Below are 144,179 nucleotides of genomic sequence, written 5' to 3'. Positions count from 1 at the left end.
GGTACTGCAATATTACCAAGTTCACACATTCAGCAGTAAAAGTCCAGTGGTACTGCTATTACAAAGTTCACTGATTCAGCAGTATAAGTCCAGTGCTACTCTCCTGTGCCACATATAATTTTTAAAGGCTTTGCCGAGTGTGTGTGGCTTAGGGGTACGCTCTCTTGTGCTACATATAATGGAAAACCAAAATTTGGAGGATAAAGTAGGGAAAGATCAAGACCCACTTCCTCCTAATGCTGAAGCTGCTGCCACTAGACATGACATAGACGATGAAATGCCATCAACGTCATCTGGCAAGCCCGATGCCCAATCTCCTAGTACAGGGCATGTAAAATTCAAAAAGCCCAAGTTCTCAAAAAATAGCAAAAAGAGAAACTTAAAATCATCTGAGGAGAAACGTAAAGTTGGCAATATGCCATTTACGACACGTAGTGGCAAGGAACGGCTTAGGCCCTGGCCCGTGTTCATGACTAGTGGTCCAGCTTCACCCAAGGATCTAAGCCCTCCTCCTCCCCCCCCCTACAAGTTATTTAAGAGAGTTATGCTGTCAGCAACAACAACAAAACAGCAAAGAACTCTGCCTTCTAAACAGATGACATCACAAATCCCCAAGGCGAGTCCAAGGGTGTTGGTTGTGAACCCTGACCTTCCCATCACTGTACGGGAAGAGGTGACTCCATCCAGCATTTGCAGCACGCCCTCTGCATATGCTGGAAGGATCACCCACAGTCCAGTTACAGATTTGGCTAATGAAGGTGTAAATGTTGTACATCGGGAGGAGGATATTGATGTAGCTGGCGCTGAGGAGGATGTTGATGATTATGATGCAGACAGATACCAAATTGCCTTTCTCAATTTCTATTTATATTCTAGATTATATAACGGCTGAAAAGTTTTCTGTTTTACTCCTAGTGGAGAGGGGATCTGATGCAGACAGATACCAAACTGCCTTTGTCCATTTCTTTGTATATTTGAATTTCTAGTTCTACAGTCTATGCAGGCTGCTTTATTTATATTCAACTACAAGTGTAGGGCGGGGGGGGGGCATAGATAGCCACCAAAGTAACGTGGTCCATTTAATTTCACTTTCTAGCTCCACAGTCTGTGCAGCCTGCTTTTTTTATCTTCAAAGTATTTATATTTACAAGCCTTGCAATCTAAATTAACTAGAGGTAGTGACGTGGTAGAACTCCAAAAGGCAGTTTGGAAGCCCCTGTACAAACTGGCTCTATTTTTTAACTGAGTTGTCCCCCCTCCAGTGTGTACTTGGAAAGAGTTTTTAGTGCAGCGGGAAACCTGGTCAGTGAGCGGCGAAGGAGGTTGCTTCCTCACAATGTTGAAAAAATGATGTTTATAAAAATGAATAATCAATTCCTCAATGAAGTACAGCACTGCCCTCCAGACAGTACAGAGGGACCTGTGGTTGTGGAGTCCAGCGGGGACAAATTGATAATGTGTGAGGAGGAGGAAGTACACACTGTAGGGGGAGAAGAATCAGAGGTTGAGGATGAGGACGACATCTTTCCTCAGTAGAGCCTGTTTAGTTTGTACAGGGAGAGATGAATTGTTTTATTGGTGTGGGGGCCCAAACAAACCAATAATTTCAGCCACAGTTGTTTGGTAGGCCCTGTCGCTGAAATGATTGGTTTGTTAAAGTGTGCATGTCCTATTTCAACAACATAAGGGTGGGTGGGAGGGCCCAAGGACAATTCCATCTTGCAACTATTTTTTTGGCATTATGTGACCATTCAACAGTCGTTTGCCATGTTCAAACAGTAAAAGAAAATGCCAACAAATTCAATAAATTAAATCAAAAGTTAAATGCCCTGTCATTATTTAAAACAAGAGGTTTTGACGTGCTAGAATTAGTGTATTGTTAAGATGTTATAAACACTACACTTGGAACTTGGAGGAGGTATTGTGGCCCCGGTATCAAATTGGGTACCGGGGCCACCCCACTACGCAGTCCAGATACTTGTTTGGTGGAATTCAGACCAGTTGAGGGTGTATTTATTTTATTGTGGCCCCGGTATCAAATTGGGTACCGGGGCCACCCCACTACGCAGTCCAGATACTTGTTTGGTGGAATTCAGACCAGTTGAGGGTGTATTTATTTTATTGTGGCCCCGGTATCAAATTGGGTACCGGGGCCACCCCACTACGCAGTCCAGATACTTGTTTGGTGGAATTCAGACCAGTTGAGGGTTTTATTATTATATTGTGGGGACCACTCTATACCACTCTATTTAATACTTTAATTCTATTTAATACTTTAATTCTATTACTAATTCCCATAAAGAGGAACTGCCGCTTCTATTTAATACTTTAATTCTATTAGTAGTTACCATAAAGAGGAACAAAATAAACAAATTTTACCAAAAGTATAATATGACTTACAAACACTACACTTGAAAGATGGTGCCTTTAAATGAAAAAGTCAGTCTTCATTGCACGACTATGTGCAACAGGGACAGTTTTTTGGTTTACAAAGTCAACCAATAACACTTCGACCCTGTCTGTCTTTAACATACTTGATGGGATCTCAATGACGAATGGTCTGTACCATGTTTGGAGGAGGTATTGTGGCCCCGGTACCAAATTGGGTACCAGGGCCACTCCACTATGCAGTCCAGATAGAGGTGTATCAGATATTAAACAACGTTGACTGTTGCTGCAAAATTTTTAAATAATATTGTGGGGAACACTACACTACGCAGTCCATAAACTTTTTGGGTGGAATTCAGACCCGTGTAGGGTTTTTTAATAATATTGTGGTGACCCACTCCTCTACGCAGTCCAGGTACATTATTCGGTGCGATTCATACAAGTTCAGGGTTTTTAATTTATATTGTGGTGACCCACTCCTCTACGTAGTCCAGGTACATTATTCGGTGCGATTCATACCAGTTGATGGTTTTCTTATTATATATATTGTGGTGACCCACTCCTCTACGCAGTCCAGGTACATTATTGGTGCGAATCATACAAGTTCAGGGTTTTTAATTTATATTGTGGTGACCCACTCCTCTACGCAGTCCAGGTACATTATTCGGTGCGATTCATACCAGTTGATGGTTTTCTTATTATATATATTGTGGTGACCCACTCCTCTACGCAGTCAAGGTACATTATTGGTGCGAATCATACAAGTTGATGGTTTTCTTATTATATATATTGTGGTGACCCACTCCTCTACGCAGTCCAGGTACATTATTGGTGCGAATCATACAAGTTCAGGGTTTTTAATTTATATTGTGGTGACCCACTCCTCTACGCAGTCCAGGTACATGTTTTGGTGCGATTAAGACCAGTTGATGGTTTTCTTATTATATTGTGGGGACCACTCCACTACGCAGTCCAGAAAGATACCTCATTGCAACGTTTTGGACTAATAACTATATTGTGAGGTGTTCAGAATACACGGTAAATTAGTGGAAATGCTTGTTATTGAATGTTATTGAGGTCAATAATAGCGTAGGAGTGAAAATAAGCCCAAAAACTTGATTTTTTAACTTTTTATGCTTTTTTCAAAAAAAATCCGAATCCAAAACCTTAAATCCGAACCAAAACCTTTCGGCAGGTGTTTTGCGAAACAAATCCGAACCCAAAACATTGAGAAAATCCGGATCCAAAACACAAAACACGAGACCTCAAAAGTCGCCGGTGCACATCCCTACAATACATTACATTCAAGTGTACTGTGTTGCAGCGCAGCTGAAAGCATATTCATTCATACCTTAGCTCAATACATGACATAAGGTATAAGATATGACATCCTACATTATACATCAAGTACCGCACTAACCATGCGAAAATTAGACATCATATCAAATTCACATAACCAATGAATGGGGGGGGGGGTAGGTGAGTGGGGAAGGTGGGGGAGATCATAGGCCCCATTTATTTATTGAGGACAAACACAAATATAGAAGAGGGTGCATAAATGAATGGCAAGACATTTCAACAGAACTTCAAACAGTGTTGGGGGAATGGGTTGTAGGGGGGTAAGGGAGGGAGGGACACAATCCCAAAGCTTTATTGAAAAAACAGACACATGGGGGAGAAGGAGAAGAGGGAGACATCAATCAATCATCTTCCTCAGGACTGTCAATGGTGTTATAGTCTCTTAGGCTGTGGATCAGCTTGCCACAGTCCTGGATGGTCATCTTCTCCCTTTTCAAGATGAGGCGATTCCTGGCAAGCCATATAGCGTCCTTAAAACAGTTAATAAGGCGCCAGGCCTCCTGGATTGCCCCAATAGTGTGGGTCCCAGGAAATAATCCATAAAATACCAAATGGTATGAAAGGCAAGTCCTAGGCACACTATCCTTAAGTTCATGATCCAAGGCATCCAACAGTGCCTGTGCAGTGGGGCAGTCCCAAAAAATATTCTGTGTTGTTTCCCTTCTGGTGATACAAAAGGCTCAGTGGACATATCTGCACAGGTTCCAGGAGTGCATAAATGTCCTGAGAGGCAACCCCCCTGGATAGCCATTCATGCAATGTCTTTATATCTACATATTATATATTATAGATACATAGTATAGTATATAATATATATATTATATAGTTTATAATAAATATATATATATATATATTGTAACAAAAGGAGGCATTTAGCTGGCAATATGCAGATAAAGCAGGGAAGTAGAGTAAAACATTGGCACAGTTATGTACCTAGGTGGAGATTAAACCAGGTAAAAACATATGTGTAGTTTAAAATTGGTTTACTTACATGATTTAAAAGCTGCTTCCTCTCAGCAAACAGACAGGGTGGGTCTGATAGTCTAAACAGAGCCAGGGATGGGCGTTTCCTTTTAAAGAGAAGGTGGGCGTGTCACCTGTCCATCAAGCTAGGCCTGTGGGAGGAGTGTCAGGTATAAAACCCTGCTTGTTTCATTGTTCAGGGAGATCAACGCTGGGCTAGCTGGCTGATCTGTACAGAGAGCTGGACTATGTATAGTAAGCGTTGAGGGTCTCCATAATTGCTGTGCAAGTATACGGTGTCAAAACATTATTACCATCCTGACAATAAAGAACCATAAAAAGGAAGAAGTTGTACGCGTGTGCTTCTGCAGTAGCGGGCTCTTGCCACAATATATATATATATATATATATATGTCAGCCTCTTAGACGCCACATTCTCCCACATATGTTTAGCTGTAGCAGCAGGGAGCCCTGGAACAGACTCTATAACGTCTTTAGCTCTGATGAGCTTATGGACAGTTTTTGGCTTCCACAAGTCCAAGGGATCTGCAAAGAGGCAGGAGGAAAAAGCGAGACATGAACTTCCCATCAGAGTAAGTGTGCTTTTCAATAAGAGTCCGCAGCATGGTCGGGATATTGGGTATCCCTTTCCCACCTTTGTGGGAGCCCTTGTACACAACCACCCGGGAAGACTGCCCTTGTGATGGTCTTGCAGATGGCAGCAAGAGGTGGCCAAGCTTGGGCTGTGTACTGCAGAATGGGAAGGATCTCATTGCGCAGCACCAGTGCTTTCCCTTCGATGGTAAAGTCTCTAAGGCTCCACAAACCAATCTTTTGTCTAACTGTCCCCAGGCTCTCTTCCCAACAGTTCGGTGTCGCCTCCTCTCCACCAAACCAAACTCCAGGAATCTTGATGAAGTCTGACGGGGAATGCAGTGGGGGATGACAGGTGCCACTGCCCGAAGAGCCTCTGACTTCCTGCAGTTGACCTTTGCCCATGAAGCTCAACCGAAGTTCTTGCAGGTCTGGACGAGCGCTGTCATTGAACGCTGGTCAGTGCAGAAGACAGTGACGTTGTCCATGTAGAGCGAACACTTGGCCTCTCGATGGTCTGGACCCGATGCAGTGATGCCTCTTATCACTGGATTCCACCTGATGCACATCGCGAAGAGCTCTATACAACAAACAAAAAGAAGAGTTGAAAGAGGGCAGCCTTGTCTGACTCCAGACATGACAGAAAAAGGGTCAGTCTTCTAGCTGTTCACCAACACCGAGCTGTAAATGTCAAGGTACATCAAGTTAACATATGAACAAAACATTTATCTCAAGCCAATCCTGCGCAAAACCCTATGCATAAAATCAAGACTGACCAGGGCCAAGTGTGCATAGCGATCTTTGATATAATGGACCGTGTCCCTCAGCAGCGCAAGGCTATCTGCAATCCTGTGACCAGGAATGCCGCAGTCTAATCTGGATGAACAATCTGCCCAATGACAACCTTTAGCCTGTTGACTAGTACCTTGGTCAGAATCTTGTAGTCCATGTTCAGAAGAGAAAAGGGCCGCCAATTTTTAAGGTTACATCTCTCCCCTTGCGCTTATACAGGATCGTGATCAGTGCCTCTCTCAGAGTAGGAGGCATTCTCCCCTCCACCACCATCTCCTCATACAGCTCTAGCAGATACAGACCAATAAATTCCCACAGCGCTACATAGAGCTCAGCTGGGAGACTATCACTGCCCAGGGTCCTACCCGGCCTAAAAGATCTATCAGTAGAGAGCAGTTACCCCAACACCAGGGGAACATCCATGGCCTTTTTATCTGCAGGATCAATAGTATTAGTAATACCTGACAGGAATGAATCAGCCGCATCTGTATCAATGGTCAACGGCCATTTCCCTTTTCTGGGAATGCTAGTCTCATTTTGCAGTTCAGTCAGGCGTATGGCCGGAGTGGAGTTTTCTGAAAAAGATGAGGAAATCTGTTGTTAATGTTAAATCTTTTTTTGCCACTCTAGCTATACAAATCGTATGAATTCAAAATCACCAGATACAACACACTGCTTCCTAAAGGCAGGATTAGCAAACACATCACTGTTACACTGCAGGGCAATGTTAATATAACAGGAGGCATAATGGAAGTTTAAATAAACCATGCTTTTTGTTGTAGAGGGACAAAAATGATTATTAATTTTCTTACGGCGAACAATTTATTTTAAGAATAAATTAGTGGCCCAAATTTAATTTTAAATTATATGTAAGGATTTTTTTTAATTTAATTTTGTTATAGTGACTTACTATTTCATCACCAGTGGGGCAATATTTATATTTTTATGATATGGCAACACTTTATATTTCCAGATGGGGTCACCATTCAAAGTACAGACTTGCTGACACCTGTAGTGCCATAAGTTAGACCAGATAGCTTAAACTACATTTCTTATACTCTTATTTCTGTTCAATCTTGGGCTAGTTTCAGTTTTTGTTGAAACTCAAACGAGTTTGTGTTTAATCTCCACACATTGGGGGTCATGTAGAGTTAAATACAATTTACACTTACAACGTATGGATACAATCATCTTCAGTTTGGATCTTACACCAGAGGCAAAACAGCCACAATAGCTGTGTCTACTAGAGGCATATCTGTGGTTACTTCTTCCTCTCCATAACAAGTAAGGAGCATGCCCTTACTGTACTATGCCTACGCCTGCTTGCCAATTCCCTCCCATGTTCCGCCTCTCTAAGCACAAGGAGGAGATACTTACTTTTTTTCTACTTGCGTCCAACTATACATGACCCCCTTTTTCTCCCATGTTCTGGAGATATAAAGTAATGAATGTAAATAATAATGCACATCCATACATAGTAATTTTATTTACATACTTACATTGCTGCAAACTAGACTATACTTATAATAAATAATTTCATGATCACCATCATCATTTATTTATATAGCGCCACTAATTCCGCAGCGCTGTACAGAGAACTCACTCACATCAGTCCCCACCCCACTGAGGCTTACAGTCTAAATTCCCTAACACACAGAAACAGAGACAGACTGACACACAGAGACAGACTAGGGTCAATTTGTTAGCAGCCAATTAACCTACCAGTATGTTTTTTGGAGTGTGGGAGGAAACCGGAGCACCCGGAGGAAACCCACGCAAACACGGGGAGAACATATAAACTCCTCATAGATAAGGCCATGGTCAGGAATTGAAGTCATGACCCCAGTGCTGTAAGGCAGAAGTGCTAACCACTACGCCACCGTGCTGCCCACAATGATAATACCACTATCAAAGTTACTGTCAGGAGCTTCAACAAACGGAAACCACTAACTGGTATTTACGCTACTAAACAAGAAGGTGCGGAGTCTAATGCACCACTGGTATTCACCAGGGACGCCCACAAGGAGGTTTGGACTTGGCTGCAGGTCGTGGTCCTCCGTGACAGTTACCAGTATAGTGATGGAGAAGAGTAGTCACGACGGTCTGAGTCTTAGCCAAATCAGGAGGAGGCGGTACCGAAGGATGATCCAGAGAGCAGTCAGACTACCCGAGGTCACAACAGACAGACAAATATAATCTCAATCCAGGAGAATAGTCAAGTAAGCTGAGGTCACAACGGGTAGTGGAATAGCAGACTCAATCCAGAGAAGTAGGAGAAGTCGGATCAAACCAAGGGAGCAGTGGACAACAAACAAACAATAGTTCTGGAGACAAGAGAACTGATACTCTGGCACCCTAATGGTGCCAGAGCCCACTGTACATAGATGAAGTGTGGCTCTGATATATTGAGAGTGAAGGGGGGTGGTGGTCAGACATGCTAACCACCGAATACACTGATAGTGTCCCGTTGCCACATGCTACTGCGCATACACCCAACTGCGCAAGGACGGCCTGGGACGCTGCCTGCTGGTTGCCTAGCAACAGGACGTCCCCGGCCTGAACTAACAGGCGGCCGTCCCTGCTTCACGGGAGCAATGCCGGGACGGCACCTGACAGTTACTTTCCTTTATTTGGTTCTTATCCACCAGCTCTATGAGCTGCATTCTCTTGCTTTTCATAAACTATATAATAAATCAGCATATCTTGAAACTACATCCACATTTCCAGCAGTTTGAAAGCACATTGTGTACTAGTAACCAGCAGCACTAAAAAACGTTCACAAAAACTAGAAAAAAAATGGGACTACAAGTATGCAGGTGTTTGTCCAACTCCACACTGGTGAAGGAAAATGATATAGAGTAAATAGTAAATGCTGCAAAAAATACATGATTGGTAGAAAGTTTTTTTTTTTATTTTTTTTAGAATTAATTTGTTTGGAAGGTTTCTAATCTTGTCAGAATGCATATATAAAAACTTGGGTAAAAAAAAGGTTGTAAAAATCGCTGAAACATAAAGAAAAAGTCCTTGAAAATGCACATATATATGAACATTGTTTTATATAGCGGTTTGACTCTTTAATTTGCCTACATCAGTTTGATAGGATCCCAACATTATAAATTGCTAGATCAGTAGGGATATGGCTTCCAGCTTGCCTCTATTCCATTTCCTACATGATGACATTGTTCTTATCCACACTTACCAACTGTAAATTTTTTCCCTCCCGGAGGTGGATTGGCACTACGTTGGGGGTCAGGGTGATATTCAGATGCAAGGGGAAGGGTTAAAATTACGCAAATCGCTGTGAATCACATCGTCGAGGCCCCCATCCCGCCCACTTCACTATGAAGTGCGTGAGATGTGGCAGAATTGCCTGCTCTCCTGGGAGACCTACCTAGAATTCAGGAGTCTCCTACAATATTCTGGGAGAATGGGCATGTATCCCTGCCCTCACTAGCATAATCACAGGAGTAGACATGTAACCACCTCCCACAGAATCAGCATACGCTTACACTCTATGTTGTTCTGGGCATTAAATTCTTCCCAATTATCCAAATTTAGACGAGGTAGTCCCCTTTGTGACTGTTCCGCCATCTTATGGATCAGGACATTTGTCCGTATTCCACGAGAGATGGGAGATGTGTCCCACTATTGGATGCCCCTTCAATACCACGCTTACTAGTGGCAGGTGTGACACGACTACACACCCTGTATAGCATAGCCAAACTCCCTCTCTTGTCCATGCCACAAAATGGTGGCACGCACACACTGTCTCGATTCAAATCTGCTACAAGTTTGGAGTTATGGCATTATGAATGTCTGATTAGCTGCAAGTGTTTCTATCTTTACATACTAAGAAACTGTGGATGTCTGGTTGAACAGAAGATGAAGATTGATTACAAAAATGTGCTCTGACCCTTGCAAAATGCACCTTAAATGCTCTTAAAGAAAAACATGAGAATTTCAGCGTGGATGTGATTTTAGGGTGGTTACCCACTGGCGTTAAGAAAACACATTTGGCATGGGGTATGTAACCAGTGCTTATCGCTTATGCAGTTGTTGGGACCCAATGGAGAACTCTCTATTGACCACCTTTACATTTATATGCTGTAAACAAGATTGATCAGAGCAGCCAGTGTTCTAAAGATGCTATAGCTCCCAGCCACAAGCAAAATTTCCATGTGATCATTGGGACCAATAGGTTCCATACCCATGTACATGCCTTTTCTAGCATTGAAAATTGCTAGTAAAAACATGAATTATAATGACTGTGGGTGGCCTAATACCCCATTCACACTGCCTAAAAAACCTGGGTTTTTGCCGGGGTGAGTTTCCGACGACCTGGGTCGAGGCTCAGTGTGAAAGGGGTCAGTGCAAAATCCTGGGTCTGATGACCTGGGAATTAGACCTGGGACTTTTTTAGGGTTATTCCCGTCTCAGTCCTGGGTCGCCTGCAGTGTGAACAGTGAGATCCGGGTTTTTAAACCCCGGCCTCACATAAAAAAGCAGATTGGGGGATTAGAGACGCTGGAGGATGACGTCATTTTAATCCTGCAGAGATGAGAGAAAGGAGCAAACATGACACACTGGCTAGATGACGAGATGCGAGAGCTGTTGGCCGTTAGAGGAGAGGAGGAGGTCAAAAAACATATCACAGGCACTGTTAAGGATGTAACAGTTTACAATAACATATCTAAAATACCAACACAGCGTGGGATAAAGTGTAGCCAGCAACAGGTGGCAAATAAATTGAAGTCACTTCGCAAACAATACTCCAAAGTCCATGACCACAACCGGAGAAAGTGTGGTGCTGCCTGCATGAAATGGAAATTTTATGACCAATGTAATGTGGTGTTTGCCAAGTCTGCCCTGGCAAATCCCAACGCATTGTCATCATCAAGCTCCTGCGATGCTCAAAGCCCAACAGCTGAAAGCAGTCAGTTAAGTGTGCCTTCACTGATGATTATCGATGATTCGCTGGAAGAACATGGTGATTTGGTGTGTTCAAATGTGAATAAAGAAACCATGAATATGTCAGCAGAGGAATTGGCAGACTCACAACCTTTGCCAGCGGCGACGCAGATCCCGATGTTACGTTCAAACAGTAAGTTTATTAATTTTTAAATTTTTAAGGTCAATTAAATAAATATATGAAAGTGTAACATGACTAAACTGAAAACTAAACAAAAATATAAACTTCCAAAACTAAAAGTAAAAACATATTAAAACATGAACATATATATGTTGCAGTGTGAAATTAGTGTGCAGGAGGGAAGAGGCCTCAAGCACATATCAGCTTACAACACTGCTATTTAATATTGCAGTAATATTCATTCATCCTTGATGTCCCTAATGTATTTCTTTTGTTTTGCCCATTTGTAGCTTACAATGTTCCTAAAAAGAAGAAGAAGCTAAATAAGATGGAACAAGCAAAAAAAAACAATGACCCCAGTAATGGTAGAGCAGCTCAAGTAAATGGGTATGACTATGGCGACCCAAGAAGACGCACGTCTCCAATGCTTTATGGAAAATGAGCGCGAGTTCCAGGACTCTTTCATAAAGAAAATAATGGATATACAGGAGCGGATTCTGAGGAAAAAAACGCAAATTTATGATGGCTTACCTGGATCGCCTTATGCCAATAATTCAAGGATCTGCACTACCTCAACCACAACCTCCATACCACGTTGAGGGCCCTTACCCTTTATATAATAGAGGGCAACAAATCCCCCTAACCCAGCTACGCCACTAAACACCCCACATCATCGTCCACAAATAGCTCCACATAACCCTGAGTACCCAGCTACTCCCCGTAATCCAGAGTATCCATCTAGTACACATAACCCTGAGTACTCTGCTACTCCCCATAATCCAGAGTATCCATCTAGTACACATAACCCTGAGTACCTGGCTACTCCCCATAATCCAGAGTTTCCATCTAGTACACATAACCCTGAGTACTCGGCTACTCTCCATAACCCAGAGTATCCATCTAGTACACATAACCCTGAGTACCCAGCTGCTCCCCATAATCCAGAGTATCCATCTAGTACACATAACCCTGAGTACCCGGCTACTCCCCATAATCCAGAGTATCCATCTAGTACACATAACCCTGAGTACCCGGCTACTCCCCATAATCCAGAGTATCCGTCTAGTACACATAACCCTGAGTACCCAGCTACTCCCCATAACCCAGAGTATCCGTCTAGTACACATAACCCTGAGTACCCAGCTACTCCCCATAACCCAGAGTATCCACATTACCATCAGTTATAGGTAATGAAAGTATTTACAGAACAGTTATAATGTTTACCTGTTTTTAAGACAACAATATTTAAAATGTTTTGTATATGTAAAATGATTATAATGTAAGCACTTGAAAAAGTTTTATTTTGCACTACTGTATTGGCACATGTGTGTCTAAACTGTATATTTGTATATGTTTTTTTACTTTTATAATATTCTAACCTTTTGGAAAAAACACGCACTTTTTGATTTATATTGGATTTATATTGGTACATATGACGTAATATGTACCCTTTAAAAAAGTATTTTACACTTTCAATAAAAATCTTTTGTTCGGGTAACCCTTTGTCTGCTCTACTCGATTAGTGATGATAGATTGGCGGTGATGGTGGTACCAATGAATTCTGCAGAGGTATTTGTACGTTCCCCCTCATAAGTTGTTGAATCCACAGACATGACATATAGTTCAGAGTCCTGTACGTGTGGAGGTGTGCCCCAATGCCGTGCCATGGAAGAGGGTGAAAACGGAAGAGAGGATGGAGGCCCGGAAGAAAGAAGAGGGAAGAAGACTTCACTTACCCAGCCCGGGATCCAGCGACGGTAAGTTTTCATCTTTCCTTTCAGGTTCCGGCAGGAGAGGGCAAGTGAGCCAATCAGGGCTCACATTCCCCTGCTGGCCAATCGAGGGCCAGATAGGCGAGCCAATCCTGGCTCACCTCCGGCCATTTGAATGATTGGCGCCAGGGTGAGCCAATCAGCGCTCGCAGCGGCACCGAGTGACGCCATTTTTCAGTTAGTACTCCTCACATTTGTTCCACTCTGGTTCAAACAGCTCTTTCTGTATTTCACAAATATTGTGTAAAATCCAGCAAGCAGCAACTACATAGGGCACAAGTTTGGTATCAATGTCATTGCGTTTCAATAAACACCGCCAACGTCCTTTCAATCATCCAAAGGCATTTTCAACCACCATCCGGGCAGAGCTGAGGGTATGGGAAGCGAATTTGTTCCACATAAAATTGATGTGTACTGTGATCTTCACCCCATTCACGGTATTGGATTTCTGCTTCACCATTTTTCAGCCAATTAAAGCTCCTCTTGTGATGATTGACACTTATTTCAGGGCAGGCCCGGGTTAAGTATGAACGGGATTGACCCGCGAAAATCCCGGGTCCAAGGTGCGGTGTGAATGGGGTCTCTGAACTGGGATGCTCTATGACTCTGCAAAAACTCTGCTTGAAAAGACTGGGATATTGCAGGGGCGACAATGTGAAAGTGGTATTAGAGTGGTGTTTTTTTTTACAGCCAGTTCCTCTTTTGACAGACAGAGGGTGCAGCTCCAGTTTCATCAACCATACTAATTTCCTTCAATATGATCAACAGTTGGATTTCTATACCCTTTAGTCACCACTGGAGGTCAGTGTTTCTCATGCAATTGTTTTCCTATTAATTTTACGGCATATCAGTAAGTCCCATGTCTGATTCATTGTGGTGTCTGTGCTTTCATATCTCTTTTCCTTCAAGCCTGTAATTTAAGGGATTCCCTAAGTTACTAAAATATCTTTGTATATTGAGCATTCTAAATCAGAAGATAGTTTTGTGAAATGCATGTGTTATTTGAATAGACTGATTGTCATAATGTAAATAAATGTGTTGTCTTACCAGTGTCATTTCTGCTTGTACACCTCCAAGACACATCTGTGCTGTGATGATATTAAAGCACAATCTACCGCCTTTTAACTGTTGAATGCAAAAGAAACTCATTCAAAAATAATTCATACCTTCCAACATTTTAAATTACCAAAAAAGAGATACTCTTTGTGTGAGCCAATCCAGTTTTTGTAGGTGAAGAGCCCTTCTCATTACCGCATCATCCTATTCTTCAGTGCAGTTACCACTGGTAATCACCCCTCCAGCGTTAAATATCACCATGCTTATGCATTGAGGAGCCTTTTTAACAAGTACCACCATAGGGGAGAATTAAAAATAATTTTATTCTCAGAATAACACAGATTTTAACACAGTACTATGTAACTACTGTTTATTATTAAAATAAATAAAATTTTATAAATGTATGGAATAGCTAATTTAAGTTGTAAATTCTATATAATGTTATCCGTGTGTATGATCCCTTTTTAACTAATGGAATTGAAAGCCCAAATCTTTCAGTTTCATTGAGGCACGAGTCACCAAGCCGGCTCACGTAAGCACTGAATGACATAGACTGGGCAGGAGAATTGTAAGTTACTATTACGACATCAGGGGCAGACCTAGATTGTTTTGCTAGGGGGTAGGGCGATTTAGTGCCCCGCCTTCTTTTTGTCAGTCGCACAATACATTCATGTGCCTGTCAGAGACAAGTCAAAACACCCGGTTAGGATCTCTGCCTTGTCTCTGCCAACAGGCGCATTGTGCACCTGGAAAAAGAAAAAGGGGCTTCACACTCACCAGCACTCACCTTCTAGGGGGGGGGGGCCTTCCCAGAGCCACCACTGTTCCACATGGGCCTGTACCGCTGGGCAGCAAAGTAACAATCAATTGTCTATGGGATATGATTTTCATAAAAGCGGACAAAAGTAATATACCCCAAGGGGTATATATACTCTTATTAAAGACAAAGCCCATCAAGTTTGTATGGCTGTAACTGTCAACATTTTCAAAATAATAAGCAGCTAAGATGTCTTCCAGATCTATTCAGTGGAAGGCCCAGAACAGGCTACCTGTGTCAAAGTTCTACCCAGTGTACAGCAAAGGGAGGTCCTACTGGGACACTCCATTAGGCTTCCCAGACCAATTGCCACCACTCTGTGAGGTTTTCATCTGAATCCATCCAGTGGAAGGGCCAGAACAGACTCCCCAGGTCAACGTTCTGCCCAGCGTACACCAACAGGAGGTCCAACGAGGACCTGAACCCCCTAGTATGTATTCTGGGATCCATTGTTACCACTCTGTGACGTTTTCTTCCAAATCCATCCAGTGAAAGGCTCAGAACAGGCTCCTCAGGTCAAAGTTCTGCCCAACGTACACCAACGGGAGGTCCAACCGGGATCCTAACCCCCCTAAAACCTGGCCAGGATCCAACTGGACCACCTCGAATTGGTTTCATCCTAATCAGTGCAGGGGTGCTCGAATGCATAACCAGACAAACAAACAAACAGACCAATGAATTTTATATATAAGATAACCTTTTCCTTCATATCATTATAGCATGTGATAATTGGCAGGGGTCTGTTTACTAGAGGCTGAATCTAAACTTCATCTGTGGCATCAGAAACAAATCTCATTGTTAGGAAGGTCAATTGTCTGAAAATTTACTGAGAACAAGTAAAAATGTATTAAAATGTTACTCCTTTGGTAAGAAAAAAGTATAGATCAGAAATAACACATATTTCCGATTTTTTTTCTATTGTAGGTGAAGTAAATAATTTCACTTTGGAGACATTTTGTATAAACCTAAAAATGTATCTGTAAAAAAATGATGTCAGTCCGTCCGCTTACTGAGCCTGCTGCAGAGTTGGTCACAAGTTGGTTGTAATGCTCAAAAAAGGCATGTGCAAACATAGCGTATCTGCAGGAGTATACCGCCACAGAACTTCAATCTGCCAGCAAAAAGCAACAAAGTCACACAAACAAACGTCCTTCCGACAGGCGCGGGCTGGCAACATGCAGCCCGGGGGGCTGACGTGGCCGCATCGCGCGTCCGTGAATGTAATATTGAGGTAATATTGCATCCACGGGGGGGCGGCTGGCCTGAACAGCGGTTACCAGTCCGCCCCTGCCTTCCGCAATATAGACAATGAAGCAAGTGCTATCAGCTGTAAAGGTGAATCTGCAATCGTCCAAATCAGAAGTGAGTAGATAGTGATGCCGGTTATTACCATCAGCATGTGTGCTCCTAACAGACGTATATGGACATCCAGCTACATTTGTGTGAACAAACGCTTACTATACTACATTAGACCTCCCCTTCCCTCCCTTGTTCCACCTCTCCAGATGTAATGAGGCATAACTGTCATATATGCGCAATTCTGCATATGCGTTCGTTCTCTTAGTGGGCAAGTGCAGTGCAAACCATGTGTATTTTACACTATGCAAACTGGCATACAGCCCTCTCTGCATCAGGCCCAGATTGTTTAATATGGTGCTGGTCTAATATCAACTAAAGCATTAATAAACTAAGTAAAATAAACAGAACACTAAATAAAATCACCTTTATGCATAACAATGCAGACCTGGGGGTATATTTACTAAATTGCGGGCTTGAAAAAGTGGAGATGTTGCCTACAGCAACCAATCAGATTCTGGCTGTCATTTTGTAGAATGTACTAAATAAATGATAACTAGAATTTCATTGGTTGCTATAGCAACATCTCTACTTTTTCAAACCCACAGTTTAGTAAATATACCTCCTGATGTCTCCTAGCACCCAGTGAAGTCCTCAGTGGTCTCCTGATGAATTAATCTCAGTAAAGGTAGGTAGGTGATGCATACAGTGAGCGGCTATGTGGCCAAATAATATCGTTTGTTTTTTGGTCAGTCGGTTGAACAATCAGTTTGCATAGTGTGAAAGTAGAATTAGGTACACTGTGAGAGTAATCTACATTTCCCCACAATTACTTCCCTAGGCCTGAAATCTCACTTGTTTTATCAGACATAATTAGTCCACACAACATTTATTTCAATTTATATGGTGTATAAAATGTAATTTGGGATCAGTTTATAGATTTGTATTATGTCATTTTTTTCTGTTTATCCTCTTCAATGTGTTGTTTTATGTCATTGGACCTCATTTAGAGTCGGACGCAAAGTCCGTTTTAGCCGCATCTAACCAAAAAACACTACCAGGCATGTGCTGAAAGCCCCAAATCCGCCTGCATCTTGGACGCAATTAACACTTGCGACTCACTACAAGAGAATAGGAGGATTGCGCAATTGTGAAGGCGTGACCATGTAAATACATCCTAGTCGCAGTGAGGCGCAGACGCAACACACGTCAAAACAGGGCTAAAGCTGTGTGGCAGGAATTAGGTGGCGCAAGCTTTAGCTAGCTTCAGGAACTGCTCGCAGCTCGATAGGGTATTAAGAGTGGGAGGCAAATGGGGTTGCTTGCCACTGGTAATACCCTACCAAGCTGCGGCACACTCCCACTCCTACACTTCTTAAACAGACTTTGCGTCCGACTCTAAATGAGGTCCATTATGCGCAAGTTATAGAGATAAAATGGGCTGGTCAATAAGACCATACAAGACATGAGTATTTCCCTCTATATTAGTTCATGTTCTTATAACATTTTTTAACAATATTTACTATTACAACTCTTGCATTGTAGCATAAGAATTAGGGATGAGGAGCTCTTATAATGTTTGGTTTGGTAAACTGTTCAGCCCAGGGCAGTAACATGTAATCACTGGGCCTTATAGCAAAATATTGGGGTGTGTGATACAGGCCCAGTTGCTCAAAAGGCACCACTCTGCTCTGGCACTGAAAAGCCAAAATGGGCTTCAATGTGCATGCATTGTCCCCTATACATGCTCAGAATAGCTGACCAGAACAGACAGGTCAGTGTCATCGGGCCCTATAGTAGAAGCATGGGCTGCTCCAGTCAGTGTTAGCTACGGCACTGCGTCCAAACTTGTAGACAAAACTTAGACTCTATTCCAAATCATGTTACTTCAGAAAAGGCACAAAGGGGAGATTAATTTTGCTGGCGATGTGGCGCATGGACATCACTGCTATGTCCGGCTGCGCACATTGGCAGCCATTACTGTAAGAACCTCTGCTCATATTTCTCTGCACCTCTATGGGATGCGAGAAAAATATGAGCGAAGATTCCAGCCATCTGCATGATGTGTCTCTGTGGACTTCCCGGAGGCACATTGCGCTGAATGGTACTAACTTATGTATTCAGATAATACCATTTATACCGGAAGTACTTTGCACACAAAAGAGAAAGGGAGCTTTTTATTTTTCATAATGTCATAGTTTATTTCTTTCTATTTCTCTCTCCTTTTTCAATGACTTCAGGTCAATTTTGTTATTTTAGCAGTGAGATGTGATGATACTCTGCATAGCAAGTAGTTACACCCCTGCTTGCTTCATATATTTAGGATACAAATGAATCTAACCACTGACATACAGAATTAGGATTCCCTATGTAAACACTTTGGCCTCATGTCGAGTTGGACGTAATTTCTGTCTAAAACGCAGGCATAAAATGCATCTGACAAACACATTCTACATAGTATGCTGAGTCGGACGCATCTCAGTTGATAGTCATCATTATCAGTTCTTAATTTACACCAGGGGTAGAGCAACCACAACATATACATTTCCTGAAAGACATATCTGCGTCCAGGTCTGCATCGATGGAACTTGCTTGAACTCACCCTTATTGTACTTTGCGCTTGTACTCTTCTTGCCTCCACATATTCTGCTCTATAAGCGTAAGTATTCGTGTACGCAAGATGCGACTGTCTCTGCATACAGATTCAAGGGTAATTCTTTTTTGTGGGCATGCACAGTAGTGAAATTGATCATTTACACTGCTTGAATTTACTTGCGTTCAACTCTACGTGGGGCACTTTATCGCCAAAACGGTAAAAACAAAGCTGAAACCTCTCTGACTTCTCTGGATCCCTCACCAGGAAAGCGATATGCACATAGCACTGTCTCCATTCACCAGCAAGGCTGGGCTGCCGATGAAGAGGAAAAACATTTGGTTGAGGAAGGAGTTCAACACTGGGGCTCCCACAGCAGCTGCAGCATAGTAAATTGCAGTCTTGCTTCTTTATGTACCGCTGTGATTTGCAGCGGTACATATTGAGGGCTTCTGCACTGGGGTCATAAATAGACCCCTATTATTATTATTATTATCATAGATTTGTGAGGCGCCACAGTGCTCCGCAGCGCCGTTCAGTAGGGAAGACAAGGACATACATAAAACAGGACATACGTAAAACAAGAATAGACAAGGCAGACAAAATGAATGGACACATGAAAACAAAGGGTATGGAGGACCCTGCTCTTTAGAGAGCTTATATTCTAAAGGGAAGAGGGCACAGCTGAAACAAGAGGAGCAAGTGGGGCTCAGAGTGGAGATTAGGATAGTTGTGAGGGTGCATTAGTGTGAATAGTGTTATCGAGGATAAGGTCACCTCTAAAAAAGAGATGGGTTTTCAAAGAGCATCTAAAGATTTGAAGGCTGTGGGAAAGTCTGATTGAGCGTGGTAGGGAATTCCATAACTGGGGAGCAGCACGGGAGAAGTCTTGTAGGCGGGAATGAGAGGTGGTTATCAGAGATGAGACAAGGCGCAGATCAGAGATAGATCTAAGAGGGCGAGAGGGAGAGTATTTTGATATGAGATTTGAAATGTATGCAGGAGTGTTGTTGTTGAGGGCTTTGTAGGTAAGGGTGAGTAATTTGAATTTGATTCTGGAGGACATAGGAAGTCAGTGTAGGGATTTGCAAAGTGGTGCAGCAGATGTGGAGCGGTGGGAGAGGAAGATCAGTCTTGCAGCAGCATTTAGGATGGATTGAAGTGTGGATATATGGGTGTCAGGAATGCCAGATAGCAGGAGGTTGCAATAGTCAAGACGGGAGATGATGAGAGAATGGATAAGAGTCTTTGTAGTATGTTGAGTAAGAAAAGGGCGTATTCTGGAAATGTTTTTAAAGTCGAGTCGACAGGACTGGGAGAGAGTCTGGATGTGAGGAATAAAGCAGAGGGCGGAGTCAAGTGTGACACCAAGGCAGCGGGCTTGGAAGACTGAGGAAATTGTGGTGTTATTTACCGTGAGGGATATTTGAGGGCAGGTGGTGACTCTGGCAGGAGGGAAGATATTAAGTTTTGTTTTGGGTATGTTGAGCTTTAGGTAGCTATGACAGGATGGACCACCTATGCCACCCTGTCTGTTGTTGCTGGGAACAGGCTGGGCTTACTTTGCCACTGTCCCCTTTCGTTATTCCGAATATGCCCCTCCTGCTGCAGTAGGAGGAGCCTGCTGACACCACTGAGCTCATTTATGGGGCTCAGAACCACATCCTTCTGGGTAACCGTCGCTGCTAGTGTACTCCCGTGCTGGTAGATTTGGGCTGGTACCCCTGACCGCTTACTATGGATCAGGGTGTTGTGGATGAATTCCCCTGGCCTATCACACTGTCTAGCTGCTGGGTAGCGGCAGAGTGGTGGTACTAAAGAGCTGGGTCCAACCTCAGAAACAGCCAGAGAACGGATTAGATTTAGGGTCTAATCTGCAGGTCACAGGATTACAGCAATATTGAAGAAGTTTTCAAGCAAAGAGTTATGTTTTATTTCGCTCAGGTGCCCTGACAAGGACAGTTCCACTGATTAAAGGTATCAGTGGTCAGGTCAGATGGAACATCAGAATGATACATTTCAGTGTACAAGACAGTGCTTTTTATACTAATTTGAACACAGGCTATTTTTAGAATCAGGATGCAATGTGTTTACACAAACATAGATTTACATGCATTGCAAAGCTAACAATATTTACGCTTATCTGTGATATCTTAAAACCTTGCTGTGATATCCTGCATTTTACAGTGGACAGCAAGTCTAATTACATCTTTCTATGACCGTCACACTTCAAAAGGTCTAATTAGCATGACATTAGCATGAGTCCTTTCTTCCAACAGTTGCAGAATACACATTTCTCCCCAAAAAAAAAGAATTCCCCAGGAAAAGTTGTAAACCCCAAACAAGACATTTCCTTACACCAAGATATACAAAAGGCTTTCAAAACAAGGCTTATTGTATCAGATATATACATCAGAAATAAGGCATTTCCTCTAGAAAGGTTAAAACAGAAAAAACAAATTTTCTCCCCCTGGTCTCAGAAATTAAAGATTTCCCTTACCAAAATATACACAATATCAAAAATAAGTGCATGTGCTATTTCCTTTAAATAAATTTATACCAGAAGCTATTTATCAGTGATCCAGTCACAGTAGCGTTGAGACATCCAAGTGGAGATAGCAGAAAGACAGTTGGTTACACGAGATAGTACAGAAAGAGAGGTCAGGGGAAGAGATATAGATTTGGGTGTCATCAGCGTAGAGGTGGTATTGGAGGCCGAATGAGCGAATAAGTGCCCCAAAAGAAGAGGTGTACAATGGGGCCAAGAACAGAGCCTTGTGGAACCCTAACAGATAGTGGGAATGGAGGAGAGGATGTGCCAGAGTAAGAAAAACTAAAGCAGCGGTTCGATAGATAGGAAGAGAACCAGGAAAGGACTGTGTCACGAAGGCCAATGGAGTGAAGAGTGTGTAGGAGAAGAGGGTGATCAACAGTATCAAAAGCAGCAAAGAGGTCTAGGAGAATGAGTATGGAGAAATTACCATTAGATTTTGCAGTAGGTAGATCATTGGTCACTTTTGTGAGAGCAGTTTCAGTGGAATGTTGGGGGCGGAAGCCTGATTGCAGAGAGTCGAGAATGGAATGAGGAGAGAAAGTGAGACAAGCGTTTGTACACTAATCGCTCAAGTAGTTTGGAGTTAAAGGGGAGGAGAGAAATAGGGCGGTAGTTGGAGAGAGAGGCTGGATCGAGAGATGGTTTCTTTAGAATAGGTGAGATGAGCGAGTTGGGTACGGTTTCCCCGATGCTGGGGATTCCGACACCCAATACCATTACAAAAGAAGACCGAAGCGGGTATTGACCGAAGAGGCTGGATGCCAGCGCTGCATTGCGACAATTAACATCACAATTAACGTCACAATGCAGCGCCGGCATCCAGCCTCTTCGGATTTTACAGCAGTCGCAGAGCAGCGCCTCCAGGGATGTCCTGCGTCGTGGGGAAGGTAAGTGTATGTTTTAATAAGTTTGTTCAATACCCGCTTCGGTCTTCTTTTGTAGTGGTATTGGTTGTCGGTATCCCTAGCATCGGAATACCGATTACCACCGAGATGAGTGCATGTTTAAAGGACGATGGAAATGTGCTAGTGGAGAGAGACAGGTTGAAGAGGTGAGTTAGAGGTGGCCATGCAGTGTAGGAGAGGGAGCGGAGTAGTTGGGAGGGAATAGGGTCGAGTGGACAGGTTGTAGGGTGCGATGATAAGATGAGTGCAGAGACTTCGTCTTCAGTTACTGGAGAGAATGAATTAAGGGTGGATTGGGAAGTGTAGATACAGGTGGGTACAGTGAGTGGAGTGATTGGAATTTGGCATGAGGAAATATCTTGTCAAATGGTATCAATTTTGTCTTAAAATAGGCGGAAAAGTCCTGGGCAGTGATGGAGGAAGGAGGAGGAGGTACAGGTGGACATAGAAGTAAGTTGAAGGTGGCAAAGAGGCGACATGGGTTAGAAGACTGGGTGGATATTAGAGATTTGAAGAATGTTTGTTTGGCAATTGAAAGGGCAGTGCTGTAAGATGAAAGGATGAATTTATTGTGGAGGAAATCGGGATAGGAACGATATTTCCTCCAGTGGCGCTCTGCAGCGCGGGAGCACTTTTGCAGGTAACGGGTCTGTTTGTTGTGCCATGCCTGGGGTTTGGATTGTCGGAGTCTATATGTAGTAGCTGGAGCTGCATTGTTTATGGCTGAAGTGAGTGTATTGTAATAGAAAGAGGCAGCCTGATTAGGACATGACAATGCAGTCATTGGAGAAAATAGTTGTTTTAGTGAAAATGAGAAGTGAATTGGGTTAAGAGTACTTCCCCCAATCTGTCCAGCTTCAAACGGTGTTTAAAACCCACCTTTTTCTTAAAGCTTTCCAGTCTCCCACTTAACTTCCTACCTGTTCTTCTGACTCTTCCCCTTCATTCCCCTTCCCCTAGCCTTCACTCCCCTTCTTTCCCCTCCCCCTATCCATTCCTCCTTCTCTCCCTCCCTCCCCTGTGTCTCTCTGTCAGTCTACCCCACCCCTTAGATTGTACGCTCCTTTGAGCAGGGTCTTCTCTCCTCCTGTCTTCTCCACTTTTAACTCTGCTCGCCAGCTTCCCTGCCTTCCTCCTTGAGGACCCTCTTCTCCCGTCCCCTCTCGCTCCCTCCTCTTCCCCCTGGGGGTCTCCCTCTCATCCGTGCCCTCCCTCCTTGGGGCCGTTGTTGGTAGACGTTCCCCTCTCCTTGCCCCGCTAGCTGTGCCTTGAGCTCACTGAGTTACTGTGATTATTGTTTACTGTACTGTGCTGTCTCACCTCATATTGTAAGCATACTTACCAAATTTCTTCTCTGAAGTGTGAAGATGAAGTGTGGGGACGTAAGGGGGCGTGGTGCAGTGTAGTGCATCGCGTCCCCTGCGAATCACATCATGGAGGAAGTGGGCAGGATGTGGGAGAATGACCTGCTCTTCTGGGAGTCTGGGAGACCTAACCGAAATTTGGTTGTCTCCCAGACATTCCGGGAGAGTGGGCAAGTATGATTTAGAGTTAATAGTAAATCCAGCTAGAAAGTGTCATTTTTCACCTTGGGATAAACATATTGCGTGGCAGTGGGAGCAAATTTAGAATGTTCTGAGACAATTATGAGTTGGAGGGGGGGTCATCCTAGCTTAACTCTGTATAGCAGCACACAAATACAGCTGTCACGTATTTGAGGGCTACATGCAAACACAGGCGATATTGTCCCTGCATTCATAAAAAATTGCATATGTACTCCTCACATCCTTAACAGTCCATGTCAGTGTTGCTACCTACTAAACGTAATTAATGAAAGAAATAGAACAGAGCACAATGTAGGTTATAGGCTCTGACGCGATAGTGGCTTTGTTTCGGTTTTCCTTGACTCTGTTCTGCACCCTTTGACGCAAAAATAATAGTAATAGTTTACATTTTTATTCCTGTGAGTGGTTGTATAGGTAGGGCCCCAGTGCACTGCTTTGCCCGGGGGCCTATAATGCTGTTAAGACGGCCCTGGTCAAGCAGTGAATCTGTAGGAAATGTATGGAAGTGAAAATGGACCGATCTTGCCATGACAGGATTAATGACCAATTAAGCCACATCGGAGGGTGGCCAAATTGGATGAGATAAACATGTTTGGCTATTTGGTTTGAAAGACTGGACCACTTTCTTTGTCACTGGGGCCTGACCACAGACACAGGCTGATAGGGGTCATCTTGCAATTGCATTGAAGTACATGCCAGATAATCACCCTGTGACACACGTATTCTGCAATATTAAGTCAATTGTCCAATATTGCTGCTGATATCGCACCATGTATGGCCAGCATAAAAGTCATCCTAAGGAGTACATTTAGCAAACCTTCTAAAAAGGAAAGGTGGAGGTGTTGCTCATAGCAACCAACTAGATTCTAGCTATTATTTATCAAGCACGGTCTACAATCTGAATGCTTGCTATGGGCAACATTTTCACTTCTCTTTTTTAGAAGTTTTAATAAATTGACCTCTATAGGAGTTAGAAATAAAGTGATAAAAATGCACATATTAGTAACTGGGTACAAAAAAAGCTTTGGATATCCCGGTTAGCACTCTTGTGTCAATAATCAAGACACAGCCTAGAGAATACTGTCCCTCGAAATTCAGCTGTTGAACTAGTAGTTGCTTTGTGAGAGAAGCCACAGTGTGACCAAATGTACAGAGCCCAGTAGCTGAAAGTAAACTGAAAGTGCATGAGCCATCTACATCAAGAGCTCCACATTATGCTGACTTGTATGGCAGTGTGACATGAGAGAATCATTGCTCAAAAAGGTCTCAAATCCTATCTGGAGTTTGCCAGGCAGCACCAGTGGCGGATCCAGGGAGGACGGTCGGGACAATCGCCTCCCCCCTAGCAGCATAAGCATACATTTTAAATCGCCAAAACACGAACAAAGGGGGTGGTCCAACCGGGACTAGAGGCTGGGCCAACCGGAACCAGCCAATCAGAATGAAGGGGGCGTGACTATGCTAGATTGACCCCCTAAAAATAAAGTCTAAGTCCGCCGCTGAAGAGCACAATAGTCTATCCAGCTAAGTTGCGGGACAATTGTTGACAAGTGCTTTATATGACATAAATCTAACACTGCAGATTACTTAAGGAACTCTATCCCTGCAGTAAAGTAAGGTGGTGGCAGTATCATGTTTTGAAGATGCTTCTTATAAACGGGTTGGCTGATGAGAACCTTTTATTCGGTGGCGGTCATAATTGCAGCGAGCTAATATTGGCACTTAACCTGTCGACAGGAAAATGTCGGAAGGATAAATGCCAACACTTACATTATGCTGAGAGGTTGACAATGTTGCCAGGGTGATTGGCGACACTGACAATGTCGCCAATCACAGTGCCGACATTAAAAGACCAATACGTATTCCTGTTGGCTGGCTAAGTGCCAACATTATCTCTCCCGCTATTATGTATCCTACCCCTGTTATTATGATTGAAGGAACAGTGGATAGAGCAAAGTATAGAGAATTGCCTTCCCAAAAACCCAGCATGGTCAGAATATTCCTTATAAAGTATGATGTGACATTGAAAACACTTTACTAACAGTAATTAAAATAATCAATGGTGATTAAATTGAGAAAATGTGCTATTCATTATTATTATATACTGTAATTATTGAACAATATATTTTAATTGTGGGAATTGCATTATGATCTCTGCTCCCCAGGCTTCTGATTGTCCCATCTCACCTTAAGCTATATAAAAGAAAGTAAAGTCTAAAACCAATAAGGCATTAAAACAGGATGCGACAAACAGAAGACTAAGGAGAGGAACGGGATGGAAAACGCTTGCTCCATACAGGGAGTCTACTCTTAGCCTGACTAACGCTGTGCACAGTTCCTCAGCTGATTATGTTTGTGGCCACACTGTATTTCTTAGCATTCAACATAGAAAAAATATACATGTATAAACTACCATGTATCTAAATGTTTTATTATATGTTTTGTCATCACATATAAAGAGTACACCTCTGCGGTAATAAAGGGCTGTTTCATAAAAAAAGGGATGACGTGTTTTGGCATTATGGAGGAGGAGGGATGGGAGTACATACGTACATATGACAGTGTAGAATGTGGAAGTCAGAGAAATTTGGAAGCAGACAATCTAAAAAAAGATGCCACCAAAAACTTAGGACAGGACCACAGAAAAAAAATAGGGCGTATATGTACTAAATTGCGGGTTTGGAAAGTAGAGATGTTGCCTATAGCAACCAATCAGATTATAGTTTACATTTATTTAGTGCATTCTACAAAATGACAGCTAGAATCTGATTGGTTACTATAGGCAACATCTCCGTTTTTTCAAACCCACAGATTAGTAAATATACCCTAGGTGTCATTCTATTTGAGAAATGTACTCAGCCCTGTGTTTACACTAAGAGTAAAATACCTGTATCCACATACTGGGGAAAGACAGTCACCTTCCCAGGATATTTATACATAGGGCCTGATTTATTAAGGAAAGGAAAGTAAAATTTTGCACCTTGGCAAAACCATGTTGCATTGGAGAGGGGAGGTAAATTTAAAATGTAATGGCAGATTTATAGTTGGAGTAGGGCATGTCCTAGATCATATTTAAATTTCAGTGTAAAAATAAAGCTATCAATTATTTTTGTGCTACATGAAAAAACAGCCAGTATTTAACTTATGTGCAAAATAATAAACTAATTTGCACCCCTTGCATTGTAACATGGTTTGTCCAGTAGAAAATGTACTCCTTTTAATGCCTTACGTTCTTTAATGAATCAGGCCTATAATGTGGTCCCTGGTTTAGTCCCTACACAGATTATATAAGTATATTTTATTTTTTCAAAATTCCTCTGCTGAACATTCAGCTCATTCCGTATTTTGGCAAGGAATTGTGCACTTTTCTCTGGCGGATATTGGCCTTTTTGGTTCAGTGCTTGCTTGCCTCTATGATATCTGTTCTGCCTGGAATTTCCAGTACTATCTTAACCATGCCACACCACAGAGCAAAATGAATTAGCCATACTAATCCCATCTCTATTTATAACCTATAAATTCCAGTAAATGTAATTTTATAAAAACAATGTGGAATGACCACTCCACGTACTGTGGAAACAAAAGTGAAACCCAAGGACTGTACGATTAGCCATAACTTCATTACTTGATGTCACCCGCAGTATTGCAGCATGCGGTCAGTATTAGAATCATTTGTAACTTTATACCATGGGCGTGTCAATAATAGGATAAATTGCCAGGGTGGCGAGCTTGGACGTGGTGTTTGGACCTATGTCTTTTTTAAAAAGCTAGCAATGTCCTGGATAACAGTCCTACACAGCTAATCCCAGGACCACAGATGGATCATCAACACAGGAATTACTAACTGCAAAATCAAAGCCTGCTATCTCCAAATGATCAGTGTTCATCAGTCTGGTCTCTGCATGTAACTGTGTGCAACTGTATTTTATGTCCTCTGACACTTCTATGCCATAGGTTAACATTGCATGCTGAGAGTTGTAGTTCCATGACAGCTGGTGACATGCAGATTGGTTATATCTCCTCTACATAATGTCATTAAATGACAAGTTGATTTTTGTTATATATACTTAATAGGCCCAAAGGGTCTATTTTACAAAGGTAACCATTGTCCCATTTCTAATAATTTAGATACAGTCTGCAGTAGAGTGTATCTAACACTTACTTTTCCTGTTTTGAATCCATCTTGTGGGTGAAGGGCACTTATCAGCATGAATAACTTTTCACACTAGTCAATTTAAACCGCTAATGTTTGTATAATGATTTTGCAGTACTGGCCAGACATCTATCTAGCAAATTATTAGAAATAGTAAAGGGAATATAGTTGCATAATAGACACTTTTTGGACTTTCCTAATAAAAAAAATGCAGCTTCTAATAGCTTTGCACTGGAAACTTTACTCTAGTGAGGTGAACAGCTTGTATGTGTGTTACAAATCAATTTTTACCTATATTGTACATAGCCAATAAATGATATTTTAAAACTATTGTATTTTATTAAGCTGCAGGTGTATCTCCCCATTTATATGTAGATCTGTATACCTGCAACAATGTGTCCTATATCTATCTTTAACTCCATGTTTTTTAGAATACATATTTAGATTTGGTTCTGTCTCGGTGGAGTTGCTGTGAGTGTTAAACTCTTGGCAGGTAACTCCAGCGTTCCTTCTTGGAAAAGTTTATGAAGTGAAGGCGGAGAGATTAAAAATGAATAAGAGAAAGAAGACGTTCTCTCTCTTAAGGCAGAAGAAATGCAGGATGATCAGACGTATATACGTGTGAGATAAAAGAAAAAGAGAGGAAGTCAGAGGATGTGTAAGAGAGTTGGAAGAGTGTAGAAAAAGAAAGATTTCAGCTGAAAGAGGAGGAGAGGCGGGGTGGATGTGGGAGAGGAAAGACAGAAGGAAAACTGGAAGGAACATCAGGAAGTTTAAAACAGTGGAGAAAGAGAGGGCAGCGCGGAAGATGGATACACATGATCACAGCCAGACTGGAAATAGGATGATGAGCTGAAGGGAAGGAAGACATGTGGTCAGCAGGTAATGAGAGTGAGAGAAGTGTCTATGCAGCTCTGTATGTAAAGCGCAGGAAGCAGATTGCAGGTATTGAAGGCACACACAGCCAGATAATAGCCGGGGCACGTACAGCTCCCTTCACCCCCTCCTCAGGGCTACCTAACACTGGCGCTCTGCATGGTCTCAGCAGGCTGAGTGACAAGTGTCAGAGGCTGGCTCCCAGTTCAGCCCTGGTGACCAGTAGTCACAAAGCGGGGCCGGGCTCCTCTCTAACCTGTATACTGGAGGAGGAGACACGTTTCAGGACAGAAGCAGCACAGCTCCTTATATCAGGATCACATCCCTATCTGTCAGTATCTCCAAGACCTACCTCCTCCTGGCATATACATCTGGGTAAGTGGCGTGTACTCTCTGGCTCACGGGTACAAGTCTTTACTGTCAGAATCAGTCTCTTTAAAAGTGTCACCCATCGGTAATACAGCAAGTGTAATAGTCTATTTATCTAGCTATCTATCGATATTTTCATTCTCTATCGAGTTATAGTTACGTTTATTTAGAACAAAACTTAAATATATTTATTACAAAGAATTTTAGAAACTTTTAATGAGCATTTCTTTCATAAGCAAAGACAAATCTGAAAGTTTTAAATAACTCTGGTGCTGCTTACTAGCTCTGGTGGGTGTTTCTAAGAAAGGATGATAATTACTGTTCAGGATATTAAGTTACGGAATAACTATTTAGTATCCCACCTGTTATTTAGAGCACATTGTTTTGCGCCAGTGTTTTGTTTAGTATATTATCTTTTATTGTCATGGATATTAAACATATGACATACATATATATAAATGTGTATGTATATACATATATATATATATATATATATATATATATATATATATATATATATATATATATATATTCGTATAGTTATATATATTCATATAGTTTTATATATATATATATATATATATATATATATATATATATATATATATATTATATATATATATATATATAATATATATATATATTCTACTTTTCTATCCCTCTTTGTGTCTAGATTTATATCTGTCTACATTTGATGTTGGGGTTAAATCCTAACGAGCAATCAATAGAGACTGTTTCCAAATATAATACGATGCGAGTGCCAGGACAAATAATATGCTATCTATTAGTGCTGTGTAATGATAACGGGATATTTTTAAGATTAAACAAATGGATTCTTAAAAATCAGTTGCTATAGTTTAATTGTTGTAGACACTACTCATATTCACATGTACATAATATATTAATATACCTATAATAATGGTATTTTTGGATCCCTCAGTGTGACACAATGCTTGATGGACTGAAAATGGAGGAGAACATACAGAATGTCATTGACAACTCAACTTTATTTGGTAAGCGTCAGCAGCGTCCTGTACTCAGGTATATTTACTGTATCTGATCCTGATTGTGTGCACTAGGTGATAGGGATCAGCTGTGGATTGTGTGTTTTTTTTCTCAGGGGAGATCTATGTGCGTCCTACACCAATTTATTAAAATCTTCGGCTGACACTGGCGCTAAACATATTGTCAATTTAAAATACTAAAGTGGATCATATAAGGCTCATTTAAAAAACATCTCCGAAATGAAAATATATTATCGTTTAGAAATAAGATTAATAGTAAAAATACGTATTAAAAAATACATGTGTATTTATTTGAAAATCAGATTATCATGAACTAATATGCATCATACATAATAATATGACACATGCATGCGTAATATATATGTACTGCAGTTAAACGAATTAAACGTGAGGCAATTATAACTGAGACCAGGAAAGATGTTTATCTTATTATTATTTTATGTTACATGTTATCACAATTACCCGTGTGGGTAGATAGATAGATAACTAGATAGAAAAACAGATAAATAGATAGATAGATAGATAGATAGATAGATAGATAGATAGATAGATAGATAGATAGATAGATAGATAGATAGATAATAGAGAGACAGAGAGAGAGAGAGAGAGATATAAACGTTATTGTAATTTTCTGTATATTCACATGGGAAATATTAGAAATATTACTGATGTTTTATACATTTTTAATATTTGTCCCAGGTTTTTCACACTGGGTTTATATACTATTAAGATTTTTTATATTGATTTTAAGAAAATTTAATTACTATAGAAATAGACATACAAAAGTATACAGACAGACAGACAGACGTCCTTGATATTATAATGTGCCTCCCCCAGCTCTCCAGTTATTGCACACTCAGTAATAAGGCTCTGCGGTTGGGTTCAGGAATCACACCTCGGGCTGAGCACATTTAATAAAGAAGATTAACCCTTTCTATCTCGCATACCCAGAGGTGAAATCTATTATCTTCTTTTTTATGAGATTTTTCGGAGTTCAAACCAAATCTCTCCAGCAGAGAAAGAAGCCATTCGCAGTAGAGATAGAAGTCATTCTGTCTGTGTCTACATTTATAGAAACACAACCTATATCTATTGTAAATGTTCATGCAGGCAGCAATTTATTTTTATGTAATATATCATTTATATCTAGGCATGAATAGGTCAATATACACCTGTGTAGATTTAATGACATACATGTAGCAGTATACATTAGACATTTTTCGGTATAAACTATACACACATTACATGGGACTCTAGGTATTAATATATAAATAATATATATAAAACGTATATAAGTTTTAAACGCCTGTCAATGAGTATTGATTCAGACAACACTGTCTTCAGTATAATGCTTTACATACTGCGTGTATATAGCTAGAAAAATAAAGTAAATATATTTGGAAAGATAGATAAATTGCCAGATCTGGATAAAATTAAAGCTACAATAAGCTGTAGTGGAAAGCTCTACTAATTATACAAAATAATACAAAAGCCGTACATGAAAAGAATACTTTTCAATATCTCGTATAACCAAAAACTTGCATGACTATACACATATCAGTGAAACAATTTATAAGCAAAGTAACGCAGATTAGTGTGCGACTGGGGGAAAAGGTGCATATAATATGTAATTATATCACCTCTTAGGAGCACAGGCAAGTCAATCCATTATATATATATTTTTTCATGTTGTGATTTGACGAGCAAACGTCGTCTCTGAAATAAATGTTTCAATGGGAAACATACGTCGTTTCTATTTTCACAACAAATATTGTTTAAAAACATTTAGGAAGTCATCACAATCCATTTGACTTGCTGTCACATATACATAAACATAGGTAGGGAGTTGCGAATGTACCTGCTCTATCTTAAAATGTTTGCAGCATTTCACCGGCCTGCTCTGAAATGCTTGTAGTCTTCTAGAGCACAGACTCATTCTACAATGATTGTAGGATGAGTCTGTACTCTAGAAGAGGGTACAGTTATAACCGACACAACCGAAAATAGTAAATCATTGTCTGCCAGAGCAACCAATTCTGAAAAGTCTTGTGCTGTTTTCATCATGTGTAGTTGGTCTATATGAATACTTCTTAGGCAGAGGCCGCGATCTCTAATCTAGAATACAGCTTCGTATTCTTCAGTCGTCGACATGTACGGAACTGTTGATATTCCAAATTTTGCACCCTATAAATGGAAGATGTAACAGTAAACATCCCAGGTTGTTGTTAGTACCAGTAATTGATGGTAATATTGATGATACGTATGATTGTCTGACCATAAATCTTATTATAGATAGTAATATTAGTAGAAGGTTGCATGGCTTAACAGTACACTTAGGTAATGATACCACTTATTATTTAAAAACCAGTGATTCATAGTTACAAATGCTATAGCTGCAGTGTGGTCATAAATAAGACATTGCACCTTCTCGGTTCTATCGTTAGTGGATAGTCAGGAAGAGATGAATATGATATTTCTGATTGATGGTAAGGCACTTTGTATTAATCACACATTACATCAGGCTTAGGCGACGAGAGAACTGCAAGTCTGTTAGCCTCTGGGAATGCTTGGACTTGTGGTTCCACCACAACTGGGATATTCACAGTATCTATTTATCCAACTGCTGACTGATACTAGATGGATACTTTATACAGGCCAGAGTTAATGGTGCTATGGGTTTAATTTACAGGGCGAGCTCTGGATCAGAAGTGGGTGTGTGAGGGCTGTGACCGGGTGATCTGTGACCGCTTCCTCCTGCGGATAAGTGACAGTCTCTGGCATGAGCAATGTGCTCAGTGCTGTGCCTGCAAGGAACCCCTGGAGAGCAGCTGCTTCTACCGAAACAAGAAGCTGTATTGCAGGAACGACTACGAGAAGTAAGTGAAGCACAGTCCTCCTCTATTGTGTGAATGTCATATCAGACACATGCCGAATCTCTCCAGCATTTGTACAAAACCTAAGCTTTAGTGTCATCTAGTGATGTCCTTCAAACAGGATTATAACGTCACGTATGATAATATGTTTATAATATTCTAGATACAAAGTGGTTGCGATTCCATAGAAGGGTGCAGCGTGGTTTCATAATTAATAAATGACTGTAACAAATTACTTCTAATAGTCTTTTAGTTGTTTTTTTAAGAGGTGCTGGGTTCTAAATCATGCAGGAGTTCCAAGAAAATCAAAGTGAAAAATAACAGTAACACCTGCATAGCTGCCAATGGAATTTAATACAAAATAAAACTTTTCCCTGGAAAATGGGGACAATTGACAATAAAGCAGGGGTGATGTGGGTGTATTTTGTTTTCTGCTTTGATGTATGCTAAGAGTGATAGTGATGTAGCAGCTTAACTTGCATGATAAGTGCTCAATAGTGACATGAATGTAATATAATAACAAAATATAATATTTATATAAATTATTTTATTAATAGAATTATGTAAAATAAAATACATTCTGCCAGATATGTTTAGATGTCATCATTTTAATAATGAGCATTGCTGTTATTATGTAATAACTAATGTAAATATATACTATTATTGTAATAATAATACAAATATATTTTATGTAAAATGTTTAAAAGCACATGTGTTATGTAGTTTCAGATTAGATGACTGCATATCATATTGTGATAAGAGCACTATTTACTTCTCATTTACACTAGGTGGGATAAAGATTGTCTTGTACAATATTTGTGGTGGATGTTCACAATGTTTTATCGTCACACTGAAATCAAGACTTGTAATATGTGGGGAAACAGCAGAATGACAGAGTTGTGACTGTACGTAAGGTCATGGCTATTGAGTCTGCAGGCAGTGCACAAAAGAGTACAACAATGAAACTAGCCAAGGCAGTGTTTTCTGTCTGTGTGATTGTATACTGCTCTGTGATGCCACAGTTGTGTTATAATCTCCTTGGCCGCTATATGCTAGGGCACTGGTGCCCAGCCAGTACCCCTGTAGTTCAGGGCATTGGGCAAATGGTGGTAGTGCTGACCAAGCTTTATTAGGTGTCCCTCTTCATTGACATTGCATTGGCATGACATTGTATATGCACCAGTGGTTTTTAATTGCTCACTGGTTGTGTCCAATTACAAGTCAGACATGCAACAATCACATCACATGATGTGAGAAAATAAGCACCTCTGCTGACATGCAATACAAGACAGGCAGTTTGACCGGACTGAGCACTAAATGCCATGTTCCTGTTGGTTTATTCCTTGGCATTGTTTCTTTTTTTATTTAGCTTCTGGTGTCAGGCACTATGATTGGTGGAATTCTATTGGACATTATTGATTCTACAGCCATTTTCTGGACATTAACACCACTCATGACTTGTTAATTGGCATTACTATTTTTAATGTCATATTACTGGGCACTAACGCTGCTGGTACTTTATTGGGCATTACTAGTTCTTGTGACATATTAATGGACATCACTGTTGACATATTTATTACTGGGCAATAATTCTACTGCTTTCATTTTAATGAGCAACATTGATACTGGTGGCTTATTAATTGGCATAACTTTTACTACTGGCAGTGAGAACAACTTCTACTACTGCCATTTTATTTGATATTACCGCTATTGGTGGTTTATTACTGTGCATTACTGATGGTATATTACTGGGCACAACTACTACTAATGCTTTGCATAAAATCACTTTTTCTGGCACTGTCAGCCCTGGTGATACTGTCTGGTGGTTAACACGCTCCCTAGTGAAGATCCTTAGTGCTGGTGACTCATGATAATAAAGTAATAGGGTCACATTACACCTTAAAACCTGAATAAATTGAAGGTGAAATAATAATAAAATATAAAACTTGTTCTTATAGATTATCTCTCTCTTTCTCTCGCTTTCTATTATTATTATTTGTTTATTTTTTAAAGTATATTTTTAAAAAATATATTTTATTCTGCCCTTTAGAGTAGTGTCGGGCTGCATGTGAGACCCCCAAAGTCTATCACGCTGCCCACCCATAGAGAACAGTAACATCGTCACTTGTGTTTTATAAGAAATAACTGAAGCCATATCTTAGACTTTTAATCACATGTTTTTTTTATCACTGTCTGAGTGTCTCACAAGCCTGGTACTAGGGTGGAAGTGTTGCAGGAGCAGGTCTCTGCCTAGTTTGCATTATAATTAGATATTTGAAGTAACCTTAGTTGCATACTTAGTACAAAAGCATTAGGCTTTATGCCTTTATATAGTGCCAAAATTAATATTCTTCCATCTACAGCTAAAGATACATTATTCTATATTAATATCACTGCATACAGAGATTACACTGTACATTATGTCCTGGATTTCTTTACAATTTACTGGCAGAATAAATATAGCTGGCAGTGTAATAGATACAGGTGTTCTCTCTGAGTTGCTGCAATGGAGAAGGAGGTTTTCTAATGCATTAGAAGATGGAAAAACCCAGTGACTTTCATACTGGAAACCTTGATATTCATTTGCAAGTAAATCCCATCATCTCTCTTCTAATTCAGTTCATATAGAAGTTAGTTAATATTAGTGGCTTTAAATTGGCTGAGATATTTATCATGCTGCCCAGCTCATTGCACCAAACAGGTCAAAGCAAACTTTATGCTGTATAATTGTTCCTTCATATACTCGTATGCTACATGCAATGTGGACAGTGGTGTTGCAGTGCACAAATTAACACTATATTTTGTCTTTACCACGACTTTACAGTATCAATTTGTGGAAGTAAAGCTAAGCACAAAATTGAGTAAGTTTTCTTACTCAAGGTTTTTGAACAAAACCATGGGTGCAAATTAGTTTATTAATTTGCACATAAGGATATGTAGGGAAAGGGATTGACTACATATTTATATAAAACATCAACATAAAGGTTTCTAGGCCTGATTCATTAAGGAATGTTAAGCAAAAGTAAGTAAGGCAAAACCATGTTGCATTGGAGGGGGAGGTAAATTTAAAATGTGATGGCAGATTTATATTTGGGATAGGGCATGTCCTAGATCAACTTTAAATTTCAGTGTACAAATAAGCTATCAGGTATTTGTGTGCTACATGAAAACGCAGCCAGTATATTCCTTATGTGCAAAATAATTAACTAAAATGCACCCCTTGCATTGTAACATGAATTTGTCCAAAAACCTTGAGTAAGAAAACTTACTAAATTTTTTGCTGAACTTTACTTAATGAATCAGGCCCTCTGATACTGCATCTCTCATTGGCTGCATTAATGTACCTCATTATAATTCATGACCTGTCCAAGGTACTGAATGAGGTAATGAGATATGCTACCCCAAAATAATCAGACAAGGTACTACTTTCTTATGAAGTATCTTCATATAGGGAGTTCTATTTATTAATAAAGGATGTAATGGTAATGGAGAGACCATGGGAATTTACATGCTAAAGGAAAATATCTGTAGGTCATATTTTAGCCTTTGGCATGCTAAACTGGACCACCCTTCATAAACTCAGGCTCCCAAAATTGTCAGTTATCCTGGCAATGATCACAATGAGGGATATTTACTAACATTGCTCAAAGGTGCAAATCTGCACAAGCATCATAGGAACCAATGAGGCAATTATTGTTATTATTAAAATTAGGCTAGAGAGATAAAAATCAAATTTCTGATTGGTTGCTAAGGTTTTAGAGCAGATTTGCACCTTTGGGATATTTTAGCAAATAACCCCCAGTGTCCATATATTTATTTCAAATAAATGTGTAGACTGAAAAATTGTGAAGATTTAATTAGAAACATTGATTAGGACTCTGCACTCCTGGTATGTTGTGGGATTTGGGGAATTGTCATTGAATCTGGCCATTGGCCTTTAGTGTAGAATCTTATATTAACATGGGTCTTGAGTTAATTAGTAACATTCCCGTTAGACATGTGCCATGCAGTAAGCAAAGGAAATATCTGAGTGAGTAGATTGATTATATTATTTATATATTAATAATTGTTAATATTATTATTATCTTCTGTGGGCTTTAATTGACCAGGATCCCAACTTGCTTATGCCTATTGTCCATGTTTTCAACACACATGGAAATATAATATATACTTCTAGCTTAGTTGCTAAAGTTAGTAAAGAACTTAGTTGCTTAGTTAGCAAATAACCCTTTCTGGTTGTAGAACTGCACAGATTTGCACCTAACTATCTTAGAAATCCCAAATGGTGTGCATCATACAGGGACAAGTATTTTTATGTTAATAAAAATAAAATAGCAGGAGCCTTTTGCCATGTAAATTACATTATTAATCTACATGGCAGTGGGCCCCTGCTACATGATATTTATGTAGTTCTGTGCCATTAATGATGTTATCAATCAGTGCCAACTTTCCAGGGGTTTTATGGAGACGCAAATTGTTCACAGTTACTAGAATTTTCTTGAACTTTTTTTTATTTGTACATTTAAAGTAATAAAATGGCAAGGTAATGGACTGCCTCTGCTGAAACCCTAAATCACATTATTTACCATTATTAGTCAGAAAAACAATGAAGAAGGCAGAACAGGACGTAGGGATTCATGTGACACTAACATCATGTTCCATCGTCTTTGTTCAGGAGAGCCCACTGTCCTTACAACTGATCATATTAAATAATGAGATGGAGAGTGTTGGTGATGGCAGGCCAAGCGCTCCCATTAGGCAAGGTTAGGCACTTGCCTAGGGCGCCGGGCTCTGGAGGGCGCCTGGAGGGCGCCTCAGAACTGGAAATTAATTTTAAAACTGTGCGGCGACCGCTGACCATACCTGTCACGGCCGCCGCACAGCATTCAGATGCATGGGGAGGAGGGAGGAGAGGCTATTGCTCACCACCGCCGCCTCTCTGCTCCGTCTCCTCCCCTCCACTCACTAGTGTCAGTGAGTGGAGGGGAGGAGACGGAGCAGAGAGGCGGTGGTGGTGAGACAAGGTAAGAAAAGACGGGGTGAGGGGGGAGGAGGGAGGAAGGCGCTGATTTTTGCGGGGGGGGGGAGAGGGCGCCGATTTTGCCTAGGGCGCCATGGACCCTAGCACCGGCCCTGGGTGATGGTCTATACACTGTAATCCTACAGCGATAGATTGCACAAGCAATGTCAGAAATTAGACAATGTTTACATTTATCTGGCAACTTTCAATATTATCTAGGTGCATTTTGGTAATATCAATGACAATAAATATTGAGCAGAAATCTCTTACCAGGATAATTGATGCAAGTTCAGACTTGGGATTTGCAGTGGGGTCTACTTAATTTGGATCTGTTTGATTCTCAGTTTCTATGATCGCACAAACACACTAGTTAGATCATTAGGTATTACAACTGCAACTGGACATTATAACCAGCTACAAGGCTAATACTAGAAATACATGATATGATTCGTATGCAGACGACTATAACCAATCTAGGTACACATATAGATGGACAAATGTAATGAATCCAGCCATTTGGGAGGTATACTAAGTGGCCTCATTGCACAGTGGGTGATGCTGAGCAGGATGCATATGCATTAAAAAAATAAGCTTTAAAAAGATGCAGGTAAACATAACGTATTTACAACCATATGATAAATCGGAGGCAACTCAATATGAATCCAGCCCTACACCTGTAGCACATGCACTCGGTTTATGTCTGGCTTACCTACAGCCAGACACACTTACAGCCAACCAGGTCATAGGCATAAGAAAAGTTTGTTAACATTTGTTTTGATAGCAAAAAACGCAATCGTGATTAAATTTGATTTCAATGAAAAAAAACCTCTATAATTCAGCAGATATCATATTATTTATTGTGTATGAATGAAGGCAACAAACAAATATATTTTAAAATATGCCCAAAAACCATATAATATATGTGCGATCAATAAAGAAAGCACCTATCAACTTCAGAGTTGAATTTCCAATCAGCCAATCAGAAGCAGTTAGCTAGTTCTGGCGACCATCATTATCATCAGCATGTATATGCACCAGTCCTCAGGCACCCGTAATTGATACAGCTACTGACGTGTGTATATGTGTCTCCATCCGTGTCTGTCTCACTTCACAATTATGTGACTATGCCCTTACTATACTCGGTTTGTGTTTGCACACCCCTTCCCTCCTCCGTCTCCCCACTCCTAGTGTAATAAGTTACAAGTACCATATCTACATACAGACGTAGACATACACTTTCTTTGCGCAGTGCAAACTTGCGTATTTTACGTTAAGCAAATGGACGTACAGTAAACGCAGCATGAGTCCATAGCGCCCTTCCAGCTTGCTGTTTTCACTCCCTTCCTGGGCCAAGCACATGCTACTGCAGGTCCTACGCAGACCAGTGTCCATTATACCCAATCAAATACAATATTTTCATAGCTTAGGATGATTGTTTGACTAGCCACTCACTACTGTTCAAAGTCTGTCCAATTTAGTTAAGTTAGCCTAATTGACCAATATGATCTGTATAACTGAGATAAGAATAATTATTTTCTCTGCAGCATATTTATTTAAATGAAAATTATATCGGAAATACAAACACAACTTATATTATTTCACATTACTAAAGTTTACTTAGATAGTTTGTTATTGTTTTCGTAGTTTTTTTAAACGAAGACTACCCTAGCTTTGATATAAAAGTGTGATACTCTATATAATAATAAAATCTAACAAATTACTACATGACACAGTATAAACTAATATAGTGCTACAAAGAATGTCTGGAGCTTTATAGATAATAAAATTAATAATAACAGGATGCATTAAACAAGATGCAGAAGAGTAGTGAAATCCATAACAAAAGGATTTTTACATATCAATGACACTTTTCCTACAAAATATGAATTCACTATTAATGTTCCAAACAATGAAACAAAATAAACAGGAGTTTTTGAAGGGGAGAGGGGGGATATTTACTCTTAAGTAATCAAACAAATGTTGGTTATCTGATGTTTGAGCACATGTGATATTTATTTTCTTTCTACCCTTATACACATATACAGTTAGGTCTATATTTATTGGTTCAAATAGATTGCTGTCTTGATGTTGAACATTTCTTTAAGCAATTTTATTTCGGTTTACAGATAGTTTTGCTTAAGGGGTTAATTAGCTCTTTGAACCTGCTTCTTTCTAAACTCTGAGGGATCACCAGAGCTATTTGTGGAATGTCCGAGTGGGCCATAATCAGAAGCCCCTGCTGGGTGTCAGCCCTGTGGCTGCAAACTTTGTCATCCTCACAATCCCTGGGCAAAAACACTGTCTGTGGCCACTTTTGCTCACCCCTTTGGGTTTAAAGGTTACAAGTGTTTTCAAGTTTAGCATTGGGGTTTTTTTTTTCAACATACATAATGCAAGTATGTGTCATGACTCAGGGGGAGACCATTGCCTCAATGTTCTTTGATCAACCAATACCGTAAATTCTTCTTATGTTACATTTGCTGTGTTCAAGTTTTTATGCCAAGCAATGTTAATGAATAATCTTCTCTAACCTCTGATCACCCGTTTGTTCAGAAGTATTGGTATGGGTATGTTGTTTGAACAACATGTCACATCATTTAAGGATGTTTAAAAAATAAAAAAGATAAATAGAATAATATGCTGTCGAAAAGTTAAAATGTTATATTTTTCAGCAGAAAATGATACCTAATTTGCATTGTATGTTGTATGTTTAGTTTTGTACTTTTTAATATATTGTTTAGTTTTGTCTTACAATATGTGGGTGTCATAGTTGCTATTACTCTTTTTTTGGCACGGTTATTGTCATTCCTTATCGCAATGATAAAGAATGACAGATTGTGACCATTTATTAAAAGTGTTCTGCCGGGGCAGTGTTTGCGATAAACGGCTGACCCGGTGAACACCTATCTCCTACCTCTTCTATGGTCACTATCGCAAAGTGGCGATATGGTCCCTCTACCACAATGCTCATCCCATACGCTTTAATGGCTAATGCCATCTTCAGATGGTCATCAGGCATAAGTTCTGTAAATCTTTGATTTTCAGGACTTGCTAAGTCACGAATAGTAGTCCCCAAAGAAACCTCAGGGACTGCAATTGCTTATGATAACAGTGGGATCGCAGCAGATATTGGAGATCTGCTGCTATCCCCTAGTTATAAATGGAGGTACTTAAATTTACAGTGGTCCCCCGAAAATGGCAGTTTTCGGAGGATTAGGGGCATGTTAAATAAGGCCCCTCAAACTCTGGACTACAAGCTCTCCACTAATAACAAGTTACAGAAGAAGGACGGGAATAAAAAGCACTACTTATAATAACAACTTACATGTATAAGGTGATCCTTATGTAAGTAAGGCCATAGCAGACCGTATGACGGCTATGTGTCCGGCAACAATGGCTGCCTTGCAAAAGAGGAGATCATTTTCCATGGCACTCAGTCTGCCTACAGTACAGATTGGTTTATTTGGACAGCCACTTGAGATAACAGTAATGTACATATAGTTCAGGCACCTGTGTCTGTTCAGAAATTATAATATTTGACCACTGCAATGTTGGAATAATTTTGGAGGCAGCATACTTTGGTGTTTGTGATATTTGAATGAGGCATGAATGGCTGTAAACCAGGCCGTCTACCACTAAGCGTGGTTGAGGCTTTTGGGAAAGGAGCATGCTGGAATTTTTAATTTATTTATTTAAGTGCTTTAGGAAACTGTTTTCTCTCATTCAATGTTTATGATGAGACCTGATTTAAGTTGTAATCAAACCTGTACCCAAATAGAGGCACATGGCGGGTCTAAAGCCGCATTGGGGCTGTGGAGCTGCTTCCTAAATGACCTGCAGTGACTGTATACATTCTGTCATGAGAGAATTAAAAGTCACATGTCAGACTGGGGGTAGATAGTGGTACAGTGCTTAGCATTACTGCTTCAAAGTATTGGGGCTTTGGGTTCAATTTCAATGCAGGACACTGTCTGTTTGGAGTTTATATGTTGTCCTACGTTCTCTGGGTTTCCACCAGGTGCTCCTGTCCCTGTCTACAGTCCAAAGGCCCCCTTAGTTTCTGACTAAATTGTCTGTGTGCCTGTGGTAGGGGAATTAGATTGTAGAATCCAGTGAGGTAGGGAATGACTTGCCTGAATAAAGTTCTCTGATTTTATGGGGCTATAGAATAAGTTTGCATTATATATGAGATAATAATAACATTTATTAAGTACATATGAGAAATTGGGGAGCAATAAGCTTTCAAGATTCTTGTCATTGCCAAAATACTAAAACGGTATATGGTGTTTTCTAATTAAATGTAATTCTATATTCAATTATGTTGATTTTACACATTTCAAAGTGTGTTTTAATTATAGTTCCTAGATACAAGGCATTTGAAAAGGAAAAAAACAACAAATCGCTACTAATATAGTTTTCATTTAAAAACTCTGGCTCCAAAAAAGTCGGATTCAGCAGTTCGAAGGAACCATATAGAACTATACAGATTTTTAATTGTGTTTTTGTTATACTGTTTGTTTTTCAGGATTTTTTTTTAAGTCTATTATTTCTCTATAATTTCTTCCTTAGCCCCAGGCAGTGAGTGTCTTCTCTCTGTGATCCCACAATTCCCCACTGTGACTCTCACAATAACCGTCATCCTTACCTTTCTCTGGTGACTAATGTGACTCTGTGGAGACTATTCTCTGTCTGACAGCGCAACTAATCCTGTTTAGCAAAATTATCACTGTCTGCTCATGGTAACTGATAGACCTTTCTACACAGAGGATAAATCATTAATTATTATTCATTTACTGGAATTTATATGAAAAGAAGGCTTTAGGTAAAATATAGGCTTGAATGTGGAAGTTCAGGGAACTTTGTTATTAACAATTGGTTTCAATACATTTTTATTATGGTTTTGACACAGAAACAATGCAAAGTGAGCTAGAATGCACATAAAAAATGTTGCAAAAAAGAATATAATTAAACCGTTAATGATAGGAAGCTATGCTCTGCACAATAGGGGGACCCAGCATAAATCAGGTAGATCCTACAGATCGCTTTATGTGATCTGGTGTGACTTGATATGGAACAAGAAACTAATATATTGGTCTAGCATCAAATTCCATTTAACAGTAGGTAATGGTAATGAAAGGTTAATGAAAGTGAACTAGGAGGTAACAGACAAACAAAAGATATATAAGGGGGTGGGGGATTGTTGAGGTTATTAGGACAGCATCCTGGCCGGTTATCCTCCAACAAAAAACAGTTCAGGGGTAAAAGTAGAGAGAAAGGCTGGTCCAATAGTTCAAGGTGTGGGCATAAGTAGTCCATGGTATCCGGACACTTAAAAACTTAGTATGGCTATCCAGTAGGACACTAGTCCATGTTGTATTGACCATATACCAATTCAGCTTATGGTTGAAGAAGTCTAGGCACAGGGGCGTCTAGGCTATTATCACTCTCTGCTCAAGCCTACTAGCATCTCCTCATTATGAAGGAGATGTCCCTCACGTGACCTTCTACAATTTTATGTTTAGAAGACATTGGCAGCAGATTGACCAACGTTGCACCATACCTTCAGGCCACAATGCCACCGCATGCAATGGTCATTGTTCCCCCACATTATGCCTTAATGTATATCTATCTATCTATCTATCTATCTATCTATCTATCTATCTATCTATCTATCTATCTATCTATCTATCTATCTATCTATCTGTTTGATCTACATATTTAGTATTTAGTAATATGTCTTTGTAGGCATTATAGACCTTTAGTAATAAGTATTTAGTAAAATAATTAGTAATGAGTCTTTCAGTATTATAAGGGTTACATGTTTATAGACATATGTATATGGTAACAAAAACAACAACAATCTAATATCATTATTATTTATTCATTGCTAGGTCTAAATAGATAAACTATTAATGCAATTATTGGAATAACATGTAAATGAAGTAACATAAAATGAAAGCAATGAAATGCATTTATCCAATCTGTGTGCTGAGATGTAGCTCGTTTTCAAATAGTGTTGGATTGGGGATTATATTATGTGATGTTGATAGAGAAAAATCTGCGTCTGATATTCTGTGCCTCAATGTGGTGGTAAAATACACGGATAGCTGGACAATTTATATAAAAAAAAATCACTTAACAATTAAGAAGAATTGAAATTCCTTATTGTTCACTCTTATGTCCTATATAATAACAAACATACAGGGTTCATTGATAACAGTTTTGCACATTTCCACCTAGTATGGAGCTGTGCCCACTTATGCTCATGTCTATAAAGTACATTTCCTAATTTTTTCTGGGATCTTAGATGGGATTTATGACTTGTTTACCAAACCTGTGAACAACCTATTGCCTCTAGATGTAAAGCTGCATAGCCAAATATAAACACTGCCTATTTTAGTCCCTTATTAAAGCAACTTACCTTAAGTACTGTCATTTAACTGCACGTGTGATTTTAGTTTTATTATAAAGCAACTCAGGAAAGAATTCAAAGAGAATGTGCTTTATGAATATTTCAGAATTGTCAATTTTAAACTTAGATTTCCTGTGTACACATGTGCATGTCAATTATTTAGCATATATTAATTTGACTATACAGGCTATTCTACTTTAAATCTGATTTAAAACTACATCAAGACCAGGTATAAAAAAACAGACAGTGAACATGCAGGGGTATCCTCCAGGGTTTAAAAAAACCTCTTGTTTAAATATCAAGTTTGCAAAGCTTTACTTGCAGCTATACAGCAAGAGCAGTGGAAGCACTACAGGGGGTACAGCCACTATGGGGAACAGAAGTGAGTGGGGCCCAGCAATACTGGGTTGCCCTCCTCCCCCTCTCACCCCCTGATGCCGTGAAAAGAGCATTGCACACTCTTCATGCATGCTCATAAGAAATATATTAGAGCAGTCTAGGGTGGCATAGACAGGACCCTACCCAAATTTTGCTATGGGGCCAGCAATGCACTATTCCACCCCTAGTAAGGGCTAACTCAGAGTTGAGAGCAGTTCTGTTCTAGCTCAACTCTAAAGTGTAAAAATAAAGCTCCCTGATATTTGTGTGCTGCAAGCAAAAGCAGACAATATTTTCCTTGTATGCAAAAACAAAATTGAATTTGTACCCCTTACATCACAATGTGATTTGTCCCCCCTTTAGCTGGATTTGCTTTTAACTCTAAATAAGACCCATAAATGACATGTTGACACATATAATCAGATAAAAGTGCATAAACAGGTGGAGTTATATTGGAAACGAGTAAGCTTTGCTCTCCTTTGTGTCTGACAATCATAAATGATTCTAATGTCAGGCGCTTTCAGAGCAAAGGTAAATAATCTATATTTGATGATATGGTGATGAAGTCTGGGAGTCAATTTTGGAACCCAGGGTTCAGTTTTAAATTAACAATTAATTTGTGTTTAATTATATATTATTTATTTTGTGAGTATCTAACTGTTAGGATACTAGGTAATTTCTAATATATAAAAAATATATTTAGTATAATTTTTAATTGATTGGTAAGACAAATTAGTTTTGCAAAAAAGGATCATGGGAACCCACCGTAAAAGTCATGGTGACCTATTTATAAGGCCCAGGACCCACAGGAAATGATTTTCTTTCTTTGTGGTCAGTGTCTACAACAGTCCCTTATTTAATCTTTACTTTCTTATTCTTCAATGGAAGTCTTGTGTTAAAACCTTTATTATTTTTATTATTATTATTATTATTTGTTTACAAAGTGGCAACATATCAGTGGTGTAGTACAATAAGAAAATCAAGAAAACTTACTTTGACAACAATAAAATACACTGAAAAAATTGAGCAGACTTTGCTCGCTAGAGCTTACAATCTAAAAGAAGAGACAAGAAGAATGTTTTCTCATTATCGCGTGGCACACTGAGAAAGATGTTGGATAATGTTTCATAATCAAGCGTAACCTGATGCAGCTCTCAAGCCTGGCACATATAAACCTCTACACAATTTGTTCCTGATATGTATCTATTGCCTGCTCTCTCCTTCCATCCATTTCAGCAGCATGTAATATAGCAATGCTAAACAGAGATGTTACTGGCAAATGCCACATCAATGTAGACACAAGGAGTCTTATTCTGGTACACTCTGCCAACTCCACCTGGAGGTGAGCAAGACATTTATCTCGTTAAAGCTTAGTTCTTATTGTATAGAGTTAGACCTTAATAATTATAGGATTTATGAGAACATGTTGGTTCAGTGAGGATTAGTGACTGCCGTATAAATTTATTAGGATGATGTTTGTTCATATGTGTCAATTAATCCAAGATGCATTTTGTAGTTGCATTTTTATTTTCTGAGTGTGGCTAGAAATTAATAAAATATGAAATATTTATTTCAATAAAATGTACAGTTTTCTACCTGTGGAATAATTTAAGTGTTAGGCCAAAATGATTTAGTATTGTTGTCTAACGAAGGTCCCATTGATGTTCAGAGAGTGGAAGCCAGTCGTTAGGGGAATAACAGGCATTCCCGGGCCTCATAGCCAAATCTGAGCCCCGTGCTTTGCTCTCCAAAGAGCAGATCAGGGGCCACTTCTGAGCATGTGCGATTTTTGAGAGCAGAGTGGGAGTCTCGTGGAGAGTGGGGTTGGATCGAGACCTGAAAGGGGAGGGCAGCCAGACCCCAAATCACCTCCGGGCAATGTAAGGGCTGCACTACTTTCACCCTCCGTAGTTCCGCAGCTGACCATCGTGAAAAACAATCATAGTCAATTGGGAGTCTATAAGGGATAGTTTAAACATATAGGACCTCATTTAGAGTCGGATGCAAAGTCCGTTTAAGAAGTGTAGGAGTGGGAGTGCGCCGCAGCTTGGTAGGGTATTATGAGTGGCAAGCAACCCCAGTTGTGTCCCAATCTTAATACCTTATCAAGCTGCGAGCAGTTCCTGCAGCTAGCCAACGCTTGCACTACCTAATTCCTGCTGCACAGCTTTAGCCCTGTTTTGACGTGTGTTGCGTCTGCGCCTCACTGCGACTAGGATGTATTTACATGGTCACACCTTCACAAATCTGTGTTCCTCCAATTCTCTCGTAGTGAGTCGCAAGCTGTCCAAGATGCAGGCGGATTTGGTGCTTTCTGCACATGCGTGGTAGTGTTTTTTTGTTGGATGCGCCTAAAACTGACTTTGCGTCCGACTCTAAATGAGGTCCATATTATCATTATATTTGTGTATCATAATTGATTAAACTGGCAATGAATATTAAAGGGTTCTCTATGTCAAATGAATACATCTATATTTTTTGTGGAGGGCGCAGAGTACATGCACTTTCAAGAGCAACACTAGTTCTGTACATGCTTCTAAAATAATTATCTTCTGACTGCCCTTGTTCCTCCCAATACATCTTGTTGTTTTTTTGCAATATACTGCATTACAAATGGTAATTTGAGCAATTATTGCTACATTACATGATCATATAAATATTTCTCTTTTGCAGCACTGTATAATTAGAAGTATGAGCTGCATGAGATTCTAAATAAAAATGACCATTTTATCTAGTGTTAGATCTATTACTCAAAGATAAGTTACTAATTCAGATCATGACAGTAAGAAAATGTTAATTTTTAAGCTAATTATCAACAATTTTGGCCCCTAGAAGCTGAAGCCAAAGACAGTTTCCTCAGTCAGGACAATCCGGTTATTTGCAGACCGAACTTCCCTCATATCATTCTGCAAATATGTAAATGTTCTCTGGCAATGTTTGGTACACATCACACACACTCTTTTCCATGTTTGACAAAAGGGGCTATAGGAGCAGTGATGAACTGAATAGAGATTCGAGAATTTGTTTCAAAGTCTGTTTAATTGGCTCTAAAGCTCGAAAATTTGCAATAAACTCTTGAAATTTAGATAGACTGAGTTAACGTCAAGCAAGGCGAACAGGTTTGAACATGTCCGTTCTGGTTTAAACATGTTTGAGCTTGTTTAAGCTTGAATTGCCTCGTCTATAGCACTTGGAACCCTTTCTGATGCAAAGGGCGAACTCCAAGTTCTGACAGAGTAATGTTCAATGTATGAATTAAAAAAAACATTAAGGGGCATATTCAATTGTTGGCGTTACTGCCTGAAGTAACGCGGTGCGTGCACTATTACCGTCATTACGGTAATAGTGCGTGTAAATACCGTTATTACGGTACTGTTCTCGCCTCATTTCAGCGGCTCAGGGAGCTGCGAGCTGAAATCCGGATTAATATTACCGTAATAACGGTAATACTTTTAACACCGCGGGCATATTCAACAATTGAATATGCCCCTAAAAATAATATCAAATGTATCTATTTAAACTTGAACAGGCAACATTTAAAATTCTATCTTAATCTTGATTATTTTAATAACGAGCTGTGATCTCAAACTTTGAACTTGAACTTTGTACTGCATATTTGGGTGCGTTAGTCAAACCCAAACTGAACCAGCCCAAAAATGACGATCGTACCACAAACAGGATCTAGGCCCTCAACCATTTCTAATAATTTGATCATCTCTGTCCTCAAACATGGACATTTTGTGGCTGTTTAAATTTAAACCCCTAAATATCTTAAAAACTGAGGAATTGCGACACGTGCCAAATTATCTTGCTCATCCCTAGTCATTGGACCTGCAGACATGCATACTACCAATCCATCAGCATATTTCCAGACACTTCACCTCTGCTATATAATGTGTTAATGTGTAAGTTGTACCCTGGTGGACTCTGGCACCCCTGTGTGATATCTCTCACCTGGACTCTCTTGGGATGATGTGATCATTGAGACACTTCACAATTAGCTGCAGGCGTGTGGAAGTGTTTACCTGTCTCTACCAAGATATCTTCTCCCGTGTCGCTGCAGCTCCCAGCAGTTTGCTGCAAGACATTACAGGGCTATGATGATTGTACAACACATCCACGTGTTCTTTCTCTGACATAGCTATGCAACAGGGACACTAGAGAGAGCAGGAGCTAAGGTTTCTCTCCCTCCACTGGAAACAGAAACACAGAAATATCTATGGTCATAGTGGATGTAACTCACATTTTCATCTACTGATTTCTTAATAACATAATGTACAGTTTCCTTACTCACATTTTATACAACATTATCATTGTTCAGGTCAGGAATTGTTCCGCCTGCCCCAATCACTAATCCACAAAGTTCTGACTTGTACCTACCGTGACCTTCTTATATTGAAAGACAGAACCATAAATATGTCATTTTGGATAATGGGGCAATGACATAACCAATGAAATGACGGGTGGTCTTATCCATAACACAGTAACTGATGTAGAGTCATTCTCACTATATAATTCACAAATTAAGTCATTATTATGTCTATAAACAAGTGCAGAACCACTAATTTATACTAAAAACCTCATGTAGAGTTCAATGCATTTTGTGACCCTAATGTATATATAAAAAAAGATTGTCTCCAAAAGGCGTACTTACATGTGTCTGTTGAGTGGCAGATATCTCAAGATATGTCTAACTGAAAAGTAACAGCATTGTCTGTGTTAGGTGTACAAAGGGATAGTGTAGAGATGCGACTTGATAACGCTAGTAGTAAATGTAAAAGTCACATTATGCAATTCGTACACAGTGTAATGGAATGAAGTGTCACATACACAAGAGATCATAGTTATAAATGCAAAAGTCACATTTTCCATACAAAGTGCAATGAAACATCCCCACATCCGTCATTTACTGCTGTATAAATCAAATGTGGATTTGCTTTCCTGCAGTAGTCCAAATGCAAATGACAAGTTAGTAATCAAAGTTGATGGACGAAACTTTATATAACATATACAATACAATATAATAAATAAATGAATAAAATACTATCCGTTTGTGTCATCAAATTGCAAGCTGCTTCTGTCATCATTACCGGGTATCAGTTCACCAGATTGCAAGTACCTGCAAAAGATACATCTCCTAAGGAGCGCGTCTGGGGATGGTCCACATCTCTTTAGGCTGCATCCTCAGGGGGTATGCTACACTTATGTGAACACACCTTACTGTACTCAGCTTATACTTGCCCACCTACATTCAAGATATGCACAAATCTAGACATGGATGCATTTTGCTATGCATGCATGTACGCAAATCACTTTACATACGTGCAACTCTAAATGATGCCCTATACCACTATACCACCTGAGCTCACATGTCACCCATTTTCCCCCATTGTAATCCATCCTAAATGCCATGGTGAGACCCATTTTCCTCGTTTGCCACTTCGCTGCATTACTCTGTAAATCCTTGCACTGGCTTCCCATTTCCTCCAGAAGTCAATTCAAGTTACTCACATTCACCTTAAAAGCCCTCACCAACTCTCAGCGTTCTTACATCTATGTCACAAGATGCATTCTCCCTCGCCCTCTTCGTCCTGCCCCTGACTTACATCTCTCCTCATCCGTGGTAACCATTTCTCACTCCTGCATCCATGACTTCTTCCATGCTGCTCTCCAATGCTGTAACTCCTTACCATTCCTGATCAGACTCTCTCCCAAACTTCAATCTTTCAAGTGCTCTCTCTATACCCATCTCTTCACTATAGCCTATCCTACGCCCACCTGATACTACCCACTCTGCAATTTCTTAGTGTAATTATTGTTTATTGAAGTGTTAAAGGCAGTATTGACCAATAGGTACAAAAGTAAAAAAAGTTATCACTCTGCAATTCCTACAAGCTCGAGTGCCATGTCCACTCTGAGTCTGACGTGCTCCAATTGTCTCAGCATTGCCCTCTCCCTCCATTATCTGGGATTGTATTTTGTTTGATATGTAACTCTGAGTGCCTGGTGGTGCAGATTTTTGCGGTGCCTTACAAATAAGTGACGATGATGATGATGACAATGATGATGACGATGATGAAAACATCCTTGCAGCATTATGGTCCTAATACCGTTGCATACATTGCAAGTACACATTACATTTTAAACCCTCCTACGGCAAGGCCAAGAATGTAGAAGCTAGATATATACTCCTTCTTGATAGAAGAGGGCCAGGTCGCCTTCACCTTTGATTTGCTAGGACTGCTGAATCTGATGTTAAAACGGACTGTTTATCTCACAGCTAACACTGTTGGACATAGCCTTTAAATATTGAGTTTGGGCAGTTTTTGAGTCCCTAGTCCAGATGTCTTTATGCACAATGGAACTTTTCATGTTGGAGAAATAGAAGGAGCACTGTGGATGCTTAGAAATAATCTCAAGACTTAGAACAACCCTGGGCCAAGCAAGATCAAACAAACAGGCTATTGTTACAGGCTTAACGTGACAGGAGCACAGCATCTTCCACACCTGTGCCCCTAAGGAAGAAAGGCAAAAGAGGAGCACGTGCAGAAATTAGCAGCATATGCCTCAAATGATATTTTAATTTGTATGAAGTGGGCATATTTTAAACATTCTACAAATTCCTTATACAACTATTCTTGTAACTGAAAATACACTATTGAGTTTGTATTTGAAAAGTATAGGCTGATTTAGGAAAAGTACATTAAATGTACGGAAACCATGTAAAAAATCATGGGGAAGGTTTTTGTTTTAGTTTTGTTTAAACATAAATCTATGTTTTTATCTATGAATTTGTCAATGCAAATCCCAGCATATAAAGTGTTCAATTTCACACAAATAAATACTGATTTATATTGTCTAGTAGTAAAGGGGTTAAGCTGTCTTAGGTCTCGTTAGGTCTAGAGTCAGAACATGGTTTTCGACAAGTAACCAGAAGGGCTCCAGGGATAGGCCAGATGTTTCACAACAATCTCCTCCATCCAGCTGTGTAGCAAAACTGGAAAGAGTTCCAGGGTTTAGTCATTCTGCATTAACTCTTGCATGATTGAATAAGTCTGGTAGACATTTGGAAGTGTTTTCATTCCATACGCAATACATCCTGGAGGATACGAGAATACTTCAGTAACTAAACACCTGACATGAGTCGGTCTCCACAAGTCCTATTCTGTAACATTTGGTGACTTTATAGCTGCTGTCTTCAGCATCTCCACCTACTAGTTCTCCAAAAGTTTTTAGGGCAAATCTGTAGCTCAAATATAAGTTCACTTTGTAGTAATAAGTGAAATGAGTATTAGTAACTATGATAACAATGAAGAGCCAGTACAGTCTATCACAAGAGGGCTGATATTAGGGTTTAGAAAATGCTTGTCAAAACTTTAGCTTCTCAGTCAAATGGTTATAAATTCTGCTATAGATATGCAGAGCTGATATTACTAAAAACAGCCATGTGTAACCAGAATTATCTGCGGCAGCTACACCTCGTTACTGCACAGTTGTTATATGATGTGCCTAGTGAGGACAGGGTGTTGTCATTTTTCGGGACTGCCAAGACACCTCATCCCAGTTCCGCTTTCGTATTTAACCACGCGATAACTGAGATATACTAATTTTATTATTGCTGCTCATGAATGGCATGGCCAAGTCCAACTTCTACTGACATTAATGGGACATGTTCTAGGGAAACAAATTTAATGTAAAAGAAAAAATCAGTATATTTTAGAATTTTGACTCTGGGTCTTACAATGTCATTTCATGTTTATGTTTCCATATTATAAACTTTTGCATACATGGATATTGTAGACTAAAGAACATTACACATTATAATGCTGCATCCCAATATGCATAAAATGTGCATAAAACAGGTTCATGATTTGGGGTAGGATCAGCTTGGTCCATATGAGAGATGAGTCCGTGGACCAAGCTTCATAATCCCCCACATTAGTCCTAATCCACGAGGGCAGACAGAGCAAACATTTATGATTTTTGAAGTTAATGCTTGTACTATTTGCTTCCATTATACACAGAGGCTGTTCTTTATTTAGGAAGAATGTAAATTGGAATAAATAGAACACGTACACATTATTCCCTCTAAGTGATTTTCCAGTGTTATATTATTGGATATGAAGTGCTGAGCAATATTTAACATTATAGGATTGCTACTGAACACATAATATAATTGTAATTTAAAATAATGAATTTGTTATAGATTTTTATAGCATTGCTGTAGCATTCTATATATTTAGCAAACTATACCTTATGCACAGGTAGTAAGAGCAAGGCTTTATTTATCATAGAGGAAAATTACACACATACTTAGAGCAGTTTTATAGAAGTAGTGTTTTATGTTGATGTCCCTTCTTTATTTACTTTATGCAAGTTGGTCTTTATCAACCACATATTTGTTCCAGTAAAATAATGGAGGAAGAGTTATTGGATGAAGGAAATAAGATTGTAGGTTACACAATCGATACAGTACATATTTACTCATATTTTCCTAGTATAGGTAATATTTTATTAAATATTGCTCTTAAATACAATATTAGTAAATCAGACCTAGCTTCGGTCACTTGCTTTGTTCAGTAATTATTTTCAGCAGCATGTATAAAGAACATTCAAAAAAGTAAAAATACAATTTTGGAAATGTATGGACCCATAGTAGAATTTTAAAGGAACCTCCGTTATTTCTATGAAAGGATATCTTACCCTCCCCTACTTACCTTACATAGCCCGCTGCCTGCTTCCTTTTACTGTCCACTGCTCCGTGATGCCCTGCATTACCTGTACACAGAGGAAGGGAACATCATAGACTCAGCGCTATACGGCACAAGTGTCAGATATATCGGACCTGGAAGCCAGTGGGCCTGACAGACCCCCTCAACTGCCCACCCCCATAGCAGCTGTACCCCTGCTATCCTGGTAGTTACATCCATGTGTGAGACCAGTCCTAACAACACACAGTCCCGACAGTTTACAGTCGCAAAAGCAAATGGCATTGCACAATACAATTTTTGCTACATATAGTGCTAGACATCACAGACTCATTTGGGAGCAGTGAAATTAATTTCAATGAAATCATTTTTTCAATGGACATCTTGGGCCTCATTTAGAGTCGGACGCAATGTGTGTCTAAGACGTGCAGGAGTGGGAGTATGCCGCAGCTTGGTAGGGTATTTCGAGTGGCATGCAACCACAGTTGCGTCCCACTCATAATACCCTACTGAGCTGCGAGCAGTTCGTGCAGCTAGTTAGCTACTTGCACCACCTAATTCCTGCCACACATTTTTAGCCCTTTTATGATGTGTGTTGCGTCCAGGATTTACTTACGGGGTCTATATTATACAAGTTCCCGCCTTCACAATTCTGCATTCTGCCCTTTCCCTCGTACTAAGCCACAAGCTGTCACATGTGTAAATTGTGTCTGAGATGCAGTCGGATGTGGTGCTTGCTGCACATGTGTGATTGTGGTTTTGTGGTCAATGCGCCTAAAACAGACTTTGCGTCCAACTCTAAATGACGCCCCTTATGTTCAAATCAGAGTGTTGCAGGCAAATCTATGCAGAAGCAAATATATTCACTTATTAATGGGTTTATTTTTACTCTATGCTATAAGTCTTTTTTGCTGCTTGCATTGTTTGACTAGGGTGTGCAGGGGCTACCAATAAATCTAGCTACAAGGGCCCACCGGAGGGCTGAAAAATAATACACTTTACATAAGACATATATTTTACACCTTAAAGACACAATAATATACCAATATACAATAAGGACAAAATTGATTTTGCAATATCAGGGAGAAATGGAGTAAATTTTTACATGTTTTGCTTGTATTAAACAGGTTATCTGATCCCACTTAATCTTGGGGTCCACTTGGGGGATCCTCTGGTAACTTTAATGGATAGTCCAAGCCTGGCTGCTTCATACAGATATGTATATAAATCTACAAACTTGCATTCCTACTTTGCATTGTTGGATTGAGAGTCAAGGATTTCACAAGTATAAATAGTCAGTGAGGCCAACTGCTGTGATAAAATTCATATACTAACTAGAACAAATATTTTATAGCCCAAAATTTGAACCATAGAAATTGATGACAGAGAATAACCTACAAGTCCATCTAGACTGCTCTGTTTTTGTGTGTGGCTTATTAGGCTTTTTTTTGGATGGGTCCATAAGAATAGCAATATGTTTGTCCCAATATGCTGTCTTTAATTCTTTAACTTTATGAGTCCTCAACACATCATCTGTAAAACTCTTCTATGGATCTTTTACCATTTATAAACATACAACAAAATTTGGGCAATCTCAAAAGTCATTATTTTCATGTTGTCTTTATATAGTATGGGGTTGTGGCCCATTTACATTCAGGGCTCATGGTATGATCCTGAGATTAATGTGAGCCTGGCAAAAAGTCTAAGCTAGAGACTAGGGGGTATATTTACTAAATGGCGGGTTTGAAAAAGTGGATATGTTGCCTATAGCAACCAATCAGATTCTAGCTGTCATTTATTTAGTTCATTCTACAAAATGAAAGCTAGAATCTGATTGGTTGCTATAGGCAACATCTCCACTTCTTCAAACCCACCGTTTAATAAATCTAGCCCCTGGTCTAGTACTTAACACTACACCGCATTAGCTGCCTAGCTAAACATTTGTTTGACTTGGTTCGCAGTGGAGGTTTGAACCCATTGGGTGTCGTGAATCAGCAGATTTGTATGACTACAGGAGGTAAATGTGTGAAAAACTGGCAGGAACATTAATATCAAGATTCATACATTGGTCTGAATTGTAATCACATCATCCATCAACCTAAACATTAGCCAGAATAGTTCTATTTTTAATTTAAAAAATATTGTTAATGTTGATTTAAGGCTCATCTATGATAAAATCACAGGATCACCAAGAAAACATATGAGATGCTATGCAATGGAATGTTCTCAGCAAGACGATACCCAATACAGGTCACAACTGTGCAATAGTGCTGAATAAGTGGCATATTTACCAAGCGGTGAAGTATTCTCTCTGACGATTTTTAATATGTCCATGCTAATATGTTTAAGCTAGGAAAACACATCACATTTAATTGCACATTTACAAATGTGTTTATAATGGTTTGTAATTTACAGTTCATTGCCAATAATCCAGAAAATTACACCGAAAAATTATGCCTACTCAGATCTGATGTAGACAATTGCTTACATAAAAGCTTGCATCATTTAATTTGATCAATGACTTCAATTTCTTTAAATGTAAGTACCACTTTCATTGCGATTCAATTTATATCAGATTTTATGCTGTGTTTTGGATTACACTGTTTCATATGCCAGTTTTCACATTAGATGTTGTTTTCAAGTAGCTTTTTCTATTTTAAAAATAGCCTATGAATAGTAAGTACAAAGATGTCAAAATAAATTGTGAAATTTATGCTAATTATTTCATATATACTTTTAAGTCTGCAGTTGGTAAGGAGATCCTGGTGTGTTAAAACTCACTAGGCCTGATTCATTAAGGAAATTGAAGCAAAAAAAAGAGTAACTTTGCACCTTGGCAAAACCATGTTGCATTGGAAGGGGAGCTAAATTTAAAATGTGGGGACAGATATATTTTTGGGTTAGGGCATGTCCTAGATCAACTTTAAATTTCAGTATAAAAATAAAGCTATCAAGTATTTGTGTCCTACATGAAAAACAGCCAGTATTTACTTATGTGCAAAATAGTAAACTAATTTGCACCCCTTGCACTGTAACATGGTTTGTCCAGGAGAAAATTTTCTCCTTTTTTGCCTGACTTTCCTTAATGAATCAGGCCCACTGTAAGCTTTGGTAAACAGGTGTATTAAGAGTAACTAATTAATATGGAACAAAGCCCTGTTGGTGGAAAACTAACAGTAAAGTAGGATATTAAGTTTTGCAACTCTTGAGATAAAAAGGAGGCTTGAAAAAGGAAATGGTAGCAGTAAATAGTAAAAACTGTCATTTCTGCTCTTTTCAGAGAACCAAGATGAAAAATCATATTTAAAGAAAAATAGGCCAGGGTTTTTGAAATCGACAAGCAGCCACAGCCAGGGGCGGCAGTTTGCATAGCTGAGTTACATAGCAAAGTTTGGGAAGGAGCCCGAAAATGCAGCAGTGCCCGTAAAGTGCCCCTTGTCTCAGCATGTTACAACAATTTTTATTTTTTGTGTATTAGCTTTTTGTGTATTTTGTGTACCAGCTTAAAAAAATCACTAATCATTTTAATTAGCTGCAGAATTGTATATGGAGAGAACTATGTGGTGAAATGGGGAGCAGAGGTAGCCTAAGGTGGCAACGAAGTTGCATCTGGGCATCTAAACATAGAAGCAAAATAAGATAGGAGAATTATAGTGTTATTGTAATTGCGGACAGGATTTACTGGAAGAAGTGTCAGAGGGAGAAGAATGCACAAATAATTGCAATGCAGAGTGCATTCGATTTGTATTCAGATTTTTTCGATCTGTGGATCATAATATTCTATTCTCTCTGCAGTACTAACTGGAAGGGGTTTCATCTAACATCTGAGAGGATCTTGGCTGAATCCTACTTGAATACTGCCTGTGAGTTTTGACACTACAGAAACACATTTAGCGAAGCGCTTCTATATTTTGCCAGACAGAAATTCAGCACAAAGCGCAGAGATACAAAATCAACATTGAGGCAGTGCCTGAAAGTTTGAACCATGTTAAAGATAATTCTTTGTGGACTCTTTTTAGGGGTTCAATGTACAAAATTGACCAAAGAGTATATTTTCTATAAAAATAAACCCTATGCTTTATCTACCTGTAGTTAGGATACACAATCTAGTAGAGAAAATCTAATGAGTATCTTATGGAAAATATTCTTCATACTCTTGATCTTTAGAGGGCCTGATGTATGCATAGAGATGAGCAAATCTAATTTCGGACAAATTTCAGAGATCTGCTGACGGCAAATTAATTCCACAAATGTTCCTTTCAGCAAATAAATAACACACACTGGAGATTTGTGCAACACTGTTCTTGTTTACAAAGAAGCAGTGACCAGTAATAATCAATTGATAGCGCTCTGGAAAATGGTCCACCAGCAATTCCGCTCACCCCTCTCCCCCTATAACTTGCAGGCTGGGACCTCTCCTTTATCTGCCATCACACATATTTTCCCATGCTGGCGCTTGTGATTGGCTAGCCGGCTGGCAGTTGAAGGGTCTTCAGAGATTTCATACAACATGTACTGTTACGGGGCTATGATGGCTGGGTTTGTGAATCATTGCCTTACACGAACAAACAAAATAATTCCTTTTAGTGTACAAAAGGCCATAAGCAACAAATACCATCACTTTATTCATTATTGGTCCAATCACATAGAAAGAAACCACAAGGGATGGTCAGGGAACCATTTTGTTGCCGCGTCAAGCTGCCAAACTAGGTTTGACTGTGGTTTTATTCATTTTCTTAAAAAAACATAACACTATAATAAGACAACACTAAGGGCTAGATTTACTAAGCTGCGGGTTTGAAAAAGTGGGGATGTTGCCTATAGCAACCAATCAGATTCTAGCTTTCATTTATTTAGTACCTTCTACAAAATGACAGCTAGAATCTGATTGGTTGCTATAAGCAACATCCCCACTTTTTCAAACCCGCAGCTTAGTAAATCTAGCCCTAAGTGACCATGTTTTCCTGGTTGAATTAGAAAATAGAGCTGGACATAATGTTAAAATGTGTGTCCTTCATCACTTTATAACAGCACTGGTAGTAGTAGGGAATAAGATTGAGTGTGAGACTGACAAAGTATATGACTATGATCTCACAAAAGTCAAAGTGCACATAATTTGGTAACCTATTTATTAAGTTTTTGTATGTTCTCCCCGTGTTTGCGTGGGTTTCCTCCGGGTGCTCCGGTTTCCTCCCACACTCCAAAAACATACTATTAGGTTAATTAGCTGCTATCAAAATTGACCCCAGTCTCTTTCTCTGTCTGTCTGTCTGTGTGTGTATGTTAGGGAATTTAGACTGTAAGCCCCAATAAGGCAGGGACTTATGTGAATGAGTTCTCTGTACAGCGCTGCGGAATCAGTGGCGCTATATAAATAGATGATGATGATGATTAAATTTCCCTTATTGGTGGAGCTTTTTGTTTGGTCAGGGCCTACAGCAATGCAATGCCCTCATGTGTCGTTTCCTGTACACAGTTTGTTGCATGACTGTAAGTTAGGTAGTATGTGGTAATGCCTTGCCCAGTTCAGGGGTTGGCTCTTACCAGGGTGCCAGCTTTGTACTGTTTCTATATTTTTGTTGTGTTCTTGTGGGATTCCTCCCACAGTTCAAAGGGATACATTAGGCATACATAGCAGTGTCATAATGTATTAGAAGAAACTGAATGTAAAGGGAGCAAGTTGAAATATTTTTATGAGCGTGTTTCTCCTTTAAGAAACAAGTCTGACTGAAGTAGAATGAAAGGACCACTCTTGTGGATGTGTTTATTCCTCCTAGTTAATGTGAACATTACTGGCACATTGGATGACCTGAGCATTTTAACAACCTCTTGCCTTGTACACGAGGGACCTTTGAAATCTCCACTGAAGAGCCAGACATATAAGTAGTTCCGTAATCTGTAATTCCCCCAGCCATCCTCCGATCCCTTGCAGGAAAAGGTTTACATTAAAATAGACATTAATTATTCACCACCCTGGGGCATGTAACCAGAAGGTTTTTCCGCAGCCGACTTGTATAAAGTTAAATGCTATGATGGCGCAATAAAAAATAGGAGAATTATCTCATGGAAGGGCTTGAGGTCGGCAGTTGAATTGATGCAGATGCAGCTGGGGTTCTGGTTTCTTGATACAATAGAATATTTTTTTTCTTAAACAGATTGTTAAAAAGTGACGATGTGTAAAGAAAAAACCCCCAATTGTTACAAAGAGTGTGATAGGTTTTTTTAGACATGTTTTTTGAATCAGTGTTTAGATTGGCCTGAACCCAAGAAGCAAACCCCACCTACTTACATAACTTCACTGAAAGTATTCCATGGTAATTATAAAACAGAAATATTGTTGACAAACACATCTGAAGGCTATCTGAATGTATTTGGCTTGTTTCAGGTGGGTTGTCATTTTATAATTAAAGTTACATACCTCTCTGCATTCTGCCTAAACACTTTCCTTTAGTAGTTGTAGTTGTTCACTTTTGGACAAACTCTACTTAATTATTATTATTATTATTCATTTTTTTTATAGGGCGCCACTAGGTGTCCGTAGCGCCGTACAGGGACAAACGAAATTACAATACCAGGTGAGACAGCACAGTACAGTAAACAATAAGCACAGTAACTCAGTGAGCTCAAAGCACAGCTAGAGGGGTGGAGGAGGGGAGAGGGGAAGATCCGCCTATGACGGAGTCCAAGAGGGAGGGCACGGATGACAGGGAGACCCCCAGAGGGTAGAGGAGGGAGCGAGAGGGGACGGGGGGAAGAGGGTTCTCGAGGAGGAGGGCTAGGTAGCTGGAGAGCAGAGTTGAAAGTGGTGAAGACAGGAGGAGAGATGACCCTGCTCAAAGGAGCGTACAATCTAATGGGTGGGGTTGACAGACAGAGGGACACGGGGGAGAGAGGGGGAGAAGGAGGAACGGAGGATAAGCAAAGGGGAAAGAGGGGAAGAGGCAGAAGAAAAGGTAGGAAGTTAAATGGGAGACTGGAAGGCTTTAAGAAAAAGGTGGGTTTTTAAAGCCCACTTGAAACTGGACAGATTAGGGGAAGTTATAAACCTTTCCCCTAAGTGTACCAAATAAGGTGATAGCGGGTCATGGTGCTGGCAGACTTAAAAATGGAAGTACTGCTATAAAACTTTATTGTAGACTTATGGACAGCGGTGCTATTTAGCACCCTGTGTTTCAGGTAAAAGGGGCTATTCCTGTTGTTGCATCCCCTCCCCCCTACTTCCCCGAACCATATTTGCTGTGGATGGGGGAGGTTAGGTTTAGAAATGGTTTTTCAGAAGTGGATAACTTATTTAAGTCTCAGGTTTTAAGGCACAGGTAACAGAATCTGGTCTAAGAGTGACATCACTGTTTTCAGCAGGAAAGGAGAACCTTTGTAATCTTAAAAAGGCATAAATGAATATGAAGTCTGTGTCTTCAGCTAATCCATGTCAAGGTCACGTATTAGTAAGATTCTTGTCATTCTGGCACCCTGGTTCTGTGCTAAAATATAACACAATAATACATATCATAAAGTAGTGCAAATAGCACAAATATGCTGTAACAAACCAAATTAAGCAAGCTTTATTGTGTTTACTGCAGACGGTAATACCGCACTGTTATTTTTCTTACTTATAAAGTGTTGATTTTTTTTTAATACATAGGAATTACCTGAAAGTCATAGAAATAGATATATTATGCCTATTTATGATGTTATACTTCCATTTTACCAAATGTTCCACTGAAAAATTACATCTGGTCCCACACATTGAACCATTACTTTCAACAAAGCTATTGCTTTACATCCTGTGCAATCTCTATTGCGTAGCACTTTCGATGTCAATTTCACACCAAATAATGTCCAGGTCCTTTCTGCTAGTTATCGTATAGACATTTGACACTCCATAAATATTTATCTTGGTTATATGTATTATTTTCATTATACTCTTTGCATTAGGACACATTCCCTCCCATGAGCAGTAGAGGGATCGTTGTACTTTTGATTTCAGGATATGCATGGCGTAATATATTTCACACCTACATTCTCTGTCAACAAAGTAAGAGTTTAGTTGTATTATATTATTATACAAAATAACTGTACATGTCAAAAGCTTCTTTTAAAAATTAAGTACACTAATACATGATTAAAACCTATTGAATTCATATACTGCCATCTGTTACTGGCTAAATGAAAATAAATTGGAGTACATTTAAATTGTACTTGTGTGCCGTACTCACTACAAACCAAGTAATTGAACTAAACCCTGCTTGAAAATATCATTGTCTTAAACTGCTGTACACATGTCATTTATATAGCATTTACATTCAAGACAAAAATTATGTTCTATATTCGTATAATGGAACGAGAAAGCTCAATGGAGATGTGTCATTAATCAAGATGACTACTGCATACACATGTATTCCTTTTATTTAAAATAAAAATAATCTATATGCTATATGTAAATAGAAACTGTTTTTAGAGTAGATGGAATTAAGTAAAACATGTGAGTATAAGTTATCCCATATAATAATGAATTATTATTTAGTATTGTTTGTTAAAGCTTTATATTTATTAATATAAATGAGAGCTACTATGAAATGGTAATGTTAAATATAATCTGGAGTCTACAATGTATCAGTCCTTGTGTTGGCCACATATTTGGGAGTGTTGCTTTATATTACTTGTCACATAGCATATATAATACATATATAAGTCACATGGTCTCACCATTTGACAGATGGTGAGTTCACACACTGTGAAAAATCTACAGAAAGGTGTCAGCTGCCAACATGAAGCAAACTTAGAGCCACACAACCTACGGTGGACTCCAGCAATTCGTGGTAGAACCTTATTTCTATAACTAGTGACAGAGCTAATGTTGCTTTCTATTACAAAGGACTTGTGTAGTAGTAGTGCTGCAGCATGAGGCCCCATGGGTAAGTACCATCTAGGCATGTGTTATACATTGTGATATAGTGCTATATAGTGTCAGGGGGTGTGCATTTTAACATTGTGCTAGAAGGACATGGAGCATTATGGTCAAGGCTAGATTTAATGTTTAAGCACCCACCAACTCTATCTCCCTCCCCCTTCCCCCCACAACCTGTAACCAGATGCTGTATTCTAAGATTATTGCTTGGTAAAGCCATGAATTCACGAAGAGTGCTATCAGCTCCCAAATCAGGTAATTATAGAGCACCGTATTGATGAAACTGGCAGCATCATAAAGTAGTAGTAGTACATGGCAATACTTAGTAGTCAATGTGCTGGTAAGAGTAACAGGAGGGTAAATGTTCACTAGGTTATACTTGTTTTTAAAGATGAGTTTGGCACTAATAGAAGAATAGAGCTAATGTAGACTAAGTAGACTAATGTCGGCAGTCATACAAGGCTTCAGGAGATGAAATAGGAATAGGTATAACTACCCTGTGCTCTGTCATTATCACTGGCCAATCATGACTTGCTACTTCCGCATTCCTTCCTTCCTATGATAGCTTGTGTTATTATACCTGCATGACTTACTACAGTACCATGGATCATATTCTCCAACATTGCCAGCCCTCTCTGATAGTATAAAGTTGTCCAATGATGATTGAACCACATGTAGTGGATAGGTAGACAAGGCGTTTAAAGGTGTGGTGACATTATCCGTACCTTGTTCTCTTATCATTATTATCATCACTTCCTGAAAGTTTAACGAGAGCACATGACACAATGGATTATATGTATTCGTACTACTATGTGTAATTACATATCTCACAACTGGTGCTCTAAATTCTTTCTCTGGAATCCTAAACACACTCTGTCCTTGAGAACTACATAGACCTGCCACTCACTGGTTCTCCAGGTGTGACTCTGGCTCCTGCAACCGGGCGCTTTAAGGGCAGGACAGAGAAAACATAACCTGAGCGTCCTAACTTGGGGCATCATGTTTTTTTTTACCTGTTTCCAAGATACAATTCACACTATTGTAGAACTATATTTTATCTTATTATTTTTAAAGAAATGACATGTTCTTATATTGATATGTTCATCATTAGATTATTGCTAACTTTTTCTTTTTAATCAGCTAAATGCTTCAGGCCTTAAGTCAGATTTATAAGTCCATGTGTAGTATGCATAGGCAAACCGAGGAGGGGTTTTCCTAGTGCCTGGAAAACCCCCTCCAAGCCTGGGGCACTGTATAATTGAGGTTGCTGGACCCTGCCCCCGCTTCACATGGCTCTGCTGGAAAAGAGAGAGCTGCATGCACCTAACAGTAGTGCACGCAGCATTGCCCATGTATATTATGGAGATAGGAAGAGTTGGAGAGCAGCCAAGCACTCTCTAAAATTATAACCACTCCCTCATGCATGCTGGTCACGCCCACTGGTGGTGTAGTGTGGAAACCCCTCTCTGCAAATCCTGCGTTTGCCCCTGGTATGCGTGAATGGATCAATGCACATATTTAACAGAGTGGTATAAATTATAAATATATAAAATTTATATATTTTTTTTTTATTCCAGATCGGCAAGTCTTACTTTTACAAAGACACGTTTTGAGAAACCTGCATCATTGATTGCTTTGTATTTTAAGATGCGCAATAGTTATAACAGGAGACTAGTTACCTGTGATAATGAATGCATATCTTTTACAATGCACATTTTTTTCAAATTACAAATGAATGCTTGTGTTCAAGGGCTCCCAGGTTGTAATTTATACTGTGCCCCTTATGATTGTAACCATTATCTGTTCCTGTATATAGTATATGTACACATATATGTCCATATGTGTGTGTGCATATTTTTATACTAACATTAAATATGCCTCTATGGTCATATAAAATGTTAAAGGCTTTGTATTTATGCAAAAGATGAAGAGGAAATTTGCTGAGCTTGAATAAATAGTTTTTATTTTCGCTGTTGCACATGAGTACACAGAAGCTCGTAACTAGCCTGTATCTACTACAATAGAAAACTAGTAGTGAATCACATCTCCTGGTGATGAACATGATCATAAACTGACGCAGGGCTGGGAAAGCTGTCCCCAACCAAGCTCCTGAGGTCACTAACAATATGTAGCTGAGATTGTATTTAACTTTCCAGCCAGGATCTGTAATTGGTACAATAAACAGGAGCTATAAAAAGTAATTGGGGGAGAAGGATTTATTTACAAACCAGGAAATTAACACGGCTATAAAAATAGGAGCTGGGTCTCCTTATGATCATTCTTTTAATTACAAAGCAAATATTGAAAGATAACAAAGCAATAAAAATAAAGGCTAAAATGTTAATAAGCTCTGGTGGATGTTGCTTATATAATGTACAGTCTACTGATTAGGCCCTTGTGGTTTTAAGCAGAGAAAAAAAGACACACTTGCAAAACTGTTCAGTAGAATATTTGCCTCATTCTACATTTGGATATCGAATTTTCCATGTTTCATTGGCGGAATTTGCCCTCAACTGGTGCATATGCAATGTCCTCTATCACGATTGGTCCGCGTGGATTTCTCAGTCCCATAGAAAATCAGGTGTTCCCAGGGATCCCTTCCCTGCTAACCAATCATAAGCGCTGGCTTCAGCTGGTGATTGACGTGGTGAAGAAGAGTCCCACTTTGATCATTATGCACAGCCGGGTTGCTTTTTGGGGAAGGCCAATGTGGTCGTTCTCCATTTGGACTACAACTGATCAAGAAAGAAGAAAAGATTTTGTTTTCTATTTGGACTACCATAGATATAAAAAGATTTATTTTTTTTAAAGATTAATAAACAAGTATTTTGGACAGCCTTTTATTCCATTCATCTTTATTTGAAAAAATATGTGTGTGTATTTGTTTTTAGTCTTCTGGTATAATTGCCAGGGGCCTCTCTTCCCATTATATTGGGACCCCTGAGGTGGCAAAGATGCACCTACAGACATCCCAATCTTGTTAATTACTGTGACTCCCGTACCCACGGGAGGTCAACAAGAGTCCCAGTGCTTTACTGCATGGGTCTGGTAGCCCTGGGGAGTGTTGCTATGTTTTGTGTATGTCCCCACACAGAAATCAGCCCTGCACTGTTCAGCCTGGGGCTTTTTTCAATATAGTGGTTGGGGGGGGGGGGGCACACTCCCTGTAATACTGGAAACCAACCCAGATTTGGAGGGGAGGGGGGCACAACAATATTTTTCATTATGGGGTCATTTTTATAACAAAGCACTGTACACGCAGAACAGTGAAGCAAAAAAATGGAACTCTATATTTTTATCATGTGAATTTCGCACCTTTGTGAGGTGGCCTAGTCTGCAGCAAAACTCGATCTGTATTAAATTACACCTCACTTATGCTGATCTCTGGTTTTAAAAAGCCTCTTATAGTAATAAAGATAATAATAACTGAACATAAGTAAAAATTCTATTCAGCTGTTAGGTAAATTAACACCTGAACTGCACTTCTACAGTCCCCTTTGCTGTGCCACTCATAACTTAATCTAAGTGACTATTATATATAATACACTTGCATATTCTGTGACATTATAAACATATAATAATACATATATATATATATATATATATATATATATATGTGTGTGTATATATATATATATATATATATATATATACATATATATATATATATATATATATATATACATATATATATATATATATATATATATATATATATATATATATATATATATAAAAATAATATAATGTAATTTCCACTTTCCTCACCATATTATAATGGAATAGAAAATGGGAGTTTTAGGAGGGAAAGGCAAATGGTTGCCCGAGAAAGATTACTTTCTCTGCCTTAACTCAGTGGCAGAGCCTAAAGTTGAGCAGGTCTTAAAAGAGAATTTAGTATATATACAGGTATTCCTCACTTAACGACCGACCTATTTAGCGACCATTCGGACTTACGACCCGTTGTTATGTCCGGCTCCGCCGCTCAGCAATAGGGGAAATTAATGACCTGTGCCCTTGCGACGGGACGTAACCACGCCCGTAGTACCCGCATAGTTTCTTTCTGAGCTGAAGAAGACAAGACAAGACGTACCTGATACCCTTGCAGTCTCCATCGTGCGGTAAGTTAGCTCTACAGTACTTGAAAGCACTTGGTTCTGAAGTAATACTGCAAGGACATTAACTAAACATAATATCTTTTTACTAAAGGGAGGAATATAAAACTGCATATGCACATGCTGATTTTTTATTGCCATGCATATGTATACAGTACTGTACTCACTTAGCGACCAATTCGCTTAACGACCTAGTCGTTGGAACGGAACTAGGTCGTTAAGTGAGGAATACCTGTATAGTAGTTGTCTAGTAGTTATATTGCTAAACAATAAAAGTGTGTACTAATAGAAACAGTTGTGTTGGAGGTTGGAGGCTTTTGCATATAGAAGCCAAAAGGCAAATTAGTAGGATGACTGAGAAAGAATTGAGTTGAGTTGCAGTACCTATAGGCAATGTCCACTCAACCATGCTGTTAATTGACAAATATTCCATCAATCACTTTCAATTTCAAAGATAAAAACAAACAAAATACTTCTAAATCACCTTAGACACATTGGACCTGATTCATTAAGGAAAGTAAATAAAAAAAAAGGAGTAACTTAGCACCTTGGCAAAACCATGTTGAATTGGAGGAGGAGCTAAATTTAAAATGTGAGGACAGATTTATAGTTGAGGTAGGCATGTCCTAGATCAACTTAACAATTCAGTGTAAAAATAAAGCTATCAAGTATTTCTGTGCTACATGAAAAAACAGCCAGTATTTAATTTATGTGCAAAAAAATAAACTAATATGCACCCCTTGCATTGTAACATGGTCCCGGCCAGGAGAAAATGTACTCATTTTTTTGTCTTATTTTCCTTAATGAATCAGGCCCATTTTATGTAGACACATCGTACGTCTGTTTTTGTAGCATGTAAGTATCACCCTGGGCTAGTACTGCTGCGAATAATGTCACCAAAGGCTAAAACTTTTATTCCTGATATAGAATGTAATTACCAGTCTCTGAGTAATGTGCCATAACTCTACGTATACGGCATTATTGTAGTAAAGTGGCAACAATGTGCGCTCACCATGTAGAACACACAGTGTTAGCCATGGTTTTGACTATAACAATGCATATACTCTAATAACATAGTAGTTACAACTATAATACAAAAGTTACACTGGGACCACAATATCAGAAGAAAAGGGAAGAAAAGAGGGGATTGAAACCAATGGCTGTAACCACAATGAAGCTCCTGCTGGCTCCCCAGTGGGGGCATGACTGATGGCTAGGCAGTCTTAATAACGGCAACAAAGGCAGTGTCACCACAGTCATCAACTAGTATAAAATGTAGGGCCTGACTTAATCCCCCAAGTTCCCCACAGCTCCATGCATTGCAGGCTTTGAAGGAAGTTTCCCCACACTGGTATAGAGCGGGCAAGTTTCTATCTAACACATTAAAAAGCAGTGGAATCATAGCAAAACAATAAATGTAAATGTAATAATCTGTTTGTTACTGTAATAAATCAAAGTTCAATCAAGCTCATTTTAGAAAACAATAACTAAAATATTTATTTTGATAGTAGCCCCACAAGTGAAATCTTTGGAAAATGAAGAAAGTTGACATGATTACATTAAGTATTAATGAAACACCCATGGCATATCTGGCCACATAAAATAGGTGTAAGAAAAGTAAAAAAATAGATAAGTAACAGCCATATCAGTGCATTGATTTATAGCTGCACCAAAGCATTTGCTAAAAAGTAGATAGGTGATAAATAGATCAATATGTATAAGTTGTGTGTTGCTTTATGTCTAATATATAAAGAATAAAACCAATTTGCATTATTTAGTATCAATTAAAAGTCAGTTAATTGTAGAATTTCAGATAGGCAAGACAAACGTGACTATATTTCACGCTGTAGAAAACGAATCCTTTAGTTGAGGTCCCCTTCTAAATGTTTATTTTTAGTTAGTAGGAACAGTAACTTCTTCAATTTATATGACAGGATATTACATTTCTTTATTAATTAGGATACTATTAAAAGTAATAGACACCTGTGATCTTCCTGGATTCTTGTATTTTTGTATACTTTGGACTGTTACATTGTCCTTGTACTGTTATATATTCCTAACGGTGATGTCCTTCTCCATCACTCTGACTAGTAACATTTGTTAGTTTCCAGGAATTGCTGCACCTGATTGGACAGATTACAGTTTGCCTCCTTTTTAAATCTTACTGATCTGAATATCAAAGGCTATGAGGCATTGCTATCTCTTGTAATATTACTTTTATAACATTTGAAATGGGGAAGAGACGCATGGGGAAAAGATAGAGGTGGGGTAAGGGCTTGAAACAATTTAGTGAAGTAAATGAAGTATGTAGGGTATATAATGTAAGGAAAGTCCTATATGGAGGACTCCTGATTATCTCTCGTATCTTGTATCTTGTATCTCTTGTTTCTAGCACTAATTTGTTTTAATCCATTTCCCCACCTCTATCCTTACCCCATGCACCTTTTCCCCATGTCAAACTTTATATTTTATCTGTAGGGGTCTTTAGGCAACCCCAAGGGGTTTTTGGCTGCATCCAAAGTTTTCCCCCTAAGTCTGCAGGAGCGCAAGTCCAGTGATTATATATATTGTTTTACAAAAAATATTTTTATGGTGATTTACAAATGTTATGCCATTTAACATGTTGGATTGCTACAGGGGGATCTGACAATTAAGTACAGTAATTGTCATAGAGCAGTTACTGCACTTAATTGTCAGCTGAAACTACAGCTATCCAATGCCTCCAATTTACTTTCACACTTCTCCTGACTGTTGACTATGGAAAATTAATTATATGATTCTTGAGATGTATTATGTGATAGATGTGCAGTACACATGATGGTAATATACCAATTATATAAATATGGCAAATAGTGCCACTATAATTACAGTAATTGTTAGAACGCTTGTGTGTTTAAAGGAATTGCACTATGGGTGGCATTACAAACCCCATGTATTATATCAATAGTAATCTGTCTAAACGCCTGTGCAGACAGTGTTTGCTGATGACAACACTTGTTAGGTGTTGACGAACAAATTTACCCCAACTTTAGATTTTTGGAAAATTACTATGAAATTTTTTGCTGTGGCCCGGTCACGTATATCTTTATTAATTTGTACAGTAGGTATATCCCATATTAGTAATATATAAGAGTGTTGCTTTATTTTTTCCAATGAATCTCTGTCTCACAATACGTTTCTTTATGTCCTAAAGAGTGGACTTTGCCTTTGATACCAGTACTAGTATGAACCTAGTATGGACCATCAGAGTGGCTATTACTGACAATTTATCTGGCAAATTCTGCATATGATGTAAATGAATTGTGTTGGGAAAAATGACATATCTTTTTTTGTCAAAATATATATTTTATTCATTTCTTTTCATCTTTATATGTCAAAATTATTAGCTGTTTGTGAGTACTGCATAGAAACAAATTGGTGAAGTATTACTGTTGGTCACGCTATGAGAAAAACATTAAAATTGCAATGGCAAAAAAACTAACACAAGAGCAGCTTTTTTTTTTTAATTGGAGACTACATTTATTTCGTAATTCTACAGTTTCTCATGTTGAGAAAAATTCATATATAATGACATTTTCAGGAATACAAGAAATGTGCAACAAGGACCAATCTCTTTATGTTTAGGTTTTGACTACATTATTTTATCATCATCATCATCATCATCATCATCATCATCATCATTTATTTCAGCCCCTTCATTATTACTCATTTACCTTCAATGCATTTCTTCAACTCTAGACAAACATGAGTATATTTAAGTAAGGATTTATAATTAAAAATGTAGACCTTAATTCTTAAATTTGTGGGGCTATTTCTCAAATATTAATTTCTGAAAGGCAACAAATAAACCAGGCACAGCACTACTTCAATAAATATAAATCTATAAATAAATATAAAATTCCAGACGACACTTTGGAAAAGATGCTTGGGTTCGAAGCTTGTAAAGGGTACTTCCATGTTATTCACGTCTCCGTAAAACGCACTGTTTATATTTGACACTTTTGTTTACAGGTACTCATCATCATCATACTCCTTTACTGTAAATTGGCATTTATAAACTTTATGCTTTACAATGACACTTTGGAACATGCCATATATAAGCACTAAATTAAAGTTAGTGGTTTTGTGAATATTTAGCACTATAGCACTTAGTCCTGTATCACTTTTAATGGCCAGTCCCATCCTGTCACCATAGATGAAGGCTGTACCTTGTAGGTGTAAAAGAGACCTGAATAAGAGTACTAATAGATCTATGCTGATACTGTTAGATTACGTTCAGCATGGTTTATTGTTATCTTCTGGGGGAGACCTATTGGAATATCCAGTGATTCTTCAAGGTAACGTAAAAATGTAAACAAATAAAGTAAAAACAAATAATGATCTGTTTTTGGGTGGTGGTGACTAGAGCTGTGAGAAACCCCGTAAATTCGATATATCGCTATTAGACGAGATTTAGACTCAGAATTTATGAATCTTGTAGAATTTCACGATGACAGTTAATAAACTGGAAATGAAAAAGAAGCATATGCTCCCTCCTCCAATCATCGACCAGTAAAACCCCCTCCTCCAATCATCGACCAGTAAAACCCCCTCCTCCAATCATCAACCAGTCCTAGCGCTGGGCTGGTTGGTTTCCTCTGAAAAAGAGAGAAGTGAAATTACCAGCCCCAGATGGTCCCCCTTCCATAGGCTACCACCGATGTGCTGAAAAATGCTGGAGGTCTCCCCAAGCTGCGGATCTGATGAAGTCCTAAAACCCCATGAAAACAACCTCTCTCCACATGCTAGTGCCTAAGAGGTCTATTTATCACCGGTGGATAGTGAGCGTCAGTAAATATAATTTTGTATCGCTGCATACTCATCATCATCAGCTATTTGAATAGCGCCACTAATTCCGCAACGCTGTACAGAAACTCACATCAATCCCCGTCCCATTGGAGCTTACAGTCTAAATTCCCTAACATACACAGACACACCCCAAGAGAGACTAAGGTCAATTTAATAGCAGCCAATTAACCTACTAGTATGTTTTTGGAGTGTGGGAGGAAACCTGAGCACCCGGAGGAAACCCACGTAAACACGGGGAGAACATACAAACTCCACACAGATAAGGTCATGGTCGGGAATCAAACTCATGACCCCAGTGCTGTGAGGCAGAAGTACTAACCATTACACCACCGTGTTGCCCACATACTCCTCTTTGGCTACTGCTATAGAACCCTGCGATGGATCCAGAGGGGTTTCTTCGGTGGCAATGGAGACCTATGGACTCTATTTAAAAGGGAATCTAACGCTATCTTGAGATGGCATTAGTATTTTTATGCTGGCAGTAAAATGCAAAGCTTGTTAAAGGGACAGTGACCAACATAAAATAAGATTAGGCGGGAGAAATCTCTTTAAACTCTTAATAAACTGAAAGAAACAGTGCAATGGCAATTTTGGCTCATCACAGCTTTATAAATAGACCCCTACTTTAAGTTGGAACCCACACAGATATTGTGTGAAAGCTCTTTTATATTAGCTGGTCAGTGTAGGGGCTTAATCATGTAACACCAGTTGGACCTAGTGGTAGACCAGTGGTGCCCCAGCGATCAAGTATTGTTGTTCACTGCTGCTTGTAAATAGGGGGTGGGCTCTCCAGTTGGTCAAACTTTCTGCACATGTTTGGCAAATTGACATCCATTCAGTAATTAATTTGAGAATTGCTAAAATGTATCAGAATTCACAAATGAGCAGAAATGATTTGCCTATCTCTACTGGTGGCAGGTAGTAAAGGCTTTGAAAACCATAGTTACTAGCTAATGGTAATTATAGCAACATACTATTGTACTGCAGATCTATGTTTGCAATGTGTTATTTCAATTACAATGTCTCAAGATAAGCTGCAAGCATTTTTGGCATAACAAGTGATCTATATGTATGCTTAAGCAGGGAAACTGGCTGTGAACTATAATGGATGACTTGGGTTAACTGGTCTAAATATTCAACCTCCTCCAAAATGTATCAGAATGCTACAATAACATAGGATTTTCATTATTCCATTATTAATGTTTGCTAAATGTCAGACTTCATGTTTGTGTATCATATAATAAAGCGCATACTATTATAGAATCTTCTATCTCACACTGAACCCATACCGTGCCATCACCATACATGATTTCTAAAAGAATATATTATTTTTTGCCTAATATCATCACTGGCTTTCATAGTACAAACACAAGTGTTTTTATAAATTGATATATAATGCATATTAAACCAATATCTGGCTCTTGACTATGATTGTAATTTCTGAAGAAATATTTAAATTGTCTCAGTAATATAAGTGTGATGTATCATTTTATATGTTTAACATTATCTCAGCACATAATTTTATATTTAACTTCTATATGGTGGCCAATGAATGCTTATTTAGCAAAAGTACAAATATGCTGTGACCCAAATCAACCAATCAGATAATAGCGTTGATCATAGCTTTGATCATTCTACTGCAAGAAACAAACATGGACCATATAATATGGTATATATATTCCAAGCACCAATATATATTGTGTAAGTGTGGAGTGCACATCCCACACTGTGTTACTGTTGTGGTAACTATAGGAATAGACTACCAACTCTTGTAGGTACAAGGAGAGGAAGCGCTATTTTAAATAATTATAACCTTCTTTTATTCTAGAAAGCAGAAGCAGGATGAATATTTTATATCATTAATTACATGAAACGTTTCTTTAAATCTTGGAAGAATGTAGATAACCTCCTGGGATAGATGTCATTTCTGCATCAGTACTTTCCAGATATTACCTTTTTAATTGTGGATATTTATCCCTCTGGCTTTAATCTTTTGTGACCTTAGGCTCAGTCTCATGTTTCTTTCAGAGTTGTTTCTTGTCTTGTATAGTTCTTACCTCAAGTGGAGATGGACACACTCTCAAGCTGAGACAGTAGCACCAATATGTCTGGTGTGGTTGACAATTGTCCCTGATATCTAGAGACAGCCATAAGTTTTAAATATTAACTTCTGGAAATGTTTGTTGCCTACAATGTCTCTGTATTAAACACTGTAAAGAAACAGGTACCAAGGCTCAGATATACTGCAACAACGGGCATTTATCTTACATCCTATGCGAGGGGCAGTAACTGGCAAAGGACTAATATCTAACCATGAAGCACAATGATACTGGTCAATATGTCTTCTAATTACATATGGGATTATTTACTTTGTTGCAGTACACATGAGCTCTGGTACCTGTTTCTTTATTGGACTTGTTCCTATGTTGCTCCACCTACATTTAGAGAAAGTCCTGGTGTGCCAACTTGGACTTGTATCATTGAGGCTAGATTTAAAGACTGCAGAATAATAATAAACACTGCACTAACATGTATCCTGTTTTACAATCTGAGTACATTTCTCAATAGACAGTTGTTAGAATTGGGGAACAGAGGCTGGTGTAGAGACAGTGTCAAACTCAGGTGTCCCAATGCATCCCAGGTTGTTTAAACTGTTTATATTGAATGTCATGACATCCGTCTGAATTCAGTGGCTGTTTCAGTAAGATGAGTCACTTTGTACCTCTAAGGAGCTAAGATACTGGCTTCTGTGTTCATCCAGAATGTGGTCAGACTACTTGGGATTACTGTTATCACAGTGTCTGATTGAGGCTCCCAGTTTAAGTCTAAATATTGGAGTTCGTTTTGTATCAAGTTGGGTATTGACCTGACATTTTCATCTGCCTTTCACCATTAAACTAACAAATCAATTAAATCCTTGAACAATACCTCAGATGTTTTGTCTCTAATTTACAAGACAATTTGTTTGAGTTCCTACCATGGGTAGAGTTTGCTCGTACCAAAGTGGCACATTCTTCGCCTAAAACCCCCATTTTTTGTGTGTATGTATGGATGCCATCAAAAGTATTGTTCATATTCCTTGGTATGATCTTTGTAGGTTCTAAGAGGGTCGTCTCTGGCTAAAATTGAGAACAGTTTAGAGGAAGGTGCAGGCTTCTTAGAACCAATCTGTCTCTCAGTTTAAGAAATGTGTTGATCAGCACAGAAGTACAGCCTTTAGTTTCAAAGTAGGAGATAGAGTGTGGTTTCTACTAGAAACATCAGGCTGAGTCAACCTCCTGACAAACTGGGACCTAAATATATTGATCTGTTTACAATCTCCAAGATTATCATTGATATGAGATTAAAAGCATATTGGACTCCGGGAGGCAGTTGCAGATGTACATTGGAAGGGGGTATGGTCCTGAGGATAAATCATGAGTGAAACACAGCGATGTTTATGCAGAGAGACTAAAAATGAACATTCCATAGAAAAATCCCTGAAAAGCCTCATAAGGGGGATGGGGGTAGTGTCAGGAATAGAGACTGGCATAGAAACAGTGGCAGACCCAGGTGTTCCACTGCATCTCAGGCTTTATACTGATTGCTGTGACATCCCTCTGACATGTGTTTCAGGTGCTCAAAATGACATCAGGGCTGAGAGAGCTGACTGATCCACTGCTGGGATTGGTCTCTGCAGGTTGTCTGCACCATTGACTCACTGCCTATTATAACAATTGCTCACTTAGGCATTGTACTCTGAATCATTTTCTCCCGGTCTGCTCATGTTTGACCCTACTGGTTCTAACTGTTCTGTGTATGCCACAAGAATGGTTTGTGACCTCACCAACTCTGGCTGCCATGTTTTTTGTATTGTTTCTGACTATTCTTTACATTTATATTCCTGGTTCTAGTCTCTACTGTTCTGTTCGTATGAACCAGCCCTATATCCTGTATAGCCCCATACTATTGCACACAAGACCTGAGGGCATCTGAGTACCGGTGAGCACATTGCTCTCTATGAGAAATGGGGCTGCTATAGATGAAGACTGGACACAGTTCTATCAGTTTATGTGGGAAACAAGTGGCATACATTGCAACAGCACTGTGGCACAGTGGTTAGCACTGCTGCATCACTGCAATAGGGTTCAGTTCCAATCATAGCCCTATATGTTTGCATATGTTTCCTCCAGACACTCTGAATTTCCTACCACAATCCAAAAACATACTGGTAGGTAAATTGTTTTTGCAACAAAAATGGACCTCAAGCTCCAATGGAGTAAGAACAAATGATTACACAGGACAGCAATTGAGCAGTTCCAACATGGCTGCCCTTACCTTCTATAAAATGTAAAGAACTTTGAGTCCTTTTTGGGAGAAAATTGCTATATAAATAAAGAATTTTTACTATTCACTATTCTGTATTAGGTACATTTTTAAATGTCTGTTACTTTTACTTAAGCGATATCATTTGTATTCGGATCTTGTCATGTGACCATCTTATATCTGAGTATGTAAAGGTGACATCTCAGCATACAGTGAACCACACATGATGAGCATTATTGCACCTGCCAGGCAGCAAAGGATCTCTAGAACTTACTTTGAAATGTTGGCTATTATCATCAACATCATCAACATTTATTTATATAGCGCCAGCAAATTCCGTAGCGCTTTACAATTGGGAACAAACATTAATAAGACAATACTGGGCAATACATACAGACAATTACACATTATAGTAGTATAAATGTCCAGCAAAAATCCACACTGTCTTTATTCTCAGTCCTATCACTTTTCCTATTTTTGTCTACACTAATATTACTATCTTCATGATCACAATTTTCATCATTTTATTTATATAAGACCAACACATTACAAGCTTTTATATTACAATTAAAACAAAGAAACACTACATTTATACTATTAAGAGCTTACAATATAAACTAGACATTGCATTTGGCAATCAATAGGGTTTAACTCTTGCAATTGACAAAACATTACCAATACATGTCTAAAAGAAAAGTAATTAGATGAAAAATTACAAATTGGTTCAACAAAAAATAGATAAGCCTAGTGGATGGTATAAAACAAACTTTATATCATCTTGATGTACTGAAAGCATTACCATATTATATATGTACATTACACGTATATTCTTGTCGGGCCCATATAGATGGATTTAGTGAACTGTTCAATGGTTTGATTTGGCAGTTACAGGAAACCACGTTCCTCTGAGACACGTTCTATCCAGACTGACAGAAACTCACCGAATGCAGAGATTTCATTGTCCTACAACCAGCTGCTGTGGCAATAATTACACCAGATCTCATAGTCAGTGCAGAGCCGCCTGGAACCTGCAGTGGCCAATAGTATTTGTTTACAGTAATAACTGACCGTAGAGTGAGCCGTGTGGAGCCAAATCACTGAAAGCCACATAACCCGAGTCAGAGTTAATAACACTTTAGCATTAATACTGGAGCTAATCTGAAGCTAGATCATGTCCTGCCCAGGTCATAACACTGCCAGTTCCTGAGCCCAGGACCATATTTATAGAAAGACCCCAAAGGGCCGAGCCTAGGCTGGCAGAATGTTTCATTATCTTATCACATTGTTTTTCTTATATTGTCTGCAGGCAAATACAAAATCATTACTGACCACTTAAATTACTGGGAGGTTATATATATATATATATATATATATATATATATATATATATATATATACATACATATATATTTTACACACAGGGGGCCTGATTCATTAAGGACAGTAAAGCAAGAAAATTAAGTAGCTTTGTACCTTGGCAAAACCTTGCTGAAATGCAAGGGGTGCAAATTAGTTTACTATTTTGCACATAAGATAAATACTGTCTGTTTTTCATGTAGAACACAAATACTTGATAGCTTTATTTGTACACTGACATTAAAAGTTAATCTAGGACATGCTCTACCCCAATTATAAATCTATCCTCATATTTTAAATTTACCCACCCCTCCAATACAACATGGTTTTTGCCAAGGTGCACAGTTACTCATTTTTTTGCCTTCCTTTCCTTAATGAATCATGCCCATAGCGTTTGGTATGATCATGTAGTTTAGTCCATGGATATATTCGAAGATGGGGGTTTGCACAGGAAAATTGTCATGAAGAGGCAACATTGAAATCCTGTCCTGTTCCTGAGGGTTGAGCCACAGTTAAATTGTTATGCAATTGCTTCACATAGAAGCAACATATTTTATTGGGTGACAATAAACATAATAATCTAAGTAATAAATGAATGTATTATGCTTAGTAATGATTGTGCTTGTGCTCTATACAGAGTAATGCATGATACAGTCTGTGCAATCTGTTTACTACTTACACTATAGATTGTGGTTTGCCTGGCACCCTCATAACTATGAGCTGTTATGTAGACAGCATGTTGTACAAATAGATAGATGACAAATCTGAGCAAATAAAGACAAAAGATGTCAATCTAATCCACCCTGCAGCTGCCAATACTCACAAACGTATGTCATCCAATCTGGTAATATGTCATTAATTATATGTGTTCCCGGCAGATATCAGCAATGGATAGTAGAGCGTGCTGGCATGAGTTGGGCAGGGATCTCACACAGAAGCAGTGCTAGGATGCCCTTGTTCTCAGTTATCTATTTTATTTATTAATATGTATTTTTGTAACACTAGCATGTTCCGTAGTGCTTTACCTTCTACAGATGCCTTAAGTCTACAAAGTAACCAGTTTTTTAGTTTCAGTAGGGTCTTTTTCTAACAAACCTCTGAGGTCTCACTGATTGGTAGGCTGGCCTGTTCGGAACATTGGAACAAATGTCTTTATTGCTTGGTAAATCGGATCAGCTCAGGCTTGAGGCAAGAGTCAGAGATCTTTGACAAAGTAAAGGCATTAATGGAATGTAATTAATAACACTAGCAATCTCAATTAAACGGACTGGGGCACAACCTCAAAATATCACATATGCTGGTTGTGACAACTTCACAGTATGAAAACTATGGCTGAGTGAAACTTGGGTCAGTTGACGGATTGTGAAATGAAGTGAAACTTGACAGATTTGTGGGAGTGAAGGGGTTACAGGGGAAAGAATTCTCCATTACACAGCAATATGCTGGGAATCAGCTTGCTGAGCGCAGGCTACATTGGCTGTCTTTGTTGAGGGGCCTTGTTAAGTATTAACTAGAGAAAGGCTGTGCCCGGCCTACTCCATGGGAACACTTTATCTCCTCTTCACTGGAGCCACGGCCTGCGGTGTTTAATTTTACTCTCTCGGTTGGGCTGCAGCCCTGTGCCGTTCCAGCCAAAAAAACGCTCATATTTGAGGAAGCTTAACTCTCCCTTGGTTGCCAGGTATTAAACGAAAACTTGTCTGTCACAGGAGGAGAGGGTCAGGGGGAGAGAATAAAGGGTCATGTTAACTACTAAGGCGAAAAACAAACTGCAGGCCAACTAGTCACGTGAGGTAGCTTTTAGCTATGGAGACAGCTCTGGGGCCAAGGAAGAGAGCGATACAGTAGTGATCCACAGGAACTACGTGTTAAGTTACAACAGTTCGCTTTTCTTTCCCTGAGGGATTCATCATATCAGATCTGCTTTATGAAATTACTGGGATTATTTCCTTTCCTGAGGAACAATTAGTAGTCACTGGAACTTATTTTAACACGTATGATTTATTTAAAAGATACTTTGAAGAATTTTACATAATACATACGTTAGAGCCAAAATACCCCTTTCAATTTAAATATTAAACCATGGTGATTAAAGTGTACCCACCATCTGCACATAACGGAGGAAGCCAAGTTATGGGCTGGTCTACTATTGATGAGATTGTAACCTATCAATATAATAGGAACCATATTTGTCGACTTTTTCTTACCTTCCCTCCGGTAGATCCCCTTCAGTGTGAGTAGTCGATGGGTTCAATTTAAGGGGAATCAACTTTTAGTAATAAAAGGCCTGATTCAGAGTAGGACTTACTCCACTTTGCACAGCGCAATCACACTGCACATGCCCAGAAAGTGGGTACACACTTGTCCGTTTATGCAGACTTGCGCGTTTCTGGCACTTACACCTGGTTGCACCTGGAGAGGCGGAACTATATATACTCCTGTTACATGTTATCTTTTGTACCTGCTATAGGGTAGGTGCAAATACTCGCTGATGATGATGATGATGATGACTGTCCAGGACCACATGCTGCTGATGTTGAGGCGGACGCATCTCGAGATGTGTATGGGCAGAAGTATGCTATTTTTCTCTGCTCTTCTTTTAAGAGTAATTTACTCCCATTTTGTAACCAACTCTGCATCAGCCCCAGCGACTCCATATTGGTTATTTACTAAGCTGTAAAAATTGCCAACATGCTGCACAAATGCATTTCTCTAGTTCTGCGTGATTGAACCTGATGGTACCAGAAAGTACATGACCTATCTCTTATCTCTTCAACAAAGTGGAGATTCTGGGGTGCTCCATCTGTCGGCAGGAGCTGGGTGGAAAGGGGTGATTCTTTTTGAATACAGGCTAGCTGTGCCCACATCCACAAGTGAGATTTTATGTTGCAAGATGAAAGCTTCAGGGGGTTAAGATTAGCAACTTGGAGAGGGGAGAGGTTCCCATTGTAGCAAGTAGCTGAACATCCCTTTTACCTCTACAAAACCACTTCACAGGGACTCCTTATGGCACAGTTTATACAGTAAATTATATTAATAGCTACACAGATAGCAATGTAAAAGAAATAATGAAATGCACATACATGGTTCAGGAAACAAAAGCAACCCTGTTGTTTTTTTAAAACACAATTGAGGCTGCAATAAGCTGCATTTTATAAGAAATTGGGAAAATTGTAATTATTTATGGGGGTGGTCCAAAATTCCTAACTCGTACTACAATTATGGACATGTGTATGGTCATGGAGGCATGCAGACTTGCCTAAAAATCAGAGAGGGGACCAGTACGGTTGTGCGCAGTATAATTCAAATGCCCTGTGCATCCATATTTTCTTAAAAATTATGCTTAGTGGGTATTGGAGCAACAATGGCAGTTGAGTTATTTTATGGACCAGCAAAGCCAAACTAGTAAAAGATGAAAACATGAAATAAATTGTACTTTCTATTATTCATATTACCTCTTTGTGAATCACATACTGTAAGGTGGAAGAAATAGCTGATATCACTGAAAATGAAAATTGCATATGTATAAATTGATCAAATTGGATGATTGAAATCAGTAATATTTGTATTACATTTCTCCCTTTCATAATGCCAGCATGAGACAGGGTCCAGGGCCAGCATTGCCAGGGGGTGGCGTAATGTTAGTATGTCTTTATGTCCAATTTTTAAGGCAATGTCTATCAGTAAGCAAGGCTTGCTGGTTAAGGGTGTACTATAGTGAATTGAAGTATACTGCATAGAAGACTAAATCTTTCTTTCATATTTCTTAGAAGTAAATTAAATAGCTATGCTATTAAAAAATCAATTTTGTGGATTGAAAATGAGACTTTAGGTTTTGTATAATATAAAGAATGTTCGCCAGCTGCAGAAGAAGATCTTGACGTGTCTGCAGGTCAAAGGCTCAGCTGAGACTCCTGGCTCAGAAACAGAAAGGACGGTAACTTCCATGTTTATAGATATCATCCCTCAATGCTTTGCTGCTGCTCTTCTCCCTGTGCGTGGTTCTTAAATACAAACACATTTCTGCCCCATCACTTGTAGTTGTTTTGTAAAATGGCTAATCCGTTACTTTAATTAAAGAAAAATAAAAACACTGAATACGTGAGTCCGGCTACTGTTGGTCTCCTGGAACAGAATGCCAACCGGTAACTTCTCAATAGGAGGGGGGATAAAACACAGAGGAATCATCATGTCCATGTGTTAAATCCTCTTATACCAATCCCACTCCTTTCCTCACTTCACCACTGCCCTGCTGAGCCGAGGGCTGTGGGCATGCAGCTAACTGCCTAAAGAACAGCCTTATAGATAATGGTTTAGTATCTGACGAAATTTACTGTTCTGATGAACTGAATAAGTGTATAGGGAGCGGAAGGGAAGGAGAGGAGCGGAAAGTGTACAATAAGAGGTCAATACAACTTACTGCTGGACAAGCAGAGAGAAGGAGGTTAGGGAAATACATGTAGAAGAGTGTTCTACAGTCATAACATTGGCAAATAATACAAAGCTGAAGACATTCATGCAGACACGTTATTCTTGAGTCACACATGTCAAAAAAGTTTGAGAACTGTAATACATTTCACTGCATCACATAGACTGGATCCCTAATCATTATTTACATCAAATTATCCCACTGCTGCTAGAAGAGAAAATTATGCGACTGGATAGGGATATTATGTAGAAATTGACTAGTTCAGCTATGTTGTTTGACAAAAGTTTAACAATAAGAACAAATCAGTAAAACAATTCATGGACCAGATCATAGTCAGTTCAATTATTTCTACATCTCTCTGTTTGACCAGCTCTCATTATGAGACGTTGTTTATATCGTCCTCTTCTTGTACACTTACCGCTCCTCTCCTGCTCCCTATATACTTTTTCAGTTCATCAGAATAGTAAAATTCGTCAGATACTAAACCCTTATTTCTAATTCCTACACTAAAGCATTTGTATAGTCCAATCAGCGTTAACTGCTGAGTAAATTAATTATAGTATCAGGCAGAAGAAGATCACAAATAATTGGATACAGTTAACCAATCATGTGCCATAATAACTCCCTGGCCAATCTCTATCAGATGCAGAGATTGACTTTTAACTCTACCTAGGGTATACAACCCCTTTAGCTCTTTGACAAAAAACTTTTTTGTTGCAGGACCCAGAGTCACTGTTGGAGCCTACAGTTCAGTTTTCAACTAATAATGGTTTTTAGTTTAATAATTTCACTGTTGGCTGCAAGCAAAATGTAATATTTTATTAAAATACAGTAAATGATGGACTTTTCCAAATAATATTAAAATAAGATAAATCATTTGCTTACTAATTAGTTGTACACCATATTTTGGCAAACAAGATGATAATGGGGAACCACCCTAGATGGCACAGGTACAGGGGCCCATTTAGGTCCCAGACCACCACTGATAGGTACAAAGGACTAGATATTTGAATCTGTAACCTGGCAACGTTTGTGGTCTGTAGACCTTTTATCCCCGGCATCCTGCTATTTAGTGTCGCACATTTATAGTGTGCACTATTGTAATATAAAAATGAACTGAACGTACCTCTTAATAGTTAACTACAGAACATGGTGGTTCCTTGTTTTGTCCTAATTAAACTGAGCTTTTACTCAAATAACTCCACCCAAATCAAATGCAAGGGTATCATGAAGGAAAAGATATGTTCTGCATAAGAGCAAAACACTAACACAATGCTAGTCATACAATTAGGTCAGAGACAAAGTTGTTTTAAATAATGTCCCTTTTTTGAGCTGCCATCTCACAGCAACATTCTCCGAATAGGTTTAATGTCTTAATGTGCTGTCTAGCCATGGTGGCATCCAAAACTAAATTACTCCCAATTAATGTGAATGGTACATGTAATTAGATCACTTTCTAGAAATAGCTTTGGCAGGGTTTGTAAAAGATGTGATGCCATCTGGCCGGGACTCTTACATCAACCTTTCAGTTCTCACTGTGACTTGTCATTACAAATCCAAATCTTGCACTTTGTTGCAGCAGCAAATGTGAGATACAGCTCCAAGTTCATCTAGCTCAAGCACCAGGGTCTGTATCAGACTGGGGTATGGCTCACCAGAACATGTTGTAGCCAAACATATATTTTTTATGTAGCACATGCTAAAAACGCTAAATATGCAGTCATTCAGAAACAGATATATTGAGAAATCAAAAGTAATAGTCATTTTTCCAATATTTCCATGAAGCAAATATATTCTAGGGTCCTACATAGGCACAGGGTAGATTTAAAAACCACCTCAAGCCTAGCTAGGTAGCATATAGTAAATATAAAACAAAAAATGAAAGAGATGACTAATTAGTTGTCCTTTATTTTGTATTTATTCACATAGCACTGGATAAACCTATGTGTCATGAATAAAGCTTCATAATGACTAGATTTTTACATGATATTGCTGCATTCTGCATAAAAGGATTTCAAAGTTGTTCCACTTTCCACCTGTGGAACTGGAGACTTTTCTACACAATGTAAATGTTCCATATCTCCACCATTCCAGATAGAAACCTTTTTATTTCTCTCAGATATATAGAAAAGGATGTGAGGACATATATTACTTTATTACACACATAACAATATGCAATATATATAATATATATACATATATGTGGTATAATAAAGCAGTGCGGTTAGTGTGGGAAGTTTTAGTGGGATGATAATGTCTCTCTACCTTGAGAATGTCTTTGCTATCTGCAGGGAGTTGTATTTCTGTCATTAATTGAGTTCAGCATTGTTCTCTTTATCAGGGGGTTTCCTGAAACTTAGAACACGATGTACACAAATATGTGTAGAATTATGCTTATGTCTTCATCTCCTTGCTGAATACATTTCTCATTACTCTGAACAAACAGTTAGATAATATGGGTTCATATAGCTGAATACTCTTCGGGTAGTCTCATTGCTTGGTATTGTCTGGCATTTGTAGGTCATTCGTAAAAGATCTATTTTACTTACTGAATAGTGTCATAATTTCTACAAGCTGAAGAGTTTCCATTCCCTGAGCCTTACCGAATCCATCATAAAATGTGCAATGTCCCCTTGCAGTCTCATTAGATAGTCTACATTAGATAATGACCCTTTGCATTTACTTATAATATTGTGTGGAAGGTATGTATCATTGCAGAATCAATGCAGTTGCAGCAAAAATGACAGTGGTAGTGGGCAGGATGGCACCATGCACCCCAGACAACGGCCATGTGACCATGCAGATGGTAATATTATCCGACTCTGCTGAGTATTGGTGATTCACCTATATACTGTAGACATGATGTTACATAAAATAAAATGACGGTACAAGGCACGTGATGGTTACTGTAGGTATTTCCCTGTTTGAAGACACAGAATTAGATGGGGGGTATTCACAATCATTAAATAGACAAGACAAAGCTGTCTACTCTGCGGTATGTGATTTCATGCACTTATTTTTGTGGCATTATGCCTGTTTTCTGGATTTGCAAATGGATCAGTGGAACAAGATGCTATTATTTGCCAGATCTGACCAGACAGGCGCAGAATGTTTTATAGTAACTCTGCAATATTTTATATAATATGCCAAAAAATTAATTTAATTTTGCAGGATGGGTTACTGTAATAGGCTTCAGGGGCTGAAGTTTGAGCAAATTTCAAGGTTTCCCCATTTTAACGAGTCTGCAGCGTTTTTTAGCCACGCAGAATAGCCAGATGTGTTTGTACCGCTACAGAAGCCGTCATGAACTGTACTTAACCATTAGTTTCAATTGGGGCACCTTTTTACTTAGTGAGTTTGCATATTTTAGAGAAAGCATTTATTATGCACATGTAAACTAACACAAATTATAACGTTGGAAAGTTATGTCACCTGAAATAAGGGCAGCCCCAACACCCCCCCCCCCTCCTGTCATAAGTTATATAATGCACAGCAGAGACTTAATAACATAATATTTTAAGAAAAAAGAAGTTAAAATGAATTAGGAGGATGCTGCTAATTTGTTAGTAGGCTGTACTTTGAAGGGACAAGTTTAACTTGTAGACATGCTCATTTCAGTGTCAGAGAGTATTGCACAAAGCATCTGCTGAGATGGACAGTGAAAATGCTATTTGGCAATCTATTTATGTGGACAATAAAATGACTACCATCCTTTTCTGTCTACATTGACTTATTAGATATACCAATGCATCTTTAAGCAAATGTCTTTACACCTTTTCAATTTAAATAATTATTATATGGTTTACCTTATCACCTTGTGTACCTATACCTTATTCAAGCAAACCAGGGGGTATATTTACTAAACTGCCAGTTTGAGAAAGTGGAGATGTTGCCTATAGCAACCAATCAGATCCTAGGTATCATTTATTTAGTACATTCTACAAAATGACAGCTAGAATCTAATTGGTTGCTATAGGCAACATCTCCACTTTTCAACCCCTAGGTCATTACTAACTACTAACACACCTAAGCATGTAATCTAATCAAGGAAATATAGCCAACTACCATTACTATAAGATGCCCAAACCAAGAATAATGGAGTGTCCAGTACATACAGCGCCCAGTGTATGTTCTATTGAATTCAGCTGTTTATTATCATTTGAGTCCCAGTTCTCTTCAAAGCACATTTTTATAAATATTGTTATCAACAAAATCTATACCAGTTCCTTCTCCATCATCACAATCCATAAAATAACAAAACAGAAAGAGGGGTTTTATGACATTTCTACATTGCGCTCAAACTGGCCTTGGGATGAATAAATAACTAGTGTGTAATTCGGTGTCCTTCTGCTGATTAAACAGCTGGACAGGATCAGGGCTTGTAAAGGTTCACTTGTGGGACGTGTGTGGTTATGCAGTGTGAAGTCACAGGCCTTGTTATCTTCAGCCATGTTATTGCTGGATTTAAGCAGATTAGCTCAATTCTGAGCTATTAATGAACTCTGTACACATTGAGTTCAACCCCTCCCTGCAGACTTGACAGAGGGTAGAAGGTGAAATGTGCCACCATGGTATAAAGCAAACATGTTTTGTTAAAATCATGCATTTCAGAAGTTTTATATCATTTAATAATACATTTCAGATTTAAACCCACTTCGCCAGTTTCGAAATAGAGCAATTCACAATAATTGTATTACATACCTTTTTTAAAGATATTTAATGGCCAATTTAAACAGCATTTTACAGCAGATCCAATTGTTATTTTCTTTATTTCAAGCAAACATGCCCAATACTGCCCCATGTTAGAGTATCTAAATTTTAGTAAATAGATTTTACAATCAGATTGGTAAATCTGCTTCACCCGTGAGTAGATGTGTCATATCATCAGCTCACCAGTAAACATGAAACTGTCTTTTTCATTTTTAGATATGAGCATATGGCCCCCCTCATTAAATAATCAGATCATAGCAATTTGACATATATACGTTTGTGTCCTGATTGGCCACAGATCCATAGGGTAGGATAGCGATTGTAAAATGTGTGCAGTTCTACATTACATTTTAGCTACAAATTTCCAAATAATTTCCAAAGAGCACTGTAATCCTTCTCTGATATAGCAGCAAGTATCTTAGTTAATAAAGCAAGATCATGTAATAAGGTATAATAGTTCTCAGTGTTTGCATTTCTAGATCCAATTCACATAGCTGCTTAGCTCATATACAGTGACACTTCCTACAAAAAAAACTTCAACAACTCCTTTACCTTACAGACTGTTTGCGGTGAAATGTGGATCTTGCCTAGACACCATCATACCCAGTGAATTTGTCATGAGGGCGCAGAAGAGCGTCTATCATTTAGGATGCTTCTGTTGCTGTGTGTGTGAAAGGCAGCTCCAGAAAGGTGACGAGTTTGTGCTCAAGGATGGACAACTTCTCTGCAAGGGTGACTATGAGAAAGAACGGGATCTGCTTAGCCTTGTGAGCCCAGCTGCCTCTGACTCAGGTATCTGTTTCCCAAAGTAAAAGTTCAGGATAATCAAATTATTGCAACTCATTATAAGTGAAATGTATGTTTTGTTCCCATAATCCTTGTACCCAATACTATAGAAGAAACAAACAGCTAGGAGCTAACAATTCTAATAGATTTATTTCATAGGACTAACAGTTTAACTATAGGCCCATAGATTTCATATATGTCCGATTGCGTGGAAAAGGTCTTATTTCAAAGATGCTCCTCTTTTCCTCTAGATATCCTATTGTTGTCTTTGCTAGTGAAAATCTCAGCAGAGTACTGTGATATTAGATACATGTAGTGTAGGATGTAGGATGTAAGCTCTCATGAGCAGGGCCCTCTGTCCTTGTGTGCTCCTTCTACTATTCCATCACCCTCTGTACCTCTTGACCTGCTTCCCTAGCCCTGTTTTCCCTGTTTTCTTAAGCTTCGGCCTTCTTCTCGCTGATTTCTACCACCTCTTTCACTATCTGTCCCAGAAATAATTTGATTTGCTTTACTCTGTCACCTGTGTTTGTATATATTTTTGTATCATGTTGTGTCTTGGTTCTCTGTTTTGTGTATATATAATGTAGACCCTTTGTGGCGCCTTATAAGTCAAAGATAATAATAATAATGCATGTGCCATTTATTTTTAACTTCATTCATACCAGTATATAAAACAAATTATGTGACATATGAAAAGCCATCAATTGTTTTATTACTGCTCCTGATGATGACATTACATACACAATGGGCATTATCTTCTAAATATGTTGCTATGATTTTAGAAAGAACCAGCCAATGTGCAACTAACAACCGAACCGTGACATAGTATTTAGACATTATAAAAGAAAATCTGACATTGACATTCCATAAGAAAAGTTAGAATGTTTTGAAATAAGTTTCTGTACATTAAAATGATTGCCAATATAAGAAATCTAATTGTACACGGCAGATAGTAAATATTCGCTCTCCAAGGCTTGTCTATCCATTGCCATCTTCATTCTCTAGGATTGCTCTTCCTTGTTCAGTATCCCCCTGTCTTGCTTTTCTTTATAATGTCTAACTTTGAATGAGCTTTCTATAGACAAGAGGGTGAGAGAGGGAAAGCATAAAGTTAAACCCAAATTTATTGGAAAATGTAGAAAGGGGTAGAGCAGAGCCACATATCCCATATGCTGAAGCTAATCTCCAAAGCCCATACTTCAATTACAGCCTCTGTCGACTCAAGCACTCAATCCTGTGTAAACAGAACCAACTCAAAAACCATCCCTATTTCCAATTAAGTGGCCTAACTCTGCCTCTCCTTCTAATTCCCTCAAACCAAAAGAAGCAGTGATTCAAAAGGAGAGAAAAAGACTTATGAGCGCCGCTTCATTATACAAGATATTCCTTTTTACTCTGCGTCTCATACTGATGATAAACACCTTTTGTACAATATGGATCGTATAATTGTCTAGAGCTATCCAAGACCAGCTCACGCAAAGGTCACCAAGCACAATATGTTTTCATTTTCTCAGGCAGGACTGAGAGAATAGGGTTAAGGCTTAATTAAGTACCCCTTCTAGTGCCTGAGACGTTTAAAGATGGAGAGATCTCACTAATTAAAATTAAGTCTCCTCTTGTTGAATTTGCATTGGTCTTATGAGCTGTCTACTTTTATTCCAGATGACTGTGATCTTTTGTAGCAGGTGGTGACAAGCTGGGGGATATTAGGGTCTCCGCTTCCCTGTATGCTAATATTTGCTCTTTTTCAGTCCATCCACTTGGCTCAGCATTTATTTGTGGGCTTCTAGATACCACAGGGTAGAGATAGTCTGTCACCCAAAAAAATGGAGCTACTTTGTTTAAAGCTACACACAGGGCCAGTGCAAGCCCTGGGAGCACCCACCCCATCAGAAGCTGAGCCCCCTCTTCCTCTGAAGCAGAGACCCCATATGCTCAGCTCCTCAGAATGGAAGTGTGGCGCTTGGCTGTGACTTCATGTCACACTGCCAGCATAGCACTGACATGGGGAAACTGCAGCCAGCAGTTTCACATATAAAAAGCTACTAGCTGCTTCTCCTTCATGTATATATAGAGGGAAGAACCCACTTTTCATTATGCTGCTCCTTCAGGTCAGCTCCGTACGGGGGCACCTCAGAGGCATAAAAATCATTGAATGTGACATTATATCAATTGTTCAGTGTTTAAGGCATCCCCTAACCATTGGCATTCTAGGCAACCGTCTAAGTTTGCCTAATGGTAGCATTGCCCCTGGCTACACTGTATTCTGGAGGATAAATAACTGACAGAACATGAGACGGGGAATACAAACTGCTTAAACCATTTACTAAACTCAAACTCCATTTGAATCTGTTTTGAAGAAGTTCTGCAAACACTTCTTGCAGACAAAGTTATTATTACTGGATGTTAGATTATGGGTTTAGTTGTACCTATTGGACATAAGAATATACTGAATCTATGTACAACAATGATAACTGATATAATACCTGAAATAACAAAAATATTGTTATTTATCCTATTTGTTTGTAAAAAGTTGACAAGCTTACATGAGTCCATTGTTTGCCATCACTCTGGTGTGGAGAAGGGGGGAGTGCAGAGAAGCTTCATAGGTCTGAATGTTTTCCTTGGATTCACCCAATCTTTATTGTCTATACAGACAAACACAGGGGCTTAACCATTATACTCCATTCTTTCTATTGTAATCTTTATATCTATATCTCAGCTTTCAATTAAATAGAATGCTCACTCTGGAAAGTCATTATTTCCCCTAAATAGCAATATAGTATTGAAACCCTCATGTTATCAATATATGGACGACAAAAGATAAAAAGGTAATTCCTAACAATAGCTTTTAAAATCATATTCCGCAATTGATAATAAGATGATGCTAGGAGAACTGTCAGTGAAATCTGGACAGGAAATTTAAACTCTGGCTCCGAATGTATATAGTGAATGAAGCTGCTGACAGAATGGAATCAGAGCCAATCAAATCTGCATCCTAATTACTGGATGGATAGTATCCTCCAATGCTGACAGCTCGATTCTAAATTAAAGGTACAAGTTGGAGGATGTGCCTAATTAGCAGGAGTGCTCAAAAAAGTTGTTTTTACTATAGTGTGGATCTCTGAAATCCCCACCCTTTCCTATTCACTACAATATGACTTGCTAAGCAGCCACGTATATTTAAATTTTTTTACTTTGTTGCAACAATGTTACAGCTCTCTTAAAGCTTCAGAAAACCTCATAACTTCATTGTTTTTCAGACATTACCTGGGGGAATTCAATTGGCAGCGTTATTGCCAAAAGTTATGCGGCCTGTGCACTATTACCGTTACTACGGTAATAGTGCGCATAATTACCATTAGTACGGTAATCTTTAACGCTGGTTTATGGAAATCAAGGATATATTACCGTATTATCGATAATATAATTAATGCCGCATTGAACGCGGCCAAATTGAATTCCCCCCAATGAAACAGAAAAATAAATAAAAAGATTTACTTATTTTGGCATCTTTGAATCCATAATTGAAAATGTCACCTTTGAGTTTACTCTAGATATCATTGCTTTCTAAATAATATTGGCAGTCAAAAAACAGAGCATATTAGGAGAGACCTGTGCTGTTTATTATCAGCTATTTGGTTATTAATTAAGATGATATTTACAAATCCCTGCTATGTTCTAAATCAAGTCCCATGGACACATAAATTTGCTATTTTAATTCAATGATCATTTCCTTTTCCAAATTGGCTGTAATGGAATGCCAGAAAACGTGTTATTAATAATTTATGGTCCATTACAGGTAGTTTAAGAACTAAAATATTCATTAGTTTAGCAGATACGCCTCACAATCTTAATCAGTTCTTCATAAAATACACTTGCAAGAAATATTTAAATTATACAATATAACATATCACAAAATGGACAACACACAAAGGAGCAGCATATTTTTTTTTGTGTCAATGTGTCCATTTGTCTGTAGATATACACGCTCTAATTGTGTTTTGAAATATTTCTATGCAGTTGCCTTCTGCCATGACATGTGTTAATCGACAAAACTAAAAATGTCTATTAAAGTACTGCCTACTTCCACTTCTGGATCAGCCTCCTAATAGCCTTCTTTTCCGATTTTACTGCTCTTATGTTTTGAGAGTGAGTCATTAGTTGCCAGAGCGAGGAGGTATTCCTGAATGTCTTAGTTTCATGTTTTACATTGATACACTTATAATATTGTTGTTTGCCCACATGTAAAGCCAATTTCAACACAAAATGAGTTAAGATAATAAAAAAACATAATTTTCCGTTGCATATTCAGTTGCAAGGAACTGTGTCAGTCAACTCTACCACATGCAAACATGAGGACATTTCGAATGGCTAAAAAGGCTTCGTTGTCACCAGGGGCAGGCTGGGCTGGGGGGGCAGGGGGTATCTGCCCCCCGGTTCGGTCCCATAGTGGGCTACTTTGGGCTGGGAGACTGGGCCACCTGCATTTTTTTTTCCTTTAAAATGTTCCCAATAGGCTGCTGAGTCAAGTCTTGCCCCCCGGGCTAAATTTTGCCAGCCCTCTTCTGGTTGTCACCTGCTAAACCAGAAATGTACCTCTAAACGTGAATATCTTTTACTTAAAACTAAATCTTCATTTTGTTTGTGGACACAATGTGAAGTGCATGATTACACCGACCCCACAGTAATGATAATTTAATACAGGAAAACAGGAAATAAGTTAATCTATAACCATTATTAAGGTGAAGTACTCCCATCACATAATGCTTCATTACATACGTTATCAACTACTTTCATAATCAAAATAGTGATCTATTTGGAAGGTTACCTATAAGTGAGATAATAAGAAATTCTATTAAAGTATCATACATTCCTTGCGTCCCATATACTACTAGGAACATATAAAATAATGGTAAAGTCAGTGGTCGAAGAGGAAATTAAGAAGTGGTGGTATGGAAAATGTAAATGAATGGAATTTGATAGTTTTACAATGGCAATGGCAACACATGCTATAACATGCATACGTGACTGTCGTCACTAGTAATCAGGACTTAGACTAGCCCTATAGATGAAGTAAGAGATACGGCAGAAAATCAAGTACCTTTCAGATGCCCAAAGCTTGAATCAGAAGTGGCTGCAAGTACTCGAGTTTGACATGCCCTTACTGTATATTGACTGCGGCTTCCCCGCCCCGTTACCTCCCTGAACTTGTAAGCTGTAGTAAGTGTCCTTTGCGTATGAAGATAAATTGAATGCTGCTGCATTTTGTTGCACATGATTAGGTTTTGGGCATGCGCAGATCAAATTTGCAGATTATATGAACAAAATCGACATTTACGTTCCTTGATGAATCAGGCCCGAAAACTGCATCGATATGTAATGCAACATCTACTGCTGCACATTTTAAGTTTAGTGACACAATGATCTACAATTTCTTCCCATCTGCTTTCAGGTAAAAGTGAGGATGATGAAGATGGGGGTAAATTTGAAGATGGTAAAGGAACTGAGGAGGGCAAAGATCAGAAACGACCTAAGAGACCCAGGACCATTCTGACAACTCAGCAGCGAAGGGCCTTCAAAGCTTCATTCGAGGTCTCCTCTAAACCGTGCAGAAAGGTGAGTCAGTGCTCGCCTTGTTTTCTGTCCCCGTACTTTGTTGGCATAGTCCTATCTACACTGCTAATGCTTTCCCCAACATGTGTGACAGGTGTAACACATGTCCAAAAATGCATGATACTCTTCAGATAAAACATAGCATGGAATTGTTCAGCAAATATTTTCAAATATTATTAGGAACAGATCAAAAAGAGTTTACCAATTGGTAAAAAGCAGAATAAGTAAACACTTTTTATTATTATGAAGAGAAATAAGTACAGTAGAAGATAAGACAAATTAGCCACCTTACAAAAGGCCACAGTAAATTTATGCTAGGCAAGTTCTATATCCCTAAACTTGTGCAAACTTACATCAGCCACGAATGTCAGTGACAGTCCAAGGATCCCTTAAAGGGGCAGGAACCTAGTTTGTCCCCCATCGATAACAAGCTCACAGCTGTATATTAAACACAAGCACTACTGCATTCAGCAGGGGAATGCTGGGTAATGTGGTCATGTCATCATGTCATAACAAGGAATTCCCATGTGTGATACCTCAATAGGAGTGTAATACATACATGTAACTCAAAATACACTATAAATATGTGGCTGCATCACGTTATCTGTAAGTGTATCTTGAAGCAACTGCAGCACACATACAGTAGTCATCATCATCATCAACCTGATGGGTCAACGTGATAATAACTGCTGTATTAAAAATTTAATAATGAAATGAATAACAAAAGAGTGGACCCCCAAATAAGTAACCAGTACCTCTGATATAGCATGGAGAGGTTACTGCTAAAGCAGGGGGCCAATTCAGTCCACCTGCAAAATCTGCAACCATCACCAGGCTACATAAGATTGGACTGATCACACTGTAATCATTCTATTCTGTAATCATGGAGCTTGTTTGCCTTGGAAGGGACCTGCACGGTTTTTGTAGGCTCATTTCTGCTCTGTGACGACAAGGGTAGACTGATTTCACATTATGACAGGTGAATCTCACTGTGATGGTCTCCCCACTCCCATATCTTTACACTAGGCCATTGGGAGCTGCAACAGATAGGCGCATCTTTTGATGCAGCCAACTCTAACTAGGCCACACCTCCTGGGGGCAAGCAATATTTACATGTGCACTCCCCTCCTGTACATACAGTGTTTGCACCCCCCCGTTTTCTACGTTTAACTTTAAATTGTGGTAAGTTTTATGTTTGCTTACTTCGTGAACAAGTGGGGGAGCAGGTGGGTGTGACAAAGAGATTTTCTTCATCAAGAACTCGCCTCCACTGAGCAATGATGCAAGTTCCATCATCGCACATTGGGGGGAGGGGCCATGATGACACGATTCACTGTCTGCTGTGTGTAGGAAAATATCTCCCTTCACAATCACAACTTCTCTCTTTGTCAAATATATTTAGTTTCGGCAAGCTCCTGACACATTTACATATGTATTTGTCAATATTAGTATTAGCTTCAAATATTAGCCAACTTGCATTATAGGTCCCTGAAACATAACAATGCGATGTGATGTCCACACAAAAGATCTCCCTAAAATACCTATTACTGTATACAGTACACCAGTATAATGCATGTATGCCTGTTGTCCACTAACAAACCTATAGCCTGACACAAATATCTGATATTTTTCCTTGTGAAGGTAAGGGAGACTCTCGCTGCAGAAACCGGCCTAAGTGTTCGTGTGGTACAAGTCTGGTTCCAGAATCAAAGAGCAAAGGTGAGAAACCATTCGGGCAGCGCAGTACAGTCATGTGACCTAACTTATGCTCAGGTGATAAAGTCCACCTCATTCTTCCTCTTGGTTATCAAATAATATAAACAGTTGAAGAAGCTCATCCCCACAAATTCTGATAGTGTAGGTGCAACAGAAGTCTGATTGTTTATATATTTATACATCAATATGTCCAGTAACTATGGTAAACAAATATTAGAATGATGTTTTTATTTGCTGTTAGCAACCGGATTTATGGATTTCTAGTCTAGATTAAACATACAATATATGATGGTCACTTCTCTGAAGAGCTGACCACAATCTTGGAGGCATTGAAAGGTTTTCCAGCACGAAAATGAAATGAGAATTCTAGAATACTCCTCATCTGCCCCCAGCATGTGTATGGAATCCTGTGGTTTAATTCTAACAAATGCTTCTCCAGGGATAGCAGACATGGATACTGTCCTATTCGCTTCAGTGACAACCTTCCACAGAGCAGTTTTTACATTCAAACTTCTCCATGCAAATGAAAGAAATCCTGGAGTTCTCCTTTAATTTTTTTATCTTGACATAAGTGATGATATCTTTGTGATATGATGCTCCAAGCAAACCATTTTCAACATATCTACCTGGAGTTGGAGAATTGTGAACAGCCTTAAAGGATAATTAAGCTCAATACTAGTTGGAGCATCATAAGTAAAAGACTGTCCCAGATAATTACTAACAATGTTTACATCATCCAGAGGACCCCGTAAAGTTCTCCATGTGCAGGACTTAGTATTCCTCAGTAATGAGGAGAGTTCTTTGATCTCTGACACAATCTCCTCGTTCTGGCCGACCCAGTCTTTTTACAGACAGGCAGCGTTTTGTCCACCAAAAACACACTGACGGCAGGAGAATGCAAGAGCAAGCTGATCAGTGGAAAGCGCAACTAAGATGCATAGAGAGCCACCAGATCATGTGAATACTAGATCCAGCAGCAAAGTAGCACACTAGTTAGCATTGTTGCCTCATAGCACTGGGGTTATGGGTTCAATTCCAGTTAGGGTCCAATGTGTGTGGAGTTTGTATGTTCACCACATGTTTGCGTGGGTTTCCTCCAGGTAATCCAGTTTCCTCCCACATTCCAAGGAATACCAATAGGTTAATTGGGTTCTGACAAAATGAACCAGTGTGTGTCTGTGTGGTAGCAAATATAGTTGGTAAGATCCACTGGGGTATGGGCTGATGTGAGTGATTAAATATTCTCTGTAAAGCATTATTTAACATGAAGGCACTTTTACTTATGATATTGAACCAAAAGTTTAATTTTAAGCTTTGAACGGAATTATCCTTTAAACAAGGAATCTCAGAGAGTGCTAAAATGTGTGTATCATGCATTTCCAATACACTTTTCACAATTGTAAGGCAAGCAAGATCAATGATTGGCATTGAAACTGTGTAAGGAGCGCATCAAGCAGTTCCTGTACCCGATTTACATATAGAGTACATTGCCAGATTGAATTACCAGAACACGCCCTGATTCTAGAATTCTTGTGCTTTACTTATAACAGATGAAGAAGTTGGCAAGGAGACAACAACAACAGCAACAGCAACAGCAGCACGATCAGCAAAACCCATCACGTATACCAGCAGGTAGTAACTTTACCGGACACTATGTACATTTGTCATCACAGCCTGAACCCTCATGATTTTTCCACAGCCACAAATTTGCTATAGAGTCTGTAAGGAAGATTCCAGCTAGGTTGCATTCACAAATTCACAGTTTCACGTGTGAGATGTAATTATTCTTTATCTGTCACAGTTCATTTTCTTTTCTCAATACTCACTTTTTTATCTCATCATTTATAATTGTATTAAAATATAGTACAAAGCAATATAACAGGGTGAACACATACGAAGGGTCCATGTATTAAGGTGCTGCCGTCTGGTGTACATGTCTGGTAATGGTATTAATCATAACCATGTGGCCTGTTGCTCTGCTCCCTCCCCTCCTCCTTATGCTCAAACCCTTATCACCTTTGTTACTTTGTGGAACAGAGCTGCATTATATGTATTATTGCAGTAATAAATATGGTGCCGCTCTATGCCAAACATGGAGCACTAGGGGCTAAATGTATCAAGCTGAGAGTTTTCCGGCGGGTTTGAAAAGTGGAGATGTTGCCTATAGCAACCAATCAGATTATAGCTGTCATTTTGTAGATTGTACTAAATAAATGATAGCTAGAATCTGATTGGTTTTTCAAACCCGCTGGAAAACCCTCAGCTTGGTACATTTACCCCCTTGAGTTACGTCTTAGCACAATCGGCACCTCTCTGGATTTGGTACCTGCGGGATATTTACAGAAATCCAAATAACATTTCTCAAACTGACTTAATATAAATGAAAACTTACAAAAAAGTTTTAAATAGTAAAAATGTTGAGACAGTTTGGGTATCAGTGTGTGTATCAGTTTGGGTAATTTATGGATACAAAAGCTGCATCCTCGCATGACAAGTGCACCTACTTGTCTGCCTAGCTCATTTCTAGGTACAAGCTTCCCAGAATCAGTCTGTGCCTAGGTTTGAAGACTTGCAGATACACCTAGCAATGTGCATGGCGGAAAGAATGACAAATTCCAAGCATCTTAGAACCACCACCTTATCTAATTTTGCATTTTTCTTGTAAAATATTATTTGGGACTCTTTGGTCGAAGTACGCCTAGTAAAGATAAGCAAAATTTTCAGAACTGTTACTAAAATTATTTGCCTCATTCCATATTTTTTTTCCAAAACTTTACACATTTTGCCTGTGGTATTTGGCCCTAATGAGGCTTGTCTTCCCCAACCACAGAACATAGCAATGTAAATGGGTCGTCGTCCCAGCTCTATTCATAGACTATAAACTCTGTGAAACTCAAATTTCCAATACAGCTCAGAATGATATTGTACAGAATGGCAAAGCATAAGCCAAACTCAAACACTGTATTGTATTTTGGTCATTTTCTGGCTCCTTAAATGCAGTTTTCCGCAGATGTGCAACTTGAAGCTGCAAAAATGCATCCCATTACAAGTATAGGAGAATACCTGTTCCCCAGCACCTCAGAGGTCATGGAAACATCAAGGGCTAGATTTACTAAGCTGCGGGTTTGAAAAAGTGGGGATGTTGCCTATAACAACCGATCAGATTCCAGCTGTCATTTTGTAGAAAGTACTAAATAAATGAAAGCTAGAATCTGATCTGTTGCTATAGGAAACATCCCCACTTTTGCAGGGAGAAAAAGGATGTGCGCCATAAAGCAAATTATATCATCCCTGGGCCCCTTTCCTATCAATAAATACCAATGTCCAGGCTATTGTACGCTTCCCTTATTGTTGTCCATTTCCCCTTAAAGTGAGTTGTGGTTACTGGTACTCGATTACTCCCAGGACCTATAGAGGGCATCAGACCTAGGAAACCACAGGGGTAAAACAAAGATTAAAACACCATAAGAATCCCAAGTAAACATGCACTTGGGAAATGAGTAAGACGTATTACAGGCATCACGCAACATGTGCCTTGGACATATAGGTGCATTATGCCTATCTCTATACATAAGCACACACTCATTGTTGGTATGCCGCACTGATTATGTCTGCCAATCACTCATGGACCATTGTGCTAGGCACACCAGCTGCCCAGCTCAGAACCCAGAGAGTGTTTGGCTGTGCTTCAAGTGGCACATCCTGACAAACGCACTTGTTAAATTATTTCAAATATCATTTCCCACAAAACAAAATTTCATTTTTGCATGTTGGCGCAACAATAGCTACCCTTATACACATTCACGGTACTCAGAGTATCCGATTGTTGCCAATTCCTTCTGATAGTACAGACTTGCCAGATGCCACTATGTTGGCCCACAAATCCATGTGCTTACCCATAAAATTAGCTACGTTTGCGTAAAAGTAAGTGTGTGATATCACAAAAGTGCATTTGCCCTGGTGGTGTGCATTTTTGCACTTTTATAATGGAGCCATAGAGTCATCAAATCTGTACTATGTTCAACTTGGACTCCAAAGCAATAAGTCTCAGTTTTTGATATTCTCTTCAATGCTAATTCACTTAGCCGTGTATATTCTTTAGTTATTACACTTTAGTGAATAAACTTTATAGAATTACATAGACTCTGGTTATTTCTTTGGAGAGCTTATCTCAAAATGCAATAGTTCTTTCCAGTGCACATCTACAATTTACCCACACTTAGTACAGTATGCTATAATGAATGCTTGTGTTTGGATGAATTACAGTTTCTATTAATGACTATTCTGCAGCCCAGATACACAGTTCGAGTAACTCCAGTATTGATGGGATCATGAATGTCTTCACAACGCTTCCTCAGCAACAGCTACTCTCAATAGAGCAGAACATTTACAGTTCAGACCCATTCCAGCAAGGACTTACACCTCCACAGATGCCAGGAGATCACATGCACCCTTATGGTAAGAGATTAGTTCCATCTGTACTCCTTACTTGCTGCGTGACACTGCTGTCTATAAATAGCTTGTATGTTATTGACTCATTTACTGACCAATACTGCATTGAGGGGGAAATTTGCACTGAACAACAGCAACTGCCTGATGGGTTACTATGATTCAGTGCAAATGTTCCACCTCAAACTTAGTAAACTAGCCCCTTTTATCTGCTCTATAGGTGATATAAGGGCCTATTTATTAATGGACACATATGCCCCTCTGTTATATATCATCCCTTATCGCATGATGATAACGAATGATATATTGCGGCTCTCTACTAAAAAATCATACTGGAAAAGTGCATCCGACAGGAGGCTGTCCAGATGATGACTTTACCAACCTTACAAATCTGTAATCTGTTCTGACCCAGAGTCTTTACTGCGCATGCAGGCCCGGTGCTCCCATTAGGCAAGGTTAGGCACTTGCCTAGGGCGCCGGGCTCTGAAGGGCACCTGGAGGGCGCCACAGAATGGTAAATGACTTTAAAACTGTGCGGCGACCGCTGACCATACCTGTCACGCCCGCCGCACAGCATTCAGATGCACGGGGAGGGGGGAAGAGGCTATTGCTCACCACCGCCGCCTCTCTGCTCCGTCTCCTCCCCTCCAGTCACTAGTGTCAGTGAGTGGAGGGGAGGAGACGGAGCAGAGAGGTGGCGGTGGTGAGACAAGGTAAGGAAAGACGGGGTGAGGGGGGAGGGGGGAGGAGGGTGCCGATTTTTGCAGGGGGGGGGGGGGGGCGATTTTGTAAAAATGCCTAGGGCGCCATGGACCCTAGCACCGGCCCTGTGCGCATGCGTAACGTTAGGTCACGCATGCGCAGAACCATTTGGCAGAAGTTAACGAAGAGGAGAGCAGGAAAGCTGCAGAGTTCTCATTGAAAGTTATGGGAACTGCGATTTAATGCTAAACGTATGCAGGAAAATCTATGATAGCTATGATATGTCCTGCGTTAGGCTTTTGTTAGATAGAGGTGTTACTTAGAAATGCCTAAATCATGGCTTAATAAATAGGCCCTATATTCACATGTTCTACTGCTGAAGAGAAATCAATGCTGTATTTGATATAGTAGTTTATTACTTACATACAAAAATGAAGTAAAGTTTAGAACTATGGGGCTTATATATCATTAGTCCCCAAATCATGGCGATAGGATGATTTTTGTATAGCTGCTTGTGATGGTGGCAAAAAAAATCAGTTTATTTCCATAATTTAAAAAAAATATATTGCTGAGGCAGATGTACCCACGTGTGCCCTAGTTTGGTAGAGTTATCACTGGAAGAAATCCCTTGATGTATAGGGTGAAACTAAATAAAATAACCCACAAAAACCTCTATCTTTGCTGGCAACAGAGGTTTTTGCCCTCCGTTAAACCTGCCCTTAAAATAGCGATTACGTACCTAGTATCATGGAATATTTTGCTCAGCTGGGGATGATGGGTGTCCATCATTATATTGTTGCCTTAGTATAAAACATTTCTTTTTTTACACCACTAGCTTGTTAGTAATTTACACGTTTACTTTCAGTGAAGAGGCATGAGCAATCCTTGAAAAATATGTTTAGAAATTAATTCCTAATTATATATTTGTAACAAGTACAACATAAACTGTCAACAGGGACAAATTTGCTCTGATAACCCCACATATCCAGCTTTCCCTAAGTTCAACATAATTTGAAAGTATACTACTATAAACATAATATCACACTTGCTTTTCTTCATTTTTTTTTATTTTGTTTAAATTTTTTAATTCAACTTTATTTATTTGCAAAGTTCAGTATCTTACAACATCTAACAGTGTAAAAAAAAATAAATGAAATATATAAATACTCACAGGAAAATAATTGTATAAATAGTGTTTGGGGTAAAAACGAGTCACAGTACAAATAAGACCCTTCTGTCTTTTTTTAACTACTGACAGTTAAAATATCTCTCCTTTCTCATCTGCAATAAGGTTCACCTTTTGTTCTTCATCCAACGTTCTACAAATGAAATGAGATTGTTCATGGAATATTGTTTTTTTCGAAGTCTTTAAACTTCACATTGCCCAATTGTATAACACTGTGTAATGTGTTCCTGGTTAATGAGAGCTTGACAGCAATAAAAAAATAACATTACGATTGACGTTCTTTTATCTATGTAGGTGGAGAGACTTTGTTCCATGACATGGACAGTGACGATGCCTCTCTTAACTTGGGTGAGTGTCTCCTAGCAGCACCTGAAATAGGACCACTGCAGACTCGAGTGGGAAATCCTATTGATCGTCTATACTCCATGCAAAACTCCTATTTTACTTCCTGAAAGCAATGACGCATGCTACAAGCCTCGTGTCTGGAAACAGAGGTGACGCTGGTTGTCTACATTTTCTACTGATCCTGTTTCATTTATTGGTCAAGGCTATCCATGATGCTACTGAAGTTCTGGCTCATTTCGGTTTCTTACGCATTGCTTTGAGATAAGACAATTTGCCCAGGATTATCATACATAATTGACGTAACAAACAGTAATAATGTTCAAACACCGAAGAATAAAATGCCTTGACCATTTACGTCACATTGGTCAACCAGAATTTCACTGGTGATAGTGGAACAATTCTACAAATCTGCTGCTGAACTGGAACTGATCTGTATAACCTGAGCCCTAATTTTTGAGTATTGATATATAGGAGTTATCCATAAATAATGACTTTGTCACCTGAAGCTATGAAAGACACATGGCATCAATTCTAGCTAAAAACTTTACATAGCGAGCGACGTTGCTTTTCTGGATTTATCACTGAGTATAACACACGAGATGCACAGATGAAAAAATGACCGACAGGCATTGGATATAATGCTCTTTGACCCACAGACTCAGCTCAAGGCACACTATGAGATGGCACGTTGACTGACGCTCTACTAGCTATAGGAGCTTATGTTGTTGTGAGTACTTGCAGCATCAGTCATGAACGTTAAGGCTGTAAACTGATGAGTTCAATGTATTAGCTGCATTATCCATGATACTGGTTGTACAGTCCAACAATATTGTCATTGGGAGGTATTTAATGTTGCACATCTGTGCTTTAACTTATATAAAACATAGCTTATTTCTTTTTATTCTTGTGTTAGCTTGAAAAAGGTGGTTGTGACATAATTTTTTTGTCCATTAATGATATTCTGTTTTGATGTGATTATTGAAATAGATGAAGAACACATAACATCATGCTACGTTTTTTGTCTGATGGGTGGAGTGAAAAGGAGCGATCAGTGACTGCTAAGGAACGTTAGGAGATGTAGTAACAATGCTGCCTACCACATACTTTAGAATGACATTGTACATTGGTTTTATGGAGTGTGACAATGGTGGGACAGCTGCCAGAGCAGCCGATGTGGTGGTGCTGGTGTGTGGGGCCTGACAATGCTGACAATGCTGGTCTATTTACTACCAAGTCCCTTGATCAGGTCATTTTCGTCTTTCAACAAGGGCTTCTCTTTGCATGCATCGGTCCCGCACATGCTCAGAAGAGAAGGGGAGGTGCTCTACCTCCCCCCCCACCCCCCAAAAATATTGTTATGGGACACAGTGTTACGACCCTAGTGTGTGCCATATATATTATTATTGTTATTATTTATATGGCACCACAAGGTATCTGCAGCGCCATCCAAAATACAAAAAATACAGTACCGACAGTATACCAGGGTACAACAGTACAGTGTAAAACCAAAACTACAATATCTCCAAGCATAGCAAGTACAGTGGTGTAAGAGAAGAAGAAATGGTATTGAGACAGAAGGGAAGAGGGCGCTGCGCATGTGAGTATATGCCAGGATGTGGATCTGGAATGTAGGATAAGGCAAATTGGTCACTGATTGGGACCTAGTAAATTATTGCAGCCTGTATGAATCATTGTAAGTCTATTACAGAAAAAAAATAAATCATAAAATAACCAGTTATTCGCACACAGTGGAGGCCATGTACAAAACACACAGCAGCATCACAGCTGTGTAAGTGCATCTCTGGATTTTATTTACACCTAGATTTCCACTGGGCACATAGGTTTGCAGAGAAGCAGAAGTGTGCACAGGCAGAGGGGATGGGTAAGCACCTCTTTTGGAAATCAGTGCAAATATGCCATTTCATTTTGCAGAGCGACATTATTGTAATGACGTAAAAGAGTGGAGAGGGTTCATTCAAGGGCTGTCCTTGCTTTACATGGCCATTCACACGCCACAAAAGAACTTGAATTCTGTACCACCTAAGGGCTGGCTGAGATCAGGTATACGTGTGGTTTCGTCCTATACGTTTAAAAAGACAAAACGGTTCCCATGCACTGTATACTATGTAAAATAAAAAATAAAAATGAATAAATAATTTAAAGTAAACAGGCAATGTGCCCCCCACCCATTTACAAAACCTGAACCATTCTCAGACTGGCTGGTTTCCACTATAACAGGGAGATCAGAACCACCAAATCCCCCTGTTATAGTGAAAACCAGTTCTATCCTGGTCAGTGCAGGGCTGGTGACTCTATGGTGGGGGATGCAAAAAAGTGTACCTCCCCATCCAGAGTCCAACAGCCTGTATCATAAAAGCACTTGGCCACTTCAAAACCCACTTGGACAGTGTGGTTTGGGGTAATTGACAAAATTGCTACCACTGGAGTTGTAATTTCACTACCCCAGTGCTCCCAGTATAAGAGCCAGGGGTCCATAAAACCCCTACCTTTTATACCAGAAAGTGTAAAAAACAAAAAAAGGCACATAATTCTAGAATACACTATAACTAAAGACTCTCCAAAACCCTTGTTCACATATTAAAAACCACACACACATAGATATACAGAATATATTCTCCTTTCTTGATTCCTTGTACTCCAAATAAAAAAAAAACACTTTTCTTCTCTTTCTTGATCTATCATAGTGAAAATGGGTTAAAAACAAAAAAGAAAACCCCTGAAAAATCCTCATAAAAAACCACCCACAGACACTATGGCAAACCAATTAGAAATAATAGCAAGGAGTCCCCGAAACCCTCTTTTATAGTCCAGCAAATCACAAACTTTTTCTAACAATAGTCGGTTGTGAGTGACTGGCTGTTGAAGAGGAGTCGCAAGCAACCAGTCATAAGCCACCACCGTTTGAAAATATTTGTGATTAGCAGTTTGGTGAAGCAGTATCCCAGTTATTCCCATCTAGTCAGTTGGACATGTTGTGTGTGCTGGTTGTTTTTTTTTTAAGGGTTTTCTATTTTTGCGTTTTATGCTTTTCATTTTTGGATTACAATAGATCAAGAAAAAATAAAGAAGAAAAGAATGTTTCATTTAAAATAAAGTTGTGAACAAGGGTTTTGTGGAGTGTTTTATCCAATTAAAGTTTATTTTAATATTTTGTCTTTTCTATTATTTTGCTGTAATGGTCTTGTCATTCCAGGGGTCTCAATATTGTGCCACTCCCTACAACAGTCCTGCGCTGATCAGTAGGGGCCCTCCACGGTTGTGGTCTCCATGTTATAGCAGTAACCAGCTCAGGTGCCTAGCACTAAGGCTGGTTGAGGGTTTTTTGGGGAGGGCATGCTGCCATTTTGTAAAGTATTGGATGAGACCCAATCTCCACCAAGCAAAGAACTGCATTTCTACGTACACTTCTAGCAATGTAAGAAAAAGTATCACACACAATAGTCCTGATGTCCCCATACTCACAAGATTTATTGAAGTCATAAAGAAGTTCAAACCCCTTAATTGAAAGGGGAGGTACTAAATAGTTAGGAGGTTGAACTTTGATGTGATGTTTACACTTCAGTGCACCTCTTACAGATCTTTCTGCATCTCCACACGATGCACTTTTAGTTAGTGGAGGCTGCTTCTCAGTGCGGTACAAATACATATGGGTTGTATATATGATCAATCTATATATAGATGAAGAAAGTCTTGTCAAGAACAAAAACACATATAAGGGAAATACACACAGATTTGGACTGTCCCACTGGTGTAATGGGAATGGGAAATCACCAGTGGCCCCTACTTTCTGAGGTACCATGTGGCATGTCAGAAGAAGAAAAGAAGAAAAGAAGAATCACTGCCCCAATCATCTGAGTGCTTCTTCTTTCCATCTAATACATTGTTAGAAACAAATAAGAATCACTCATATGTGGTGTCTGGGGCAGAGGTCCTTCCTTCCGTCCACTCCTTCTAGTGGCTGGCCATGCCTCTCTGGTGACTCGCCACACCATCGCTGGCAGCCCCTCCAGTGGAGCGCTGATGCTTTGTGGTGGCACACACACTATTTCATGGGTCACTACCATTGCATTTCCCCTTCATGCCTCAGTCCAGCAATTACTACACACCTAACTGGAATGATAATTTCATGATTAGAGTTATTAATCACTGCAGGACCCAGCCAAAACAATCCCCCAAAAACCCATCTGAGCTTCAAGTTGGCTTCAGAGTGATCACCTTGGGATAAAAAAATCAGAATGGTGAATTGGATTTGGGAAATTAAAATCATTATTATCACTTTGGTTATTTGAAACACAAGTAAAGGTACAAATGTAAGGGATTTTACTTGCTGTATGTCAGACAATTGGTATATTTAGCGATTATATGGAAATGACACCCTGCCACCTAAAAGTGGACACATCTTAACTGACCTGTATTTTGGCACTGGAAATTGTAATTGAAATTCTAATTCTCCAGAGTTCTAGATGCATCTAGGCAGTGGCAGATTAAAGCTACTATGGTCCCTGGGCGGTGACCAAAATGCGGGCCCCCACTTTTTCCTGTGTTGAATCTAACATTACATATAATAAATTAGTGGGGATGCAAAATAAAGTAGAAGAATTACGCATAGTATATAGAACAAGAGAAGAGATTTACATTCAGTGAAATAATCTCTGGATAGTTGGGTAGGCTCAGAGCAATAAAGGGGGAGCCTCAGACTCTGGTATTGGTCCGTACAGTCATCTGCCCAATTCTGTTTATTCCCACTCTGCATGGGACAGATGGGGCAGGAGCTGGGGCCCCCTACATCTCCAGACACTGGGCGATCGGGTTCCATGTTCCCCCTTATATAAGTTAGGATTCTTAACCGTTTTACGGCATTTGTAACAGGTGGCATTTATTGACTTAGTAAACATGATGTCACATGGGTTTCCAGGTATTGTGGCTGTAAAAATGTTTGGGGGTGACATTTTGTGTTGTCTTCTGCTACAAGAGTTTCTCAGCAGGGCTATTTCAGTTTTATCATCGCAATATACGAGTTCTGCATCTGTATCACCATTTAATAAAAAGTTGTACTGGACTATATGTGTAAATTCACATGTCACTGAATTTATATACTGTAAATAGAGCTGGGACAATAATTGTCAATTCATTCTACTGTGTAGTGTGGTGGTAGTAGATTAGTAGATCAGGGGGACACTTAATGCCAAATGCCACTAGCAAAACTAGCAACATTTTATGTCAAATGCAGAACAAGGTCAATATTTTGCGGAACAGATTCCTAAATGATGACTATTTGGCAATCCTATATGTGCTGTCTGGTATATACATTGGGTTCAGATGTATTCCACAGGAGTATGGTTTACTGCCAAGTGCCACACTAATTCTAAGATACAAATACCTGATGTGCTCAGATGTGTTCAGTTTTTACAGTGTACGCTGCAGAATTCCAAAAGGTGCTGGGGCTGGAACACCAGACCTTCTTACACAATAGGCCAACCAGTACCTGCAAAACAATAATAATAATTAGAGATTGTCATTGACACCAGTCTTGGTCCCCGAAAAAAGTGCAAAAAAAATTATTCCCACTGGCCAATCACAGTGCATTGAATGTATAGAAGCCAATCAGCATCAAGACCAGTCACACATCATAAAAAAAGGAGCTTACAGCCCCTCGCACACTAATTCTTCCTGGATTGTACAAAGGCAAAACGTCTGTGACTATTAATTGCCCAGACTACTGTACACTCATGTTTGGATTATATTTGCCACACTGGACAAGCAGTACTGCAGCATTGTGTGACTGATTTATTAAATTTTTTGCTGCATCTGAAAGAGAGTCAGCACTCGCCTCTTGTGATCACTGTAAGCTCAAGTCAATGGTAATAAATGTAATAATGAAATTTAGCTGTCATCAAAACTCACAGGGAAAGAGAAAATCTATTAACAAACCAACAATATCTATTTTCATGGGAAAAATTCAGACTTTTTTATGAACCACCCAGTTATATAACTAAGGCACTACAAATGGTGTAAGCATACTGGTACTGTCCTATAGTTCATCAGCCTGATCGCCATCTGCTGGAATATTAGCGGCAGAATCATCAAAATTTTTCACTGAAACTCGTTTCTGTTCATTTTTTAATGTATTGTTTTACCATGTGTTCAGTACTGCTGGGGAAATGGTAACTGAAAAAGGCAATCTCCAAAAATGGTAATAAATGGTAACTGTTATAAATATAAATTAGGAATGGATAACCCCTAAATTGACTCAATCACATCGACCATGCAAGAATGATAAGAACAAGTGGGCTATTGTGTACCACGATAAGTGTAACATTACATTGATTTGTAACAAAGAAATATTCAGTAAGTAGAAACTAGATTCCATAATGTATTTAACCATTTCTAAATGTGTCAACTTGAAGAATTAGCAGGTCATTTAAAACACACAAAACTTGGGAGGCACAGTATAAAATCCTCCTTGGTCACAGTAGTTTTCCATCAGAGTACATGGGTTTGCAGGGAAAGAAGGCAACATTTGCACTGACGTTAGGAGCAGTTCGGTGAAATGAGGATATTCCATTAACTGGGCAATAGGAACGTGGTTGTGCCTAGTTTTGCTTACCTGTGTGTGAAGAGAGAGTATGAAAATGAGAAAAAGCATTTGTTAGGGGCATTTCTTGCCTTGCAGAAGAGATCACACCCTGCACAAACATTTGAATTTGAACCTAATAATGATTCACTGGTTAAGAACAAATTCTTTGTCTGAGCTTAGGTGAATTGCCACAAATAGAAATTTTAATAAAAATAATAATAATATTAATAATAATAATAATAATAATAATAATAATAATAAAAATAAAAATAAAAATAATAATATCAAGAAGAAAAGACTGCACTCATACATTGATTTGAGATCATGGATTTGTTTAGAGGGGAACTAATCTGTTAGTTGTTAGACTGCTCACATTTTGCCCATACTTGACAACTTGACAAAGTTGGTTTCCGGGAGAGGTGGGCGTGATGGGGACGGGGCTCCAAAATGCACAGCGGAGCCAAATGCCGCGATTCACCGGGAGCTAATTCTGCCCACTTCACTAGGAAGTGGGCACTTCCTAGTGAAGTGGGCAGATCCGGGAAATTGCCACACTCTCCCGGGAGTCCGTGAGACTCTCGCAAAATGCGGGAGTCTCCCGGACATTCCCGGGAGAGTTGGCAAGTATGATTTTGCCTACATATTTTACAATTACAATAATTAGTACTGAATAAATTATTGAATGAATTAATCAAGTGATGTTAAATGGTGTTTTCTAAGACGCTGTAAATGTTACTGTAAATGGAAAAAATAGGAGTAATGAGAGCAAACAATAGCACGTTTGTAACTTTCAAGGTTAAGTATAATTCTTTTGCAAGCAAGAGACAAGTGTATACCAAGAATATACTGAGAAAAAGCCCATCATCATTTTTATATCCTAGCTGGTTAGGAGCCTCTGTTTATAGAAATATTGTATCAAAGCATGTTATACGTGGTTTAGATTGGCTTAACCTATACAAGGCTACAAAGTACTGTCACTCTTCAAGACAGAAATACAGATGTTGTGAACATTGGCTAGTCAAACTGTATCAGTCGCTCACACCACAGTACTCAATATGTTCATAGTCAGAGATGTTCCTAAAATTTGGACCATGTCGTGCAGGAGGAATCATCATACAAAGGGTTAAACAGTTTTCTTTAAGCATGAACCGTGCAAGCTCCCCGGCTCTATGAATGGAGGTCATATTATTATTTTATTCCTGAGGAGGTGGCTGGATTCCAGGTGACACCTGTTCCAAATGTTCAGATAAGGGGGGAGTGGATCAGCCAGCGCATAAATTAGCACCTGATGACAGACTTAAATAGAGAACTGACCTGCACACAGCTTATCTTCGCAGCGGGGGGGGGAGAGGTAAAAATGTGTGGAACAGAAAGAGGATTCAAGATCAGATTCCGCTGTACATCATGCAGTATAAAGTGACCACATAATACATGAACAGAATTTACTAAGTAGCAAAGCTGTGTGCGCTATACAAAGTGACTTTCACATTATAAATGTATGCAATAGGGATGAGTAAAAATGTTATAACTGTTCTGCACATATTCGCCTCATTCTGTATTTGAAAAAATGTCACATTATTCGCTAGTAGAATTTGGCCTTAAGTGTTCCCAGTTCTACCTTAACAGCACCACACGGCAGAATGAAATGTGAATTTATAAGTACAGATTGGAATGGCATTCCACAGAACAGCAAAGCAACAACACAACTCAAAGGTTCTATTCCTGGAACTTTGTAATTCTGCAATATGGTATATCCATTGCAAAACTTTATTTGTGCGCTTATCTCCAGCATGCCTTGTTTTACGTCATTACCATCTAATGCAGTGGCTGTCATATTTTTTTCCACTAAACTCATTACCATCATCAACAAAGCATCGCAACATCTATATAATAAAATATTGCATTCCCTAAAAGAGATGAACAAAAATATTATCATTTATTTTATAACAAACATACTAACCGCTAAATATTTAACATGATTAAGAAGTCTCATACAAATATACCAAACACCCCAGAGTGCTGTAAGCCCATGAAACCCCTATACCTCACCTGCTCCCCCACAACCACACCTGTACCCCACATATCTTCCCTTGTGTGAAGTAAACCTAGCCTATCACTGATTTAGAGGTGTAGCAGCCGGCAATATCACAGCAGGAAGTGTGCAAGGCTCGCTTAAATAAAGTGAAATCATTAACCAGACACCCCTTCACCACTGTCAGCCAATGAGGGTGGTGCTCCATTTAAATCCCTAGGTGGAGGCACTCAATGATGGGGTGCTGGAAAGAGAAAAAGACGATGTCACTCTAAAAGATCATCTTAGCTCGCTTAATAGTAATGCAGTCATTGCCAATTTCATGCTTTGCACCCATACATTTATTTAAAAGAATGCATGAGCTTTAAATACACATATGGTAAAATAAGTATAATATACAGTACATGTTACTAATGTCTTTTAACTCTGTATACATCTTATATTTTTTTACTTATTCAACTTTCTGTATATTTAATTTCCCTTTAACATACTGTCTAACTTTTATAATCATTAATCGCCAAGGCATATACACGAAAAGGGAAGTGGCCATGTCACACTGGGTCTGTTACAATGCATGTGTGGCCCTGTCCCAAGGGGGCGTGTGCGAAAAACCCTACTGCTGGTAAAAATGGGTGATTTTGCTGGCAACTGAGCTTTTTCTCACCCTCCCCGATACAATAAAAAGTTACCGGTAGTGTGAGATAAGATTCACTGGCTTTCCCCAGCGATGACTTTTTCATGCCTTTGCATGAGAAAACCTAGTTAACAAGTATTGTGGCGGCACTTGTACAACTGCAATACCTGTTCTTCTATCGCCATCTCAAGATGGTAATAAAAGATGAAAATCATTTAAAATGCTTTACTCCTTACATTTTTTAATGTCTACAGTCACGGCCAAAAGTTTTGAGAATGACACAAGTATTGTTTTTCACAAAGTTTGTTGCTTCAGTGTTTTTAGACCTTTTTGTCAGATGTTGCTATGGTATACTGAAGTAAAATTACAAGCATTTCAGAAGTGTCAAAGACTTTTACTGACAATTACACTAAGTTTATGCAAAGAGTCAATATTTGCAGTGTTGACCCTTCATTTTGAATTTGCCCTAACATTATGTCAATCAACTTTTGGGGCACATACTGACTGATGACTTTCCATTCTTGCCTAATCAATGCTTGGAGTTTGTCAGAATTTGTGGGTTTTTGTTTGTCCACCTGCCATTTGAGGATTGACCACAAGTTCTCAATAGGATTAAGGTCTGGGGAGTTTCCTGGCCATGGACCCAAAAAATGTGATGTTTTGATCCCCGAGCCACTTAGTTATCACTTTTGCCTTATGGTAAGTTGCTCCATCATACTGGAAAAGGCATTGTTCATCGCCAAACTGTTCTTGGATGGTTGGGAGAAGTTGCTCTTGAAGGAAGTTTTGGTACCATGCTTTATTCATGGCTGTGTTCTTAGGCAAAATTGTGAGTGAGCCCACTACCCTGGCTGAGAAGCAACCCCACACATGAATGGTCTCAGTATGTTTACTGTTAGCATGACACAGGACTGATGGTAGTGCTCACCTTTCTTTCCCTGGACAAGCGTTTTTCCAGATGCCTCAAACAATCTTAAAGGGGATTCATCAGAGAAAATGACTTTACCCCAGTCCTCAGCAGTCCAATCCCTGTACCTTTTGCAGAATATCAGTCAGTCCCTGATGTTTTTCCTGGAGAGAAGTGGCTTCTTTTGTTGGACTTCTTGACACCAGGCCATCCTCCAAAAGTCTTCGCCTCACACCTGCCTGTTGCCATTCCTGAGCAAGCTCTCACTGGTGGTGCCCCGATCCCGCAACTGAATCAACTTTAGGAGACGGCCCTGGCGCTTTCTGGATGTCCTTCGGTGCGCTGAAGCCTTCTTCACAACTATTGAACCTCTCTCCTTGAAGGTCTTGATGATCCGATAAATGGTTGATTTAGGTGCAATCTTGCTAGCAGCAATATCCTTTACTGTGAAGCCCTTTTTGTGCAAAGCAATTATGACTGCACATATTTCCTTGCAGCTACCCATGGTTAACAGAGTAAGATCAATGATTTCAAGCACCACCCTCCTTTTTTTTTATTTTTTTTAATAATGGTTTTTATTAAAGCTTTTAGTTACAGGGTATACACACAAAAAAGAAAAGATACATACTTTAAATACAAAGGGGATGCAGGGGGAGGGGGGGGTGAGAGGGGAAGGGGGAAGGCAGGCAGTACAAATCAGTACATATCAATGGCATCAAGAAGTACGAATCCCAACATTTTAACAGATTACAAATTGTTCAACATGCAGCTTGGGGGGCCTCTTTCAGGTATTACTGTAACGGGTTGAGTGGGGATCTCAAGGAGACTGACTGAACTAAGGTTTGGGATACATGTCGGTTCCAATCAAACCATTTGATGTGGGGAGAGGAGGCAGAAGAGACGTACGGTACACCCAAAGTTTCCATGTCACAGCTCAACTGGACCTTAGAGATTATTTTAGCTATTGAAGGCAGCGTGGTTGATTTTCATGCTTGAGCTATCACCACACGGGTAGCTATAAAAATGTGACCTATGACATATCGATCCCCTAATAAAACTTCTGGTGGAAAAAAGTGTAAGAGTGCTACTTCCGGAGTATTAGGGATCGGAGTTTGGATGACCTTAGATATTAATACGTATACTTCTGTCCAGAGAACACGGGCTATGGGACAACTCCAGAAAACATGGAAGATGTCCCCTACTTCCCCACATTCGCGCCAACAGGCTGTAGTCTGGGCCGGCCACATCTTATGTAGTCTGTCAGGGGTCATATAGAGTCTATGAAGCAGCTTATAGAGCATTTCCGTGTGGTTCAAGCACCACCCTCCTTTTAAAGCTTCCAGTCTGTTATTTTAACTCAATCTGCATGACAGAGTGATCTCCAGCCTTCTTCTCGTCTACACTCTCACCTGTGTTAATGAGAGAATCACTGACCTGATGTCAGCTGGTCCTTTTGTGGCAGGGCTGGAATGCAGTGTAAATGTTGTTTTTGGGATAAAGTTCATTATCATGGCAAAGAGGGACTTTGAAATTAATTGCAATTCATCTGATCACTCTTCACGACATTCTGGCAGCAGACTTTGTGAAAAATAATATTTGTGTCATTCTCAAAACCTTTGGCCATGACAGTGGGATTTTTAAATATATTTTTATATTATGTTATTATTATATATTATTTATATATATTGTCTCTTTTTAAACATTTTTTTTATTATATATTATTGGAACTGAAAGCTCAAATGTGGGCTTTCAGTTCCAATGCTCATGTGCATATGTTCAGAGAATGGCCCAGTGAAGCAGTAAGTTAATCCTCACTGGACAGTAATTGCAGAGGTAGCAATATTTTTATTGTTAAAATGCAGAAAAAATATATATAAAAAAAATCAGCCTCATCGACGGAGAAAGGGGCCTGTCGGTCCACCTGTAAATCAGAGATTAAAAACAAAAATCATTAACCATCAACATGCAGGCAGAGCAATCATGGGGACACCTACACACATATGTAAAAATATACTGTGATGCATGCCCAATACCATGGATGCATGCCAAAAAGAAGTGATCACTTCTTGGAAATGATATACTAATAATAATAATAATAATAATAATAATAATAATAATAATATTATATAAAAAACATTAGTGATATTGTAATTAAGAGGAGGGAAAGGAAACCCCAAGGAAGAGCATTAGTTAGTTGGCAAGCTAGCTAGTTTAGTTAGCTGTCTTACTCTACAGGTTTCGAAATATTTAGGTGCTAGTGCCTACTAAACCAATCAGACACAGCTTTATATCATTCCTTTCTCTGGCTAATACTAATCTAGTCAATAGCTGTCATCTGAATGTTATTACAGGGGTGGGGATTTTAGGAATGGCAGAGTGACATCTACACTGGGTAATGAGGGTTATCTAGTGTTTGGAGTCCTCTTTTACCATTCACAAGCAGACGTATCACAGATCTCTGATGGCGCCCGTGTACACAATATGGAAAGAAGGCAGTCTGGGTGTGTGTGTGAGCAGGTTATGTAAACATATCTCCTAATCTTGGTTTTTAGCATCATTTGGAAAGAATAGTATTACTAATTTTGCTAAATTAAATAATTTCCCCCCTTTACTGTTTGCTGCATACTGGCAGCCTGTGTTATGTCTCAAGATAATGAGGGTGAATTATATTTATCCTCTCTCTCTTGAGGCTGGACATAAAAAAAAGAAAAATACTGACATGTTTAAAAATTACCAAAATTGGTTTTATTTGGATGACTTTCAAAATAATGTAAGGTTTCAGAAAGAAACGTGCAGCAAGCTACGAAAACTTTGGCAGCCATGACATAGAACTATTGTGTTGTATGGTACCTGCATTCATATTGTTAAGCTGATAAACTTGGCTCACGTGAGGCAGTGCTATCTGGATAACCCTCCTTATGTTTTATAAACAGCATTACCCAGAATACAAAAGTCTGTTGTCAAGGCAGCCAAATCGTAGACATTCAGAAGGGTCAAACTAGCTCTGCTGCGTTTGTCAAAAGAAGAACAACAGCGGGGCCATTTCTCTCAAAGTACCATTGCCCTTGGTCAGAACAAAATACAGGAGTACACTTGCATTATCCCATGTCCTCTGGTCAGTGACAGACTAAGGGCTAGATTTACTAAGCTGCAGGTTTGAAAAAGTGGGGATATTGCCTATAGCAACCAATCAGATTCTAGCTTTCATTAATTTAGAACCTTCTACAAAATGACAGCTACAATCTGATTGGTTGCTATAGGCAACATCCCCACTTTTTCAAACCTGCAGCTTAGTAAATCTAGCCCTAAGGGATAGATTTTGGGCATAACAAGGAGCTATCTGCCTTGAGCCGCAGCTTAATGTGACCAGCTAAACCAGGATTAGGTTGCAGTATTACAAAAAGTTGGGAACTGCAGTAGTGTGTTATAGTTTTTTTTTATACAGAATAACAGTTTATGATTCAAGATAAGCTTTCAAAAGATGAAAAAAACTGAAGACACATACAACGTACTTAATAATCACAAGAGATAAACAAAGAATCATAGAATCAGAGCAGGTATCAAATGATGAAAAGCAGTGTGGTGTTCTCACTGTTTCATGCTGTGTCATACAAAAAAACCTATAAAACTGAAATAAGGATCTGAGGCTAACAAAAATCTGATCTCTTCCAGCTCAGTCCAGACAAGTGGTTTCTCTTGTGGAATTACAAACCACAGGTAAAATACACCAGACTAGGGATCAAGTGGTCTCTGTGCTTTGCTGCATGTGATGTGCTGCAAGCAATTGAGATGCATGGACAGGAAAATGAGAACATTTATACATAAATTATTGCCGACATCTAAAATGCTACATTTGGCCTGTGATTTAGTGTAGATTGGAATCAGGAAGAGGGCAGCTATGTACTGTACTTAAAGACAGTTCTATATTGTATAATAACCTTCATAGTGCGGGGGCTTTATTACTGTTAGTACATAAGAAAGTGGCTCTGTAATATATATACTATACACCAGTGGATGAAGTGGAAATTTAGAAGAGGCGGCTTGAAAATGTAATGGGAATATAAGTGAATAGAACTTGATAGTTTTACAATGAAGGCAGTAGGGCAAGTGGCGGTATGGCATACCACCGTATACACCCCTACTTCCACCACTGCTATACAGCACACAAAGGGAGGCTCTGAATTATAGTATGGCCCTTTATTATATACTGTACATCAAAAGAGAGCTCTGCATTGTATACTTCACCGCAGAGGAGCAAGGCTCTGTATTATGTATAAGACATTGGAGGGGGCTTGGGCTTGTCAGTAGGACATCAGAGGAGTCTCTATGGTATAGTGGACATCAGGGACTCTGTGCTGTATACTGGGTATCATAGACAAGCTATTGTGTACTAGACATTAGAAGGTGGTTCTGTATTGTACATAGGCCTTCACAGTTGGACTGTGCATGGTACACTGGGCATCAGGGAGGAGCTCAGCATTGTATAATGGTTACCAGAAGGAGCATCTTCATTGTATGCAAGTCACCAGGAAAATTTCTGCATGGTCTATTTGTCATGAGAATGGATCCTATATTGTACACTAGTCAGAGGATGTGGCCCAGCATCGTACAGTGGTTGTCAGATATGGGTTCTACATTGTATACTAGTCAGATGGGGCTGTACTGAGTTGGACTAGAGCTCATAAAAATTGCTATTTTTAATTGCACTGGCTTTATAAGACCATGCCCACACGTGAGAAACCACACTAACAACTTCTGCTGTAAAAAGTTACCCTAATTTCAAGGCTGCTAAAGTTACCGTGTTGGTAGCAAGGACCAGATAAACATCTGAGTGAGGTTCTAAATGTACATTTACAGAGATTACCAAAATAAGAAAACAGTATTTTTGCCCAGGGTTGCTTTGCTGTCTATCCCAAACATCATGTAAAATGTATATTTCTAAGTCTGGCACCTCCCATTAACCCCAATTTAGCACGAAAACACCTCTTCTGCCACTAGGCGATATGGCCTGCTCAATACATATACAACGCCTAACAACTAAAAATCGAAAATTGGGACATTGGGCATGCCTTTGGCAAAAATGGGGCATGGCCTAATCACGTTAGGGGCATAACCACTACACTATGAGTCTAGTAACACCCCCATGGAGTCTCTAGCTTTTCAGAAGCTCTAAGCTGCTCCCAACTCCCCTACCCTCTCCCAAAGATACCCTTCAATTGCTGCACGCATTGTAGTCACTTACCATGATGAGCGGGGACATATCTTCCAATTTCCCTTTAGTCGTCCCTTTGAGTTAGCTATGTACATTCCACAACCTCCACTTATGGTTAAGTAGATATTGAGTATTTTAAATATAGATGGTCTGAATTCCCCACTATGCCCTTAGCTATAACTGTAGCTCCCATCACCTTTGACAATAATGATATACGGCAAGTGAGCTACTACTGCCAGTTCTCTATAATACAGCTACAAACTACTGATCAAAACTATTGTAGTTTTAACTTGGATATACCTTGTCTAACAATATAATACAAGTGACAAGTGATCCTATTGAGGCATTCTGTCTAGAAAGTTCAGACCTCCATGTTTTTGCTCTCACAAGTAAGATTGACAAGTTGAAGTACCGTACACCCTAGACTGTGTAAGCACAAAAGCCGCGTCACAACAATGCAAGCGATCAAATACCATCATGCGGTCAACCTGAGGAGAAAATACATTTTCAAGAAGTATCATGGGGAACTATGAAATGGATCTTGTTTCTTCCTGTTTGAAAAGTATTCCTGAAAACAAGGGGTCATTCATTCCATAGGACCGCTGTGCAAGGAGTGTTCAGCAGTGCATTAAGTTTACGCTAAAAAGTATATCCTGGCTACATCTATCTATGAGACACATAACATTGCTCTCATAGATTAACTCAGATTAATAAGTATATTAGCACACAGAAAATAATATGTGTATCTAAAGTGTTAAAAAAAATTACAGACATTATTGCACAGAAATATTAAAAAGCATAGAGATGGTTAGACACACTTTTGAAACTTATCAATACCTGTTAAAACATTACAATGTATGCAGAAAATATTACCTGCAGCTGTATAATGGTGCATTCCACAGTAAATTGTATAGTTCTCAGAATATTGTTTTCACTGTAAAGTGGATCTGTTAAATGTGTAGCCGTTTGCTGCTCTGTGACAATGACAGCACCACGCACTATTAGGTAAATGACTCGTGCATAGAACTGACAGCACGAAATAACAGGTTAGCAGCACAGTATCTCTTGCCTGAGTTAGTTGTAAGAGGTGACAGTTGGAATTGGATGGTTGTTGGGGATGAGAAACAGCCAAAAGAGGACTGATGTGATACTGGGGAACACTGGAGAAATAGTGCGTGGATAGGTGTATGACATGTTGTTTGGAGAAAGACTGGCAGGTCACTAGTAACGGCAAGGAGCGTTATCAAATCTGGTGACCACATTTATTGGATATCAAAGTGGAAAGAAATCTCTGGAATGTGCAGTGATCTTTAAATCAAGCAGCAAATAAGTAAACAGGGTTATTAGAATTTGCAAGTTGACGTTATGATTGGAATACTTTTGGACTGATTGTGAATAGAGATGCTCAGGCTCGGTTCCTCGGAAACCGAACACACACAAACTTAGGGGATCAGAGTGTACTTTCGCGCTTTTTCGGCTTCCAAAATGAGGAAAAACGTCATTGCAACGTCGTCAGATCTCGCGAGTTTTGGAATCTATAAATACCGCCCTCCACGGCGATCTAGCGCCATTTGAGAGAGGGATATAGAAAGGGTAGCATACAGTGTAGAGCAGTTGGGCAGGCAAAGTTATAGAATTGAAAGAGGAGGGTGCTAGCAGTGTTAAAGAAAGTAATTTGCACCAAAAATTGTACGGTGATATATAAACCCACAGACAAGAGCTCCATTGCTCCATTGCTAATTGTCATTGCTGAAATACAAATAGTAGTCCTTCAAGGTTTTTCTTCTGAATTTGCTCCAAAAAGTGTACGTGTTATATACACCCAATGACAAGAGCTCCATTGCTAATTGTCATTGCTGAAATACAAATAGTAGTCATTGCAGGCTTTTCTTCTGAATTTGCACCAAAAAGTGTATGGTGGTATCCAAATGGATTCACAGCAGTACACAGAAGAGCAGGAGCAGCAAGCAGCTGTTGCTACCAGTCCTGATGATAGTAATCCCTGTACGTCATCTGGTAAAGCCTATATAAAAGTACATAGTCTTTTTAAGTCAGGGAAACAAACATCTAAAAAAACACCTTTTACCATGGTCAAGAAAAAAAGAGCTGTTATCCAGGCAAAGTTATCTGCCGAAAAAAAAATAATTGTCAACATGCCATTTTACACACGCAGTAGCAAACACAGAATGAGGCCATAGCCTTTCTCTATGAGTGTGAGATCTAAAACTGTTACTGAGGCATCTTCTTGTAAGGTCACTCGTGACCAAACAAGACCAAGTAATTCAGGACTCCAAAAGTGGTGCCCAAGTACTTTTACGTGTTAAAGCCGAGCTGGAAGAAAACAGTAAGGCATTAGAGGAAAATATATGCTCAGATTCAGAAATGACACCAATCCCTGAGGAGAGTCCATCCACGAGTGATATGTGTAATTGTGACCATTCTGATAGTGTACCCATAAAGAAGGCCCCTGTGTGCCTGAACAGCCCGAGTGTAGCCGGTGATACACCAATTGAGGATGCCACTTTGGAATTGGAACAGAATGAGGGGGATATATTTGTAGTCGACGAGGGCGCTAATGAGGATGTTGATGAGGATAATGTTGTTTGTGTATGTCCTGCACCAGTGGAAGCAGTTCTGGCACGTGATAAGAAGAAGGCCATTGTCATGCCTGGACATAAGACCTAAAAAGCCACTTCTTATGTGTGGAATTATTTCTACCCAAATCCTGAAAACAGTTGTTAAGCCATTTGTAGTGTATGTAAAGCCACAGTCAGTCGAGGGAGGGACCTTAACCATCTAGGAACCTCATCCATGTTACGCCATTTGACGCGAGTTCATGGCAAGATGTTGGGAAAATCAGAAAGTTATGGTAAAAAAATAACAACAAGCAGTCCATCATCAGCTAAGACCCTTCTCTTACCTATATCCCGACGCCTGCAATCTACACCCACACCGTCTTCATGAATATCCTCAGTAGCGATCGGAGTTAGTCCTGCATCCAAGTTGCTAAAGCAAGATGACTCCTGCATTATCCTTGATTCCTCTGAAGAATTCTTGAGCGTTGGTTCCACTGCTGCTGCTGCTGAGGGTGAATCTTCATCCCAGAAGCAGACCAAGAAGAACACTACTAGTAGTTTACAACAATTGACTGTTAAACAATCCTTTGCAAGAGGAAGCAAGTATGAAAGCTGTCACCCAGTCACAAAGCGGATCACAGACGCCATGGCGACTATGCTCGTATTAGATCTGCGTCCAATATCCACTATTAATACAGCTGGTTTTAGACAGTTACTTATGGTCTTGTGTCCCCGTTACCAAATTCGATCACAACACCATTTCAGTAGAAGAGTTATTCCTAACCTTTGCCAGAAGGTTTGTAAAAATTTTATTATTGTGCTGCAAAATGCCATTCTACCCACTGTACACTTAACCACAGATATGTGGACAAGCGGAACTGGGCAAACTAAAGATTATCTGACTGTGAGAGCCCACGGGCTTAGTGATTCGCCTTCACCAGCAGGAACAGCAGCAGCATGTACCCAAGTACATCACATTTGTCAGAGGCAGGCTACTCTGCGTATCACAGGCTTCACTAAGAGGCATAGAGCTGACAATCTGTTACAAAAACTAAGGGATGTCATCGCAACATGGCTTATCCCACATGGACTCTCCTCAGAATATGTCATTTCTGATAACGCCACCAATATTGTCAGAGCATTACAGTTGGGTAAATTCCATCACATTCCCTGTTTTGCTCACGCAATAAAGCTTTTTAAAAAATGACAGGGTCGTGCATGAGATGCTGTCTGTGGCTCGTAAAATATCTGGATATTTAATTTGCCTTGCCACCAACTGAAGCAAGAAGTGGTGACAAAGTGGAATTCCACCCTGTATATGCTTCTGCGTATGGAGGAACAGCGAAAAGCCATCCACGCTTACTCCACAATCCATGACATTGGGAAAGGAGGGGGATGTATTTTAGTCAAGCGCAGTGGAGAATACTTTCCGTGTTGTGCAAGGTGCTGAAACCATTTGAATTAGTCACATGTGAAGTGAGTTCAGACACTGCAAGCTTGAGTCAAGTTATTCGCTTAATTAGACTTCTGGAAAAGCAGCTTGAGAAACTGAAGGAGGAGATTAAACAAAGCAATTCCGCTAAGTATGTCAGACTTGTAGATCAAGTACTTTATTCGCTTCGCCAGGATCCAAGAGTTATCAAAATCTTGAAATCGGATCACTACATTTTGGCGACTGTGCTTGATCCTCGGTTTAAGACCTATGTCTTCTCTTTGTTTCCAACTGACCCAGATCTGAAGAGATGCAAGGAGCTCCTGGTGAGCAAAATGACAGCTCAATTGTTACATGACAGTACGGCGTCTCCTCCTTCAGTTTCTCACTCAACTGCTGCTTGGAAAAAACTCCGCTTTTCCAAGACACCCAGGGATGATGCAGATGACTCTGCACCAAATTTTGACATCTGGTCTGGTCTAAAAGAATTGACCAAAAAACGTGACTCTTCTGCCGTAACTCCACCTGATCCTACTATCAGCATCCAAAGGATGGTGGAGAATTATTTTCACGACAGCATAGAAATAGACACATCAGACAGTCCCTTTACATACTGGGAGGAAAAAAAGGGAATTTGGAGACCCATGTACCAACTCGCTTTGCACTGCCTAAGCTGCTCGCCCTCCAGTGTGTAGTCGGAAAGAGTTTTCAGCACAGCCGGGAACCTTGTCAGCGATCGGCGTAGGAGGCTACTTCCTCAAAATGTGGAAGAGATGATGTTCATATAAATGAACTTCAAGTTCCACAAGGAAGACTTTTCCCGCCAAATAGTTCAAAATACTGTGACTTCTGTAACAGTTAATTCCAGCGGTGATGAATTAGTAATGTGTGAGGATGATGTACACACTGATGAGGGTGAGGATGAGGTTGAGGATGATGACAACAACATCTTGCCACAGTAGAGTTCATTAACACCACTGTTTCCTTAGGTGGCTTAAGCCCATTGTTACCTTGTTTTGTGGGGGCCCAAACAAACCAAGCACTTCAGCCACAAGGAGTGGCACTTTTGTGGCTAAAGTGCTTGGTTTGTTAAAGTGTGCATGTGTTTATTAAGATCCAACATAAGGGTGGGTGGGAGTTCCCAAGGACAATTCCATCTTGTGCCATTTTCTCTTTCAGCTACTGCTGTGTGCCAATGTTACCTACATGTGCTATATATTGTTGTGTGCTTAGCAAAAATCTTAGACACCCAATGATGCAGATGACTCAGCACAACATTTTGACATCTGGTCTTGTCTACTGTAAAAGTATTGACCAGAATTAGTGACACCTCTGCTGTAACTCCAGCTGATCCTACTATCAACTGTCAACATTCAAAGAATGGTGGAGCACTATTTAAAAAATTTTTGAACGGTATAAAGACAACACTTTTATTAACAAAGAACAACGTTGCTTGCAGAACTAATGTAAGCATGGATGTCTAAATAGATGTGTATATGTATTACCTTCCACTTTGCTGATGTTTCATCACGTGTTTGTAATCTGCACTATACATAAAAAGGTACCTAACTAGATTATTATTTTGTGGGAATTGGGGCTGATTCCAAGCTCAGTGATGAACTGGCTTTTTGCTGGGAATTACGATGGCTCTTTTTAGTGCATTGTCTGGCACCCTGGATTGGTGTGTGTCCTGATAAAAGCACGCATCTGGGAAGGGGGGGGGGGTTAGCGCTCGTTGGCATGTATTAGCTGTAGAATTACCTCACTTATCCAGGAAACAGGTGGAGCGATCAAATGAACCATAACTGGATTCATAAGCCAAGGACATTCCCATATTGCCCCATTTTTGTTTTCTGCCACTGTTGTGTGCCAATGTGTCCTAGATGTGGTAGGAACTGCCATGTGTTTGAGTCAATGCTCTGTCGCTTACCATCCAGCCAGATCGCTGCAGTATTTGTCCAAAAGTGTATGAAAATAATAATGTGACTTGTGAGGTGGTCAAAATTGACTGCAAATGACTTTAAATTAGTGTTAGTGAAGTTGATAATAATGTAGGATCAAAAAAAGAACAACATTTTGTGATTTTAGCATATTTTAGCAATTTCTCTAAAAAAATACAGATCCAAAACCAAAACACACAAGGGTGGTTTTGCCAAAACCAAAACCAAAACACATAGCTAATCCAGAACAAAAAAACCAAACCAAAAGCACTTAATGGGGGTCAGTGAGCATCTCTAATTGTGAATTGTATACTGGGCCCTTTATAGTTCTGATTATATCATCAGAGACTACATGCTTACTTAATTGTCAGTGACCATATAGCCTTTTATTGTGGAAGTCCAAAATAGACTATTATCCCTAGTGTATTAATGTGTGAGTGAAGAACATAACATTATACCCTTAGAGACAAAATGGGCATCATGCATTAAGGAACAAAAATGTCGATACGTGTTGCATTTTGCATAAAATCGCTTTGCGCATGCCCGGAAGGAGACCAAACGCCAGTGAACGCAGCACTGTCCAATTCATGTTCGAGCGCAAAGGTCCCTTACTACATCCTATGATTTCATGGGCGTAACAGAAAGAATGAACGTCTGGTGAACGTATCAACATGTCAAAGTACAGTAAAGGCGTGCCGAGCCCGAGCACACGCAGCAACATCCAATTCAAGCTTTGGGCATCTCAAAAGTACGTGTTTTTCTGTCATATCACTTTTACCAGCTACGGGTTGGGTGCCAAAGAGCTGATTACTATTGATGATGGTTACATATGCATGCTAGAACATGTGTTTTGATATATTTGAAAGTTTCTATCACATCTCCTCTGTCCATTCTCTGCTCCAAACTATACATATTAAGATCTTTTAGGTTTTTCTGGGCAAGTTTTGTGCTGTAGGCCATGCACCATTTTAGTTGCCTTTCTTTGTACAGTCCCTAATGTATTTATATCCTTCTTGAGATATGGCATCCAGAACTGGACACAGTATTCTAGATGAGGCCATATCAATGAACTACACAGTGGCAATATTACTTCTTTATTTCTGGTACTGATTCCTCTCCTCTGGTTTCTATCCTGCAACTAAGATATTTTCCATTCAACCATCTTAAAATCCATTCTCAAGCTTTGGAGTTTATTTAACAGTCTGCGATGTGGGACAGTGTCAAATGTCTTACTAAAATCTAGGTAAGCCAAATCTACACCCCTCCCCTTGATCTATTACTTTAGCCACTCAGTCAAAATAGTGAGTTACTGGATTTGAGATATTCTACAACTCTTTCTTTTAAGAGTGTTTTAATCAATTTCCCTACTACTGATGTAAGGCTCACTGGTCTGTAGTTGCTTACCTCTTCCTTGCTTCCACTTCTGTGCAGTGGGACATTCACACTTTTCCAGTCCTCTGGAATTGCTCCAGTAGGAAGTGACTGGTTGAATAATTCTGGTAAGGATGTTATCAGCACCCCATTAAGCTCTTTTAGTATCTTTAGATGCATCCCATCTGGCCCCATTGATTTATTCACTTTTACTTTAGAGAGCTCAAAAGAGCTCTCAAAACTGAGAGTGGAAGAGCTCAAAAACTGATCCTACCTGTGTTTTAAAAAAACAAAACACAATTTACCTTCATTTTCCATGCCTTAACAGTATATTGTATTGTATTTTGAGAGAATCAGCAGTTACTTAGTATAAGTAATAAATTAAGAGGTAATGCAGCTAGTTAATAGACTACTTACTGAAGGAAAACATTTAATAGAACTATACAATACACAGTGGCGGATTAAGGGGGCAGGCATTGATGCACGTGCCCTCCCTGACATTATTTTCTGAGTGGAGCTGCTGTCAGAAGACAAGAAGACAGAAGAAAACAAGACCATAGGAAGGTAAGCAGAGAACATGATTAGGAAGGGGGCACAGTGTGGTGAAGACTATGAACGGGGCCAGTATGATGAGGAAGAAGGGGGTACAATGTGGTGAAGAAGAAGAAGAAAGGGGGCACAGTATGGTGATAAAGAAGGGGGCGCAGTGTGATAAAGAAGAATGTGGTGTTGTGTGATGAAGAAAAAGGGGGTGCAGTATGATGAAGATAAAGGGGGCGCAGTGTGATGAAGAAAAAGGGGTTGTAGTGTGTCAAAGAAAAAAGGGGCCAATGTGGTGAAAAAAAAGGTAGCCAATGTGGTGACGAATAATTAGGCACGTTGTTGTGATGAAGGGTGCACAGTGTGGTGTAGAAAAAGGGGGCACAATGATGAGGGGGGACAGTGTGGTTATGAAGAAGGGGGCACAGTGTGGTCATAAATAAGGGGGCAAAGTGATGAAGGGGGGACAGTGTGGTTATAAAGAAGGGGGCACAGTGTGGTTATAAAGAAGGGGGCACAGTGTGGTTATGAAGAAGGGGGCACAGTGTGGTTATAAAGAATGGGGTACAGAGAACAAGGGAGGACAGTGTGGTTATGAAGAAGAGGGCACAGTGTGGTTATAAAGAAAGGCACACAGGGTGGTGAATAAGAATGGGGCACAGGGTGGTGATGAAGAAGGAGGCACTATGTGGTGATGAAGAAGGAGCACAGTGTGGTGGTGATGAAGGGGGCAGAGTGTGGTGATAAAAAAGGGGCACATTGATGAAGGAAAGGGAGCAATGTGATGAAAGAGGGTAGCAGTGCGATGAAGGGGAGGAACAATGTGATAGATGGCTCCCATTTAATAAAATTTTTCAAATTAAGGTGCTTATTTAAGATACTGATGCCATGTTAATATCTACTGTGATCTATGATTATAATACCACCCTGTAGAAGCAATAAAAAATGAACTTGTAATAAAGTGCACTCATCACCTACATACTGTATATTCTATGAAGCCATTTTATGGGTTGAGCTAATATTGCAGCCTACTCGTTCATTGCATGAAGTGCCATCATATTTTAGAGATTTCGTTTGCATGCGCCAGCCTCTCGGCTCCTCCCTTGCTCGCGCCAGTCTCTCAACTCTTCCCTTGCCTGTATCAGCCTCTCTGCCCTTTCCTTGCCTGTTCCAGCCCCTCTACTCTACCCTTGCCTGTACCAGCCTCTTGGCTCTTCTCTTGCCAATGCCAACCTCTCTGCTCTTCACTTGCCATGCCAACCTCTCTGCTCTTATCTGATATAATAACATAACTATCATTATACTATATTGGTTATTAGTCCATTGGTAGCAGTATATTTGCATTATGGTGCCAACCTGTCATTTTTTTATGGATCTGCCCCTGAGTATACATATTTGTGAGTAGAGTAACCCATATCTGGCACTGTGCTAACACCCTCTACACAGTGGATAATTACCTAAGATTAAGCCACTGGTTTTGCATTGCCATAAGACCAAACTGCTTGATGGTGCATGTGAGAGGAATATAAAAACGAATGAATACTTTTAATTATTATTATTATTGCAGGGATGGCTGCTAACCAGTATTAGCGCAATTGAACAGGGAGGCGTGGAGTCTAATGTACCCACGGTATTCACTAGGGACCCCCGCAAGGGAGTTTAGGCTTAGCTGCAGAGGGTACGCAGGTTGCGGTTCTCCAAGACAGTCACCGGTGTAGCGACAGTAGTAGACGGGCGTAGTTAGGCAGTCCAGGTCAGAACCAAACTAATGATGCAGTACACGGGGAGGATCCAAAGAGAAGTCAGGTCAAGCCAAACAGTCAAACCAGCCCAGCAGCAAAGTACAAAAATATAACATAGGAGAATGGTAACAGGAAGACAAGTCAGAACCGAAGAACACAGGATCAGAAGTTCAGGAAGTGCTGGAGTAGGAGAGAACCAATACTCTGGCACCTTACAAGTGTCAGAGGGTGCTATAAAAACCATAAGGTGCATCCTGATTGGGTGATGGAGATTCAGCAGTCAGACACGCTGACCGCTGACAGGTGAGCGGAGAAAGCGTCCCGTTGCTAGGCAACGGGACGCGACTGAAGGGAGCATGCGCACACACAGCGTGCAGAGGAACAATGAAGATGGTGCCTGACAACACTAGTGTAGATGTTAAGTATTCTCTATATTTAATCAACCATCTTTAAGTATCGTGAGAGCAGATTGGTCTCTACAATAACTTTAGGATTGTGTATAATATTTGGCTAGTTAGCCAGTTGGAACTATTGTAAAATCTCCATTCAAAGATCCTGAATTTATGAAATGTCTTTATTTATTGGTTAACAATTATAAAATTGCTTAGATGATTCAAAACAGATCACTATTAAATATATCTGATTGAAGTTCTACCATAGATCATTGTTTGTGTGATATGTGTATATGTGATAACGTAAGTGTTGGGGCTTGGGAAATTTTTGAGTTGACCCCTGGTTACTCTAATTCTGCGTTACCTGCCAAGTCCTTATTGAGACTCAGGCAGAGACACCACGTTACACAGGATAAAATATTGTGTCTAAAGGTTGTTACCTTAAAGTAGAGATGGGCGGGTCCGGTTCCCCGAGAACCGAACCCACCCGAATTTTGGCTATCCGAGTACCGAGCTGAGGAGCTCAGTACTCTCCCGCCAGCTCCGAATCGAAATTGAGGCCGAACGTTATTGTGACGTCATCGGATCTCGGGGCTCGGTTCTCGCGATTCTTGAAGATTATAAATACACGCCTCCACAGCAATCCATCGCCAGTTGACAGAGGGAGAGAGCAGGGTGTAGTCACAGGCTGATTAGAGCAGGGACAGAGAATACAATATTCTTCTTGCAATTGCTCTAACAAAAATCGCTAGAGAAGAGAGGAGGATAGAGGTTTATAATTTTGTTTTAATATTTGCCACTCCCCAGTGCTTTTGGGGTGTCCCCCATAATTGTGCATAAATATTTCTGGCTGTCAAAGTAGGGATGTGCACCAGCCACTTTGGGTTTTGGGTTCTGATTACCTTAAGGTTTTGGGTTCTAATGGGTTTTGCCAAAACACCCCCTTCAAGGTTTTGGGTTTTGGGTTTTGGGTTCTGATTTTTTTTTTTAAAAAGCATAAAAACTACTAAAATCCTGTTTTTTGGTTTGTTTTCACTCCTACGCTATTATTAACCTCAATAACATTCATTTGCACTCATTTCCAGTCTATTCTGAACACCTCACACCTCACAATATTGTTTTTAGGCCAAAAGGTTGCACCGAGGTAGTGCTGGACTTATACTGCAGGATCAGTGAACTTAGTTATATAGCAGTACCAATGGACTTATACTGCAGGATCAGTGAACTTTGTTATATAGCAGTACCACTGGACTTATACTGCAGGATCAGTGAACTTTGTTATATATCAGTACCAATGGACTTATACTGCAGGATCAGTGAACTTTGTTAAATAGCAGTACCAATGGACTTATACTGCAGGATCAGTGAACTTATATAGCAGTACCACTGGACTGGACACAGGACAGCACCACTGGAATTATGGCAGCACCACCACTGGACTGAGTAGGACAGAGCACAGGACACCACAACTGGACTGAGCAGTACAGAGCACAGCACAGCACCACTGGAATGAGCAGGACAGAGGACACCACTAACACACCCTCCCTCTTCCCTGATCAATGCCCGAGTGTAGATGGCGGCGGCAAGCGGGGACTAATATGAATCCAGATCTGGCGAGATCCGACGGCGGGATTATGACGTTTTGCCTCGTTTTGAGTTTTGCGATCGGCGGAATACCCGAACAGTGCTCGGATCAGGCTCGGATCGGCACTGTTCGGGGGTGTTCGGTTTCCGGGAATCAGAGCCCGCTCAACCCTAGTCAAAAGTCATATCTGTCAGCAGTATCTACCAAATAATTTTTAGCACTTCTCAGTGCTTTTGGGGTGTCCCCCATAATTGTGCATAAATATTTCTGGCTGTCAAAAGTCATATCTGTCAGCAGTATCTACCAAATATTTTTTAGCACTCCCCAGTGCTTTTGCGGTGTCCCCCATAATTGTGCATAAATATTTCTGGCTGTCAAAATTACTATCTGTCAGCAGTATCTTACCAAATAATTTTTAGCACTACAAGTGCTTTGGGCTGAGAATGGATTCAAAGCAGCCCACATATGAGCAGAATGAGCAACCAGGTTCTGTCACCAGTCCTGATGTTAGTGTTCCCAGTACGTCATCTGGGCAAGGCAATGCCAAACTACAGAGTGTTTCGAAATCAGTCCAAAAAACAAAAACACATTTTTTTTTTACTGGGTTGAAGCAAAGAAGAAGTGTTACGGAGCAAAGGTTAAGTGCCGATAAAAAAAAATTGCCAACATGCCATTCTACACACGCAGTGGCAAAGAGAGAATGAGGCCTTCACCTTTGGCTAGTAGTGGCAGATCCCAAAAAGTTACCGAGCCTACAATTGGTGCACAACTACTGTTACGCGTCAAAGCCGAGCTGCAAGATAACAGTAAGGCATTAGATGTTATTAAAATTAAAATTAATGTTTGCACTGATTCACAAATGACACCAATCCCCGTGGAGAGTCCATCCAACAGTGGGATGTCTAATCATGAGCATTCTGTTAGTGTACCCATAAAGAGGGACCCTTTCAGCAGTTCTGCTGATGTGTGCCTGAACAGCCCGAGTGTAGCCGGTGATACACCAAGTGAGGATGACACTTTGGAATTAGAAGAGAATGAGGGGGAGATTTGGGTAGCCGACAAGGGCGCTGATGACGATGCGGTTGATTGTTTAAGTCCTGCGCCAGTGGCAGCAGGGTTGCACCAGTGGCAGCAGTTCTGGCACGTGAGGTTCTGGCACCAATTTGCACTGTCCAAACACAAGCAGAGATGACGCAGGTGGCAGACCACAAGAGTTTGACATCTGGGCTGGTTTGAATTTTTTGGTATTTTATAGAAGTGGAGGGGGGCCTAGAGAGACAGAAACCAAACTGGCTTTCTCCATTTCAATTAATATTGTACAGTCTATAACGGCTGAATTTTTTGGTATTTTCTACAACTGGAGGGTGGCCTAGAGATACAGAAACCAAACTGCCTTTGTCCATTTCTTACATATTTAAGTATAAGTGTAGGGTGTAATATACATCTAAAGACGATGGCTGCATTGCCAATATGCATAGATGGAGAGGAATACAATCTGTTTTGTGTGTAGAATAAATGAAGGCCTACCTACCAGGAATTGAACTGTTTTTTGGATGATTTATTACCTCTACAATTAGATTACTTATCTATGAAACAGTTGGAGCACTAAATTGGGTTATTTTAGGCCCAAAAACATTGATTTTCCAACAAAATAGCAAAACAAAACCAAACAAAACCAAAACCAAAACACGCAATGGCGGTTTTGCAAAACCAAAACACGACGGTAATCCAGATCCAAAAACGAATCCAAAACCAAAACACGGGGAACCATCTCTACCTTAAAGTAACCACAGAACACTTACCATATGAAGGAGGTGTTACATATACAGGTCTTACTTAGTGATGAGTGTATTCGTGCCAAAAAGAGGGAGGGCCACAAATTTGTGACTCCGCAATGGAGTCTAGACCACCCATCAGTACCAATTGCCAACTAGAAAAGGGTGCTGTGTGGAGGGTGCCGCAGAGGCACCTCTATGACCTCAATAGGGGGTGTCAGAGCCCAATACTTGAAGCAATGCCTCCCATAGCTTGGGGATGGCCTCAGCATGTTGAAATGGCTGCAATGTTCACCAGTTTAATGAAGAAAGGGGAAGATCCCAATCAGTTGAGAGACCAATTAAAGAGACCAGCAAAGGGATCCCCACCTGCAGGGGTACCCCAATAGTAATAGCAAAAACAACAACAGCAAACAGCTAATGGCACCACAGGGAAAAGACAGTGAGAGAGGATAGAAAGCCCCCTTCTAGAAATTACTCCTATCGAGAAGCCCCCTTACCAAGAGGGGAGGGTTGCTGTATGGTGAAGCGTGGCTATTTGGCAGAGCAGCTGGAATGAGGGATAGAGACTGCATGGCAGAGGAGTCCCTGTATGAGGGAATGAGTGCACCTTACAAATAGAGAGTCTCTGGATATTTGGATTGAAGTCTTGGAAGAACTGTGACTGTTCCCACCAGTTAGCTGGGACACAAAACGACTGTATAGACCAGGCCACCAAGAGGTCCTTTACAGGCTGGAGCCTCTGAGGGCGAGTCAACCTAACATTGCTGGGCCCCATGGCATACCCACCCCCTGCACTCATTGTAGTTCCATAAATGATTCTGGTAACCCCAGCTACTAAATAGCTGGGAAGCCATTCAGAAACATTTTTCCATGCCATTCAGCCAATCACGGATGACCACTCAGGAATTGGCTGAATCACGTAAATAAAAATGTTCCTGTGTAGCCGGGTGCCATTTGCCACAAGACATTGGATAAAATGACAAATCTGCAGTACAAATGCAGCTTTGGATCTGTGTGCCTCAATTTTGGTAAATGCATCTAGATTTCCACAGAGGTACATATATTTGCAGAGCAAAATAGTTGCATTTGAGAAGAAACAGAAGAAGAAGCACATGCAGAGCAGTATGAAAGTGGTCCACATCTGTGCTTCATTATGTAGAGCAGAGCAGAAATTAGATTTCAGTTTGTATTTAGATAAATGGCTGGAAAGGGAACATTTTCAGAGGTGTTCCTTCTTGTGCTTGGTCATTCCCCCTCTGCAAAAGGAGTCAAAGCTGATGGAGATCAGGATGATTCTTATGTGCATGCCGATTCTTATGCATATACTATACACGTATTCAGGGCCGGATTAAGGGAATGGAGGCCCCTGGGCTAAGGGGGTCTCCATTCCCCCATGAGGCCCCTCCCCCAGAAAGGCCCCCCCATGATCCGAGCCGCCCCCAAGGTACTTACCTCCTTCTACTGGCATTGTAGTCCTTCCCCGGCGCGCTGTACACTCTTTACTGGGGAGATCTCGTGAGAGTGAGACTCACAAGATCTCCTCAGTAAGGAGACTACAGCACACCGGGGAAGGACCGCAGTGAACACTTTCAAGGGCCCTTTCCAGGGCCCCTGGATGCCCGAGGCCCCTGGGCTGTAGCCCAGTTAGCCCTCGGGTTAATCCGGCCTTGCACGTATTACAAAATTTACCTTCAGATCTGCGCTCTTCATTTTTCATATCCATTGACTGAAAAGATTATGACTCTATGAACTTTGCAGAATTGTAACAACATCGTTCCAGCGATGAATGAGATTTTTAGTACGGTTAAAAAATCTTGTTTAATGATACAAATACTTTGGAACGATAATTGTTCATTGTTGGAACGTACAATTGGTCCTTTCTTATCTGATTGACCCAATAATCAACTGAAAACACTGTAGGGTGTACCCAGCCTTACTTTACAAGGCATTACATACTATATTATTTTGGTAAGACAGTCAAGATTATATATATATAAATCTTTTTATTTATTTTTATTTTTTTTAAAAAAAGAGATTAATAGTAATGTGAGTTTTTAAATGTACAGCTTACTTTATGTACTGTACTTTTCAATGTATATTATTTTAGCAGCAAAAACAAACATTTGGAAACCTCTGTCTAGAAATCCTGTGTTTGCCACTGGCAGCCCTGTTTTATTGGGAATCCTAGAGTGTTCGAAATTAAAATCTGAGCAGTAATGAATGCTAGTGCGATTGCATAACCCTCACTAAAGAGGGTGAGGTGCCCTAAAATTGTTTCTTGTTGTGACCAAACTGCACTTTTGTGTTTACAAATGACAGCCAGTGCTGTGCAAAATCTTGACCATGTCATCCCTAGCAGCGTCGGACTGGCCCACCGGGATACCGAAAAAAATCACTGGTGGGCCCAGCTGCCTCACGCCCACACCCCCTTTTAAAAGTGGGCAGAGCTGCCCCTGGGGTCCCGTTGTCCCCACTAGGGAGCCTGCTGTCCTCCCCCACGTCCCCGTTGCTTCAAACGTGATCGCAGCTGCAATCGCATTTGGAAGATGACAGGCTGTCAGTGACAGCCTGTCATCTTCCAAATGCGATCACACCTGCGATCATGTGACCCGCCCCCTCCCCTCCCCCTGTCAGCTGATTGCCTGATGGGTGCCTGAGAGGCTGCCGGGAGCATCAAGTTGCAGAGAGGCTGCTACAATCAACATATGGGTAAGTAGCTTTCAGCCACTTGTATATATTTTTTGTTCTATCTCTGTGTGTGTTTATATATAGATATATAGACACATACAGATATGCAGTTTAAAGGATAAGCGCTAACAACTTTCTTTCTGTTTTGTATACATATATGGGCATTTATATTGCCAAGCAGCTGGTACCATATATAATGTGGGATATACCGAGCGCGGGCTTATTTTTCTCTGGTTTTGTTTCAAAATATTGCCTTTTTGTCATGGCAGCTGTCCATCAAGCCTATTTAAGGCACATTTGGGTGTGGCTCACAAGCCAGCCTTTGCTAGATGTAAACCCCTATACCTGGGAGGTGAGTGCATCTGATTTTAACTGCATTTTAATAGTGTTTAAAGCATATAGGTCAGTGTAGGATCTGCATATAATGAGGTACCCTTGACGTGGGATGCAGGCTTAAGTCTTTTGATCAAAATATGAACTAATACCTCATGTTTTCATTTTGCTAGACACATACAGATATGCAGTTTAAAGGATAAGCGCTGACAACTTTCTTTCTGTTTTGTATACATATATGGGCATTTATATTGCCATGCAGCTGGTACCACATACAATATGGGATATACCGAGCGCAGACTTGTTGCCAAGCAGCTGGTACCATATATAATGTGGGATATACCGAGCGCGGGCTTATTTTTCTCTGATATATATATATCTACAAGTTAACCCGTGCATGATACTCATGCATTCTAGTCAAATCAAGCTACTTAAGGTGTTAAAAAGGTTCTTGTCATGTATTTGGGCCATAGCCCAGGCCTCCTCAGGGGAAGAGCGTTACTTCCCGATGCAAGCGCCCTTTTTTAACGTGCTTTTGTTCACATGTCACCACCTCATCATTTTTCTCCATCACCTCATCCTTCATCTTTATCGCCACATCTATCCAGATGTCTATCCAGACACAAGGATCTCTTTCAGTGGTCCTGAGTATCACTTTCCTCTCGCTCTGTCACCCCCGGCAACCACAAACCACTCCCAACTGACACCCCCGGCAACCACCAACCACTCCCAACTGTCACCCCCGGCAACCACCAAACACTCCCAACTGTCACTTCTCCTTCAAGAAATATATATATATTTTTTAAAAATCTTTATAAACACTTTTAACAATTAACAAATTAAATTAACAAATTAAAATCATCTTAGTATACCAAATTTCAGCCCTTCTGTGTTTTTTTTTCCACACACACTAAGAATTTAGTAGGTCGGTGTATAACTCCGCCCAGCAGGTGGCGCTGCAGCTTGGTATTTTTTTCCACACACACACACAGACTAACACACGCCACTAGGCTTATATATATTATATATATGTATATGTATGAATTGGGTGGCACTATTGCAGGTATAATATGAAGTGGGGACACTATATTGTGGCATTTGTGAATTTTTGGTACTACTGTGTGGGATAACATTGCGGTCACTCCTGTGTGGCATAATATTGTTTGGGGGCACTAATGTGTGGGATAACATTGGGGGAACTCATGTGTGGCATAATATTGTTTGGGGGCACTCCTGTGTGGCATAATATTGTTTGGGGGCACTAATGTGTGGGATAACATTGGGGGCACTCCTATGTGGCATAATATTGTTTGGGGGCAATACTGTGTGGCATAATATTGTTTGGGGGCACTACTGTGTGGCATAGGGGGACTGACTATACTAAACTATAGGTGGGCTGCCATTCTACACTAAACTATAGTGAGGGGGGCTGCCTATGCTAAACTATAGTGAGGGGGGCTGCCTATGCTAAACTAAAGTGAGGGTTTCTGCCTATGCTAAACTAGAGTGAGGGGGCTGCCTATGCTAAACTATAATGAGGAAGGGGGCTGCCTGTGCTAAACTATAGGGAGGGGGGCTGCACAGAGAACACTATAGGGAGGGGGTGATGGGACCTTTAATTTAATGCTGAGGTGTTTTGGGTCTATAATTGAATGTGGGGCTGAGTGTGGGAGGAGGGCTATCTATTAAATGTGAATATTATTTAATGCTGGGAATGTTTGTGGGAAATGGATGTATTAAATGTAAATGCTATTAATTTATTGCTGGGGTTGTTTGGAGGGAGGGTATCAGGTTTATTTATTAAATGGGAATAATATTAATTTAATTTTGGGTCTGGAGGAAGGCCTAAGTATTAATTGTGGGTCCTATTTATTTAATGTCGAGGCTGGTTGGAATTTTCTAAATGGGCCCTTATTTTTTCCAAATAGGGCCCTCAACATTCCAGGATCCAGACAAGCCACAACTAAAGAAACCAGCAGCCACAGATGGTAAAAGTGACAAGAACAGGTAATGTTCTGAGTCTAGTGCCGGCTTGGCTAACCTGTGGCACTCCAGGTGTTGTGAAACTGGCAGATCTTTGCGGAAATCTGTGTGCCCTAGGACAAATGAATTCATGTGACATTGCCAAAGAGGAACTTGTACTGTGCATTGGCAGTACAGAGCAACAAAAAAGGGCTTATGGAATGTAGTTTTTACTTGTCAAGTATAGTTGTTTGCTCCAAAGCATTGTAATGTTACACCTATCATGGCACAGTAATTTTTTACAAAGTGCATTGTAAAATTGTTCTTGTGAATCTGTGTACGGGTGGGGGGATTTTAAGGGTTTTGCATAATTGACTGCACTTTCGGTTACAATTACACCAACAGCACTGAGCACACATTCAGGTAATAAGAGTTTCAATGGCCAATTTGGATAATTCTGGCCACTAAAGCATATTCTGCCAGTATCTCAGCAGAACATAATGAAATGTAAGTAGTGTACAGGTATGCTTCCATCGTTTTCTGTCCATAAGTTGCAGAGGTAGGTGGTTCTTCATCTCATATTTCAAAAAACTTTTGCATAGCTCCCATAAAAGTATATATTTTTTGGTTTAGTAATAGATTTTAGTTTTGGTGACTGTTTACTGAATTACATTACTATGTTTTTTAACACCGACACATTTTTTTCTTTGATATATTTATATTTTTGCTGTAGCGTGACTGAAGTTTGTGTAAGTATTTTTGACAATGCACAAGCATTGATCCCCTTTCATAGAGCGCATTTTCCGCATTTAGCATAGCAAATACACTGCTTAGTATCACAATTAATTTTGTATTTGTACACCTATGTAACAGATGAAAAATATTTATAATTTAATAATTATGCTTTGCACCAGTCGGTGTGTTTTAACAAATATAATATTGAAGATCATAATACATTTCCTGTGTAGTTATATTCCTAGATAGCTAATGACAATAATAACTATGGAAAACAGGCAGGCAATGGTGCAATACTGTATACATAATTATGTAGCAAATGCAGTGCACACGTGTGAACAGTAGTCTGGGCTGCTCTGTCACAGTCATAGAGAGAATCCAGACATTTTCCACTAGTACAATGTAGGAAGAATGAGTGTTTTTTTTATACAGCTGCTAAACTCTGCAAATCACAGCTATATTTCTGTATGCCAGTGGTGGATCCAGGGGGGGGCGATTAGGGGCAATTGCCCCCCCCTAGCAGGGACTTGCTGCTGACGGCTGCACAATATGTGCAGGTCCGGGGGCGATTTAGGCCCCACCCCCTTTCTGATATCTAAGGCTGCTAGCGGCTGCACAATATGTGCAGGTCCATTCGGCAGTGACAGGCAAGGAGAGTGTGCTGCCCGGCTGCTCTAATTGTGTTTTAAACACAATCAGAGCAGCCGGGCAGCACACTGTCCCTGCCTGTTATTGCCGAGCGGACCTGCACATGTACAGCCGCCGGCAGCCTTAGATGTCAGAAAGGGGGTGGAGCCTAAATCGCCCCGGTACAACAATTTTCTAGATCCGCCCATCTAGAAAATACACTAATTCAGAAAACTACAGTTCCCCAGACTGCCTCTGGAAAGTTAAATGCAAATTGTGTCTGCCATTTTGGGATCGACAAACTGCAATGAATCAACTTTAAGGTTCCAGGAGATTCTTAGGAAAAAGGGGAGGAAACAAAATGTACTGGCTAGTGTGGGAAGTGATGTATGTGACTGCTGGCTGAGCTAATGAAGGATGTTCCCACAAAGAGCCACTGAATGCTATGGCTGAATTGTTGCCCTGAGGGATGTCTGCAGCCTACCCAGAAACAAGCACCTTTGCAGTATAGGAAAAGAAACTTATCTGTCTTCATTTGAGTCCTGCTGACATCTCATGGGCAGACACAATTTGCATTTAACTTCCCAGAGGCACTCTGGGAAACTGTAGTTTTTTGAATGAGTGCATACAGTAATATACCTGTGATTTGTCGAGTATTTAAGAGCTATGGACATGTGACATGCCTTATTTGTTGCTGATTGACTTCTTTACATTCCATGCACTGTAATTAGCTTGATTCTCCAGTTGGGGATATCTTTTTGGCAACTGTTTGGTGGATCAAGATCATTTGGATGAATTTCAGAATCAGCAAATCAATTTGCTAATTCCTGCTATCAGGTCAGTGCAAAGTATTTCTAGGCTTATTGTGACAACTATACTACTTTACTGTAACTTTGTTTTGTGGTTAATAAAGTTTTTTTAAAAGACATAGACAGGAAATTAGAACTGACATTTGGTGATATGTGTGTTGCTGCAGTGTAGTAAAATCATGCTTGCCTACTCTCCCGGAATTTCCGGGAGGCTCCCAAAATTCGGGGAGTCCTCCTGGACTCCCGGAAGAGTAAGCAAACCTCCCGGATCCTATAAAATGACGAAATTCACGGCATTGAATAGCGGTAGGCGGTGCTTAATCACGTCATTAAGAATCATTCCCAGCTATTCAATACCTTTAATTTCTGTAATTTTAGTGCGGGTAGGGCTGTAGTGATGCAACAACTTTGTCACGTCCCCTCCTACTCTCTGTCACATGACCTGTTTTCCAGGATCTCCCGGAGTACAGATTTAAAAGTAGGCATGTCTGAGTAAAATGTGCTCTATAATTAAAGCATCTTTAACTTCAATATGCCTGAATTTTCAGCTGCTAACAGGTTATGGTCACAGCACAACAAATGTTTAACAAAAAAAGTCAGATGCTTCCGAAAAATGGCTGTTAATAGCAACGCAAAGAAGTTCACAGTGGCCAATCTGGCAAACCAGAACCAGTAAATAAAAGTTTAAAGGGAAGATACTGCTAATTAGGGAAGGTATGTGGAAAGAGAGCAGACCTATTCCACTCCCAGATAATTTGATCAAAAAGACCAAAGTATCATCTCCCTTAGCATAGATGGTGATCGACCATTAGGAACCTCAATGCTGTAACATTGAAGCTCTTTCTGACCTGCTAACTTTTATCCTTTATTTGCTTTTTGATTGATCTTTTGTAATTAATCCCAATACCCATCTGCATTTCTTTAGTCTGCCCCACCCCCCATCCCATCTCCCTCTTTTGAACACCTTTCAAATTTTTTTTAAAAAGTTTGGAAAGCTAGTATGACATATTGAAAGAAGCAAAGTATTAACAGAAGGTCAAACATACTTTAAAGGAGAATGGCAACACTTCAGACTTTGAGGCTGCTTTTAGCATTAGTGTGGGTGCATCATCAATACATACAAGTCATATGCTTAATAATAAAAAGCTACTTCTCTCACCTTGACTGTGTGGAACTCAATATGTAGACTGTGCTATGAAAAATCTCAAAGATCGGATATACGAACATCAGCAGCCGATTAAAAGTACCACACACATCATACTATATGTCATACTTTTTCTGAGACCCATAATGCAAATGCAGTCTATTTAAACTCTAACGGCCTGAATCATTAAGAAAAGTAAAGCAAAAAAAGAAGTAATTTTGTACCTTGGTAAAACCATGTTGCATTGGAGGGGGAAGCAAATTTTAAATGTGGGGACAGATTTATAGTTGGAGTAGGACATGTCTTAGATTAACTTTAAATTCAGTGTAAAAATAAAGCCATTGAGTATTTGTGTGCTACATGAAAAAACAGCCAGTATTTAACTTATGTGCAAAATAATAAACTACTTTGCACCCCTTGCATTGCAACATGGTTTGTCCAGAAGCAAAGTTACTCCCTTTTTTTGCTTTACTTTCCTTAATGATGTGGAACCTATTGGATTTACACTCTTAACACCTTTGCCCATTGTGGGTTTAATGACACATTTGATGTTAATGTTTTTTTTTTTAGAAAGTTAGATAATCTTTAGGAATTACTTTCATGCTTTCGAATTGTGACATATATTGTATATTATACAGACTTTCTGTATGCACTTATATAAATTGTTTCCTCACTAGCTGGCCCATGTAGAGTGTTCTCCATTGCCTATAAAAGGAGGTCCTATTTGAAAAACGTAGCAGGGAGGACAGTGATGGAAGGGTTAACGTATTACAAGCCTAGTTACCTTGTGGGCTGTAATTGCATATTTCTCTTTCATCCATCTGGGGGACACTCCTTAACCATGGGGTTGAGTCGGGGGGGGGGGGGGGGGGAGTCTGGCACCCAAAGAGTTAACTTTTTTCAGCTGACAGCATATCACCCCCGCCAATTCCCACATACCTCAGTTTGAATTGGGTGCCCTTGGAAGAAGGTTGCACCTGAAGAGCTCCAAGAGAGACAGTGAACAGGGTTCACTGGTTAAAGGCTTTTTCCTTTTCTTTTGCAGTTTTTTTCTTTTGACAGTGGCGAGAGGCTCCGTGCAAACGGAGCTGACTCGTGGGAGAAGCGCCTGTCGGGGTGGGGGGGGGGGTTGCGGCCCCGCTGACAGAGAGGTAAGAAGCGCTTCTCACAGCGGGAAGCAGTCGGCAAGAGACTCTCCCCGCTGATGCAGGACGGGCGCTGCCATTAGGCAGAGAGCGCCTTTACTGCTGAGGTTCCCCGCAAGCCAGCTGGAGTATACTAAGTTCGTCCTCCCATGGGAATGGGAGTGAATTCTTGAGGATGGCGCGCTTTGAGTAGCGCTAGCGGGGAACACATTCTAACAGGTTTTCCCCTAATATAAGAGAAAGGGCAAAACGCTGTTAGGGGAATGTGTTTGAGGAACACCGCTTCCCCCCCCCCCCTGCTGAGTGAGCACGTGGAAGATCCCTTTTTTGGCGCCAAGCTTCAAAAGGAGGACAGTTGTAGCAGTCATTTGAAGAGAAGTGCACTGTTGACACATATCTTCCATGCTAAGTATCACTTTGTTTCTTCTGTATATGCATGTGTATTATAAGACTATGAGGTGTTGAGAGAACTGTGTTTAAGGAAAACTATAAAGTTCTCTCTAAACCTGTCTTATTTAATCAGAAATACTATGATATGTTAAATAACCTAGTCTGTATTTTCTGATAAAGGCTGTGGAAGTGTTTGGGCGTGCCAAATGTAATGCTAAATGGGCCCAGGTGTTCTGTGCTAATTGCAGTCATTACTGAAAAACCTGCTGCAGCCTTTCAGCTTGACTAATTATACCTTATACTCTCTATACAGAGGAAAAGGAACAGAAATACTATCTTTTGACTGGTTCATAGATAAATATGTATCTGTATTTTGCGGTGTGGTAGCAAAATGTGAGAAAGATAAAGCAACAGGATTTCACCTAAGTAGATTGGGGAAATCACTGTTAGCAGAGACACAGAAGGAGATTCCAGTGGAAGGGGAATGTGTTGAGAAACACCTCTTCCCCTCCCCCGCTGAGTGAGCACGTGGAAGATCCCTTTTTGGCGAAAAGCTTCAAAAGGAGGACAGTTGCAGCAGTCATTTGAAGAGAAGTGCACTGTTGACACATATCTTCCCCGCTGAGTATCACTTTTATTTTTCTTCTGTGTGTATGTGTGTGCATGTGTAGACATGTATATTATAAGACAATGATGTGTTGAGAGAACTGTTGTTTATGAGAAAACTATAAAGTTCTCCAAGCCTGTCTTATTTAAATCAGAAATAGTATGATATGTTAATATAACCTAATCTATATTTACTGATAAATTGGAGAAGTGATTGTGAATTTTGAAACGTGATTTAGTTTTTCTTATCTTGTGATGGCAGATAAAAACACAAAAGTGGAAGCTGCTCAAATCAATTTATAGGCCATAACAGGTGCTTGAAAGGGTGGAGTTATCCTGCAAGGAAACTACACCCAACATTTTTTCACCCAGCACACTGCAATAGCCAGCAACAGATCTGCCATTTCTACTGTAGATAAAAATGCAAAAGTCTTTGTTGCACACATTTGCAAATGTATGTTTAAGCCATCCGCCACGCCAAGGCGCTTTTGCTAATAGGATGGTCCTACTCTAAACAATGAGAGTCCCATATATTTGCGCCATACATATGTGTTTTTAAATTGAGAGCCAACTTACCAAAGAGGTACCCCAGAAGCCTCCAAACAGCAATTCAGTGCCAGTACCCCCTCTCAGCTACTGACACCAACATGCCTCTCAGACAAATACAAAAGTGGAAGCTGCTCAAATCAATTTATAGGCCATAACAGGTGCTTGAAAGGGTGGGGTTATCCTGCAAGGAAACTACACACAACATTTTTTCCCCCAGCACACTGCAATAGCCAGCAACAGATCTGCCATTTCTACTGTAGATAAAAATGCAAAAGTCTTTGTTGCACACATTTGCAAATGTATGTTTAAGCCATCCGCCACGCCAAGGCGCTTTTGCTAATAGGATGGTCCTACTCTAAACAATGAGAGTCCCATATATTTGGGCCATACATATGTGTTTTTAAATTGAGAGCCAACTTACCAAAGAGGTACCCCAGAAACCTCCAAACAGCAATTCAGTGCCAGTACCCCCTCTCAGCTACTGACACCAACATGCCTCTCAGACAAATACAAAAGTGGAAGCTGCTCAAATCAATTTATAGGCCATAACAGGTGCTTGAAAGGGTGGGGTTATCCTGCAAGGAAACTACACACAACATTTTTTCCCCCAGCACACTGCAATAGTGTCACGGGCACTAGGAGTCTTTACCCAGGGATCACCAGGTGATAAGCTTACCAGAGCAGTATAGGTGGTAATATGGTACTCTGGTAGCGGGGTGATCACGGAACAGGAGACAGCAGATGATAGAGATGCTCGGGAAAGTCTATGACTAGCAGCACTGGTAATATATATGTAGTAATACACGAGGAACTGAATGGACAAAGGACACGTGAGGGTAGTCAGTGGTCTGCGGTAGCAAGTTGTACCACTGCTATAGTGAGGAGGAATGTCCAACAGAAACGAGGAGGTGATGAGAGTCAGCGGTCTGCGTTTAGCAAGTTGTACCGCTGTCTGGGTGAAGGAATGGGATCCAGGTGAAGGTATCCGGGAAGTCAGTGGTCTGCGTTAGCAAGTTGTACTACTGCTATGTGAGAGGACACTGGAACAGGTGACACTGGAAACAGGAACCAGTGGTCTGCCTCTAGCAAGTTGTACCACTGAATATATATGTGAGGAGGAGCACGGGGAGAGACTGCAATACAGAGGATACACGGGCACCTTGAACTTGATCCACAATGAAATGCACAATATAGTAATGACTGAACAGTACTGCAATAATGCAAAGTCATAGAAACTATCCGGGCAAAAGATAACACAGTCAATGATGGCAAAAGTCTCAGCGGATAGTAAGCTCCAGAGGAGAACAACTCAGTCCAGCAAGATATGCAATACACCAGCACAGTCAATGAGAAGTATGCATACCGTGGTTCAGGAGCAGGCTGTCAGACAGGAGTGCAGAGATACCTGAACGGCTGGAGGCCGGCAGGATGCGAAGTCCCTGGAGGGTGAAGCGGTAATCAAGTAGGTGCAGCGCACAGGTAGGTAGACCAGCAGGGGAACAAATACTCAGGAAGCAGTAGTATGTAGAACTGGACTCCTGGAGGACCCTGCTTTCATCTTGTCTAGACCATCACTATGGTCTAGACAAGATGAAAGCAGTGAGGCGCAGATCCGATGCAGACTGGCGAGTAGAGACCAGCAGGAACACTAAGAAGCACGGAGAGCGGATCAGCTGCTGCAGACACGAGTAGAACTGAGGAGTAGCAGCCAGCAGGACTCTGCAGGTACACGGAGGTAGCGGATAGCAACCAGCAGGTGCAGCCACGATGAAACACGGGAGAGTAGAGCTGAGCTGGAACTGTTGAGCACGGAGAGCAGCGGATAGGAATCAGTTGTAGCAGTCTCGAGGAAACACGGGAGAGTTGAGATGAGCTGAAGACTGTAGTGCACGGAGGCAGCAGATAGGAATCAGCTAACAGTCACGATGAAACACAGCAGAGTTGAAGTAGTCTGAAGACTGTAGTGCACGGAGGCAGCGGATAGGAATCAGCTAACAGTCACGATGAAACACAGCAGAGTTGAAGTGGTCTGAAGACTGTAGTGCACGGAGGCAGCGGATAGGAATCAGCTAACAGTCACGATGAAACACAGGAGAGTTGAAGTGGTCTGAAGACTGTAGTGCACGGAGGCAGCGGATAGGAATCAGCTAACAGTCACGATGAAACACAGGAGAGTAGAAGTGGTCTGGAAACCACAGGAATCAGCAGCGCTGAATACACGAGGAAACACAGGACACCTTCAGAGGCTCATGGGGAATGAGACTCCAAGATCAGGCAACGAGGTATGGACAGCAGGTGCTTTAAATAGGGAGTGTTGCCTGATCAGCCAATTAAGTTAAAGGAACAGGTACTGAAGGTTTTGAAAGGGCTGCGCATGCGCAGACCCTCAGGATGGTGGACGGCCACGGTTCCTAAACACACGGGAAGAAGCACTCACAGTCTGGTGAGTGACAAATAGCCAGCAACAGATCTGCCATTTCCACTGTAGATAAAAATGCAAAAGTCTTTGTTGCACACATTTGCAAATGTATGTTTAAGCCATCCGCCACGCCAAGGCGCTTTTGCTAATAGGATGGTCCTACTCTAAACAATGAGAGTCCCATATATTTGCGCCATACATATGTGTTTTTAAATTGAGAGCCAACTTACCAAAGAGGTACCCCAGAAGCCTCCAAACAGCAATTCAGTGCCAGTACCCCCTCTCAGCTACTGACACCAACATGCCTCTCAGACAAATACAAAAGTGGAAGCTGCTCAAATCAATTTATAGGCCATAACAGGTGCTTGAAAGGGTGGGGTTATCCTGCAAGGAAACTACACACAACATTTTTTCCCCCAGCACACTGCAATAGCCAGCAACAGATCTGCAATTTCTACTGTAGATAAAAATGCAAAAGTCTTTGTTGCACACATTTGCAAATGTATGTTTAAGCCATCCGCCACGCCAAGGCGCTTTTGTTAATAGGATAAAAGCAAAACAACACGTACCAAACATAATGTCTGTTCAAAATGTAATGTTAAACTAACAAGTGAACGGCTGGATCAGGGGGGGCTCTGTGCAGCCTGCACTGTGGCTTCCGTGGAACAGCCTATAGACGCCTCCACCATAACGGTAGATCCTCCTGAGTGGGCGGCTGCCTTAACACAGGGAGTTAATACCCTTGTAAATCTGTTATCTAAACCAGTTGAGATCCCAGCTACATCTGTGGTTTCTCAGGGTATAACAGTAGGAATGACAGATGAGTCATTTTCCCCAGGGGTCGGTGTATTTCCCTCCCCAGCCCTCCCGGGGATTTCCCAGATGTGAGAGGTGGGTTGGTCACCGGTGGCTAAAAGCCTGGACCAGCTTACACATCTACTGGAGAACCCCAGACACAAGAGTAGTGTTAAAAGACGTAGACAAACAGCTAAAGCGCTGTGG

General features: G+C 39.8%; 1 protein-coding gene and 1 long non-coding RNA gene across 2 annotated transcripts in view; both read left to right on the top strand.

The window, feature by feature from the left end:
• Positions 1-28,608: 28,608 nt before the first annotated feature.
• On the top strand, positions 28,609-102,415 carry LMX1A (LIM homeobox transcription factor 1 alpha). Its single transcript, XM_075184052.1, has 9 exons — positions 28,609-28,778; positions 30,082-30,154; positions 32,856-33,042; positions 86,788-87,020; positions 92,473-92,636; positions 94,275-94,352; positions 95,900-95,981; positions 98,640-98,807; positions 100,981-102,415. Exons 2-9 carry the CDS (start codon positions 30,091-30,093, stop codon positions 101,136-101,138), a joined length of 1,134 nt encoding a protein of 377 aa, XP_075040153.1. The 5' UTR covers positions 28,609-28,778; positions 30,082-30,090; the 3' UTR covers positions 101,139-102,415.
• A 32,297-nt stretch (positions 102,416-134,712) lies between these two features.
• LOC142100068 (uncharacterized) overlaps positions 134,713-144,179 on the top strand; it is a 147,354-nt gene continuing 137,887 nt past the window's right edge. Inside the window, exons 1-2 of the long non-coding RNA XR_012678684.1 lie at positions 134,713-134,798; positions 136,860-136,952. This is a non-coding gene — a long non-coding RNA (uncharacterized LOC142100068). The remainder of the gene's footprint in view (positions 134,799-136,859; positions 136,953-144,179) is intronic.

Source organism: Mixophyes fleayi, chromosome 8 (assembly GCF_038048845.1).
Source record: "Mixophyes fleayi isolate aMixFle1 chromosome 8, aMixFle1.hap1, whole genome shotgun sequence".
Lineage (NCBI taxonomy): Eukaryota > Metazoa > Chordata > Amphibia > Anura > Limnodynastidae > Mixophyes > Mixophyes fleayi.
This window is presented reverse-complemented; position numbering and strand designations above follow the sequence as displayed.

Coding starts and splice junctions, on each gene's coding strand:
- LMX1A (XM_075184052.1), top strand. CDS start 30,091: ATGCTTGATGGACTGAAAATGGAGGAGAACATACAGAATGTCATTGAC. Junction 87,021..92,472: donor CCCAGCTGCCTCTGACTCAG/GTATCTGTTTCC, acceptor ATCTGCTTTCAG/GTAAAAGTGAGGATGATGAA. Junction 94,353..95,899: donor TCCAGAATCAAAGAGCAAAG/GTGAGAAACCAT, acceptor TACTTATAACAG/ATGAAGAAGTTGGCAAGGAG.